The 139,221-nt window shown below is 57.2% G+C and overlaps 2 protein-coding genes across 4 annotated transcripts in view; one reads left to right on the top strand and one right to left on the bottom strand.

Moving 5' to 3' along the window:
* The first annotated feature begins 38,417 nt into the window (after positions 1 to 38,417).
* Positions 38,418 to 120,698, top strand: TNRC18 (trinucleotide repeat containing 18). Of its 3 annotated transcripts, XM_082857357.1 has the most exons (30): positions 38,418 to 39,158; positions 41,067 to 41,499; positions 60,594 to 60,749; positions 63,020 to 63,145; positions 63,597 to 65,324; positions 72,054 to 72,156; positions 72,410 to 72,615; positions 72,918 to 73,064; positions 73,518 to 73,708; positions 75,007 to 75,436; positions 76,636 to 77,628; positions 83,307 to 83,482; positions 84,023 to 84,159; positions 84,334 to 84,462; positions 86,022 to 86,193; positions 87,621 to 87,981; positions 91,774 to 92,049; positions 96,588 to 96,842; positions 103,493 to 103,908; positions 107,941 to 108,093; positions 108,394 to 108,535; positions 110,084 to 110,201; positions 110,620 to 110,695; positions 110,778 to 110,886; positions 113,338 to 113,454; positions 114,153 to 114,317; positions 114,731 to 116,049; positions 119,466 to 119,702; positions 119,831 to 119,905; positions 120,251 to 120,698. In XM_082857357.1, the coding sequence occupies exons 2-30, from the start codon at positions 41,313 to 41,315 to the stop codon at positions 120,455 to 120,457; spliced, it is 8,907 nt and encodes a 2,968-aa protein (XP_082713483.1). In that variant the 5' UTR covers positions 38,418 to 39,158; positions 41,067 to 41,312; the 3' UTR covers positions 120,458 to 120,698. The 3 variants fall into 3 exon arrangements, with proteins under 3 accessions (XP_082713483.1, XP_082713485.1, XP_082713484.1); XM_082857359.1 differs by lacking the exon at positions 72,918 to 73,064; XM_082857358.1 differs by lacking the exon at positions 84,334 to 84,462.
* A 12,273-nt stretch (positions 120,699 to 132,971) lies between these two features.
* SLC29A4 (solute carrier family 29 member 4) overlaps positions 132,972 to 139,221 on the bottom strand; it is a gene marked incomplete at both ends in the record, with an annotated part of 12,223 nt that continues 5,973 nt past the window's right edge. Inside the window, 6 exons of the mRNA XM_082856825.1 lie at positions 132,972 to 133,114; positions 134,166 to 134,406; positions 135,141 to 135,328; positions 135,446 to 135,587; positions 136,235 to 136,473; positions 137,727 to 137,801. Coding sequence (XP_082712951.1) covers positions 132,972 to 133,114; positions 134,166 to 134,406; positions 135,141 to 135,328; positions 135,446 to 135,587; positions 136,235 to 136,473; positions 137,727 to 137,801 — 1,028 coding nt within the window. The remainder of the gene's footprint in view (positions 133,115 to 134,165; positions 134,407 to 135,140; positions 135,329 to 135,445; positions 135,588 to 136,234; positions 136,474 to 137,726; positions 137,802 to 139,221) is intronic.

The following is a 139,221-nucleotide window of genomic DNA, read 5'->3' as shown; positions in this document are numbered from 1 at the left end:
CCATGGGGTGCAAGAGAAAAGAAGTGGTCCAGCCCCAACACTGCTGCCGTCCCGTTCTCCCCCCACCCCTACCTAGCAAGGGCAAGGCTGGCGCAGGGCCGCTCTATACCGCTTGCAGTCTGAGCCCCTTGTGTTCTGCATCTCCCCAGGCCCAGCGCACAGTAGGTCCCGAGTAATTGTGTGGGGTTTGGGGGCCTGGCTGCGGGCCCCCAGAATACGCTGAGACGCGAGCTGCCAACCCCGCTGGAGGTGAGGGAACTGGGCCCAGACCAGGCCCCGGGGCGTGGGGTGAGGGGAGGGCAGCCGGAGCCCCCCGGCCCGCCGCCCCCTGCAAAGGCCCCCATGGCCCTGGAGCATTTGTTCTGCGGCTGCAAAGCTGTTTTTCTTCTCCCTCTACCCCTTGCCCGTTATTTTTTTCTTTCTTTTTGGAAGCAGTGCTCTTTGGAGATAATAGTGCTTCTGGGAAACAAGGCTGAGAGTCTTGTTTGTTCAAAGAAAATATTTTTCTTCCACACACAAGTGCTATGTTTATGCCATAAATCGCCCTCCTCCGCTTCTGTCCTCCCGCCCACCTTTCTTCTGGCATCTGTCCCCTCTTTGCGTTGGGCCCAGGCAGGGGGAGAGCACAGTCACTACTGCCCCCGCTGTAGGGGGGCTGGGGGCCCGGCGATGCTCTGCTTGAAAGGGGCTGTACACCCTAGAGGCCCTCCCTGATGGATCGCAGCCGGGTCCCCCGCCTGCGTGGGGGGGGTTCTCCCCAACCCCAGGGCTGCCCGTCAGAGGCTTTGCGTATGTTTGAGATACTTGAGACGTGATAGGGAGGGGTGTGAGGGGGCCTTGAGGCGGGGGACCCTCTGGCCTCCACCCTCTGCCTGGGCTTGGGGGCGCCATGGTTGCGGATCCCAGCAGTGCCACAGCCCCTCCCTGGCTCCACTCAAGGGGGGAGGGGCGAGGGCACCATCCTTGAGGAGCAGCTGCCGCTTCTTCCCCCTGAACGCGAGCTTGGGGGCGGGGGTGTGGGCAGGGCTCTTGCCTGCTCCGGGCCCTGCGCCTGCCGGGCGCGTGGTGTGCAGCGTGCGTCTCTCCTGACCTCTCGGAGCCACAGATGGTCACCGTGCGTCCCTGCCTGCTCGCTGCCCAAGGGGCTTGCCTGCCCCAGGCACTTGGACAGGACTGGGGCCTCGCTGGCCGTGGCCCCTGTGCCCTCCTGTGCGCCCCTGGGCCACACGCCCCGTCACCCACACACACTTGTTTCTCTGTTCACCTGCTTGTTTCCAGGACTTGGCTGTTACAAATAAAGCCACTCGGAGCGTTCACGTGCCAGATTCTGTGTGGACGTTTGCTTTCATTTCTCTTGGGTAAATAAATAACCCTGGAGGAGAATGACCATATCATGGTAGGTGCCTGTCTAACTTTGTAAGAAACCGCTGAACTGTTTTCCAAAGTGATTGCAGCATTTACGCGCCTCCCAGCTGAGTGTGAGCGTTCCCACTGTTCCACATCCTCCACAAAACTTGGTGTAGTGACTCTTTCATTTTAGCCATTCTGGTGGGTGTGTGTATCCCCTTGTGGGTTTTGGTTTTTTAATTTTTACTGGAGTGTAGTTGATTTAAAATGTTGTGTTAGGGACTTCCCTGGTGGTTCAGTGGTTAAGGATCCGCCTTCCAGTGCAGGGGACGCAGGTTCCATCCCTGGTCGGGGAACCAAGATCCCACATGCCGCAGAGCAACTAAGCCCGCGCCGCAATGAGAGAGAAGCCCATGAGCCCCAGTGAAGATCCTGTGAGCCGCAACGAAGACCCGACGCAGCCAAATAAATACATAATAAAAAAAGACAAATGTTGTGTTAGTTTCAGGTGTAGAGCAGAGTGGTTCAGTTATACATACACATATATCTACTCTTCTTTAGATTCTTTTCCCGTATAGGTCATTACAGAGTATCGAGTAGAGTTCCCTGTGCAGTAGGTCCTTATTAGTTACCTGTTTTATATAGAGTAGCATGTACATGTCAATCCCAGTCTCCCAGTTTCTCTCTCCCCCCTCTGCTTGTGGTTTTCATTTGCGTTTCCCTAGTGACTAAGGATGTAGAGCATCTTTTCATGTGCTTATTTGCCGTCGGTGTATCTTCTCTGGTGAAGTGTCTGTTCAAATCTTCTGCCCATTTTTTACAATTGGGTCATTTGCCTTGCTATTGAATTGTAAAGTTTTTTTGTTTTTTAATAGCTGAACAAATCATTTGTCACATATTACTTTTCTCCTGCGCAGTGACTTGCCATTTTGGCTTTTTAACATAATGTCGTTTTTAAGAGCAAACTTTAAAAATTTCTTTTAAATTGAGGTCCAGTTTACTGATTTTTTTTCTCTTTTATAACTTGGCTTTTTGTGTTGTTGTTTTTCAGAAATCTTTGCCAAACCTGAGGCCACAAAGATTTTTCTCTTATGCTTTCTTAAGAAGTTGTGTGGTTTCAGTGCTTCCATGTAGTCCTATGATCCAGTCTTTTTATTAAGTACATTCACATTGCTGTGCAGCGATCACCACCCTCATCTCCAGAACTTTCTCATCTTCCCAAACTGAAACTCTGTCCCCATTAATAACTCCCCCTCCCCCTCCCCCAGCTCCTGGCAACCACTGTTCTACTTTCTGTCTCTATGAATGTGATACTCTGGGGACCTGACATAAGTGGAATCACACCATATTTATCCTTTTGTGACTGGCCTAGTTCACTCAGCATAATGTCCTCAAGGTTCATCCATGTTGTAGCATGTGTCAGAAGGTCCTTCCTTTTTTAAGGCTGAAAAAAACATTCTATTGTATGGATGGACCACGTTTTGTTTATCCGTTAATCCATTACTTCTACCTTTTGGCTACCGTGAATAGTGCTGCTGTGAACAACTATCTCTTCAAGTCCCTGCTTTCAGTTCTTTTAAGCGTATACCCAGAAGTAGAATTGCTGGATCACGTGATAGTTCTGTATTTAATTTTTGAGGAAACTCCATTGTTTTCCACAGTGGCCACACCGTTCTGCATTCCCACCCACAGCGCACAAGGGTTCCAATTTCTTCACATCCTTGCCAACACTTGTTGTTTTCTGTTTTTGTTCTTGTTTTTGCTAGTCGCCATCCTAGTGGGTGTGAAGCGGTATCTCTTTGTGGTCTTGATTTGTATTTCTGTGATGTTTAGTGATGTCGAGCATCTTTTCATTTCCTTACGGGCCATTTTTCTGTCTTCTTTGGGAAAATGTCTATCCAAATCCTTGCCCGTTTAACAATTTTTTTTTTTAGTTTTTATTTTTTTTCCTTTGCCCATTTTTGAATCCAGTTTGTTTTTCTTGTTGTTGAGTTGACAATCTCTTCCTAATCCTGTGCTTGACCACCCTCGGCGGTCCACGCCCCGGAAATCGTCACCTCACCGCTGGGCTTCCCTCCCTCCTTCCTTCCGAGGTTGCTGGCTCCGCAGACCTCTATTCCTGCCACCTTGTTCACACACAGGAGTCGCCTCCTCCTCTTTCCCTGGTCCACGCAGGCCTGGGGGACTTCACTTTATACACCTGTGGAGGCCAGATGGGGTTTAGCTGAACAAAACACAATCAGCCAGTGAGTGGGAATCTCCACCTGCATGTTTTTTCATCTAACACGTTTATTTAACGTCAGCTAGGTGTGAGACGTTGAGCTCGGATATTCAGTTGTGGACTAAAGCCTATGTTCCAGAAGGAGCAAGATGATGCTGTGCTGGCCGGCTTCCAAAGTGGCGTCCTAACGTTCACTCCCGTGGGGTCCCCCCCTGTGCTGAGTAGGCCTGACCTGAGTTCCAGGATATTGCAGAAACGGTGGAGGCTAAGTCAACAAAGGCATTCCGGGGGACTTCCCTGGTGGTCCAGTGGTGGAGGCTCAGGGCTTTCACTGCCAAGGGCCCGGGTTCAATCCCTGGTCGGGGAGCTAGGATCCCGCAAGCCGCGCTGTGGGGCCAAAAACAAACAAACAAGAAAGCCATGACAGCTCAGCCTCCCTCCCTTGGGCCACTTGCCCTGGGGGAAGCCAGCTGCCATGTTGTCAGGGTGCTCAAGAAGCCGTGTAGAGAGGTCCACATGGTGAAGAACTGAGATCTCCAGCCAGCAGCCACGAGGGTGACCCATCTTGGACGTGGAGTCTCCAGCCCAGTCAAGCCTTTTGATGACTGAAGTCCCAGCCGACAGCTTGACTGCAACCTGGAGAGAGAGCCTGGGCCAAGGCACCCAGCTAAATGCTCCTGGAGGCCTTCCGCACGGAAACTGTGTGAGGTGATAAACGCTTATTGTTTTAAGCCGCTATGTTTTGGGGTCATTTATTGTCCAGCAGCAAATAACGCCTGCAGATGTCTATATAAATAACTATTCCAGGGAATTCACTGGTGGTCCAGTGGTTAGGACTCTGCGCTTTCACTACTGGGGGCCCCAGCAAACTAAGATCCCACAGGCTGCACGGTGCGGCCAAAAAAAAAAAAGAAAAACACTATTCCAAGGTAGGGGGTGATAAAGGTGTCACCTGAGAGGGACAAATAAACCCTTATAGGATTTGAGTGGTGGGAGAGGTGTTTTCCACATGTAGGAATCAGGACAGGCTTCATGGAAGAGGTGAAAATGACTACTGCTACAGCTTGTAAGCTGTGAATTCAGGACTTCCCTCGTGGTGCAATGGTTAGGAATCCGACTGCCAGTGTAGGGGACACGGGTTCGAGCCCTAGACTGGGAAGATCCCACATGCCGCGGAGCAACTAAGATCGTGCGCCACAACTACTGAGCCCGTGTGCCACAACTACGGAAGCCCGTGTGCCTAGAGCCTGTGCTCCACAACCACAACAAAAGCCACCGCAATGAGAAGTCTGCACACCGCAGCAAAGAGGAGCCCCCGCTGGCCGCAACTAGAGAAAAAAGCCAGCACACAGCAACGAAGACCCAACGCAGCCAAAAAAAAAACGCTATGATTGTCAGGGTGCTCAAGAAGGAGGAGGGTTGAGGGTGAAAGGAGAGAGAAGTGGGCAGGAGGCAAGTGATAGGTATCATCCCATGTGTCTTCAGCTATTGGCCTTTTCGTTTTAGGTGTGTTCTTATGATCATATTAAATTTAAATAGCTTACAAGTTAAAATTAAATAGCTTACAAGTATAATAATAGTGGCTTATGTGTATGGGCTACTCACTACGGATCAGGTGTCCTTTTACACCTCCTCTCGCTATTAACTCATTTAACTCTCACAGCCTGTGAAGTGGATGCCATCATCTCCCCCATTTTTAACCAGCTGACCACCAGCTCTCACAGTAACGTAGGCCCCCCTGGGACACTGAGTGCCCTGAAGGTTTTGCTTTTGTTTTTTGTCTTTCGGCTTTTTGGATCAGCTGTACATTTGATCGGGCAACTTCTATGCCCTGGTGCCAATTATTTAGAGGACCGGAGCTGGGCCAAGGTAGAGCCCTGTGGCCCATCTCTGCAGACCTGTCTCCAGAAGCAGCCCCTAGTAAAATCCTAGCCCCAGCCTGAGTCTCCAAATCAGACGTGCATTTGCTTGTGAATGCTTTCAGAGTGCCCTCCCCCATCCCCGGGGACAGTCAGCGTCGGCATTTCTGCTCTGTTAAGACAGTTCATTATTTCTGCACAGGTGGGTTCCTCTCTTCTGCTCCCCGCCCCTCTTGACCCCCAGGTACTTAGGGGTGCAAGCTCTCTGGAATGAGAATGGCCTTGGGGAGCCCTGGGCCTGCGTGTGCCCAGCTGTGTTCTGGGGGGGCAGTGGGGGCGCCCCGGAAACACTGGGCGCTTCTCCCCGTTGGCTCACCGTGTCGGCTGCTGTGTCGCCCGGCAACTGGCTGCCCCTTATCAGCTCCCAGACGCGCTCCAGCCAAATCCCGAAACGGCCCCACCTGTTTTTCAGTTTGTGGTTTAGGTTTTTTATTTTATTTTAGGAAGTGAAATGAACAACACTCATTCTGGAAGGGGAAGATAAGGCTCGGATCCGCCAGAGCGATGTCTGCTGGAAAGAAATCTCTTTTAACTTGTGGGCAGTTTTCCAGTGCGGCTCGGGTGGTGCGGAAGTTGGCGGCACGCTCGCTGAGAGAATTGGACGGCGGGCCGTGGGCGCGGGCCAGCCAGGCGCAGCGGCCGGGGTGGCATTCCACTGGGCCGTGGCCTGGAGATCTGGTGAGGGAGGGGCCAGCCCCCATCCCCAGGCCAGCCCCCCGCCCCACCGCCCCCTGCTCCCAGCCACGTGGGGCATTTGTGGGGCATCGCAGGCCTTTGCTCTCCGAGGGCTACTTTTCCTAGACCTTCTGTTGCTTTTTAGAATATAGCTTGATCCCCCCTGACACTGGAAAGTCATTTTTTGCTTTATTGCCATCTGGAAACTGTTCTGCTGTCTGGCTTCTGAGGTGTTCTCATCGCTATGTTGAGTCTCTGGGGGAACTCATTCCCACTCCCTGCATCAGGATGTGTGTGGGAGCAAATAATAGAAAACCAAGCTCAAAACAGCTTAACAATAAAGGGAATTTACTGTAATAAAGAAATGGTATGTAGACTTCAGGTCAGGATTGATCCAGCAGCTCAGATAAGGACTCAGTTAACAGCTTAAGGACTCAGTTTGGGATAGCTACTGGCCAACTGGGCCGTGGGATTCCCTCTCTATTCCTCCTCCTGCACCAGTCGCTATGACCAGGGGGATGAGAACACCCTGGTTTGCTTAGACCAGTCAGGGCCCCCCCGAACCACGGGGCTACTACAGAATGGGGGTAGGACAGATTGCATGTGAGGAGCACACAGAGTTCCCTAAATCCTTTTCTGATACACAAGTGTAATGACTCAGTAGTGGATCTGACTGGAATGGAGCTGATCTGAGCTGTTCTCTGACTGTCAACCTACAAGTCTGTGTTCTCAGAAGGGACAACCCTGCTCTGAGCCTCAGCACCCGGCGCCACCCTCCCCGTCTCAGGCATCCACCCCTGCAGCCCACCCCCCGCCGCCCGAATGCTCTCCTCTGCCATGGCTGCTTCCTTTCAGATCTTCCAATACTTGACCCACCACAGGGCCTTTGCCCAGACTTCTCCCTCTGCCTGGAGTGTCAGAGACACACAGAGAGGGAGGGAAACAGAGAGAGACAAGGAGGCAGAGATAAGTCAGATTAACAGGTTAACAGAGTTGGAGAGAGGAGGAAAGAGGCCAGTAGCGAAACAGAAGGTGAGAAGTGGAGCCCGGGAGCCCAGGTTGGGCTTCTGACCAGTCCGTGGAGCATCTCCGAGCCTGATGTGTGGCCACTGTTTACATGGCTGTGGCTGTGGCTAGACTTGGCCAAGTTCCCCTGACATTCGACTGCCTCTCTGAGCGGAGAGGGTGGGGAGGGCCTGGAGATGCTCAGGGCCGCCATTTGAGTGATGATTGGGGTGGGTCTGTGCTGTGCGGGGGGACGAGAGAAGAGGGTTGGTTCCAGCCCCTCCTCCCCCACCACTGTGGGACCAGCCTCCTTTTGGGGCCCACTGAAGTCCCAGGGACTTTCTGGGCACCAGTGCAGGGACCACCGCCAGGCTGCTGGGGGCAGGCGTTGGACCAGACCCCCAGGGCAGCTGGGCTTCCCCGGCACTGAGTGGTACCCAGGGCTCGGTGGGTGTCAGAGGAAGGGCTGGTCCTCCCTCTGCCACCAGGGTGTGGCATCACCGAGTTGTCATTCAGATGGGCCCGACCTGACAAGTGCAGATGGGGGACCAGCCCAAGACCCTCGGGAACCTTGGGGCAGGACCAGGGCTCCAGCTCCTGAGTGCTGCCCCTCCCTTTCAGCCCCTCTGGCCCACGGCCCCATCCTGAGGGAGAAGGTGGCCCAACGTCTGTAACCAGACCCTGCCACTCTGAGGGACCACCTCAGGGGTCTCCAGACCGCCCCTTAGTCTCCTCCTTTCTGTGTATTGAGGTCCAATGCAAGGCCCTGGGGACAGTGGACCCTGGTCAGTATTGCACATGGCGTGTGGGGTCAGGCTTATGCCAGGATTGGCCTGGGTCTCCCTGTCATCCCACAGGGTGGGGCAGCAGGCCCAGGGAGACCCCCGGAGCAGGGGGAGGGGGCCAGCGAAGGTGAAAGTGGGCCTGGGGGAGGCAGCCTCATGAGGGAAGGGCTGAAAGGGCACCAGGTCAGCATGCACCTCCCAGTGCCGGCCTGGGTTCAGCTCACACGTGGCGGGGACCCCTAACCCTCACCCTAATATTTTTTTGGGCCATGGCAGTGCCAGGGGGCACCTGGCAGGGGGCAGGACAGTCCTTTAGGTGATGCAGGGCCCAGGGAGGTCACAGCTGGTGGAATGTTCTGGAAGGCTTGGCTGATGGGACAGAGGAAGCTGGGAAAGCGTTCTGGAGAGGGGGCTGAGAGCCCCAGGTGGGACCAGCAGGTCTGTGTGGCCCAGCCTGGGGGAGAGTCTGGGCCATGACAGGACACGTGTGGCTGCAGGGCCATGCAAGAGCTGGGGTCCAGGGCTGGGCTGCGACAGCGGCCCGGGTGAGGGGTGATGGGGCCCAGGTGAGGGGTGACGGGGCCCAGGTGAGGGGTGATGGGGCCCGGGTGAGGGGTGATGGGGCCCAGGTGAGGGGTGACAGCTGCCCAGGTGAGGGGTGCTGGGGTCCAGGTGAGGGGTGCTGGGGTCCAGGTGAGGGGTGCTGGCGTCCAGGTGAGGGGTGATGGGGCCCGGGTGAGGGGTCCACGTGAGGGGTGCTGGAGTCCAGGTGAGGGGTGACAGCTGCCCAGGTGAGGGGTGCTGGGGCCCAGGTGAGGGGTGACGGGGCCCGGGTGAGGGGTGATGGGGCCCGGGTGAGGGGTGACAGCTGCCCAGGTGAGGGGTGCTGGGGCCCAGGTGAGGGTGTTGGGGCCCGGGTGAGGGGTGACAGCTGCCCAGGTGAGGGGTGCTGGGGCCCAGGTGAGGGGTGACGGGGCCCGGGTGAGGGGTGACAGCTGCCCAGGTGAGGGGTGCTGGGGTCCAGGTGAGGGGTGCTGGCGTCCAGGTGAGGGGTGACAGCTGCCCAGGTGAGGGGTGCTGGGGCCCGGGTGAGGGTGTTGGGGCCCGGGTGAGGGGTGATGGGGCCCGGGTGAGGGGTGACAGCTGCCCAGGTGAGGGGTGCTGGGGTCCAGGTGAGGGGTGACAGCTGCCCAGGTGAGGGGTGCTGGGGTCCAGGTGAGGGGTGCTGGGGCCCAGGTGAGGGGTGCTGGGGCCCAGGTAAGGGTGACGGAGCCCGGGTGAGGGGTGACAGCTGCCCAGGTGAGGGGTGATGGGGTCCAGGGCTGGGCTGTGACAGCGGCCCGGGTGAGGGGTGACAGCTGCCCAGGTGAGGGGTGCTGGGGCCCAGGTGAGGGTGATGGGGCCCGGGTGAGGGGTGACAGCTGCCCAGGTGAGGGGTGCTGGGGTCCAGGTGAGGGGTGCTGGGGTCCAGGTGAGGGGTGCTGGGGCCCAGGTGAGGGTGACGGAGCCCGGGTGAGGGGTGACAGCTGCTCAGGAGAAGGTGACAGGGTGAGGGCGTAGAAGAGGCTATGGAGTGAGCTGGGCAAAGACCAGAGCTGCCGAGGGGGGGACCCAGAGGGGCTGGGGGGGGCGGGAGCCACCCCCCGGCTTCTGGGGGTCCAAGTGGGGTGGGAGGGGCTGCTGTGCCTGAGAGGAAACCCAGAAGCCTGGGGGGAGATGATGATTCAGTTGGGGGTCCCAGTTGGGGCCTGGGTGCAGACACCTTGAGCTCTGGGGAGCATCAGGTGAGAGAGGTAGGAGTAGGGGGGCAGGGGGCACAGCGTTTAATGCGAGGAATGGACGCTGTCCCTGGGAGAGGAAGCCGCTGCTGGGGGGCCACTCGGGCCTCCACAGCCCCCACCGTGCCGCTGGGCAGCCACCACCCATCCGCCCCTTGCTGGAGGGCTGGGAAACACAGCTGGGGTTGCTATGGTGACGGGATAAGTGGCCAGCAGGTGTCAGCACAGCCTGTAGAATCAGGAGAAGCAGGTGTGTGGGGGGGGCACCCATGGCCTCTCCCAGGGGCCTCCTCTGACTGCCAGGAGGGACCCCTCCAGCCCTGCCAGGCCCAGAGGGTCCCTCAGAGCCGCCTCTGCGTGAGCTTGGGAGAGCCGTCCTGCCACCACCATGGGGGTGCATAGCTGGGGACAGCAGGAAGCTGGGGTGGGGCGCTGAGGGGCCCTGGGAGAAGGTTCTCCCCTCCACAGGCTGGTAAGCACCAAGGCTCCATCACCGTGGGATCCTGCGCAGGGCGTCGCGCTCCGGTTTCCCATCTGTAAAACTGCGCCAAGGAGGGCGGTCGAGGGTTTGCCTGGGTCGAGTGCCCAGTAAGAGGGGCCGCCCTCGCTGCCCCTCAGGGCATGGAGGCCCGTCTGGGTCAGAAGCCGCTTTGCCCCAGGAAGCGAGGTGCCGTGGTGCACACACAGGGCACACGCCCTGTGCACACACGTGCAGACGGCCACGTGGGCATGGTCTGCAGTTCACTTTCAAGGTTCCCTGTTGTGCAGCAGCAACACTGAGGGGGGCCGGGGAGGCCGGGGGCGGCGGCGGCCTGGCTTTGCTTCCCCCTGCTGCGCCCCTCTCTGAGCCATGGATGGGTCTCTGGCCCCAGGGCTCTGTGGGAGGCCCCCCAGAAACCCCTTCGCTCCTTCCCCCAGCCGCGCCACAGGACCAAGGCCATGTGACGGCTTGATGGGGAAACTGAGGCCGGGCCTCTGGCGAGTGGAGGCCAGAGAAGCCATTGCACGCTTCCCGCTGTAACTGGACGGACCCGCGGGGTCAGCTCACTGCTACTCTTCTCTCTCGCCTCCCCCAGCCCTCCCAGGAACGCTGCCAACGCCGGCAGGGCTGAGGCCGGCTCTTTCCTAGACAAAGTCTCAGCTGCCTGCCTCCATTCGCTTACTTTATGCAGAAGCGAGTTAAAGAGGCTGCGGAGGGAGTCGGGTGGGTGAGGGCTGCTTCCCCCAGACTCTGCCTCTCGGGGGCGGGGGTGCTTCTGGCCTGCGGGCCTCTGTGTTCCCTGGGGCCCATCTGGGACCCGGCTCAGGTGGGAGGCCCGGCTTTCGGCCTTGTGGACCAACCTCTAGATCCCCAGCCAGAGTCCCAGAGGACAGAGGACCATGTCTTCCCCTCCCCGGCCACGGAGCGGGGCTGACCTCCTGCGGGTCCCAGGCCTCCCACTGTCGCCTGCCTGGAGCACCGTCCCCTACCCACCCGCCCTGCCCGTGCCCCTCCGGGCCCTGCTTTCTTCCCAAGGCCTCCCGGCCCGGGCCAAGCCCTACACTGCTCTGCGCCCAGACACAACACCCGAAGAGCTGTGAGCCTGTCGCTCGGCTGCGGGCCTCTCCAGGGCGCTGACCTTGTCTCCAAGACTATATTTTCTGATTATAACAGCGACTGCTTTCACTATAGAAATGTTGGAAAACACAGAAACATGTAAATAGGAAAGTGGACAAGACTGGGTCCACCCCTGCCCCGGCTTGCGCTGTGAAACCTGGTGAGGGGGGCAGGGCAGCCAGAGGCTTCTGGTGGGGTCTGCTCCCCGCTTTCCCAACTCCTTCAGCTGCCTGAGGCCCCTGCAGAGCACGTTGGAAGCAGCAGGGAGGAGGTTTCCCTTCCCCCTACCCTCAGCAGATTGAAACACACAGCGTTTGGAGGGAGGCCTCCCTGTAAAACTCCAGATCATGGCAGACGTGTCCCAGACAGGCTGCAAGGGAGACAGAAGACTCAGGGGGGCTCTCAGCCATCTCCGGCCAGCGAGGGGGCCCTGAGGTGCGTTTCTTAGGGCCCTACGGCTCCACCCACCTCTCTCCCCATCCCCCATCCACTCACCCACCCTCTACCCATCCACCCACCCATCCACCCATTCACCATTCATCTTCCTCCTTCCCTCCCTCCCTTCCTTCCTTCCTTCCCTCTTTCCTTCCCCCCATTCGCCTATCCAAGGCTGACTTCTACTGTTTTAGATCAGAGCCCAAGATAAGGAATTTTGTGCAAGGGCTCCAGCGAGGGAGGGCTCTCAGGGAAAGCCCTGAAGGCAGTGCGGGAGACAGGAAAGGGCAGGGGGAGATGCCCAGCAAGAATGTCCATCTTTGCCGGGGAACTATGGACCTTGAACGGCCTCATGCTCAGAGTTGGCACCACCTTGAGGCTGGAAGTCAGCCGTTTGAAACCACATATTAGTCCATCATTGGCTGCAGGAGTTTCCTGGGGCTGCCGTAACAAGGGACCACAAGCCGGGTGACTTAAGACAACAGAAACTGGTCTCGCAGTTCTGGAGCTACAAGTCTGAAATCAAGGTGTTGGCAGCCCACGCTCCCTTTGTAACAGTAGGGGAGAATCGCTCCTGCCTCTGCCAGCTTCGGGGGGTGGCCGGCCATCCTCAGCATTACTTGGCTTGTGGACGCATCACCCCGGCTTCTGTCTCCGTCACCAGCAGTCATACTGCATTAGGCCACCCCCAAGACCCCACCTTAATGTTCTGCAAAGACCCCCTAGTTCCAAATAAGGTCACATTCGCAGGTACTGGGGCTGGTTCAACATATCTTTTTTTTTGTGGGGAGACACAAGTAATCCCACAACACTGACTACAGGCTGCCTCAGCTCGGGCCGGGGGCTGAGCAGGGCTGTGTAACTTCTCAGGAAAGTCAGGGCTCCTTGCTGGGCAGGCAGTGCAGGGCTGGTTCTCTTGAAAGGTGTTTTGGTTTTGGAAACTGCCAGGGAAATGGGGCTCCTGTGACCCATTCCCAGAGCACCTTCTGGGGGGGGGTGAGGGGTGCCTAGGGCAGCCCTGCATGCCCCCCCCCGGCCAGGCCCCGGGGAACCTGCCGCCTTCCTTCTGTGCTCCCTGATCCCCCCATCTCAGAGCACCCTGGGGGGCAGGAACCCACTTTCAGAGGCCATCACCCGCATATTTATTAGAGGAAAATCAGAAAGGACAGATAATGCCAGAAAAAGGGGAAAAACCTTCAACAGACCACAAAGCTTTCCTCCTCCCCTGACATGCTGCAGCCTGAGCGTCTGTCTGGGCATTCTCTTCCCGGCTCCTTCCTTGGGTGAGAAAAATGAAATTGAGTTCAAAAAACTGTTTATGGGAAACAGATCCTGTGCCCAGAGCTGGCTGAGCAGTGGGAGCTCAGTCCCCAGTAAACCTCGGGCTGGGGTGGGAGGTGGCATTGAGACCTCTGCCCCCCACCCCCTGTGGGGTCATCCTGGGCAGGCGGGGCGCACGGGGCCCCTGGAGTTTCCTGGAGCTGTTGTAACACGGGACCACAAAGCGGGTGGCTTAAAACCACAAAAATGTGTTCTCTTGCACCGTGGAGGCCCGAAGTCCAAGATCCAGGTGTCAGCAGGGTCTGTTCCTTCTAGAGGCTCGAGGGAGAATCTGGTCCAGGCATCTTCCCAACCTTGGTGGTGGCCGGCAGCCCTTGGCGTTCCTTGGCCTGTGGGTGTATCAGTCCAGTCTCTGCCTCTGTCTTTACGCACCCCGTGTGTGTGTGTGTGTGTGTGTGTGTATGTGTGTCTTTTCTGTCTTTTGTAAAGACACTTGTCGTTGAATTTATTATTTAAAATTATTATTTTGTTTTTGTTTTTTTTTTGTTGCGGTAGGCGGGCCTCTCACTGCTGTGGCCTCTCCCGTTGCGGAGCACAGGCTCCGGACGCGCAGGCTCAGCGGCCATGGCTCATGGGCCCAGCCGCTCCGCGGCATGTGGGATCTTCCCGGACCGGGGCACGAACCCGTGTCCCCTGCATCGGCAGGCGGACTCTCAACCACTGCGCCACCAGGGAAGCCCTAAAATTATTATTTTAAATTAATTTTTATTGGAGTGTAGTTGATTTACAATGTTGTGTTAGTTTCTGCTGTATTATCATGGAATTTAAAGCCAGCCCTAAGCAGGACAATCTCATCTTGGTATCCTCATCTTAATTATATCTGCAAAGACCCTCTTTCCAAATAAGGTCACATTCTGAGGCTCCAGGTGGGCATCTCTTCTGGGGGGACACCACTCAACCTGCTCTACTGCTTGGCTGTGGGCGGCAAGGTGACCGAGTGGCCCAGGATGAGAGGTTGCCTAGATGCAAGATATTCAGAGATAAAAGTGGGGTGGTCTCGGCAGACTGGACAGGTAGATCCCACTGGCCTTGAGTGGCAGCTGGGTTTTGGATTTGATATAATCAGTGGTGGCCGACGCTTCAGGCTGGGCTCTGGGTGGGAGGAGGGGCCCCCTGGGTGCCCAGCAGCCCCTCCAGGAGGGACGCATGGTGGGTGCTCACCTGCTGGGGTCCAGGGCACCCCACGCCCTGCCTGTAGAACAGGCAGCCAGTGGGGACGTTGGGGATCAAAGATGGGGGACGGGAGCCCCAGGCACAGGGCAGGCACAGTCCGTTGTTCCTGTGGGCACCGCGGGAGATACCGGGACGCTTGGGAGCCTCCCCCTTGGGGCTTAAAATGGTCCCAATTAAAGTGGGAAGCTGGCATCGCCTCGGGCCAGGAGCTGGCCTCTTCCTTGGCAACTTGGATGTTTTTAAAGCCCCAGAAGAGATTAGGTCTCCAGGGACAACCTGGTTCCAGGGGGAAAAGAACCAAATCATACTCCCCATGCTGCCCTTGCCAGGCAGCCGGCTTCCCGCAGGAGCTAAACCTGCCCCTACATCTTAGCACTGTGAGGCCAGGCCAGGGGTGAGGGTCAGTCTGTGCTCTGGGGGCTCCTGGGGACAGAGACAGGGTTGGGGGAGCACAGCCGGCTTTATCTCCAGCCCCTGGAGGCTGCCACAGTGCAGACATCGATGGGGTCGAGTGTGTTTAGGACGCTGGCCGTGGGTCCTGATGACTTTGCATGGGGTAGGTATTACGGGATGCTGGTGGGGTGTGGGGAGGCGGCATCACTGAGGCCATCAGGCAAAGTGCCCGTCGTGGACGTTGTCAGTGCCCACCCAGACTCTCCCAGCCTTTTTTAAATTAATTAATTAATTAATTATTGGCTGTGCTGGGTCTTCGTTGCGGTGTGTGGGCTTCTCATTGTGGTGGCTTCTCTTGTTGCGGAGCACGGGCTCTAAGCGCTCAGGCTTCAGTAGTTGTGGCACGTGGGCTCAGTAGTTGTGGTTCACGGGCTCTAGAGCGCAGGCTCAGTAGTTGTGGTGTACAGGCTTAGTTGCTCCGCGGCATGTGGGATCTTCCCGGACCAGGGCTCGAAACTGTGTCCCCTGTATTGGCAGGCGGATTCTTAACCACTGCGCCACCAGGGAAGTCCCTCTCCCCACCTTTTTTTACATTTTTAAAAATTGTGGGACTTCGCTGCTGGTCCAGTGGTTAATATCCTGCGCTTCCACTGCAGGGGGCCCTGGTTTGATCCCTGGTCAGGGAAGTTCCACAAGCCGCGTGGTGCGGCCAAAAAATAAATAAAAGTGATAAAGTCTATGTGACATAAAACTCACCGTTTTAACTCTCATAAAGTGTCCAGTTCAGGGGCAGGAAGCACATCCCCACCGTGGTGCAGCCGTCACCACCGTCACCTCCAGAACCTTCATCTTCCCAAACTGAAACTCTGTCCCCATTAAACCATGACTCCCCGTCCTCTCCCCGAAGCCCCAGGTGACCTCCATCCTGCTTTCCGTCTCTGAGTTTAACCTGAGATCCCTCTGACACCTGCGTTTTTCTCGAAGGCCTGCCGGTGGATTACTGCAGCTGCTTTGACCAGGGGCAGAGCCGGGGCCCTGAAAAGGTCCCCCCACCTCCCGGGCAGCCTGAGCCAGTGGCTGGCTGGGCTGGGGCAGGGGGCGGCCCTCCCTCGGGGCGCAGACAAGGCAGGCTTTTGCCTGCAGCCTTGCCATGGCTTGTCTTCTCCCTCTGTCCAGGGACTGGCGGGTGAGTCGAGGGCACCTGAGTGTACACAGGTCAGGGACCAGGGCTGCACGCCCGCTGGGGGGCCTCGTGTGCACGGGCCTCATTCGGGGAAAGGTCGTTTGGTCTGGACACTCTACGTCTCAGGGCCTTGCCCGGCCCCTCCCTCTCACCAGGTTGGACCTGCTCACTTCCTGGGCAGTGAGTGGCCTCCTCGAGGCCTGGGGGTGGTGGTGGGGTGGTCAGGCCTCTGCAGACACACCTGCCCCGTGACCCTTAGTGTCCCGTGGCCCTTCCCTGCCAACCACGGTCCCTTGGGCGAGGGACGTTGGGGTCCTGCTCACCGCTGTGCACCTCCTCCCCGTCAGAATAGGAGCTGGACACACATTTGCTGAGGGCCGGACTGACTGTGGAATTTCCTTTACTCCTGGGTGCTCCCACTTTACAGACGGGTACACGGAGGCCCAGAGATGTGGGGTGACCTGCAGGCGAATCAGTGAACTCAGAGCTGTGCAGCCCTGGCCTGGGCACCAGAGCTTTAGGCCCCAGGGTGGAGCTGAGGTGGAATTTCGGGCACAGGGCCGAAGCTGGAAGGCATTTTTAGGGGGGACGAGGAGGGGGTGGAGGTACTGTGGTGCCCCCAAGGCAACTGGACCCCTGCCTGCCCCAGCCCCGCCGTCAGGCCTCTGGGACCCCTGTAACTTCAGCACAGCGCCCGCTCCCCTCCCTTGCTGTCTGCTCAGCGGGAGGCCTGTCTCCCAAAGCTGAGGAAGGCCTTTGAATTCCCTGGTTTCAGATCTGGGAGGCTGTGTTTTAAGTCACAGGATTCCGGCCCTTTAATAAGCATGTTGGGGTCCTTGTCTCTGCTCCTGGGTGGAGGGGGAGCGGGGCTGAGGCCACACAGACCTGGGTCTGGCCCAGCCAAGCAAGGGCTCCCCTCTGCCCGCCAGCCTCTGTCCCTCGTCTTAGGACTGACTGGCCTCTGGGCCTGTGGGGGCCTGGGGGGCCTTGGTAGGGGGAACCTGATGAGCTCCCAGGGCACATGCCCTGCCTGCCGGAGGCTGCGTGCAGGAGGTGCTCAATGTGCTGACGGCTGCTGCCTCCTCCCTGGCTCCTGCCACCCTCTTAAATCCTTGCTGCTCCCCAGTTCCCAGTAAGCTCTCAGACAGGAGAGTGGGCAGGCAGGACGGAAGAAAGACAGAAGCAACAAAGTTGTTACAAGCGTGCATTCCATTCATTAATTCCTGCTGCTGCAGCCTCAGCTGACAGCAGAGCGGAGGAGGGGACTGCAAGGGGCTGAGAGGGAAGGGAGGGCCAGCAGTGACCCGCTCCCCTGAATCCCCTTGTTTCAGCATCATGTCCTGCACTCCAGGGAGACGACATCACCTCTGAAAGGTGGTATATTCAGCCCCATTTTACAGATGAGGAAGCCTGGCCCCCGGGAAGCGGAGGCCCAGGGCTCCCTCCCTCCGCAGCCTGGCTGGCCTTCGCAGGGACAGCTCGCAGACTGTGGCAGATTGAATTGTCCAAAGGCAGCCGCCGCAATTCTTCAGGCCAGGGGCTGAGCCCTGACTGGATGGAGAGGGTCATGAAATTCACCTGCTCTGACCAGCGAGCCGTGTAAGTGTAGTCACGTGACCCCCTTCTGGCAAATGGGACGTGCGGCAAAGTCGAGCAGGGGTGAGGGGGAGGTTTTCCTGCCCTGGTGAGAAGAGGGAGAAGCAGTGCGAGTAGTTTTGCTCCTTCCTTCCTGTCTTAGGACGTTGTCTTAGCTCGGGTTCCCCAGAGGCGGACCCTGAGACAAGGGTTTGAGGGCAAGTGAGGGAACCCCTGTAGGGAAGTGGGAGGTGAAGCAGGAATAAAAAAGGGCCAATGAAAGGAGTGTTAGGTGACCGCCGTGGGCAACCAGAGCTCAAGCCCCCTGGGAGACAGCGAAGAGCGCACACCTCTGAGCTCTGCCACCCAACGGCGAGGGAGCAGGACGCTGACCTGATCTACTGACTCCCATCCGTCAAGGTGTTAATCCCCACCCAGTCAAGCCGTGGGCGCTGAGAAGGCCCTCAGATGTGCTGATGCTGGCAGCTGGAAGTTCAACTGGTCCGACATACGCCGAAATGGTAAGGATAACGAGACGTGGGATAGAGTGTCTGGAACTTCAGCAGCCGTCTTTTGATTCTGAGGCAGTGGCCAAGAGAATAGCTCTAAAGTCGGAGGTGAATAAGCTGCTGATCTAACCTACCTCTGTTCCCCTGACCCAGGCTGCTGCCGCTTTTTTTTTTTTTCTTTGCGGTACGCGGGCCTCTCACTGTTGTGGCCTCTCCCGTTGCGGAGCACAGGCTCCGGATGCGCAGGCTCAGTAGTCGTGGCGCACGGGCTTAGTTGCTCCGCAGCATGTGAGATCTTCCCAGACCAGGGCTCGAACCCGTGTCCCCTACATTGGCAGGTGGATTCTTAACCACTGCACCACCAGGGAAGTCCCTCAGCACTGTTTTTATTTAGCTGAGGATTTTGCGAGTCAGGAAATCAGGAAGGTGCTCACCTGGGCAGCTCCTGGCCTGGGGTCTCTCGTGCGGTCGCAAGGTGTGGGTCATCTCAGAGCTCGGCAGGCCTGGATCCAGGAAGGCCTGTGGGGCCGGCAGGTGATGCTGGCAGAAGCCTGTGACTGCTTCCGGTCCAAGCACTCACAGGCCTATCTTGGTTCGGAGTGGGGACTCACATTCCACCTTCTGATGGGGTCATGTTTTAAAACTGACACTGGCCACAAAGAACTTCCCTGTGTGGGGACGGCCGTTTGCATTGGCCCTCATTCTTGGGTTGGCTGGGTCCCTGCCTACCTTCCCGGCCACACTCCAAGCTCCTCTGGGTGGAGAGTCCGGTGAACGTGAGCCGGGAAGAGCAGGTCTCAGGAGGCTGGTCCAGCTGGAATTGTGCTGGACCAGTTTCCTGTGGCGCCCAAACAAGTTATCACAGAGTGAGTGGCTTAAAACAGGAGACATTGGGCTTCCCTGGTGGCGCAGTGGTTGAGAGTCCGCCTGCCGATGCAGGGGACACGGGTTCATGCCCCGGTCCGGGAAGCTCCCACATGCCGCGGAGCGGCTGGGCCCGTGAGCCATGGCCGCTGAGCCTGCACGTCCGGAGCCTGTGCTCCGCAGCGGGAGAGGCCACAACAGTGAGAGGCCCACGTACCGCAAAAAAAAAAAAACAACAAAAAAAAGGGAGACATTTATCCTCTCATAATCCTAGAGGCCAGAAGTCCTAAATCAAGAAGTTGGCAGGGGGACTTCCCTGGTGGTGCAGTGGCTGAGAATCCGTGCTCCCAATGCAGAGGGCCGGGGTTCGATCCCGGTCGGGGAACTAGATCCCACATGCATGTTGTAACCAAGAGTTCACATGTCACAACTAAGGAGCCCGTGTGCCGCAACAAAGGAGCCTGCCCACTGCAACTAAGACCCAGTGCAACTAACTAAATAAATATTAAAAAAAAAAAGAAGTTGGCCGGGCTGTGCTCCCTCTGAAGGCTTCTGGCGGTGGCTGCAGCCCCTTGGCTGGTGGGTGCATCACAGTGGGGGGACGCTCTTCAACCTGGGAAGTTGCTGGGGCGCCTCCTGCCTTCTACCCACTGGCCCCCGGGAGGTAACTGACTTGCTTCTCGACTATAGGCGTTTCAGGGCCCCCACCTCAGTGCCTGCCAAGTAATTTCCCTGGAGAATCGTCTGGTTCCTAGCTCTTCGGCTTGGGGCCAAGTGAGATAAGCTGGGAGCAGGTGAGATAATGATAAAGGCCTCTGGGCCTTTGCCCAGGCTGCGTCCTCCGCCTGGAGAGCCCTTTCCCTGTTTGTTTTCTGCAACCACCTTCTAGGGCCACTCAGACCTTGGTTCAGGGGGTGTTACAGGCTGAGTTGTGTCCCCCCAGAACGCAAAGGTTGGAGTCCTAACCTCCGGTACCTCAATAATATGACCATACTTGGAAAGGGGACCTTTAATGGGGTAATGAAGGTACAGTGAGGTCCTTAGGGTGGACCCGAATCCAGTATGACTGGTATCCTTTTAAGAAGAGATTAGGACCCAGATGCACACAGAAGGCCGACCACGTAAAGACACAGAGAGAAGACGGCCATCTACAAGCCAAGGAGAGAGGCCTCGGAAGACACTAGCCCCGCCGACAACCTTCGTCTTGGACTGTCAGCCTCCAGGCTGTGAGAAGGAAGTTTCTGTTGTTTAAGCTGCCCAGTGTGTGGTATTTGTTACAGCAGCCTGAGCAAACCCATGCAAGAGTGTTGGGAAAAAGTGAGATGGATCCGGACACACAGACAAGTAAAGACATTCTTCGTCTCCTTTGGAGGTCTGGCAGGTGCAGAACAAACCCCCAGAACCCGTCTGTAGGTCTAGGCCAAGGGAAAGATCAGGAAGGGCCCACACTGTGACCAGCAGAGACCCCGGGGTCCCTCCCTTATTCTACATACTCCTGTTGGAAGTTTTTTTGGTTTTTTTTGGCTGCGTTGGGTCTTTGTAGCTGCATGCGGGCTTTCTCTAGTTGTGGCGAGCGGGGGCTCCTCTTCGCTGCGGTGCGCGGGCTTCTCATTGCGGTGGCTTCTCTTGTTGCGGCGCACGGGCTTCAGTAGTTGTGGCTCTTGGGCTTAGTTGCTCCGTGGCACGTGGGATCTTCCCGGACCGGGGCTTGAACCCATATCCCCTTCATTGGCAGGAGGATTCTTAACCACTGTGCCGCCAGGGAAGCCCTCCTGTTGGAAGTTTTTACAGAAGCGTGTATGACATTGTAATTGAAAATGAGCACAATTTAAAAATGCTGCGTTCTGGCGGTCTAGCGCTTAGGATTCTGGGCTTTCACTGCCGTGGCCTGGGTTCAATCCCTGGTCCAGGAGCCGTCCCACTAGCCGTGCGGCACAGCCAAAAAAAAAGCTCGATTCTGCATCCCCTGCCTCGGGGACGATGCCCTTGTCATTGGCACCCCAGGCTATGTCTGGGGCTTTCCCTGCAGACCCCACAGACTGAGTGGCTGTTTCATTTTGGAAACACCTACTTAAGTAGTACTGCTACGTGACAAATGACCCCCATACCTAGTGCTGCAAACAATCATTTTATTCCGCTCGTGGATTCTCTGGGCCAAGGATTTGGGAAAGGCGCAGTGGAGATGGCTTGTTTCTGGTCCATGATGATTGGGGTCTCAGCTGGGAAGACCCAAAGGCTACGGTGATGTGAATCATCGGAAGACATCTGTCCGGTGGCTAGTGATGGCAGGTGGCTGGGACCACGCCTGGAGCTGTTGGCTAGAACACCTCCTCATGGTCTCTGTGTATGGCCTGGGCTTCCTCACAATATGGTGGCCACAGGGTATGGGACATCTTACATGGCAGCTCAGGGCTCAACAGGTAGTGTCCCAGTGAACAAGGCAGCAGCTGCCACTCAGTGTTACCTCTGCCACAGTCTGGTTACAAGCAAGTCACAAATCCAGATTCAAGGCGGGGACATAGGTCCCACCTTTTGATTGGAGACATGGCCAAGTTCTAGAAGAGCATGGAGGGAGATATTTTTTGATATTTATAGAAGCATCATTCTGGTCTTTGCTGTCCTCTCCACATTCTCCTTTTGTGTGTGTTTGTCTGTGTGTCCAAATTTCTCCTTTTTGTAAGAATGCCAGTCTTCCTGGGTTAGGGGCCCACCCTGCTCCAGTGGGACGCATCTGAACTAATGACGTCTGCAGTGACCCTATTTCCACATAAGGTCGTATTCTGAGGTATGGGGGTTGGGTCTTCAACATATGATTTTATTTGTTTTGTTTGGCCACACTGTGTGGCCTGCAGGATCTTAGTTCCCTGACCAGGTTTTGAACCCGGGCCCCGGCACGAAAAGCACCAAGTCCTAAGCATTGGACTGCCAGGGAGTTCCCGACATATGAACTTTTGAGGACAGAACTCAGCCCATAACACAAGGCCATTGTCGGAAATGGCCTTTGTTCTTTGAGACGCTTTTGTTCTCTGAGACGCCTTTGTTCTCTGAGACGCTTGCTTTTGGAACCTTGAGCCACCACGGGAGAACTCCTGAGAGGTCCGCGTTGCGGGGAAGCTCCCGCCACCTGGAGAGGCTGCGGAGGTGTGTTCCCGCCCACGGCTCCAGCTGGGGTCCCAGCTGACGGTCGGCATCTACCTTCAGATGCTTCCGGCCCCCTGGCCTCCAGTTATTCCAGCTCTCAGCTCTTAGCAGCTAAGCTTCAGACCTGATGGAACCTTCTGGTTCCTCTTCTCCTGTTCCACTGGGTCTCCACTGACCTCACTGTGCAGGGGGCTGTGGAGGCCTGGTCCTTGGGGCTGCCCTTGGGGAAGGGGCTTTCCTAGAACAGAGTGGGGGCCTGGGGCAGGGAGGATGGAACCAAGGGCAAGTTTCATCTCCCACTCCCCGCCCTCTGTCTAGGGCAAGTTGAGTTTAGTGAAACTCACGATGCCTCAGTAAACAGTGACCTCGGAAGACGGGGGCTGTGTCTGTCCTGCGTGTGACTGAGCACCCTTCCCGCACCCCTCCCACCTCCGGGCCTCTGCTGAGGCTCCCACCAGCTAGGGAGGGCTCACTGAAGTTTGTAGGAATCTTGTAAACTAGTTGCTAAACACAGCTACGACTAAAAGTTAGGTGATAAAAACTTACAACTAAATAAACTGTATGGAAAACAAAGGTGGTGAGGACTCAAAACTCATCATTTCCTAATTATTTTCCCACAGTTTACTCTTTTCTATACTTTTGATACGGTTTCCATTTGCTGCATCTGTAAATACACCACATAAACGTGGGTCACTGCTCATCTCTGCCCAACTTCTGCGTTCAGTGGCAGCTCAAAGTTGGGAGTATTTACACCACGGAGATTGGCAGATGCTACAAATCAGGGCTCCCCTCCTGTCCACCCTTGAGAACCATCCACCACTGAACATTTACCAGCACTTACCAGCCACTGCGGTGGTACCCACAGGGCGAGTCTGGGTGGTGGGTGGCCTGGGGTAGAGGCCTCCTGTGGGCTTATGAAGCGTAGCCTCAGAAACGCTTTTCAGCTTGAACCCCACGCTTTAGTTATCTGTTGCCACGTAAAAAGCCATCCCAAACCTAGTGGCTTTACTGCGACGACAGTCATTTATTTTGCTTGTGAATCTGTGGCTTGGCGTCTCTTGGCAGGGTCAGCTCGCCCCTGCCCTGCGTGGTGTCTGCTGGGACAGGTCCTGGGGCTGGACACTCACCTCCAAGGCGGCTCACGTGGATCCAGGCTGGTGACCGGAGGTCACCTTCCACGTGGGCGCTCCTCGGGACTGCTTGGGTTTCCTCACAGGGTGGTGGCTGAGTTCCAAGAGTGTCACCCCAAGAGGCAAAGAACGGAGGCTGCCAGCTTTTGAAGGCCTGGCCCAGACCCGGAACGCTGCCCGTTCTGTCGCGTTCTGTCGAGCAGTCAAGGAGGCCACAGCCTCAAGGGGAGGAGATGGGAACCCCACCTTCCAGCAGGAGTGTCAAAGGATCTTAGGGCCACGTTCTCACATCGCCACCCCCCTGGCCCTCCTGTTCTCGCTTCTCATTTCCTTTGGCACTGCTGCCTCCTTCCTGGGAGGTCTGCAGATGGCCTCCAGCATGCCAGGCTCCGCCAGGCAGTGGGCGACGACACCTGTGGGTAGCGATATGCATGGTTCCCAGGGCCAAACACTCACGTCGGAGTCCACTTTACAGATGAGAAGACTGATCCGGACCAAGATCACAGAGGTGGGATGTGTTCCCCCATCACCCCTCTTTGTACCCCGTCCACGTCCCCTGTCCCCAGTGCCTTTGGGGACCATGACCCTTCAGGCTTCCACTGCCTCCAGCCAGACTTAGCTTCCAGAACATTCCGACTGACGATGAACTGAGCTGACACGTAATTTTTACCTTGTGTATGAAGATGCAGTTGTTGCCAGAAGAGCACTGAAACTCTCCGAGAAGGATTTCTATGCCTTCAACACAGCACCAATAAAATGAGTTTGAATAAATACCACTCAACCCACCCAGGCATGAAGGGGAAAACATATACCTAAAATCATGGGAGGGACTTCCCTGGTGGCACAGTGCTTAAGAATCCTCCTGCCAATGCAGGGGACACAGGTTCGAGCCCTGGTCCGGGAAGATCCCACATGCCATGGAGCAACTAAGCCCGTGTGCCACAACTACTGAGCCCACATGCCACGACTACTGAAGCCTGCGTGCCTAGAACCCGTGCTCTGCAACAAGAGCAGCCACCGCGATGAGAAGCCCGCGCACCACAACGAAGAGTAACCCCCGCTCGCCGCAACTAGAGAAAGCCTGCACGCAGCAACGAAGACCCAACGCAGCCAAAAATAAATAAACAAAAAAATAAAAAATACATCTACACATGGAACAATTCTCACAGAACACCTACTAAACGCTAGCAGAAGACCTCAGATACCTGAAAGAACAAGAAAGCTCTCCATGGGACTTCCCTGGTGGTGCAGTGGTTAAGAATTTGCCTGCCAATGGACAGGGGACATGGGTTCGAGCCCCGGTCCAGGAAGATCCCCCCCATGCCATGGAGCAGCTAAGCCCATGTGCCACAGCTACTGAGCCCCTGCACCCTAGAGCCCATGCTCTGCAACTACTGAAGCCTGTGTGCTCTGGGACCTGCGTACTGCAACTGCTGAAGCTGGCGTGCTTAGAGCCTGTGCTCAGCAACAAGAGAAGCCACTGCAATGAGAAGCTCGTGCACCACAATGAAGAGTAGCCCCCGCTTGCTGCAACTAGAGAAAGCCCGCGTGCAGCAACGAAGACCCAATGGAGCCAAAAATAAATTTAAAAAAAATAATAAAAATAAAAAGTTTAAAAAAATTTTAAAAAACACCAAAATTAAAAAAAAAAAAGTCTTAAAAAATAAATAAATAAAATAAAATCACTGGAGCTGGGCTCCTGTGGGCCGAGGTGATAGGGCCCCGCTCCTTGTGGACAAGCCCAGCTCATGGGCAGGAGGTCAGCAGGGCCGCAATGTGCATCCCAGGACCACTGTCATCTGTGCTGACCCAGGATAGCCAGTTGCCTGGGATGGGAGGCCTTGCCTGACTCTCTCCCCTCCCACAGGCCCAGCATGCTCTCTGTGAGCCAGGCAGACCCTGCTGGGGGCCCTCTAAACCTTAGCAAGGCTGTTCTTCCAGTGCCTGTCTCTGCTTTCCCTGCCTAGTAAACTTCTATTCATCCTTGAAAACCCTACCAAAATGACGTCATTCCACTCATTCATTGAATGGACATTCACTGAGGTCTACTGGGCTGGGCATGGGGGAGAGAGTGATAAGAAAGCAAAGGGCCCCGGCATGGGCTGTATTATGGATTGAATGTCTCTGCCCCCAAAATTCGTATGTTGAGCTCCTAACGCCCCAAAGTGATAGTATTAGGAGGTGGGGGCTTTAGGGAGGTGATTAAGTTTTGATGGTAGAGCCCTCATGAATGGGGTTAGTGGTCTTGTAAGAGAGACCCCAGAGACCCTCTGTCCTTTCTCTCACGTGTGGACACAGTGAAAAACAGCTGTCTGTGAACCAGGAAGCGGGTCCTCACCAGACACCAAACCTGCCAGTTCCTTGATCTTGGACTTCCCAGCCTCCAGAACTGGGAGAAATAAATTCCTGTTGTTTAAGTCACCCAATCTATGGTATTTTTGTTACAGCAGCCCAAATGCACTAAGACAGGCTGAATTTCCCCCCCATAATTCATATGTTGAAGTCCTAGCCCTGGTATCTCAGAATGTATTTGGAGAAGGGACCTTTAAAGAAGTAATTAAGTTAAAATGAGGACATGGGGTGGGCCCTAATCCTATAGGACTGGTGTCCTTATAAGAACAGGAGATCAGGACACAAGCATGCACGGAGGGATGACCATGTGGGGACACAGGGAGAAGACGGCCGTCTGTAAGCCAAGGAGAGAGGCCTCAGAGGAAACCAACCCTGCTGACACCTTGATCTTGGATGGCCAGCCTCCAGAACTGTGAGAAAGATATTTCTGCGGTTTAAGCTGCCCTGTCTTTGTTGTGGCAGCGCAAGTGGGCTGATACAGCCTCTTAGGCTTGTAGGGACGACAAACACGTAGGAGATGATTGTAAGAGGGGTGATAGGGGCCTTTGGGAGGGAACAAGATGGTCAGAGATGTGTTTTTCACCTCCCTCCCAGGAGCACCGGTCCCATCCTGTTTCCTTTTTTTTTTTTTTTTTTTTTGCGGTACGCGGGCCTCTCACTGTTGTGGCCTCTCCCGTTGCGGAGCACAGGCTCCGGACGCACAGGCTCAGCGGCCATGGCTCACGGGCCCAGCTGCTCTGTGGCATGTGGGATCTTCCCCGGACCGGGGCACAAACCCGTGTCCCCTGCATCAGCAGGCGGACTCTCAACCACTGCGCCACCAGGGAAGCCCCTGTTTCCTCTTTTTTTTCCCTTTCATCCTACCCAGTTATGTGGAGATCTTTCTTAATTTATTTAGTTTTGGCTGCACTGGGTTTTCATTGCTGTGTGCGGGCTTTCTCTAGCTGCGGCGAGCAGGGGCTACTCTTTGTTGCGGTGCGTGGGCTTCTCATTGCGGTGGCTTCTCTTGTTGCGGAGCACGGGCTCTAGGCACGTGGGCTTCAGTAGTTGTGGCACGTGGGCTCAGTAGTTGTGGCTCGCGGGCTCTAGAGTGCAGGCTCAGTAGTTGTGGCGCACAGGCTTAGTTGCTCCACGGCATGTGGGATCTTCCCGGACCAGGGCTTGAACCTGTGTCCCCTGCATTGGCAGGCGGATTCTTAACCACTGCGCCACCAGCGAAGCTCCTGTAGCTATATTTTTGATGTATTTGTTTGATGTATTTGTGGGAGGAGGTGAGTTCTATGTCCTCCTACTCCACCATCTTGACAGGAGCTCCCAAGAGATCTGGGCACAAATCCCTTCTCCATCACCATTCAGCCCCATGACCTTGGCCGCGTCCCTTCCCCCACCTGGGCCTCTGTTGCCACATCATAACAAGATCCCAAGACATAGCAGTGCTGTTGCCCACACCACACCTGAGCAGACCAGCAAAGGCTGTGCAGTAGGACCTCTGGGCCTGCCAGCTGCAGCCTGGGTGACCCAGGCAGAGGCGGCCTTTTCTGAGCCCCTGTTGGCCTCTCGGGGGTGGAGATGACGTGGCTGGAGCAGGGTCAGCAGGAGGTGGCTGTAGGAGGGGCCCCTCAGAGGCAGATCCCTGCCATCAGGATGTAAGTGCAGGTAGTTTACTTGGCGGGGGGGCAGCCCAAGGAAGGCAGGGGAGTGACATAGGCAAGGAAACACAGCCAGAACAGGGTGTGTTATTAGTTTTTTTTTTTAAATTAATTAATTAATTAATTTATTTTTGGCTGCGTTGGGTCTTCATTGCTGCGTGCGGGCTTTCTCTAGTTGCGGCGAGCAGGACACTCTTCATTGTGGTGCGAGGGCTTCTCATTGCGGTGGTTTCCCCTGTTGTGGAGCACAGGCTTTAGGCACGCGGGCTTCAGTAGTTGTGGCACACGGGCTCAGTAGTTGTGGTGCACGGGCTTAGTTGCTCCGTGGCATGTGGGATCTTCCCGGACCAGGGCTCGAACCCATGTCCCCTGCATTGGCAGGCGGATTCTTAACCACTGCGCCACCAGGGAAGCCCCAGTTTTTTTTTTTTATATAATTTTTTACAAATTGAAGTATAGTTGATTTACAATGTTGTGCCCATCTCTGCTGTACAGATATAGACATCCTGTTTTTAATATTCTCTTTCATTATGGTTTATCCCAGGAAATTGGATACAGTTCCCTGTGCTATACAGTAGGACCTTGTTGTTTACTCATTGTAAATGTAACAGTTTGCATCTATGAACCCCAAACTCCCAGTCCATCCCTCTCTCTCCCCCCATCTCAGGGTGTGTTACTGGGCTCAGCCTGCCAGGGACCCGGAACCCGGCAGGGGAAGCGGTTGACCTCACTCTAGTGTCTGTCAAGCGTTGCTGGGTGGGCAACTTCACTTCCCGCTCCTCCCAGCCTGCCCTGCGTCTGACCAGGGGAAGCCCCCCAAGTCACAGCAGGTTCTGATTGCAGGCCCTCCGATTAGGGGATGTGAGCACTGCCCCTGCACCCCGAGACATCAGTCTCCCCTTCTGCATCATGGCCGGCTGGAGGACCCCAGTCCTTCTGCAGGAGGGGCTTTGAGTTGTGTCCTGGAGCTGAGATAAGGCAGAGGGGCAAGGGCCCAAGGTCAGTGCTGTAGGTGGAATTGTGTGTTGCTCAAAGATAGGGTGAAGTCCTACCCTCTGGAACCTCAGTATGTGGCCTTATTTAGAAATAGGGTCATTGCTGATGTAATTAGTTAGGATGGGGTCACACTGGAGTAGGGTGGACACTTAATCCAATATGACTGGTGTCCTTATAAGAAGAGGAGAAGAAACACAGAGACAGACACACACATAGAGGAGACGCCACATGAAGACACACAGCCTTGTGACAATGGAGGCAGAGATCGTAGTGACGTAGCTTCAAGCCAAGAAGTGCTGAGGACGCTGGCCGCCACCAGAAGCCGGGAGCGAGGCCTGGAGCAGACGCTCCGTCACAGCCCCCGAGAAGGAGCCAAGTCTGCTGACACCTTGATTTTGAACTTCGGGTCTAAACTGTGAGAGAATAAATTTCTGTTGTCTACAGCCACCTAGTTTATGGCCATTGTCATGGTAGCTCCGGACAAGCAACAGAGTTGGCTTTGGTCCTGTTCTGGTCAAGAAGCGCTAGGGCAGTGGCCTGGGGACAGGGCTGACCACAGTCCATGCAGTGCCAGTTGGGAAACCGTCCTTTCTTGAGCACCTGCCTGGTGCCCAGCCCTCACTAGTAGAGGGTGAGGCGCTGGTCACCTGGGGCACGGGGCTTCCAGGCCCCCTTGGCTACCTGAGCGCCTGCTAGCGTTCAGAATGAGCATCTCGGGGCCATCTGCATGGTCAGTGTGGGCACACACACTCTCACTTGATCCCAGGAAAGGAGGTTCATTCAGCTCTACTTTACGGACAGGTAAACTGAGGCTCAGAGGGGAAATGGCTTGTGAATGTCACACACCAAGTGAATGGCAGAATCAGAACTTGAACCCGGGTAGGCGGACTCCACAGTTCCCTCCTGTTTCCTCTCGTGGTCATTCAGTCACCACCCCCCAGCAAGGACAGCCCGGCCAGGGACGGACAGAACTGAGTTCAAACCCCAGCTTGGAAGGGGCAACATTGTGTCTCCTTTTCTGACCTTGCTTTGGAAGTCACAGTGTCACTTCACGTGTCTGGTTAGAGACACAAGGTTCTACCTCCACTGGGAGGAATGTCAAGGTCACAGATTAGAAGGGACACATTGTGTGGCCATCCTCATAGATACAATGTGTCATGACAGCCACTCCCACTCGGGGAGCCAGGCCCCATGCCCCACAGTGTGGCATTTAATCATCTGGAACTGGAATTGTGACCAGTGTGGGCAGGGTGTTGAGAGAGACAGAGAGACAACAAGAGAGAAGGAGGAGAAAGAGGAGGCGGGGGAATGGAAGGTGGAGGAGCGATTGGAGAAGCTGCAGAGTTTGTGGCCAGTACAATCACCCTGGTGAAATTTTGCCTTTCGGGCAAGGCTGTGTGATAAATTTCATTCATCAGTCATTCCTCTGGTCTGATTAGATCTTGCCCTTAGAGAAGAGTGTGATGGGTAGACAGCTCATCTGCAGTCTGTTTTCTGTCCAGCATTACCACCTCTCCCCATAGACTCCTGGGGCATTGCCTCTTTCTTGCTGCAGATGTGAGGTTGGCCATATCCTACCACATAGAGAAAATGGATGTTTGTAGGAGAGAATGGGTCCAATGGAGACGGAATTATAATTGAGAGGGAGGGGGCAGTGTGTGTCCTTGATCCATCCATACCTGAAGGTGTTATACTTCTGGGCTTCCTAGTTGTGGGACCCACTGAAAACATATCTTTCTTGCTTTAGGTTGAGGCCCTGCATGGTCTGGCTCTTCCCACTGCTCCTGGGCCTTCTCCTTGGCAGTGCTCACCACCCTTAAGAGTTCTTTGTTAATCAACTGTCCCTCTCACTGGACTGTAAGCTCCACGAAGACAGGACTCTGGTCCACTGTGTTTACCAGTTTATCGTCAGGGCCTAGCACAGAGCCTGACCAGTGAGTATTTGTTAAACATAAGTGGATAAATATAAGGAATGATAAATGCTCTGGCAGTGAAAGTCCTCTGTGCAATGATCCTCTCTTCCCTGTGATGGCCTCACACTGAGGTGGTCAACTCAGGAAATTTAAGCGGCCTGGGCTGCTGAGTCACCACATGGAGTTCAGCTGCCCTGGAGTGTTGCCCAGGCTCAGAGCAGACGATGTGTCAGGGAGAATACATTTTATGTGCTGTGATAAGCCACTGAGATGGGGATTTTTGTCACTGCAGCATAACCTAGCGCGCTCTGACTGATGCACCAGCTGCCCACGAACAACAGCAGACCTAGCCCCCTGGGGACTGCCGTCTGGGATATGTCCAGTCATCCCCTCTGGATGCTGTCCCACTTCTGCTCATCTTCGTTTCCTGCCTGACTCTTGTGGGCACTTAAATCTGGGATGGTATGGGAATTCCCTGGCGGTCCAGTGGCTAGGACTCTGTGCTTTCACTGCCAAGGGCATGTGTTCGATCCCTGGTTGGGGAACCAAGATCCCACAAGCCATGTGGCTCGGCCAAAAAAAAAAAAAAAAAAAAAATTAGGATGGTGTGTTAGTTTGCTAAGGCGGGTACAACAAAAGGTCACAGACTGGGCGGCTTAAACAACAGAAATGTGTTCGCTCTCGGCTCTGAAGGCTGGAAACCCAAGATCAAGGTGTGGGCAGTGCTGGTTTCTTCTGAGGGCTGTGAGGGAGGATGTGCTCCAGGCCTCTGCCTCTGTCTGTCTCCTGTTTTTATAAGGACACAAGTCATATTGGATTGGGGCCCACCGTATTCCAATATGACCTCATCGCAACTACAGTTGCAGCGACCCTATTTCCAAATAGCATTACACTTTGAGGTATTGGGGGTCAGGACTCGAACATCTGAATTTTGGGGGGTATGCAACACACAACAGATGGCCTCCCAGAGGAAGGTCCAGGGGAGCTGGGCCAGGTGAGCCGGGCTGGACAGGGGAGGGTGGGGAAGAACCCACGTATTTCCAGCAGAAGGAACCATGTAAGCAGGACTTTCTGGCAGGGTGGTTCTAGAAGGTTCTTAAGAGACTCCCTGTGGGCACAGAAAGTATGTGAGTGCATGTGTGCGTGTATAGTGGGGGGCCCACCTCCCGCTCCTTTCCAGGGTGGAGACAGCCGGAGACATGCAGAGAAAGTGGAGGGGCGCGGGAAGGGGGGCCTGTCGGGTTTGATCTTTTTGGGTTTGTTTTTGACTTTCTGCTGACTCTGGAAATGGACTGACATGGGGGTGGGGGTGAAGGAGAGAGGCAGGAAGGCAAGGGAAGCTTTCAAAGCTGCAGCCATGGGAAATATTTTTATTTTCTGTTTGAAAGAAAATGCCAAAGGATTAAAAAAAAAAAAGGAGGGAGGGGGGTGAAGAGATTAGCGCTCGCACGAGCGTGCATGCGTGCATGTGTGTGTGTCTGTCTGTATGTGTGAGAGAGAGAGATCCTGGGAGACTGTGGGGACGGGAGACTCCTGGGAGACCTCGGAAGAAGGGTTAGGCCCTGCTGCCCCTTCGCTGGAGATGCCAGCACAGGCCACAGAGGACTGGCGGGGAGCACGGGAGGTGCAGAGCTGGGCCCAAACCTGGCTGGCTTGCTTGTTGCCACCCAGGCTCGGTGACTTTGGGAAGTCCCCCCACTTCTGTGGCTCACACGGACCCTTTTGACGAGTGTGTCTCTAACAGGGGCACAGATGTGTGGGACAGAACACATATGCAAGGAGCAGACACCCAGAGGAATGCCCAGAGACTGGGGTGTGTGTGTCAGAAACCGGGAGACCCAGAGCGGGAGGGGAGATGGGATTCTCCGGGTGCGTGCTGAGCCCAGAACTGGGAGCCCCGGCCCCCTGAACTCCCAACCGCAGCCCCCTCCCAGCTGGGAGTGCGGGCCAGGCTCCCTGGGTCAGCCTGACCTCGCCCTGCCCTTACTGGGCCCAGGCCAAATGGGCTCCCATTAACCTCTGACCTCTGTTGCCTCCCCCCCAGGCGAGGGCAGGAGAGAGGCCCCAGGAGAAGGCAGAGAGGATGGACGGGGTAGGACAGGAAAGGGGACGGCAGGCTGGGGGCTCCCAGGGCTGCAGGGGCTCCACATTCGTGTCCCCAGCGCCCTGCCTGGCTTAGCTGAGGAAGCCCGCCACGTCTTAGCTGTGTGGGCCTGTTGCTTCTCTTCCTGAACCTCTGGTTTCTGGCCTGTTAAATGGGCGTGACAATACCCATGTCAGAGGGCTGTCCAAGCCTGCGCGAAGCAGGGGTTTGCATCGGAAGGAATTTTCAGACCGAAAGAGAGGAGGCCGGAGGGTTCTGCTGTGGAAGGATTTGCCGGGGCCACGTGGGTCAGGCCGGTGGGAAGGGATGGAGGCGCCTGTGGGGGCCAGGCTGGTGGAGGAATTTGCTGCAGAACTCTCAGCGCGCACAGGCCTGCCACGCAGGGGTTCAGAGGCCCGAACAAAGCTGCGAACCAGCGGCAGGAGACGGGGACCTCGAGGAGGGGACCGGGGAGCCCCCTCCTCCCCCCCAGGTACAGTGACGCCCCCCCGCCCCCCGGCAGGCACACCCCTTCCCAAACACACGTGCTGCCGGGCCCTCCATTAGTCACCCTGGTGCTGACATACATAAATCCCATTAGTCACACCGCACAGACTGGCTGGGAACACACCCAGGCACACCCGGACAAAGAAGGCCCCCAAAGAGGCCTTTTCTGCCCCTCATGTCTCTTTCCCAGCGCCTAGAACAGGGCGGGGACCCTGGGCGCTCAGTGAACACGCAGTCGGCGTCCCCCAAAGCGACCACCTCCCACGGTAACATCCCCACAAGCCGGCACTGCCGCCCCGTCCCCTCCGGGCACACCAGTACCACCTAAACCCCCACGAATGCCCTTGGCCAGTGCCTCTTCCGCTTCTCCCTGGGGGCGGCACGGCTGGCATGGTGTCCCTCTCCCCACGCCTGTCCTCTTGACGGGTCTAGCAGGAAATCCATTCCCCAAGGTCAGCAGAGCTCCTCAGCAGGCGGCCCAGTGCTGATTTATTGGTGGTTTATTTGGAGAAACACAATCGCTCTTGGATTCTGGGGGAAGAAAATGCTCACGGTGGACTTTAACCTTGGGCTGAAACCGCAGAGCTTTGTTTTCGGAGGCGCTTCCTGGGGCGCCGCGGGGCTGGGGCCCAGGGGGGAGGCGCGGCTGGAATGTGGCTCAGCCGCCTCTCCACTCCCAGGCGGCGTTTCCGCCGCCGAGGCGAGTGCTCAAATTCTCCTGGGCTCGGCCAGAGGGCCTCGGTCCCTCCTCATGTGCTTTTAGAAATTCTAGGAAGGAGCTCCCCGGGTGAGTGCTTCCCAGCAAGGTTTCCAAACCCTCCGCCTCCGGCATCTGCCACGTGCCAGTTTGCCGTCGTGTCACTGGCACAGTGAGCCTCTCGGGAGGCACCCAGAAGGGGTGAATGCCTCCCCCTTGCGCGGTTGTCCCCACCCGAAGTCCCGAGCAAGAGGTGGTGGTTCGGAGGTGGCTGTCCCCATCAATAGAGCAAACCGCCTGATGCAGGTCGCCAGCACGAAGGCCTGTTCCCCGCCCCTCTGGTAAAGAGACAAAGTTGGTGACATTAAGCGTTATTGTTGCAAATACACCCTGTGTGGATCTGCACCCCTGTATCCCCCCACGCCCCTCCCCCCACCCGGGGTAGAAAGACTGCCGCGCCTACCAGGCTGCTACCAGCGCCGGACCAATTCCTGCTCTCCCGGTGGTTTGCCTATTTGCGCCAAAGCGGGTGGCCGACCAGGGTGCCGAACTGGGGCCAGACGGGGAAAAGCCGGAGGTGTCCCCGGCAAGGAGGAGAAGATGGGCTGGTACCGGGTGGGGAGCCAGATGAGCCCCTACCTACAGGCACGGCGCCTGCAGACACCCTGCTTGGTCCTCCGTGCACACAAAAAAAGTCCCCCTCCCCGCATGGTGCGCCCTCAGAGGGCTCCAAGGGCAGAACAATGGCCCAGGATTAAAGCACGGTCTGCAGAGAGGGGTGGCAGGCTGAGTTCTGAGAAGCCACTGTGACCCTGATGTCGCCCCGCGATGGCACAGGTAGAGCCAGAGTTGGGCTCAGGTGGGTAGTCGCGCGCCCATCCCAGCCTCACCTAGCCTTCCTAGGAGTAAGCACCCCGTCCGGGCGCCCCTACCCTAGGCAGCGATGCGGTGAGGCCCAGGCCACCTCAGGGTCCGGTGACCGCGGGGATGGAAGATGGTGGCACGGAGTGGACAGGGCCGCTCCCTCTCTCTGGTGAAAGGGGAAGCTTCTGGCTGGATTCCCTGCGCAGTCTCGGGGCCCCCAGGCCCTGACCTGGAGAGCGGGGCATCTGGTGCGGTAGGGACGCGGGGTCGACGACCGGGAGTACCCGTGCGTGCAGCGGGAAGGAGGGCCCTGCGCCGAGATTTATGGCCGCAGCCAGCCCCCTGCGCACGGAGAGTGTCTCGCTTAGAGCCAAACAGTAGAGTGGAAGACCCGACCCGGCCGGGGGAAGAGGCCAGGGCCGGAGGCGGAGCCGAGAGCCGCCGGGATCTGCCAGGGCCGGGCCTCGCGCTTCTGTCCAGGCTCTGCCCGCCGTGCCCCCTGGTCCCTGCGGCTTTCGTGGCTCTGGCGCCGCGTCCTGGGTCTTTCTGGCGGGTCGGGACGCATCTCGGCTGCGCTGGCCGAACCTCGGCTCGGCGCTGAGTCGTGACTGGGCCCGTCCCAGCAAGGGGATGGCGAGCCTGGCTTTCCCGGGCGGGGCCTCTCCGGGTTTTAGCGGCACCCGGGCCAGGAGCTCCCTGGTTGTCGGACCTGGAACCTGGAAACTGGCGCTTAAAAGACAGCGTCACGGCTTCCCGAGCGGGCAGCCGAGGCCGGCGAATGCCCGGGGCTCCCTTCACCGAGAGGCCGGTGGAGGCGCGGGGATTTCGGTCCCCACCGCGAAGGGCCGTTCGGGGCGACGGGTGGAGGTGGCTCGGGTGTCCTCGCCTAGGAAAGGATGCGGGTTTCTTTTCTGGGGAAGGGGGTGGGGGAGAACGCGTCCAAGCGGTCGGCCACACCAGGATTCCGGGGAGCGCCGTGTTCGGCCCTGAATAGGACAGGATTGACCGAGGCGCTGGGGACCGAGCCCGCGAGTGACAAAGGCGTAGTCAGGGAGAGCTGAATCCAAGGTTGGCCTGTCCTTGGGTTTTAAAACAAAGCGAAATAATTTTGTCAGTCAGGCCGCGTCCACGGAGCTGGAGGCCTAGGAATATACAAAAGGCCTCGTTTCTGGCGGCCCAGGATGGCCGCGGACAAAAGCGCTGGCTTGGGCGGGTTCTCTGGGAACCGAGGTTTGGGGTTGCAAGGAGGTTCCCCCCTTCAGCCGATTTTCCACCCAGCTAGTACAACACACACACACACACACACACACACACACACACACACACTGCGTCAACACACTCTTTTTGGCTACGGATCTTGCCGAGTAAACACAAATACGTGGGGGGAGGGAGTGGAAGATGGCGGCGGGACCCGGGAGGACTGCGGGCTGCGCGTCGTTATCCGCTCCGCGCAGGGCGCCCCGGCCTGGTTTTTACGTTTCTGTGGCCACCAAAGCGGGGAGGGTGTTTCTATCCCCAGACCCTGAAGCCCAGCCAGGGGTGTCCCCGATGCCCTCTACGAATGGCGAGGGTCTTGGAAGAAGCCTGGGCTGCGCCCACCCCTCGGCTTGGGATCCGTCCCCCGCCCTAAAGATGGCTCCCGGCCGCTGCTTGCCCAGCGACTGCGGGCACCCGGGCAGCGAGGCGCGGGCCGGGAGGGGGCAAAGATCGGGACGCGCGTAGGTCGTCCGAGGCGGGTGGCTCCTCGGAGTAGCCGGCTTGCGCCCCCACCCGAGCTGCAGCTCGGAGAAGTGGCACTGCCGGGCAGGGTCTGTCCGGGGAGCCCCGCTGCGCGGCCGGGAACCGGGAGCCGCCGCCGCCACCTACGCGTTCCCAGGCCCTGCACCCGGGCGAGCTCTGGCGGGAGGGCCGCGCAGCGGCTCGCGCGGGTGCGGGTATGTGCAGGGAGGGGAGCGCAAGGGGGCTGCAGCCCACAAAGACCCGGGGTATGGGTGGGGGAGGGGGCCTCGCCTGCCCCGAACCTCGGCCCTAATGAAATGCAGGCTTGGTTCGCCACTCCATCCAGGCGCACACTTGGAAAATGCAAACGCCATTGGCAAATCCAGGGCAAACAGGCAGAATTTTTATTAGCAACTAAATGATTTATGGCACACATACCCCGCCGTCAAAATTACGGCGTCTTGAGCATCCAGGAGTGAAAACATTAAACATTTATAAAAATAGGCTTTTGGTTTTTTCCACCCTGCAAGTCCTTTGTATTCCCCACCCCAACTCTCTCAACATACATATTTTTTTCTTGAGCTCTATTAAAACAAAGAAAAACATTCCAGATCCCGGGACAGGGGATAATGGAATGGAGGTTCAGTGTCTGGGGTCTGAATACTGAGCGATGGGGGCTCGGGAGTGGGAGGGTTTACTAGGAACCCACAGAGGCCTCTGGATAAGACTGGAGGACACTCTGCGCCCACCCGGGGTGCGACCCCACGCACGGCCCCTTCCCCAGTCTTGGCTTTCAGCAGCCTCGTGCAGCTCAACTGCATTTACTTTATTTTCTGCAGTCACCCCCCTCCCCCAAGGCACATAGACACAATACCTCCTTTCTCTAACCCCCCTCTCCTCTCCGTCTTTGCTCTGGCCGTCCCGGGGCTGCAACGGGAGCCTCCCGCTGCCCCGGCCGCTACTGAGACCTGCGTGCCCTGCTCCGCCGCTCGTTCCCCTCGGCTCCGGCTATTTTCGTGGCTTTCTTTCCTTCTCACTCCTCCCTCCCCCCCACCCCCGCCCCGCAGAGCTCCAGCTTCCAAAAGAGGGCAGCCTAGAAACCAGCGCAGGAGGCTCCAGGAAGGGCAACTTGAAACTGCCCTCAAGAGGCTGAACTTTTTTCCTCAAATTTATACTGGAATTAAATTAGACACCCCCAGTTCGCTCTCCAAGCCTACCCCCCTTCTTTTTCTAAAAGTGGCGAAAAGAAAATAGAACGAATGGGCGCTAACTAGCTCATTTTTTCCCCCCTCCAGAAAAGTTGCCTTAAAAATGGATTAAAAAAAAAAAAGAATAAACGATGCGAAAACGCTGAGTCCGCAGCGCAGGGCGAAAGAGCGGGCTTCTCTAGTTTTAATTAAAATCTAATCACCGCGGTTGCTCTCTGAGGCAGGATCGCCAAGGATTTCTGCCCCTCCAAGCTTCCTTTTGAGGGTACGTAATGCCTAGCCGGGCACGGGTCCCTGCGGGGCTGCGGAGGGAGCGGGCCCCTAGGGCTGCCCCTCCGACCGCATCCGCACTCCTCGTGCCCGCAGCCAAGTAGGTTGCCGCGGGCAGCTCCCGGCTACTCAACCCAGAAAGGATTTTGCTGAAAGCGCAAAATAAAAGTACAAAGTCTGGGGGATTGGGGCTCCCCTCCCCCTCCAGCTGCCGCGGCCAGCCAAGCACTTTTTGGGCTTGGCTGCTGCTTCCTCTGAGCTCAACAGATTTTTTTTTCCCCCGGTCTCGCCCTCCCTGGAGGGGGCACGGCGGATGGAAGGCGAGAGAGGCCCCCAGCCAAGAGGTTTTTAATATTACACTTTAATAGGTTTCAGAAGGCCCCGTGGAGAAATGCTAATAGGCTGAAATGTCAGAATCGAGAGGGAGTCAGTTCGCGCTCAGCCGATCTAATCCTTTTTTCTGCTCTGATTTTTTTTTTGGGGGGGAGAAAGGGAGGGGAGCGCCCACGCAAAGAGAGCCTTTGGGGAGGGGCGCGGTGCAAAGCGCCGCAGCCCGGGCCGGGGCCGAGCGAGGGGCGCGCCCTGGCCCGCGTTTCTATAGGAACCCCTTTTAGGAGATTAGAGACTCACCCGCTGCCCGCCGCCGCGGCCTCTCCAAAATATTAATCAGTAACCATCTGACACCGCGTTTCAGGGAGGAACCCGCAGACCGGGGCAAGGAAAACCGCCTTCTCGCCTGCCCATCCCACCCAACCGCGCAGTTCGGGGAGGGAATGAATCGCTGCTTTGTTTTAAAGTGGGGTGGGGGGAGGAGGGAAAAAGCAGCCCTTGTCCGTTTTGGCGTCTCCACCGCGCGTTGTAGAAGGCGCGCCCCAGGGGAGGTGGGGAGCCGGGGGCCCGGGCCCGGGGTGCAGCCCGCCGGGCCTCTGGCTCTTCCCGGCTCGCTCGGCTTGTCACCTCCTCCTGCGAGCAGGAAGCTGACAGGCGGCCCATTAAACTGCGCCTTGCAAAGCCCTGGATCGCGGCGACAACCATCTTCCTCTATTTTGATCACTCAGCCCAGACGCTGGGGGAGGGGGGAGGAAAAAGGAGGAGGAGGAAGGGGGGGGTCCGAGCTGGTGGAGGGGGAGGGCTGCCTAGAAACGGCCCGGAAAAATTCTCACCACCAGTTTTGATCATTCAGCCCCACCGAGGGGAGCCTAGAAACTGCTGGAGCCCCTAGGTCCGTAATTGGTTTTATAGGGATGGCTGAGGGCCAAGGTGTTTACATGCGCGTGATTGGCGGCGCGCGCGGCCAATGGGTGGCGGCCGGGGGCAGGCCTGGGGGGGAGGCGGGCACCCGGGAACAATGCGTGTTTCTTCGCCGTAGAGTGTTCCCCTCCCCCACCCTCCCCTTTCCCGCCCCCCCGCGGCTTTTTTTTTTTTTTTTTTTTTTTTTTTTAGATCCAGCGAGAGGAACTTGAAAGGGGGGTTGTGTAATGTACCTTTTCCAATCCCGGGCTGTATATGGAGATTTGGGATTCTTTAAACCGGCGCTACCTGGATTTTATTAAAAAGCGGGGAGCTCGGCGGGAGGAAAGCTGGCTTTTCCGGGGGCTGCGGGAGCCCGGCCGCGGGAGGGCGGAGGAGTTGGCGCGCCGAGCGCTCGGCCCGGGGAGCGGTTTTCTACCAAAAAAAGGAAAGGCGGGCAAAAAGTGTGAGGCGGCTGCGGGTGGCGAAGGGGAGCAGCGGCCGCGGGATGGCGGGCAGCACGGGCGCCTAGCCGCGCCGGGAGCCGGGGCCGCCACCGGAGTCGCCGTCGCCTGGAGCCGGGAGCCCTGCCGCGCCAGGTACGCCGCTGGGCCACCCGCCTGCCCCTGGCCGGGCGCGATGGTCTCCAAACTTCTCCAGATGGCCCCCCACCCCGCCTCCCCCCTCGGGGTGCGCCGGGGATATCCTCAGCTCTCCAGCTCCCGAGGACAGAATCGGGGGACCAGGGCCGGCGTGGTGGGGTGCCCCGGGAGGGGTGGGGGCAAGTCCCTGCGCCCCGGGCGCCCACCTGAGCCCCCAGCCCTGCTCTAGCCCGCCCAACCGGGCCGAGGGGCGTCGGTTCCCTTCTCGGTTCCCGGCAGGCGGTGGGGGAGCCAGGGACGCCTAGACGTTTTCGATTATAGGCTGTTTTTAATTAAAAGCCGGAATTCAGCCATTTTAACTGCATTTAAGAGGGGAAGAAAAGTAGGGAGAACGCAGCAGAGCCCGCAGATGACCGAGCCAGCTTCTCTACCAGAGCAAGGGTGTTCCGGGGGGCTTCACCCCGACTTCCCCAAAGTGGGGCGCTGGGGCATGACCCGAAGCGCTGGCTTTTAAAAGAAAGCTACACAAAGAATTTTTTTTTTTTTTAAATCACGGAAAGCTCATCGCCTGACATGTATCTTCGGATGTGGCGATCTTAGATTTTTCTAAAGTAAACGCGGATCTGGTAACCAGAGCCTGATGGGAGGCAGCGAGGGAGGGAGGGGGTGTTTGTAACCAAAACCGGGTTAAAATAAGCATCCTTAGCAAAGTTGGGGAGGGAGGCTGGAGGACGCCGGGGGGTTGCGGCTGAGAGGGTCTGCAGCTCCGGGGCCTGGCCGCCGGTCGCGGGGAGCAGGGCGGGCACCCGGGAGCCGGAGGCTTTGGCTTGACCGGTGGCTGGCTCTAGGAGCGCCCGGGCCTCTTGGAATCAGGAATCCGAGCTGCTGAGGGCAGACGGAGAGCGAGGGCAGGGTTGGCTCCCAGACCGCCTCCCGCCCCCACGGGAATCGGCAAATCTTTAAAATAAACAGCTTTATACTGGAACTACGGGGGGATTTGCCCAACGCTGGGGGAGGCGCCCCTCGGTCGGCCCGCGACGCGAAGGCTTTCTTTGTAGGTTATTTTTGGGGTTGGGGGCAAGCTAGGGTAGGAGCGAGACCCTTGAGTCTCTCCCTTCCCCTCTGACGCCCCCCAAACTCCCCGCGCCAGGCCACGTCCTCGGGCCGCAGGATTCCCAGGCCAGGGCGCTGGAAAATGAAACCAAAGCTTGTTTTGAAGGATTCTTTCCAGTCCTCGGGCGAGAATGCCACGTCTCGGCTCTTCGGACTTAGGCTCTGCGACTCACAGTGGCCCGAGGGGGGTGGCACGAGGGGGCGATGAGTCTCTTTAAAAATAATAAACCCGCTTAGCACTCTCCTTCATGAAAAAACTACTAATTCCGAGGCTCGGGGCGAGCTCAGGGGAACCAAACTCAGAAAAGGGAGACAAGGGCTCCCAAAGGTTAAGTATTAAACTTTCCAGATAAGATAGTTACATAGTGTTTAGGGAGACATTTCGAACTGCTCGTGGAAAGGTTTCACTGTTAGAAACCCCGGAGCATGTGACGCCCAGGAATCCAACACACTTCGGAGGTTTGTATTGACGCGCTCGGGGCGCGGCCGAGGGGCCTTCCCCAGTTTCGGGAGCACCCGTGAGCTGCCGAGGCAGAGTCTGGGCTGCGGCGTAGCGCGCCACCGGCCACCTTTTGAGCCGTTGCCCGTGAGCCCGATGCCGCCGAAGGAAGGAGCATGGAATTTAACTTTTTATGGAAAAGGGGCTACTCCCGATTTCATTTCTGGCCACCACATCGGCAGCCCCCGACCCCGAACGGCATAGACGACTTGCTGAACTTGTTTCTTTTTTCCCCTCCTTTTTCTTTTTCCCCCTTCTGTTTCTTCCGCGGCCCGTCTCCTCTCCCCGCCAAGACGCCTTGTGCGCCGCCTCGCGCAGCTCCGCCTGGCCGCCCGGAGGGGCTCCACCACCGGCCGTCTGTGCGCCTCGGGCCGCAGGCCCGCCGCCGAGCGCAAGACCCGCTGGCCGCCGCCGCCATGCACGCCGCGGAGCCCCCGCCGCCCGAGGACTCTGGGACTACGTCGAGGCCGAACTTTTAGGTCCCACTGAACTAGGCCCGCGGGCCGGGTGGGGGGCTGGCCGCGGCACTCCCGCGGAGGATGGATGGCCGAGACTTCGGGCCCCCGCGGTCTGTGCACGGCCCCCCGCCGCCGCTGCTGTCCGGCCTGGCCATGGACAGTCACCGCGTGGGCGCCGCCACGGCCGGACGCTTGCCCGCTTCAGGCTTGCCCGGCGCGCTGCCGCCCGGGAAGTACATGGCCGGCCTCAACCTCCACCCGCACCCGGGTAAGTGCCTTGCGCGATGCCCGCCCCCAGTAGTCTCCTCGGGATCCTGGGAGGGAGGCCCGGGGAAAGTGCTAGGTCCGTTCCCCCCCCCCCACCCCCGGCGTTCGCAACGGGGGTTCGGCCCCTCCTTCTCCCTCGGCCGGTCCACTGGGTGCTCATGGGTTGCCGGCAGGCTCAGTTCCCGGGCCGGGGAGACCCCTGGGCCCGGGGCAGAGGCCAGTCTGGAGGCTCCGGTGGAGAGGGGCGCGCAACTCAGCTGCCTTCCCCGGCGCTTCGGGCCCTCCCAAGGCGCTCGAGTCTGCCGAAAACGTAGCCACCAGGGGCTATTCCAAACCCCGGGCTCTTGCAACTCGAGCCTGGGCTGGAGTTTTCAAAATCTGGGCGAGAAAAGAACAGACCAACTCCATACCCTTTGAGACATCTGCTCCCAGAGCCGGAATAGTTTTTGTGGCAAATGTTTTTTCAGGCGCCCTGGGCCTGGGTTCGTTCCTTAGCTTCTTAACTCTCGTGCGGGGTCTCCAGCCAGCCCCGGCGCCTGAGGGTGCGGACGGACAAAGACCCCAGCCCTGGGAACGCGGCCTCCGGGGGGCGGGCGGCCGGCGGCCCTTGGGAGACCCCTCATCCCACCCCCCCCTCCACACCCCCGGGAAGGAGGGCAGCAACCCCGGCCCCGGGGACCCCTTGTTTTCCTGCGGGAAGGCAGGGATGCAGATCCTGGGCAGTCGCCATCCCGAAGCTAGGGGAAGGAAGTGGCGCAGGAGCGGATCCGCGGGGCACGATCGGCGGAGGGAACACCATGGGTCTGACATGGAAGCGCGGGAGGAGGTGTCCGAGAAGGCCCGGCGGCTTCTGCCGTTTCCCGAGAGGGGCTGCCCAGGCTCGGTGGGGGCCACAGTGGAGAGGGAGAAGATTGCCCCACGCGGGCCTCGGCCGCTCCAGTCCGGCGGGGTGGGAAGGGAGACGCGGGGACCTCCAGACTTGCCTTCGGCCGCCGCAGAAAACCCGGTTCCTCCTCCCCCGGCTGCCTCCAGCTTTGTGCCTGGCGTTCCACGCTTCAACTTTAAAAAAAATCCACCTCGGGCTTGCCTGGTGGCGCAGTGGTTGGGAGTCCGCCTGCCGATGCAGGGGACACGGGTTCGTGCCCCGGTCCGGGAAGATCCCACATGCCGCGGAGAGGCTGGGCCCGTGAGCCATGGCCGCTGAACCTGCGCGTCCGGAGCCTGTGCTCCGCAACGGGAGAGGCCACAACAGTGAGAGGCCCGCGTACCGCAAAAAAAAAAAAAAAAAAATCCACCTCTCCCACAACAAAGCGTAGTCTAGGATTCCTGTGATTTCTCGGGGAGCTCCCGACGCTCCCTTGGCCTTGGGGTCTTGGAGGGGACAGCTCTGGGCCGCAGCAGCCGCCTTGGCCCTGCCGCACCGACCCAGCCCGCTCGGCAGCACTCGCTGTTTTTGCCCCTCTCTTTGATTTTTCTCTTGGAACTTTTCAGGAACCAGAGTCCCAGGGCTCGGCGGGACAAAGGGCCTTTGTGAGGCGCCAGGCGGGGGAGGGGCACGCACGGGGTCGGGGGGGGCCGGGAGCGCGAAGATCCCCGCCTGCCCGGGGGGGGGGGCGAGGACCGGGTCGTGGCCTTGGGGTGCGCGTGTCCCCCCGGGAGCTCTGCCCGGCCGGCCACGCTGAGGGCTAGGTTTTTCTCCCAAGTGGTGTGCTTCCGGTGAGGGAGGGGTGCCGGAGACCTTAGAGGAAGGGCTGGGGGGCGGCCCTGGTGTACAAAGGGCCGGTCGGGCTGTTCCCTTTTGCGCGCGCCCAGAGGCCGCGGTCATTTTTGTGTTTGCGCCCTTAAGGTCGCTTGGCCCGGCCCGGAGAGGTGGCAGGGTTCTGTGGCCTAGAAGCGAGACCCCAGTCACTCTGGCTGGCAGGGCCTTCACTCGCCTTCCGAGAGTCTGGGAGAGGGCGCCGCGGACTCCCGGTGTCCAATCTGGCTGGGGCCTGGCGGCGGCCAAGCGTTCTAATGAGAAGCAGCCGGGGAAACAGCCACCGCTGAAGGGGGCCAGGGCCGCGCCGAGACCAAGCGCAGCAGCCAGGCCCCCTAATGCCCATTAGGTGGATGGGGAGGCTGAGGCACGGGGGGAAGGGACTCGGGGGAGGGGCAGGCAGGACGAGGAAGCAGCGGGAGGTGGCCGCAGAGGCCTGTGCCTGCACTTTGTGAGTTAGGACCTGCCTGAGTTCTGCGTGCTTGGCGGCTGAGGTCATGGAGGAAAGAGCAGCCGGGCGCGGGAAGCGCCGCCACTCAGGCCGGTGCTCGCTCACCGAGCAGGGAAGGGTGGGGGGTTGACGCTGCCTCTTGCTCCCCGCCGGTCGAGTGGCCGCACTGAGACCTAGGGACCCCCAGACCCTGGGCCAACGCCCAGACCAAGCCTGGTGCTCATTCCATTAGCCAGGCGGTGGGGAACTGCTCCCCGTTCACTGCTTGGGGCGGGGCAGGCTTACAAATTTCTCAACCCAGCACCCGTCCCCGCCTTTCTTGCGGGGTGCAGGTGCTAAATTTTCCGCTTCCAAGGCGCATCACCTTCTTGGCTGTCAGCTCCCTAAGTCACGCCAACGTTATCAGCCGCATCTTTGTTTATGCTTGTACTGGGAAGCCTGGAGAAGCTGAGCTATTTGCCTCAGGTCACACAGCTGGAGAGGCCGAGTTACCTCTGGACTCCAGCGTGGGCGGGAACTCCGGGTGAATCCAGCTTTCCGAGGCAGAGGGAGCTGCCCCCAGGAGGGCTCACAGCTGGAAGGGACCCTGGCTGTGGGGGGGTGGCTGGGACCCTATTCAAGCAGGTATTGACAGGGGGGTTGGGAGACAGCTTTCTGCATCGTGGATCCGGGTGCAGAGGGATGGTTCCTTCCTCTGCAGAAGAGGAGGTGAAATCAGGAATAAATGGGGTTTGGGATAGAGGGTCCCGGTTACCTTTCCAGTAATCTTGAGTATTGATAGGTGCGTGAGCCCTAAAATATTCACAGCAGTCGGTGAAATGGGCAAGTAAGTGACAAACGCCTGGTCGACCTGCTCCTCTGCTCTGGGGTTGGGAGGCCTGGACTCAGTTGCCCTCACCATTGCAATTAAAGAGCTATTAGCAGGATTTTGTGCTTGCATGTTTATTCTCCCTGACCCCACACCCTGGGCCGGCCCCTGGAGGATATGTGAATGGGGGGTGGGAACCCAGGGTCAGAATGGGGAGGCCCTGCACTTTGGACCGGCCAGTGGACAATAGCGGGCCGTGGGCCTTCGCCAGGGTCTGATCAGCTCTATCTCTGGAATCCAGTCAGCCTCCTGAGATTGATTTAAGAAGATTAATCAGTGGGACTGGCTGGTGGAGGGATGTGATCCTCAAGATAAGGGAGATTTGCTGGGTGCATCCTTGTCTGGGCAGAGGCATAGGGGAGGCCTGGGGAACGTTCTAGAATCTGGAAGGGCCTCCACAGCCCCCTGGCTGTCTGAGCCTCCTGGTTCTTTAGCTCTCAGCCTCAGCACTGTCTTCTTCCCTCACTTGTTCATTTACTCAGCAAAGGATTTCCAAGTGCTTCCTGTGGGCCAGGCACTGCTCTGGCCCTGGGAATCGGCGGCGACCAAACACAGAAAAATCTTTGCCGTCATTGGAGCTCCCATCTTAGTGTGTGGGGGCCAGGCAGTAAACATAAGTCAGCGAAGGAAGTCATTTTAAAGAGAGAGATAGGCTGTGAAGGAAAGAAAATACCGAGGGACTTTTTTGGCCGGAGTGGTGAGGGGCTGTGAGCCCTGAGAATGGCCAGAGCTGGGGGGAGGGGGATGGGGGGGAGGGGGGGGAGTGTGGGACCCTGTAAGTCCCTGAAGGCCAGTAATGAGGTCTTGGAATTTCAAACTCTGAGGAATGAGAAGGCAGGGTTTTAAATGGAGGGAGTGACTCAAATTGAGGGACATTTTACAGAACTAGTCTGGACTCTTAAAAAATGTCAGTGGCATGCAAGACGAAGGCTGAGAACTGTTCCTGGTTGAAGGAGATGAAAAAACTGACAGCAGAAAGGCCATATATAGCCCTCGATTGGATCTCGGATCAGGGGAGAAATTGCTCTAAAGAACATCACTGGGGCAATTGACAGAATTGGAATATGGACTGTAGGTTCGCCGATAGCATCAAGTGAATATCAGGTTTCACGGAGTTGATCACTGTAATGTGATTATGTAAGAGAACGTCCTTGCTCGTGCGAAGTAAGAATACTGAAACGTTTAGGGGCAGGGGACTTGATGAATGCAAGTACTCTCAGGAATGGCTCAGGAAAAGAAAAAAACAATATCTAAAATTTTTAGACGTGGGAGACAACGATAAATCAACTGATTTCCAATAAATCGGCTTCTCACCCTGTCACACGTAGGGTAAGAAAGCAGTTCACAACTGCCGAACCTGGGGAAGGTCATATGGCAGTTGGACTATTTGCTAGTTGGACTGTTTCAGACTTTGAGTTTGAAATGATTTCCAAATGGGCATTTAACAAAATTAATCTGGATTGCTGGAGATCGGTAGACGGGAGGGAAGAGGGAACTTGTCCGTGGTGAGGAGGTTGTCGGGGAGGTGATAGTGACCAGGGAGGGAGGCTGGAGGTGGCCAGGGTTTCGTGTCTTGTGGAGGTGGGGCTGCCGAGATCGATGTGGAGGGGCAGATGAGGAGGACAGCAAATGGATTTTTGGTCAGTGCTACTTCTGGAGGAATGGGGAGGAACAGGTTTGAGGAGAAGCTGGTGATAGAGCGTTCTTGATCTGGATGTGGCCAGGTCGGGGTGATCTTGGCTCCTGGCGTGGACCAGTCTGCAGTCTGATCTCACGTAACTGCCACCTGGTCCCTTAGAGCCCTGTCTTTGGTCACGTGGGGTCCTGTTTTTCACCCAGAATCTACCCCCATCATGAACCTCACCTGTCCTTTACTTCCCAGCCCAGCTTTTGAGGGCCCCTGTGGGAGCTGCTGCTCAGGACAGGTCTTGGGCCTCCCCAGGGGCAGTGGGGACCCCTGGCCAGTGGCCAGTCTTGGCCCTCAGGGCTAGGGTCCTTGCCACGCCAGCTGCCCGTAGAGGCCTGGCATCTGACTTTGGAGGAAATCAAGGCCATTTGATCGGAATCACGAAAACAAACCATCTTTGCATGCCGTGAAGGCATTCACCATCTGCATCCCAGGTTCTTTTATGAGCTAATGAAAGTGATGGACCCTCAGCCCAGAATAAAAAACCTGCTTCACACACTCTCAGTAATAATTTTGCATGTTCTGGGCCTTATGCACCAGCTTAGGTTCATCTTGCAATCTCCAGATAACTGCCGGGGGCAGGAGGGCCTCGGGGGGCTGAGGTCGGATTTTGCTCTTCCACTTACTGGGTGATGACTCTAAGCCTAGATTTTCTTATCTGTGAAATGGGTCCATTAATGGTACTGAAGTGCCTAGCGTACGAATAGCCCTGTGCAAAAGTTACAGTAAAAGTGATGGCTGTAATTAAAATTGTCCTTAACCAGTGACTCACGAATCCCTGGCTCTAGTCTGGTCCTCTCTGAGGGCCTCTGAAATTGTGTACGTAGCCCCTTTGTATGGTCCACGGGCTCCTTAGACTCCAGGGTGCCAACTGGAACCCATTATTTTTATTATTCTCCTTTTTTGGTGGAATGGATACTCTCTGAAATGCTTCAATCCTGAGTGGTCAGTACTTGCAGTTTTACAAAATGAACACACTGATGTCACCACCAGCCAGCTCAAGATCAGGACGTTTCCCGCATCCAGAAGGTTCCCTCTGCTCTCTCCTGGTCACCATCCACCCCACACCCAACTTCATTCTTATTTCTGTTACCTTAGATTAGTTTTTCCTGTATTTGAACTTTCTGTGAATGGAGTCATGCAGCCTGTCCTTTTTGATTTTTAGCTGTCTTCACTCACACCAGCGTGTAAGATTCATCCGTATCTGAGGTGTGAAGCAGTAACTGATTTCTGGTTGCTGTATAGTATTCCACCTCGTGAATACGGCGCAGTTCACATCACTCTTGTCTGTTGATGGACATTTAGGTTGTTTCCAGTGTTTGCTATGAATAGTGCTGGTATGATCGTGCCCTTTTGGTGCACATAGGTACACGTTTCTTTGGCCGTGTAGATAGTATCTAGGACTGCAATTGGCGGGTCACAGAGTATGTGTAGGTTCAGCTTATGTAGCTGTGAGCTTTCCAGTGGTCGCACCATTGTGCAATCCGTTCCCTGTCTTCCCAGCACGTGATGTTGTCAGTTGCTTTAAATTCTATTCATTCTGGTGAGTAAGTAGTAGTACCTAATTGAGCGTGCGTCCCCTCCACCCCCACCCGCTCTGCATCTTAGTTCCCCAACCAGGGATTGAACCCGTGCCCCCTGCACTGGAAGCTCAGATTCTTAACCACTGGACTGCCAGGGAAGTCCCTGTGCCTGCATCTTAAGCACTTTTTTTCCCTCATTTCTTTAAGCTTTATTGAGGAATACTTTGCATCCTGTAAAATTCACCTAGTGAAAGTATACACTTCTGTTTTATGCAGAGTATAAACTTTAAAGTTAGGTGTCGTTTAAAAAGTCAGATGGTGTTAGCAGGATTATAAAGAGAACCAGCAATCCCTTGCCTCCTGTCTCCCCATTCCTGAGGCCCCCTTTAAATTCTCTTGGCGTTTTTCTTTTTTGGCCTTTTCATCCCTATTTTTCTGGAATCCCCTGCTTCTACTGCTAGTTATTTTTTAGATTTTTAGATTCTTTATTGACTTCTATAGAAGATGTGGATTTTGCATAGACCGTCCAAGTCTCTATCCTGACTCTCCCATTTATTAGTGTGAGACCGTAAGCAAGTTTCTTTACCTCTCCTACCTTGATTTTCTCATCTGTAAAATGGGGATAACAATAGTATCTATTTCATGAGATTGTTATGAGGATTAAATCATTAATACATGTAAAGCATTTAGAACAGTATCTAGAAAATAAGAAGCACTTAGTAAATGTTGCTTGTCGTTGTTGCCTCACGCCATCCCCCACCCCCATTCCTCCTTCCTCTCTCCTCCCAATATTTGTGAAATACAGTTTTGTTTTGTTTTTTGTTTTGGCCGTGCCACGCAGCCTGTGGGATCCTAGTTCCCCCACCAGGGATTGAACCTGGGCCCTCCTGGACCCTCGGCAGTGAAAGCACAGAGTCCCAGCCACTGGACCGCCAGGGAATTCCCGAAATACAATTTTGTTGAGATCAGTTTTATTATTATGGCTTTGGATTTGTAAATGTTTGTATTTGAGCCAAGTGATACAATAAAATTCATTTCTTTATTTCCTTGAGTTATTAATTGCCTCTTTCCCCTCCCCCCCAATTTGCAGGGATTTCTTAGAATCTCTGTCCTCTCATCTCTTGGTATAGTTCTCATTTGGTTAGATCTGTTGGATGAGCTGCGTCTTTCTCTTCTTGGAGATTTCCTTCCTGCAGTTTTTCTTCTTCCTTCTCTAGTCTGGTTTGCCTGGCGGCTGGGCCTGTTCAGACTCACTGTCCCTCTGTGCTGTGTTGCATCTCCTGTTTCCTGATTCTCATTCCTTCCTCTTTCCTGCTTTCCTTGTTTTGGTGGAGCATATCTTGCAGTAGCATTCTGAGAAAGGATACACAGAAGGCAATTTTTTTTGAGGCCTAGTATACCTGAAGATGCCTTTATTTTACCTTCAGGCTTGACGGGCACCTTGGAAATCATTTGAGGAACTGCAACATCACCTTCCAAATTCCAGTGCAGCTTCTGAGGGTGTGATGTTATCTTGATTCTTGATCTTTGTACGTGAACTTTTTGTCTTCGCTTTTACAAACGCCTAAAATCTTCTAGAACCACGGAATAGTTATAGAGCATTGGCTCTGAAATTCTTACACATGCTCTTCCACTTGCCGCATGGCCTTGGACATGTTACCTAACTCTGTAAGCTTCAGTTTTTTTCTTTTGTAAAATGAGTAATAGTGCTTACCTTTTACATTTTAAATGAAGACTTTTTGAATTACTATTAATTTTATTGGTATTTTATGATTTGCTTCTCACCATTTTTGCTATTCTTTCTAGTGCCTCTATTAGATAGTGGATCTCCTAGAACGATCACCTACTTTTCTTCTACTTTCTTTGCTATTTTCCATCTCTTTGTTTCTTCTGCTTTCTAGATGGTCTCAATTGTGTCTTCTAACTGTGCAGTGTGATTTTTTAATTAAGTTGTCATATTTTTAATATCTAGGAGCTCTGTCTTATAATCTGGATGCTCCTCTCTTTTTTAAAAATATTCGTTTATTTTTATTTTTGGCTGCGTTGGGTCTTTGTTGCTGCCCGTGGGCTTTGTGGGCTTTCTCTAGTTGTGGCGAGCGGGGGCTACTCTTTGTTCCGGTGCGCGGGCTTCTCATTGCAGCGGCTTCTCTTGTTTCAGAGCACGGGCTCTAGGTGCGCAGGCTTCAGTAGTTGTGGCGCACGGGCTTTGTTGCACCGTGGCATGTGGGATCTTCCCGGACGAGGACCAGGGATTGAACCCGTGTTCCCTGCATTGGCAGGCGGATTATTAACCACTGTGCCACTAGGCAAGTCCTTTTATTTTTTCAATCGCACCCTGTTCTTGTTTCATGGATACATTAGTTCTCATCACTTGCAGGATATTAATTATATTTTTTTCGGGAGTTTTCTTCTCTCAGGCATGGTCTCTGTTCCTCTGGGTCTTTTTTGTTCATTTGTCTTTCACGTTGGAGACTCTGCAGGTGTCCGGCTGGTTCTCTGCTGTCCCTTCATATTTAAGAAAGAGGCGCTAACAAGCTGATGAGACTGGGATCCAAGGGGGGGACTTGGTGACCATTGTGGAAGTTTCTGACAGTGTCTGTAGGTCTTCCTTTCTGTCTTCCTCAGTCTCCCAGGCTGGAGTCCTGTTAACAGCCTCCAGGGAGTTTAAACTTGGCCGCCCCTCTTCCAAGAGCTGAGTGTACCTTTTAAGGATGAGGATTTGTACTCAGATCCCATTTTCACTTTGGTCCCCACACCAGCCCTGAGAATCCAGCCTAAGACCCTCAAGGGTTCCATTCATGCGCAGAAATGTTTCCTTTTAAAACCGTGTTACTGCCATTTTTGTGAGTGTTCTGGTACCTGGGGAAGGATTTTTTTCTTTTCTTTCCTTTTTTGGCATGCGGGATCTTATTTCCCCAACCAGGGATCGAACCGGTGCTCCCTGCAGTGGATGCGTGGAGTCTAAACCACTGGACCGCCAGGGAAGTCCTCTGGGAAAGGATTTGTCATACTAGATCTCAGTGCCCTGGGATCCGGCTGCCTCTCCTCCCCTGGCCCTGTGCCGGAGAGACCTGGTTCCTCTCTGTCTCCGCCTTCCCACTAGGACACTGCCCTGTTTTTGGCCCCTAGTTCCTAGAAGGCCCTCCCTCCATCCCTATCTCTACTTCCTCTAGGCCAGGACCTCCTTTAGGGGGAAGAGAAATCAATGGGGAAATCCTCTGTAATTGCTTTAGAATTGAGAAAGTCTGGAGCCCTGGGGCGAGGCCGGGGTGGATGCATTTGCATATCATTGGCAAGGCTGAGGCCTTGACCGCTCTGGGCTGCCTTGGGATCCCCTTTATTTAGATTTGAGCACCTACTTTGTGGTCTGGGTGTCTGGTGGGAGCAAGGCAAAGTCCTAGCCTACAGGGGGCCCAGATTCTGGGCTGGGGGAGGGGCTGGAGTTAAACCCAGATCGCCCTTCTCTTGCTGTGACCTCTGCTGGGGAGGAGCTGGGAGGTCTGGGCGGCTAAAAGGTGCCTGCTGGGATCCAGCCGTCTCGGGGTGAGGGCTGGCTCCAGCGGGAGGGGAGGGAGGCTGGAGGTAACACTTAGCCTGGATGAGGGAGCTGGAGGAATAAAGCCCCTCGGGCCAGCCCTCGGGCCCAGCTGGACCCCTCCCCTGGTAGGTGGGCGGGGCAGGTCAACCTGGCCTGGTGGCTTCTGAGCCTCTGCTTAGCTCAGAGGAAGAACCTCTGCAGCTCAAGATTCTCAGCCACGTGTACCGCACGGATGGGAGCTTGGGGACGTTGGCAGTGGCCACAGGTCCTGTGGCCCAGTCACAGCACCAAGAATGTGCAAAGTAAGCCCCCCACCCTCTAGCTCTGTCCCTCAGCCTTGCTGGTCTGTCTTCTTGTGTCACCTTCCTCGGGGAGAGGGGAGTGCCATGAAGCGGAGGACACAGGCACGGCCCCAGGCACAGTTTCTTTCCTTTCTTGTCTGCCCTTCATTTTACTTTATTTTTAAAGGTGAGAGCTTTATTTTATTATTATTATTTTTGTTGGCCACACCTTGCAGCTTGCGGGATCTCAGTTCCCCCACCAGGGACTGAACCTGGGTCACGGCAGCGAAAGCCCGGAATCCTAACCACTAGACCACCAGCGAACTCCCGATTTTACTTGAGAGGAAAGTAAGGCTCAGAGAGGTTGTGTCACCTCCCCAAGGTCACACAGCCAGGAAGTGTGGGATCTAGGGGCCAGACCTGAGCTCTCTGGCGAGAAAGCCAGGGGCTGGGGAGAGATGGGGTATGAATGAGAATTTTTCTTTCTCTTTTCCTTTCTGAGCTCATTTTTATTTATTTACTTGTTTTTGTTTTTGCAAATTTTGTCAGTGTGAGAGTTCCATGAAAATTACTCATGCTTGTGTTCAGATTGGCCTCCCTCTGCGCTCAGTTTTTTAAAGGATATTTTTTTATTGGGGCTTAAAGGACACACAGAAATAAGCAGAGATCATAAACGTACAGTTTGGTTATTTTTTTCACAAACGGAATCAACCAGGTTAAGAAGGAAACCCAGGTGCCCTGTTCTGTCACCCTGTCCCAAGGTGACCCCAACCTGGTTTAAACCACCGGCTTTGAATTGTCTGTTGGTGCCCTTCACGTTTGTGGAAGCATATAGTGCGTTCTCTTGGGTGTGAGGTGGTGAGATTTATCCTGCCCTGGTCGCTGTAGTGCCTTCTTGCTGAAGGGGTTGCCTCCTGTGAGAATGTAACAATTTGTTTATCCAGCTCTTGTTGGACATTTGGGTTATTTTCCAGTTTTGGTGATTACTGGTGAGAAGATCTTTGAATTCCAATTTGCGATCTTTCTACACAGACCTGCGAGGACGTTGCTGGGTCAGAAAGGTTTCTAGATTCTGCCAAACTCTTTGAGAATGGTTGTACTAATTTATGCTCCCTCTGGCCATGTATTAATATTGTCCATTTTTCCTTTTTGACACGTTAACCCTTCTGGTGGGTGTGCAGAAGTTTTCATTCACATTTCCTCCATGGTTTATGAGGCTGAGTAACTTGTCATGGATTTACTGGACACTTGGACGTCCTTATTTGCCACTCTCCTGTTGCATCTTGCCTGTTTTTACATCGTGGTGTCTGCCTTTTGCTTGTTGATTCTCAGGCGTTCTTTATATATTTTGGATACAAGCCCTTCAGTGGGGCACAGATCTTTCTCCATGAGGTGGCTCACATTTCCATTCTCTTAATGGCGTCATGTGATGAATAGACATTCCTAATGTTCATGTACTTCAGTATATCAGTCTTATCTTTATGGTCAGTGCTTTTTTTTTATGGTCAGTGCTTTCTAATGTGGTCTTTAAGAAAGCTTTGGCTGCCCTTGGGTCGCGAAGGAATTTTCCAGTGTTTTCTTCTAGAATCTTTTGCCTTTTGCCTTTCGGCAGTGCGCCTGGAAGGGATTTTTAGGTATGGTGTGAAGTAGGGGGTCAAGATTCATGGCTTTGCCCATATGGGTGTCCAAGTGGACCAGCAGTGTTTATTGAAAAGACCATCCTTCTTCTGCCCTGTGCAATGGTGGGCCTGTTTCCGAACCGTCCTGTCGCCATAGGCCTTTCCGTGTACCCATGTGCCGATATCACACCAGCTGCATTACTGGTGTTTGATAGCCTAAGTCTTCCCACGTTATTCTTGATCTTGAAGGTTGCCCTGGCTATTCTTGATTTTCTGTGTTTCTATATAACTGTTTCTTTTAACTAGTACAATACATGTAAGTTTGCCACTGTAACCATTTTTACATGTACGGTTCAGTGGCATAAAGTACATTCACATTATCAGTCAAGTCACCACCATTAACAGTCACCACCATCATCTCCAGAACATTTCCATCCTCCGAACTGAAACTCTGTCCCCATGAAGCACTAACCTCCATCCCCCTCCCCCAGCCCCTGGCCCCCACCCTCTACTTCCTGTCTCTATGACTCTGGCTCCTCCAGGGACCTCCTAGAAGTACCATCATAACAATATGTGACCTGTGTCTGGCTTACTTTGCTTAGCATCCTGTCTTCAGGGTTCATCCATGTTGAGTCAGGGGTCAGAATGTCCTTTCTTTTTAAGGCTGAATGATATTTCATAGCGTAAAGATAGACCACGTTTTGTTTATCCAGTGGACCCTTGGGTTGCTGCCATCTTTTCGCTGTTGTGAATGGGAATAACGCTGCTATGAACATGGGTGTGCAAAAATCTCGTCTATTTTTCACCCGACTTTCAATTCCTATGTAACTTTTAGGGACAGTTTGTCAATTTTCACAGCCCCTCCCCCTCCCCAACCTTTGCCCCTACTGGGGTTTGGATTGGGATCGCATTAAATCTCTCCATCAGTTTGGCTGCAGCGAGCATCCTAAGAAGTACATCTTTGCCCACAAAGGTGATTTCCTTGAGGGGGACCCCCCAGAAGTGGGTCTGGGCTTTGCCAGCCTGCTGACTTGCTTTCCAAAAGCTGGGGATGGGTTGCCTGTGTCCTCACCCTCCCTCTGCTGCTCCACAGACCCCCCCCCACCCCCCCCCCACCCCCCCCCCCCCCCGCCCACAATCAAACTAAAAATATGCTGATTTGATAGATGAAAATGACGTCATCCTGTCTCGGTACTTGTTTGCGATACTAAGTTTTTCCTGAATTCGGTCATTATTTACTGTTCTTCATTTGTGAATTGCCTGGGATTCTGATTGAACGATAAGGCCCTTTCTTTAGGAGACAGGGCATTAACCCCTGCTCTGGCTTAGATGTTACAGAAATCTTGGGATGAATGGGAGTCTGAAGGTCATTTTATCCAGAGGGTCCTCGGACTATTTGCAGCGGCTGTCATAGAGACGGCCAAGTCACATGTCTGTGCTCTGGGCTAGAATGGGCTCTTTTCTTGGGTGATAACCCTGATCTGCTCATGCTGATGAGATGCTCTGATAGCCTTTGGTGACTTCTTAAGGAATGCAGTTCCTTTGCGAGGCCAAAACCTTTTCAAATAGGAAGGGAAAACACATTTGTCTCTTGTTTGGTTGTGGAGGGGGTCTTTGGGAGAGAAGAGATGAAAACAGGGTCTCGAGTCCGGGTGCTGTGGCTGAGTGGAAAAGCGTAGTTCTGGAGTCAGAACCTCAGTTTCCTCATCTGTAAAAGGGACAAGAATCTCTCCCTCCCAGAGTTGATGGTGGGGGTGGGTAGTTTGTGGGGAGGGTGGCATGGGGTGGTTGGATTAGAGACAGCATGAAGTGAAGCCTTGAAGCCCTACGCTGGCTGTGAAGTAGGGCCCAGGAAAGGCTCCTCTTCGTCCTTCATCCAGTTCTAACTGATCGTGACCTTGCCCATCCCTCCCACCCATAAATATTCATCGAGCACCTACTGTGTACAGTGTAGGTACACAGGGGGCACTGGGGATGGTGTAAACCTACACTGTAAGGCAGGGGTCTGCAAACTGCCTCCGAATCTGGCCCATCTCCTGTTTTTTGTAAATAAAGTTTCACTGGGACAAAGCGCAGTAGTTTTAAGTATTGTCAGGCAGGCAGAATAGGCCTGCAACGCCTCAAGTATTTATTATCTGGCCCTTTCAAGAAGAATCCTGCCTACTCCTGTTCCAGTGGGTGGAGAGGGACAATAAGCAAGGAACTACAATAAAGGAGGAGCTAATGTGTATATGGTCTGATAAGTGGTGATAAGCACGGTGGAAAACAGTCAGGAAAGGGGGTGGGGGTGGGGCAGGTCGCAGTTTCTGGGGCCCTGGTGGCGGAAGGCCACATTCGTTCCCTGTCACCTGGGCTGCAAGAGGAGGGAGTGAGGTCTATACAGACGGGAGTATACAGATAACTTGCAGTATCTGGAGGGAGGAATGGATTCCAGGCTGAGGTGCAAAGGCCCTGGGGTGCAGCCCGTGGGGCTGTGCTGTCCCATATTCCCGCCCGCCGGAGCCTGTGATAAAGTCCTGTGAGTCCTTCATTGTTTACCAGACCTTTGTACCCACCATGATCTCATCCAAGTCCCCCTCCCCTCTCCCACCAGCGAGGACTTCGGGTATCTATTATATAGGCAGTTTCTAGAAGGAGCCCAGTGACTCCATCCATTACAGAGGCAAGGTTCCTCTGACCGGCTAAGGTGGCCTCACCGTTGCCCTCTCTAGGGACCAGCAGGTGAGCGTTGTGCAGCCCCCTGTGGGGTTCATTGGAAGGGCCTCATTCCCCAGCCCCCAGCACCTGGGAGCCCTGCCTGAGCAGCGAGGGGAGGAAGGAAGGAAGCAAACACCTTTTCAGGATTCGAGTTCTGCCTCCTGGTGACCTGGCCAGCCTGGGAGTTGGCAGAGCCCTGAGCCCTTCCTGTGTTCTCCGTGTGGATGAAGGAGGTGGCGATGGCTGAGAACAGGCTGGCCTGCACCCCCAAACTCATGGCTCTCTGCTGTGTTCCTGAGATGCAGTGCATGGGGTGGGAGGGCCTGGGATGTTGGCGGGTCCCAGCTTGGGAGGGCCTGTTAGCTCAGTCCTGGAGGGGCACAGGCGGGGTGGGGGGGTGCCAAGGCTGGGTGGAGTGGGGGGCCCATGCCCAGCTCCCTGCTGCTTACATTCCCAGAGGGACCTGGACCTCTCCCCCGGGCAGTGGCAGGGGCACGGGCACGTTGCCCCATAGCCAGGCCTCGGGACCTCCTTTCTTGCCCCGGGGGCATCCTTCCTCTCTCACTGGGACTGGAGAAGGGGAAAACCATTTTCCAAGCGCCTTCGAGGGCCAGGCCCTGTGTGAGGGGGTTCCCTCACTCAGGGTCCGAGGGACAGCGGCCGGTCTGGAGCCAAGGGCCTGGCGTGCTGGGATTCCTGAGCTGAGGCCTTGCTGTGTGCAGTGTGCTTGTAGCACCAGCTGAGCGACTTGGTTGCCCCGGCCCAGTGATGCCAGACAGTCTCTCTGAGCCTCAGTTTCTTAGTCTGTAAAATGGGGGTAACAAGATTCCTTCACCCCCAGGGCTGTGGGAGGGTGAGCCAGGACGGGAAGGTGCCAGCCCGGAAACCTGGGCCCTGGGGCGCCCTGGGCAGCGAGGTCAGGGAGAGATGCAGTGTTGGATTCAGAGGCAGAGAGAGGAGCTTACGTGTTTTTTTTTTTTTTTTAAATTGAGGTGAAATTCACACAACGCGCAATGAATTATCTGAAAGCACGCCTTTCCGTGGTAGCTAGTGCATTCATCATGGGCAACCACCAGCTCTCTCTAGTTTCAGAATTAGAAGTTTGATTTTAAGGAAGGACAGATGGAATTTGGGTAGAGGTGATAGTCCCACTTGGACCCCGACCTGGAGCAGCTGCTGGGCTTCTTCAACCCCCAGGTCACGTAGCCATAAAGAAGGAGGCCCTTCATGAAGGCGTTTCACGGACGTGAGTTCATTTAATCTGTGTCCACCTGGAGGGGAGAGATTGCTGTTCTACTCTTCAGCCTGGGGCAGTGCAGTAACTCAGACTCATGGAGCCGTGGGCGTTGGGGCCGGGGTTTGATTTCCACTGTCCCCTGGGGACCCCCCCCCCCCTCTGTCGCACCTCTGTCCATGGTGGGGGCCTGGCCTGTCAGAGGTCCCGTCCCTGCCCTGCTCCGGTTTCCAGCAGGGAGGAGCCTTCCATCCAGACTGTGGCTAAATTAAGTCTAAATTAATTAAAATTTAATAAGATTGAAGATGCGGCTCCTCAGTCTCACCAGCCACACGTTTCAAGTGCCCAGTGGCTCCTGGAGTGTCCAGCGAATATCTAGAACAGGTGTCTTTGATTCACCAGGTTTTGGTCTGTCCAGGATGGCGGGCAGGCCGGTGGGAACGTTTTCCCACGGGGGATCCTGGTGGCCCTCGAGTGGCTACCCTGTAGGAGGGGTGTGGGCTGCACGGCTGGGCTCCGGGTCAGCCCTGGCTCTGCCCCTGGGCCAGGGCTGTGTGGCTTTGGGATTGTCCTCTGTGCCCCATGAAAGGCCTGTGGGAAGATTCCATGAGCGTCTCCGTGTGAAGCCCGGTGTCTGTTGAAGTTGGGTTAGGTCCCCCTTTCTAATTATGAACAGTGGTACTTTATTACGGGTTCACTGTGTGCTCTAGGCTTGGACAGTCGTGGAGTGAGATACTCGCGTGGGTGGGCAGGTGGCATGGAGGCCTCTGGTCACCAGGGGGCGGCCTGGGACCAGGGAAGGAGGGCCAGGCCTTGACCTCAGTCTGTGATGAGAGGGATGGAGACCTCTCCCACCCCAGGCTGTGCTGGAGGACTTCCAGCCAAGTCTAGGGAAAGGCGGTGGGCTCTGGCTGGACTGTCATTGCCCCCCAGAGCCCGGAGGCCTCCACCCTTCTCTGTGAACCCAGGAGGCCACCGCTGTGTCCCCAGGGGTGGGTGTGAGTGGAGGATGTGTCCCTAGACCCTGAGGAGAGCTCCAGGTACTCCAGGGGCGGGAGCGGGGGGGATGCGGGGGTGTGGAGCTCAGAAGCAGTCGGAGATGCCGGTGGGGCGGGGTCGGGGGGGCAGCTGCTTGTCTTCCACCCGAGGGGGACCAGGCAGGACAGCGGGAGTGGCACATGCGTCCTCAGGTGTCAGGAGCTGTGCTTGCCTTCTCTCCTCATCCTAACGTGTCCATCTGCTTTTGCCCTGAGCGGATCAGACACAGTGCAGTCACTTAGGCCAAGAGCTGATGCCTGCTGTGTTCCAGGCCCTGGGCACGTCGGGGGAGGCCGACTCCGCTCCTGGGGGACACAGGTCTACATTTCCACGTCGTCCTGGGTGGAGGGATTCTCTGAGGCCCAGGGAAGGCCCCGAGGTGGGAATGAGCGGAGGGGCCGGGGGAAGGGAGTCCCAGCAACCGGGGGTTTATCTCATGTGTCCGAGCCCTGCCCCTCCACTGCCTCAGGAGCAGCGGGTGGGGACAGTGAAGTTGTGCAAATAAACGCCACTGTCCTGGGCCTGGCGGTGAGGGGGCTGGCACGCCCGTTTAACGGAGCTGCACACCGCTGCTCTCGGAGGGCCCAGGCCTGCCCGCCGGGCCCAGGGGAGGGAGTTAGGGCACCGTTGAGCCCCGTGGCAGGCGGGAGCTGTTGGCAGCATCCGGACCTGGGGTGCCGCTGGGCGGGTTTCACAAGCCCGGGCAGGGGCAGGCCCAGGGCAGGAAGAGCCCGCGGCTGATGTAAGCCCTTGCGCAAACCCCTGGCTGCCGCTTCCGGAGCCGGCCACCCGCCGCCCGCAGAGGAGGAAGCCTGGGGCCTGGCGGCCCGGAGGCCCCGCTGCCCGGGCTGGGGCTGCATGGGCCGACTGACCGGCCACCATGGCCCTGGGTCCCGAGGGCTTGGCGCTGGAGTCCGGTGAGGGGGCTGGTGGGGATGGGATGGGGGGCCCGGACGTGGGGTGGTGGTGATGCCACGTGGTGCCAGGTGTCCTCCCATCGCTCCGCCTGATGCCGGCCCCATTCTGAGCGACAGGGAGGAGGCCCTGCCCTTGTGTGCGCCCTGAAGGGCCTGGGGGGACGTTTGGGCCTCCTGTGCCCTCGGGGAGGTGGTGAGGGCGGGTCTGTAGGCCCTGCGTGGAGGGGGGACTCAGAGGGTGTGGGTGGGCGTCTGCGAGTCCCCTGAGGGCTGGGCTGGGGCCCTCTGGGCACCCGAGTCACACGTTGTCTGTGACCCCCTGCAGCCTGTCACTCTGGGCCGCTGGAAACGGCACCTGCGTCACAGGGGCTTAGAGAGGTTACCTGAGGGGCACCCGGGGAGCTCTTACCTCGGTGGCCCGAGCTGGTGCCTTCCAGTGAACGGGCGCTGCTGCTGTTTATTGTGATTATTATTGTTAAATGCGAGCTTCTTCCTTCACTGCAGTTCTCAAGGGAGGCATTATTATTATCCCCATTTTGCTGACAAGCAAACTAGAGGCCAGGGAAGGGGAGCCCCCCACCCCGCCCAGGTCTCGTAGGCCTCCCCCGGCCTGTGAGCTGGGGGCCTGCCAGCGTCTTGCCCTGAAGGACGGGCACGTGGAGCTTAGGGGCAGCACCCCTGGATGGCAGGAGGGAGGACACACCCCTGCGGTGGGGGCCTGGCCACATGGGGCGTGGCAGGGGTGGGTGCGGCTTCAACCTAGGCCTTAGCCGCTTGTCCTTCCTGGCATCAGTAGGCCCCCACGCCCCCATGTGAGGGACCCCAGTAGGAGGAGCTCTGCTCTCTGAAGGGACAGGCCTCCCTTGTCCACTGCTCTCATTCATTCCCTGGTTCACTTGCTAATTCCCTGGAGTTCTGGGACAGGCTGCTGGGCTGCATCCAGAGCCCCTGGTCACCGGCTGTGGGATCAGGCACTTCCCGTCTCTGAGCCTCAGCTTCCTCATCCGTTAAATGGGCACATGGTTCCTCCCGCACAGGGTTGGCTGAGGGGTTGGTCCGGGCCTGTCCAGGGCTGCCTTGGGGTCCTTGGAGGCCATTCTCCAGCTCTCAGAACCTGAGCCCCCTTCCACCTCGTCACTCTGTGGCCTCCGGAGGCCCCTGCCCTGCACCGAGCCTCAGCTTTCGGGTGCAGGTGGGGAGAACCATACCCCCTCTGGTCTGGGGATGGTAACGCCCTTCTGCCAGTGTCGGGTGCCCTGGAGGCATCTGGGCTCTTACTGGGCGGTTTTCTCAAGCCCTGAGTCTGGCTGAGTTGACCCAGGGTGGTCCTGAGTCCAAGGGGCTGGGGTGGGGCTGGGCGGAGGAGGTTTGATTGGTCTCCCTGCCAGTGTCAGCCTCGAGAAGCAGGGAGAGGCGGGGATCTCTGGGCGGCGGGCTGGGCGGCGGTGGCCTGGTGGCTGCCTGACAGCCCCCCTTCTTTCTGCAGGCGAGGCCTTCTTGGGCAGCTTTGTGGCCAGCGGGATGGGGCCCTCGGCCTCATCCCATGGGAGCCCGGTGCCCCTGCCCTCTGACCTCTCCTTCCGCTCCCCCACCCCCAGCAACCTGCCCATGGTGCAGCTGTGGGCCGCCCATGCCCACGAAGGTAAGGAGCGAGCCAGGCGGGCGGGCCGAGGGCGCTGGGCCACTGTCCCCAGCACTTCTCAAGTCTGCCGCCTCCCCTCTGTCTCCACGGTCACTCCTCCATGCGGTGGCCTGCGGGGCCCAGCTCTGGTCATCCAGCCTCCCTGCTGTTCTTCAGATGCTCAGCGCTCCCTCTTGGCGCTGTCCCAGGGCCTTTACACGTGCTGTTCCCTCCACTTGCAGCCCCGCACCGCAGCTCACTGGCTATCTCCTGTTCCTCCTCCAGGGCTTGGCTCAAACACGCCCCCCACCCCACCCCGGTTCCACCTCCCACTTGTGATGACACATTCTTCTGTGTGCTTTTTCATGAGATACCTGTTTCCCCACCAGTGAGCTCTGAGGGCAGGGTCTGGTTTGTTCTGCTGCCCGCTGTCTCCTCAATGCAGTCAGCTCGTCAGTGATTGTCATTGTGGGAGCAGTGGGACCAGGTGCCATTGGGCTCTCTTGTTGCTGTTCTGCGGTGACGCCCCTAAACGTGGGGAGGTCTGCCGGCTTGGCTTCCTGCCAGCCCAGAGCAAATCCTGGGCCTCCGTGGAGCCTCAGTTTCCCCTCTGTCAGTGAAGGAATGGGCCTGGGGGACTCTGAGTTCATCCTCCACCTTGGGCTCCGGTGGAGTTTAGATGCTGGGTGCTCGCTCGCTCCTGCTGCCTCCTGGGTGTCCTGGGGTGCTCCCGGGTCGGGCGCCTGTTGCAGGTTCAGGCTCTCCTGGGCCTTTCGCCGCCCACTGTCTCCCTACTTCCTTCTCTGTGCCAGTTGTCACCGAGTGCTTCCGTCCTTGTCCTGACTTGTGTGTGCCCCGCACGGAGGGGCGATCCTGCCTCTAGGTCTGGGATGGCGGGCAGTCCTTCCGGGCTGGGGTCCCATCTGAGCCTCCCGTTTCCACCAGCCCAGAGCGGGGGTGCTCGAGGGGCCTGAGGGGCAGAGGCTGCCTCTGGTGCCCGTGTGGCATCAACCTGACTCCCTTTTCTCTTTTGCCGGCAGATACCGGTAATGATAGTAATGATAGCAAACGATGCAGTGTCCTTCCTATGCACAAAGGACTGCATACTTGAGCTCACTTTACCCTCAGAACAGGCCGTGAGGAGGGCTATTATGCCCATCTTACAGATGAGAAGGCAGTGGGAACCAGTGCCTACCTGGGAGTGTTGTTTCAGGGATGAAGCGAGATAACGTCTATCAGGTGTTCCTTATCGTCTTGTGATTGTTGTTAATGTAATTGTCCTGTGGGGCTGTGGGTGAAGATGTGCGCCCAGTGTGGCCAGGGACGGGTCCTGCATCTCTGGCCTCAGAGGGAGTGACTGGGGGGCATGGGGGACCCAAGTCCCTCAGGGATGGATCACCAGTGGGTCTGAGGTCCTGTAGGACCCACCGCCCAGGAGGAGAGGCAGGATCCTCCTCCACTGCCCCGGCACCTGCTCACCTGTCTGGCCTTCCGGGCCCTGGTGAATGGCTCTTGGGCCTCCATTCCTTGTGTACTCTTTCAGGCCTCTTGTTTCTTTCTCTGTGGCCTCCGTTTCCTGTCTTCTGCACCCTGTAAGGCCCTGGTTCTGGGGCATCACTGGTGGGGTGGAGGGGGTTGTGGGAGGTTAGGAGGACCCCTGGCAGGAGGAATTCTTTCCTAGAAGCACCTGCCTGGGAGACCCAGCAGCTGGAGATGCTGGGTAGGCTGAAGTTCAGAGAAGGCAAGAGACCTGCTTGGCGTCACACAGCAGAGAAGTTAAGCCAGTAAACCACTCAACTGGGTCCATGTTGGGCTGAGGTTAAGAGTTCTGGTGACCTCAGTTCAGAGCTAGGCTCCTCTGCTGGGGGACCTTGGGCAAGTGGGCCTCTCTGAGCCTCAGTTTTCTCATCTGTAAAATGGGGATATTAAGAGTATTTGCCTCACAGGTTTTTTTCCTTTGAAATTTAAATAACAAAGGCAAAGCAGTTGAAAGGGTTTGGTCTGTGATTAGAACCGCCATCTATCTTCATCATCCTCATTGCCCTGCACTGGGTCCAATTTGATTCTGTTCCTGGGGGATTCGAGAGCCCTAGCCCCTGGGGGCTGCCAGGGACTGGAGTGCCAGGATTGGGAGGGGGCAATCCTTGCTGTGGGAGCTGGTAGACCTCAGGGCTCCCAGCACCAGGGGGCTGACAGCCAAGACACGTTATTTCCAAGAAGCAGAGAGGGTGGAAGGAAGCTACCGGTGGGAGGCATGAGGTGTCCCAGCTGGCTTCTTTTCTCTCTTGCAGGCTTCTCCCACCTGCCCAGCGGGCTGTACCCATCCTACCTCCACCTGAACCACCTGGAGCCCCCCAGCAGCGGGAGCCCCCTCCTCAGCCAGCTGGGCCAGCCCAGCATTTTCGATACCCAGAAAGGTCAGCGGGCAGGAGTGGGGAGACTGGGGGGAGCTGCGGAATGAGGTTGGGAGGGACCACTACCCAGTACTCCAGGCAGCATCTCAGCTGTGTTTCCCAAGCCCCCAGCCCCCAAGGGCCCCCACAGGCTTTCTGGGCCCACCCATAGCCTCCTGGAGCCTTCTAGTTGTCCGGCCCTCATCTAATCCTGTTGGGCCCTCTGGGCAGTTCTTAATTCTGGCCTCTCCCCCTTTCACAGATGAGAAAACTGAGGCTCAGAAAGGTTAGTAGGTGGCCAGGGCGGGGTTTCAGCTTGGTTTTATCCATTTCCAGAGCCTGCCCTCTCCTGGGGCTGCGCTGTGCATGGCCCTCCTCCTTGCCCTGGGGTCTAGGGCACCCTTTGGGGCCTCCCTTCCCTCTCCCCCGGCAGAGGGGGCACTCGCTCACGGGCTGCGCTCTTTCTTTTCTGCAGACGGCTTCTACCTGCCCGCCCCTGGAGCTCCGGGTGCCCTGCACTCTCATGCGCCCTCCTCCAGGACCCCAGGCGGCCACTCGTCGGGCGCCTCGACCAAAGGCTCTTCTCGGGAAGGTCCAGCCAAGGACCGGATGGGCCGCGGCGGGGAGCCGCCCCCACTGTTCGGCAAGAAGGACCCGCGGGCCCGCGAAGAGGCAGCGGGGCCCCGCGGCGTGGTGGACCTGACCCAAGAGGCGCGGGCGGAGGGCCGCCAGGACCGCGGGCCCCCGCGCCTCCCGGAGCGCCTGTCGCCCTTCCTGGCCGAGCCCGGGCCCCCGCGGGCACCGGGCACGGCCACCACCGAGTCCAAGGGCAAGAACCCGCCGCCGCTGCCACCACCGGCGCTGAGCCTCTGCAATGGCGCGGGGGACGCGGGTCTCCCCGCACTGGTGGCCGAGGCGGCCCGCGGCTCTAAGGAGACTGCGCGCCAGGACGAGAGCGCACGGCTGCGGCGCGCAGAGGCCCTGCTGCCGGGGCCTTGCCCCTGCCCCTCGCCGCTCCCGCCGCCGCCCGTCAGCAAGGGCCCGCCTGCGCCCCCCGCCGCCTCCGGGGCCTTCGCCGCACCGCAGCCCGCCCCCGCCGGCGTCTACACCATCTTCCCCGTGGCGGCCGCGCGTGAGGCGGGCCGTGAGCACCGTGTGGTGGCGCCCACCTTCGTGCCTTCCGTGGAGGCCTTTGACGAGCGCCCAGGGCCCATCCAGATCGCGTCGCAGGCGCGTGACGCCCGGACCCGGGAGCGCGAGGCGGGCAGGCCCGGCGTCCTGCAGGCCCCGCCCGGCTCTCCAAGGCCGCCCCCGGACCGACCCGAGAGCCTCCGCGAGAAGAGCTCCGTGATCCGCTCGCTCAAGCGGCCGCCGCCCGCCGAGGCCCCACCGGCGCGGGCCGCGCGCTCCTCCCCGGACCCCCGGGCCTACCTCCCCGCCAAGGAGCTGCTCAAGCCCGAGGCCGAGCCCCGGCCGTGCGAGCGCGCCCCGCGCGGCCCCGCTGTCGCCTCCGCCTCCCAGCAGGCAGCCAAGCTTTTCGGCCTAGAGCCAGGGCGGCCGCCCCCGCCCGCCGGCCCTGAGCACAAATGGAAACCCTTCGAGCTGGGCAACTTCGCCACGACGCAGATGGCCGTGCTGGCCGCGCAGCACCACCACGCCAGCCGTGCCGAGGAGGAGGCTGCCGCTGCCGCCGCTGCCTCCAAGAAGGCCTACCTGGACCCCGGGGGCGCGTTGCCCCGCGCCGGGGCCACCTGCGCCAGGCCGGGAGCCGACCTGCACGCCGCGGCCCACGGGCCGGGAGAGGCCTCGGCCATGCAGAGCCTCATCAAATACAGCGGCAGCTTTGCCCGCGAGGCCGTGGCCGTGCGTCCCGGCGGCTGTGGGAAGAAGAGCCCCTTCGGAGGCCTGGGCACCATGAAGCCCGAGCCCGCTCCCACGGCTGCCCCACGCGCCCAGGCCCGCCTCCCGCACCCCGCGGGCCCTGCAGCGGCTGGGGGCCGGCAGCTGAAGCGGGACCCGGAGAGGCCCGAGAGCGCCAAGGCCTTCGGACGCGAGGGCTCCGGTGCCCAGGGTGAGGCAGAGGTGCGACACCCACCCGTGGGCATTGCGGTGGCCGTGGCCCGGCAGAAGGACAGTGGCAGTGGCCGGCTGGTGCCTGGGCTGGCGGACCAGGAGCGTTCCCTGTCTCTGAGCAACGTCAAAGGTGGGTCCCGGGTCCCACCCCCACCCCTCACCCCTCACCTTTTCTTCCCCCTTCACCTCCCCACCTTTGCTCACTGCTTCTACCTGCCTTCTGCACCCCTCTCTCCCACCTTCCTGGTACTGTTTGTCCTTTATCCCCCTTGTGGGCTGGGGCTGCTGTTTAAAATTTATTGCTTTTTCTGTCACATACATAGAAAAATGTGTAAAATGCAGGAGAGGGGAAAGAAAAAAGGGACCATTAGATTTTTTCCACCACCCTGAACACTTGGAGCTCTTTCCGCAGATTCATTTTCCCGTTTGATCCGCAGAGCCTCCAGTGCACTGTGATCTCGGGCCTTGTGTTTTTCCCTTGTGGGTGGGCTCTTGCTTTGCCAACTCTTTATAAGTATCATTTTTAACGGTCTTTGGTGTTTTGTCCAGAGCGTGCACCGTAGCTCAGTTAGCCGTTCTCTCGTGGCATTTTAGTTTTCCCTTCTCTGATGTTTTTGTGTTTAGGAAGTTACTTTGAATACTTTCATGCATTGCGGCCTCACTGATACTTTGAGTCATTTTCTAAGAATAGATTCCTACGAATAAATTAGCCTTAAGCTTTCAATTCCAGGTCCTTGAGGGAGGTAACCGTGCCTTACTTAACCTAGTTCAGCGTTCCCAGTACCTGGCGCATAGTAGGTGTTTGGTAAGTGAGTGAATGAGTGAGTGACTGAGTGTGACAGATGGCAACTAGGGCCCCGGCGTTCCTGTGGTCTCGACATTGAATGCCTTTGTGACTTCTTAGGTAGTTAGAGAGTTTATATGCTCGTTTGCAGTCTGTTTTGTTTTAGACTCCTCAGAATTGTGTTTTAATGTTACTAAAGGAAACCCAAACAATCGTCGTTAAGTTCAGTAGGGAGGAATGGTGTGTTTTAACTATTAGGAAAGTTGAATATCTTTCCAGAACTCGGTCGATTGGTTACATTTCCGTTTGTCCCTGGCATATTTTGCCATTGGACTCCTTCCTGAGATTTTGGAGAGTTGCTATTTGCGGCATTTTGGTTGGAACTCTGGACTTGGGCTGCCCAGAGAGAGCCCAGGATTGAGCCAAGGGCCTCACCTGTGGGTCAGGCCCTGAGGCCGCCCCGCTGCACCAGGCCGTGGTCAGTGTGTTGAGGTGTGGGGTGTTGGCAGGCTGGGGTAAGGGCCCCGGGAGGAAGGCTGTGTCCCGCTGCCCCTAGCTCATATGACTTTTTAACAGTCGGCCTGGGTTTCCTCCCCGAGTCTCTGTCCCCGCCCCCAGTTCGCTCCCAGACGCGCCAGCTGCAAGCTCAGGCTTGGCTCACATCGTGGCCCCCGTGCGACCGGCTTCCCTGCGCCTCCTAGATTTTCCAAGGTACACAGGCATCTTGGGTGCACGTCCCCTGTGTCCCCGTCCCTCCCTGAGCCTGGCCCTCCTGCGCCTGCCTGCACTGACTCCTGCCTGGGCTTCAGCCTCCGTCCACAGTGAGCGGCCAGTGCTGCGTCCTGTCACAGCTGCTTCCTAGACCCGTAGCCCCAGCCCTGCTCTCCCAGAGGAGCGTGGTAAGGCTCCAGGCTGCCCTGGGTCTCGCCCGGTCACTGCCCATCTGAATGTGCCACAGCTGCAGAGGCTCAGGGCAAGTGATGTCTCAGGGAATGTTTGTTGAACTGAGCCCACTGTTCCGTGTGGAGCCCCCCTGGAGCCAAGGGAGGCCCGTCCTCTGACCCCAGGGGCTCACACGAGGCCCTGCCTTAGTCTGGGATTCAAAGTCTGGGCATTGGCCCTTGGCTAGGAGGTGGCCGGCTGGGTGGTGGAGAAGCCCGCTCACTAGGTGGGCAAAAGATCTTTTGGGGTCCTTTTTTTAGAAGAATGCTCGTGTGACACGATATGACACCCCAGTTAGGACTCACGGTCCCCAGAACTCATCCTGGTGCCCAGAGTACCTGGCCGTGCCCAAGGGACCTGTGTCCATGGGGTTGGGAGTGTGTGTGGGAGAATGTGTATGAGGGAGTGTGTGTGAGAGAGTGCAGGTGAGAATGTGTGTGTGTGAGCGTGTATGTGTGTGCAAGTGTCTGGGCGGGGGGAGGGGAGAGAGAGAGAGGATGGGACAGTTTGGGATGAGACCTTCAGGAATTATTGGGCTGAGACTGCCTTTCTGTTTGCCGGTGACCATTGGAAAGTGAGTGGAGTCTTACTCTCCTTAAAAAAAAAATGCCTGTAAGAAGTGGTGGTTTTTCCCCAATCTGGACGACCCTGGCGGAGGGGAGAAGTTGGCATTACCCCAGCTGAGTGGTTGTTGCCAGCCCCGGGGCTCCTGGGTTTCCCGACTTCCCGGCTCCTACTTTGTGGAGTGAGCCCTCTGCCTGTCAGTGAGTTCACATCCAGGCTCTGCCCTTTGCAGCTGCGTGACCTTGAACCTGAGGCCTGAGTCCTCTGGCCCCCGGTGTCCCCATTTACTACGTGGCGCTAGGGAGGGCCTCCTCGTTCCCTGACACCAGGTGGGCCGAGGCGCTCGTAGTAGGTGCTTCATAAACAGGCCTTCCTTTTCTCTGTTCACATGCAGGGCCTTAAGGGCTCAGAGCTTCTGCCATGAGCCCGAGATCCTTTTATGGGAAATGCCCCGAGGGCTCACCCAGGGTCTGGTCTGGCTACAGGGGTCTTGCACCCTGAGATGGATGAAGGACGGGCTTCACGTACACCTGTGAACCCCAGACAGCAGTGCCCACGCCGAGAGGCCAGCAGACCAGCACCTTCCCTGCCGTGTAGCAGGGGGCCGTGTGCAGGCAGCCCCACGTAGCCCCGGCCACCAGCTCCTCCTGGTGGATCTCTTATTCTCCCAGCTTCACAGATGGGAGAGCAGGGCCTGTGGAGGTGAGGTGACTCGCCCTGGGTCACCCGGCTAGAAGAGGCGGGCTGAACTTGAACCCTTAAGCCCAGACCTGTGCCTCCCATCTCTCTGTCTTGCCCGTTATCACCTCTATGGTGGAGTCGAATTGGGGACCAAATCTGGGGGGCTCTGATGGTGCCCCCACCCCGCCCTGCTGCCCATCATACCGGGCAGAGCTGGGGTTGCATCGGGTGTAAGCGGTGGTATTGACCCCAGACTCTGGAAAGCACAGAATTGGCCGGAGTTGGTGGTCGCCATATCTGCAGAAACGCTCAGATGGAGTCTGGGAGGGAGTTGCCATGGGAACCAGGCCTTAGCCTGAGCCTCTGCCGTTACGGCCGGATTAGAGCATGTGACCCACGGAGGGGCTGTCAGTGCTGGGGACGTGGGCCCTGGGGCAGGGCTGCAGATGGGTGAGGGCAGTAGTGCTGCTGTTTCACCAGTGCCCACCGTGTGCGGGCTCTGTGTGTGGAGGGGTGTGCACCCTGGTGGTCAGGAAGACCCGGTCAGACCACGATGCTAGCCTGACGCCTCCTTGTCAGTCAGTGGTATGACCTGGGTAGCTACCCTTCCTGTGCCTCAGTTTCCTCATCTGGGATGGGCTGAGGGCTGGAACCCCCCTCCTGGGTTGATGACCCCTGAACGAGCGTGTGTGTGGAGAGGGCCCTGGGCCCTGCTGGGCACACAGGCGGCTTTGAAATGTTGGACGTCTCCAGAGCTCAGGCCTCAAGGGTTGGGGTGAAGGGGTCCTGGGTGTGTGGGACCTCGGAGCAGCTGACCCTCTGCCCCACACGCCTCCCTGCTAGAGGAGCTGGTCCCTTGCCATCCTGGAGCTCAGCACAGAGAGGCGATGGGCCCTTTGGTTCGCTTGTCCACAGGGGGCTGGAGGGAGGTTGGTTTTCAAAGCCTCAGTCAGATCATGTCTCATCCCTGCTCAGAGCTGCCTCTGGCTTTCTCCTTTTACCTTGAACAGAATCTTGGCCATATTCCCTTCCACGGCCTGTACCCCACTCTTCACCTGCACCCTCTCTTCCTTATTACTCTCTTCAACCACCGTGGCCCCCTTGGCACGCTCCTGCCTCAGGGACTTTGCACCTGCCGTTTGTTCTGTCTGCATAGCTCACTGTTCCTCTAGCTATCCTCATGAGTTCATTCATTCACTTCCCATGTATTTGCTGAGCAGCTTTCTCTGTGTCAGGCATTGTGCAGGAGGGAGGTAGACGGCCAGGAGTGTGACTGCTCGAACCAGAGCAATGCACAGTCTGAGGAGGAGACAGACGGTGAACAACCAACAAGCAAAACAGCTGTGTGTTGTGCTCAGTGCTGTGAGGGAGACAAGGGAGCATGAGAGAGGAGAGGTGGTCTGGGAGGGCTTCCTGGAGGAGGTAGCATATGAGCTGAGCTCTTTCTGGGGAGGCTGAGTAGTACAGAGGAAGGGCACTCTGGGTGGAGGGAATAGCGTGTGTGGCCCTGAGTGTGACTGGAGGGCAGAGAGGCTGGGGGTACACTGGAGGGGACAGCTGGGCAGCATGAGTCAGGCCCAGGGGCTTGGTTCCATGGGGCTGGCCCTCCGTAGGAGGGACAGGTGTGAGCAGGGATTAGAGGGAGCAGGTTGGAGCAGGAGGATGAGGGTGGTGCCCCGGGGCGAGGTGGTGGAGGGCATGTCACATTTCTTTGGAGATCAACTGTATTTGGAGGGGAGCGGTCTGGGGCTCTGGCGTGAGTGACCCTGGGGGTGGTGGGTGCTCCCAGGTGGGCGGGCCTGCATACAGGTTTCTGGTGCAGGTGGCACCTAGCGTGGGAAGCCCCTGAGGGCCTGTGTGGTGACAGCCAGGGCAGTGGAGAGGCATCAGGCCTGAGGACAGAGGTCTTGGGGGCAGGCCACACTGCAGACGCCTGTCCCTTCTGGGGGCACCAGGAGCTCTGTGCCAAAGCCTGTCTGCCGCCCCGGCGTGGCCAGCGGGCGGGAGGGTCTTCGGAGTTTCTGCGGGCCTGGGAGGCCATCCCTGCAGGAGAAGGAAGCTCAGACACATGCTCTGGTTTCCCAGTCCAGCTGAAGGGCTCTGGATGGCCCTGCCTGCGAGCCCGGGATGGGAGGCCCAAGCAGGGCCCCTCCCAGTCCTTCATGGAGGGGGTGGGCGGGCTCAGGGTCCCCTTGGATTCGGGAACCACACTGGCACCGGAGGCCGGGACACCCTCACTGGGTCTCACCCTGAGTTGGCGCGGGCTTGTTCTCCCACCTCCCGCCTTTCCCCTCTGCTTCCTGCACTTCCTGCCATGTGCTGGAACAGTCGTGGGGACCAGCCGTTGGCAGAAGAGTCGGCTCAGGGCTTGCATGGGGTGACTTAACGGATCGCCTGGGACGCACCTGTGTGACCCATGGGGACCAGGTCGGCAAGAAGACTCCTCCGCCCACTCCCACTCCTGCCCTGACGGTGCCCCAGCTCGCTGGCTTTTCTCTGCTTAACCGCACACGCTGCTTCCTTGTCGCTCCGGTGGCTTCTGGAACTTGCAGACCCGCCCCCGGTGGCCCCTGGCCCATCTCCAGCTGCCTCTCGGGATGCGACCCTCCCTGATTCTAGGCTGCCTGCCCCCCCCACCCCGTGTGCGTGGTCCATCGGGCACGTGGGCTTGTGTGGCTGCCCCTCCCCGTGGGCTTCTCTTCTTTGTTCTGGGGCTGTGGGTTTCCACCTTCCCGAAGGGGAAGGAGAAGCCCCTGCATCCCTGAGCCTCTCCTGGGGGCTCTGTTCTTCTGGAGCTCCTGGTGATGGGGGTGCAGGAGGGGAGAAACGATGGGGAGATGCTCGACGGCCGCATTCCAAGCTGGGTCCCCGCCCACGAGGACCATGAATGTGGGGACTGCTGGGGGGCCCCGGCAAGGTGGCCCTGGACGCTTGTCTCCAGCAGGGTGATAACCGATAAGGTCCGGGGCCCTGGGGGTGGCTTCCTCCCCGGGCGTACCTCCCGAGACCTGGGTGGGAGGACACCAGTCCAGCATGACTGACCCTAGAGAAGGAGTTAGTCCAGCCTCGGCGGTTTAGAAGAGTCTCAGCTGCCAGCTGAGTGGCTTCTGCTGCTGGTGATAGCGCCCACCTCCTGGGCCCTAGCCGGCCCGGGGCGGCCACACGCGTGCTGGCTTCCGTCGTATGGAGTAGCAAACGTCCAGGGAGAGTGGGGCAGGTGGGGCGAGGAGGGCTGGACCCTGGGTGCCCTCCACGAGCTCCTGCCCCTGCAGAACTGGCCGGGACTTGAGGACCTGCCTTCTCTGCTCTGGGGAAGGCGGGGAGCTCACGGAAGGTGCAGCTGGACCAGCCATGGGTCGAGGGACGTCCCCTGGGCACCAGGACAAGGGTGGGTGAGCCGGATGGCAGCCCGCATATCCTCCACTCGCCCACACACACATAGCGTTCTCTGGTTTCACTTTTCCGTCTTGATTTTGAAAAGATCAGCCACAGGTCTGCAGCAGACAGAACCATGACGGGGCCTCAGTGGGGAGGCTGATTTCCCGTGGCCCGGGCCTCGCCGTGCTTCTGAATAGCGACCGCTTTTTTGGGTTGTGGTTTCCCCTCCATCCTAACCTCTCCCAGAACCTGCCTTTCCGGTGACAAAGTAGTGAAACCGAGTCAGCGAATGCCACTCGGTTCACGCCCTGTTGTTACTCGATCTGTGTTACGATGTTCTACTGCAATATCCCGGTTACCTGTGCGAGTTCCAGGTAGGCTCTTTGAGGGGCGATGGAGGGATGTTTCTGGGCACGGAGGGCGTCCGGCCAGGTGAGGGAACCGCTCAGATGCTGAGGGCTTGTTGGGGCCCTGAGTGGGCCTCACTTCCTGCCTGTCCCCCCGACCCAGGGCACAGCCGAGCCGACGAGGACTGTGGAGATGAGCGGGCCAGGCACCGGGAGGAGCGGCTGCTTGGGGCGCGGCTGGACCGGGACCAGGAGAAGCTGCTCAGGTGGGGGCCTGGGGGCCCCAAGGCAAGGGCGGGTGACCCTACCTGGCTGCGGGTGGTCCTGAGAGCGTGGGACACCCTCCCGAGGAAGGCCCCGGGGCCCTTTGCCGAGCCCCAGCTGGCTCTTCTGTCCACCGGGTGCAGAGTCGGCCCAGCAGTAGCCTGGTGTCCCCCGGTGACTTGGGGCGGTACCCCTTCTCTCCCACCCGCCCCTGGGGCCGTCTGGCCTGTCCCTGACGCCCCTGTTTGCTTCCAGAGAAAGTAAGGAGCTGGCTGACCTGGCCCGCCTGCACCCCACCAGCTGTGCTGCTAACGGCCTGAACCCCAACCTCATGGTGACCGGGGGCCCGGCGCTGGCAGGTTCCGGTCGCTGGTCCGCTGACCCTGCGGCCCACCTGGCCACGCACCCCTGGCTGCCCCGCTCGGGCAGCACGTCCATGTGGCTCGCTGGACACCCGTACGGTGAGCGGGAGGGCGGCGGTGGGCCGGGATGGGGAGGCCTGACGTGCTGGTGCAGGGACAGCACCCCTCCTCTCTTCCCCGTAGTTCAGCTCCCTCACTGCCCAAGCAGGGCCATTATTAATGGCGCCAGCATTGTGGGCCCTTGGCCAAGCCTGTTTGTGGACAGTGCCCAGAGCGGGAGGCTGGGCGCGCGTTCACAGCCCTTACCCTCGGCTTCCTGCTCGGAGGCCCAGGAAGTGGAGGATGGGGGAGTAGGCTGGGCCTGGGTCCTCAGCACTGACTCGGGCATGGGTCTCTCCTAGGCTTGGGCCCCCCTTCTCTTCACCAGGGCATGGCGCCTGCCTTTCCACCCGGCCTGGGGGGCTCCCTGCCGTCGGCCTACCAGTTCGTCAGGGACCCCCAGTCGGGCCAGCTGGTGGTCATTCCCAGTGAGCACTTGCCTCACTTTGGTAAGTGGCCTTCCACAGTGAGACTGTCCCAAATGCCGTGGGAGGAGGACTGTCCTCCTGTGGCAGGGGGTGTCCGCCCAGCAGAATAGGGTGGCTGTGTCCTAAAGCCACAGGGGTCCTTGTTTTGATGAGTTCCTACCCAGAAAGCCCATGTGGAGAACCAAAGCAGGGCTGCCCTGGTGGGAGGCCTGGACCCTCTGCCTTGGTGCCCCCATTCCTCAGGAATCCACTTTGCAGACCACTGGGTATAGTAGGAGAAGGTGTGGAGTCCCCATGTTGGCCCCGGGCCTGGGATGTGGCTGCCCCTGGCAAAGGGAGGAGGACAGGCTTCTCCGTCCCCAGGAAGCAACTGGAGGCCCAGCTGAGCCCAGCTCTGCCTCAGCTTCCCCATCTGTAAAATGGGGTGATGGGCACCAGGCGGTAGGTGCAGCCTCACTGTCTTCTTGCCCCCAGCGGAGCTGATGGAGCGGGCCGCGGTGCCACCCCTTTGGCCGGCCCTGTACCCACCAGGCCGCAGCTCCCTGCACCACGCCCAGCAGCTGCAGCTCTTCTCCCAGCAGCACTTCCTGCGGCAGCAGGAATTCCTGTACCTGCAGCAGCAGGCGGCCCAGGCTCTGGAACTGCAGAGGAGCGCCCAGCTGGTGGTGAGTTGGGGTGGGCGTGGTTCAGGAGGGCCATGGGGGCACTGGAGACTCTTGCCGGAGCTCCTCTGTTGTTGGCGAGGCAGAGGGGTCAACCAGCAGAAAGTCCAGTTCTGGACTGTGAGTCAGAAAAAATGAGAGAGGCTGGTGGTCAGGGGGGCCTCCTGGAGGAGGTGGCGTCTGCCCAGAGACCTGAAGAAATTAGTTGTGGAGGAGCCCTCTGGGCAGAGGGGATGGTGTGAGCAAGGCTGAGGGGTGGACAGAGCCTGGCAAGGGGTGGGTGCAGGCAGCAATGGGGAAGCCAGGGCGGGAGAGGTGGCCCTGTGGACTGGAGATGTTTGCGTGGGAACTGAAGGGATCCCTGTGTTCTCCCGCTGTTTCCTAAGCCCTGCCTGGCCCGGCTGGGTGCCTGATGGCCCTGGGCTCCCCTCTCGGGCCGGGGCTGGCCTCCACCCATGTTGCCTGATCACGTAAGATGGGCGACACTTGGTGTCGCCACCGTGTGGGTGGACTCCCTAAAGCTCACAGCCCTCCTGCCTCCTTGAAGGTGTTCCTGGACATTTGTCCTCTGCTTGGCCTTGCCCCTCCCTTCTTGTGCAGCAGCTGCTCTGGAGGAGTCAACCGAGGTGACACAGGCAGCAAATGGGGCCCTGGGTTTGAACCTTAGTTCTGCCATGCCTGGCTGTGTGCCCTCCAGCAAGTGAATTCACCTCTCTGGGTTTCAAGTTTCCTCCTGTGGAAGTGGAGTTGCTAGTAATTTCTGTGTCATCGGGCTGTTCAATGAGACATTGACAGTGGCTGGGCCATGGAGCCTTTCCTCCCCGTGTGATCGTGTGCTGACCGCCTGGCCCCTGGTGAGCACGGCGAAGTTCGTGAGCCTTCCTCAAGCCATCAAAGACCGGGAAAGGCTCCCCCCGCCCACCTTTTGAGGTGTTTTGAGACCCGGGTGTGATAAGGCAGGAGAGTGCCCACAGGTAGTGAGTTCTCCGTGCAGGTAGCTGTCCTAGTGTCATGAAAGAGCCTCCCACCTCCACCGGCCCCCCGCGCCCTGACCGTGAGGGTCCCAGAGGGGCCTGGGTCTAGACCGGAGGGCCCCCTAGCCCCGTCTGCTGCAATTCTACAAGGAACGCTGTGCTTGTTATTTGTACTGTGACGGAATGTCAGTCTCGGGCTGGGGGCGTTGGCGGCCTGCAGCCCCACACCCTGCCTGAGGTTCTCTGTGTGTCGCGGGGACCCCGGGGGCAGGGCAGGTGGTGGGTGATGGGTCCTGCCGCGCTGACCCTGCCTGCCGGCCCCCCCAGCAGGAGCGGCTAAAGGCCCAGGAGCAGCGGGTGGAGATGGAGGAGAAGGTGAGCAAGCGGAGCCTGGGCGCCGCGGGCAAGGGCGGCCTGGGCGCCGCGGGCCCCGGGCTGCTGCCTCGGAAGCCCCCTGGCCTGGCCGCTGGCCCTGCGGGCACCTACGGCAAGGCCATGAGTCCACCGCCATCTCCCCGCGCTTCCCCTGTGGCTGCCCTGAAGGCCAAGGTCATCCAGAAGCTGGAGGACGTGTCCAAGCCGTCCACCTACGCCTACCCCGCCACGCCCAGCTCCCACCCCACTAGCCCGCCGCCTGCCTCCCCGCCGCCCACCCCTGGCATCACCCGCAAGGAGGAGGCCCCCGAGAACGTCGTCGAGAAGAAGGACTTAGAATTGGAGAAGGGAGCCCCCAGCCCTTTCCAGGCCTTGTTCTCAGGTAGGAGCTGGTGAAACATCCCCATATGGTCATTCACTCATTCATTCCTTCAACCTGTCAATCCTTCTTTCTGTGTTGAGCACCTACCGTGTACCTGGCTCACCGCTGGGCTCTGGAATGAACGCCCGAGGACGCAGCTGGCCGTCATCTCTCTCTAGCCTTCCCTCGGTGGTAGGGTCAGGGGAAATGGGTGTAATGTTAGAAGTAGGTTCTAAGTTCAGGAGGGCCTGTCTGAGCGTGAAGCAAAGTAAGACCTGTAGGATGTTTAGCACCATAGCTGGCCCATAACAGGTGCTGTGTTGTTGCACTGACGATAAGTGTGTCCTGAGGAGTACTCCCACCCCACACGCTGCACGCACACACGCGCCCTCTTCCCGTGTCCCGTGTTGGTCGGGACATGCAGCAGGTGGCCTTGAAGGGGCCTGAGGCCTGTGTTCCTCTTCCCGTGGGAGGACTTGAGTTCGAATTCCGAAGTTCAGATTTCTGCCACCGGGATGCTGTGTGCCATCTTGGGCAGGTGGCTGCCCCTCTCTGGGGACATTCGATGTCCTGCTCATGAGGTCAAGTGTGGAGCGCAGGCCTGGCCCCGGTGCGGGGTGAGGGTGCTCCGTGCGTCTGTCTCCCCCGGTTTGGTTCATACTGAGCCCCTGCTGCTTGCCCTGCTCTGGGCTGGGCCCGGGACGCTACAGACAGTCAGCTGAACACCGTCCTGCCCTCAGGGAGATTACACTCAAGGGTGGGAGTTCAGAGTAGAAAAAGTGAGGGAGGGGAGCCAGCACGGTATTACTATTATTTTTTGAACAACTGGATGCCCCAACTCTGCTTTAATGGCGTGGGGCGGGTGGCTTCTTGTGGGACGGAGGGCAGAGTCGGCACCGGCTGGGTGGGGGCCATTTGGGGTCTTACTGAGCGTGTGCTTCTGGCCCAGCTTTGTGCTGGGTGCTGAGGCTGGAGGGAACAGAGAAAGAGCCTTTGAGACCTGAAGACCCTCAGGGAAAGATGGTGGCCAGTTTTTCTCTCTGCGGCGCAGACGTGCAGAAAGGCCCTGGGGTTCCTCAGATGCCATCTGGAAGGGATCCCAGCCCCGCAGGCTGGCCCCGCAGAGAGGGTGGCTGGTGGGTGGGTGTTGATGGGGACACACGGGGTTGTGGGACATGGCAGGAGAAGGGGCCCCCGCTGACCCTTGGTGTCCTCGGCAGATATCCCACCCAGGTACCCGTTTCAAGCCCTGCCGCCACACTACGGGAGGCCCTACCCATTCCTGCTGCAGCCCACGGCGGCTGCCGATGCCGACGGCCTGGCCCCCGACGTGCCGCTCCCGGCCGATGGGCCCGAGCACCTGGCGCTCTCGCCTGAGGACAAGCCCATCCGCCTGTCCCCGTCCAAGATCCCAGAGCCGCTGCGGGAGGTCCCGGACGAAGAACCGCTGGCGGAGCGGGAGGTGAAGGCGGAGGTGGAGGACATGGACGAAGGCCCCGCAGAGCTGCCCTCCCTCGAGTCGCCACTGACGCTGCTCCCCGAGGAAGCCCTGGCGGCCCCGAGCCCGGCGGGCGGCTGCGCGGGTGGCCTGCTGGAGGCCCAGGCCCAGGCGCTGAGTGCTGGCGGCCAGGGGCCTGCGGAGCCCTCCGCGTGCCCGGACTTCGCCGAGGGGGCTGAGGCGCGGGTGGATTCACCGCGCCGGACAGAGTCCTGCACGGCTGCCCCGGACCCGGGGGCGCGGCTGACGCCTGAGCCGCTGGTCAAGGCTAAGGAGGAGCCAGTGGAGGTGCCCGTGGAGGTGCCCGTGGCAGAGGCAGCTCCCGAGGAAGATCTGGCCCAGGAGGCCCCGAGTGAGCCCCGGCCCAGCCTGGAACTGCCGGACTGTGACGTGCCCGCTGGGGAGGGACAGTGCCTGACTCTGGAGGCCCCGGAGGCCACCCCTGTGCCGGGCAGCGCCTGCTTCCTGGAGGAAGCGGGCTCCGATCAGTTCCCGCCCAGCCTGGAGGACCCGCTGGCTGGCATGAATGCCCTAGCAGCCGCGGCAGAGCTGCCCCAGGCCAGGCCTCTGCCCTCCCCGGGCACTGGAGCCCCAGCCCTGGAGAGGCTGGAGGCCGTGCAGAGCCTTGTCTTGGAGCCAAGCTTCCTGCATGGCATCACCCTGCTGAGCGAGATCGCCGAGCTGGAGCTCGAGAAGAGGAGCCAGGAGGTGGCAGGTGAGTCGTGCCGGGCGGTGGGCCTCTGCGGCTTGCTTTTTCCCTTTTTATTTATTTATTTTTAGGCCGCGTGGCTTGCGGGATCTCAGTTCCCCAACCAGGGATTGAACCTGGGCCACGGCAGTGCAAGCCTGGAATACTAACCACTAGGCCGCCAGGGAACTCCCGCCTTTCCCCCTTTTAAGGAAAATTTTTCAAAATAGGATTTAAAAAATTTCAAAATCTCCAGGATGTGGTTTATTCGTGTGCACTTTAAAAAAACTGTGGTGAAATATACATGTTGTAAACTCTTATCCTTTTAACCGTTTTGAAGTGTACAGGGCAGAGGTGTTACATACAGTCACATCGTTGTGCAGCCAGTCTCTGGGTTTCTTAGTGGTGAAATTTCTGCTTGTTCTGTCAGTGGTGAGATGCTTTGGGTTGTGAGGGACCAAGACTTTTCTTTTAACTGGTTAGAAAAAGTCAGGGGAAATTTATTGGCTTGTGGAACCGAAGTATGTCAGTAATTGGAGAATATTTCAGGTATGGCTGGATCCAGGTGCTCAAACCAAGGCGTTTCTTTTCCCTCTTCCCTGTCTCCCCCCACCCACCTTGTTTCACTTCTTTCTGTTGGCTTCATTCAAGGTGGGCCCACTGCCCTTATAGTGGTCACTGATACTTTCTCCCAAGCCCATGGGCCTGCTCAGCTCAGCTCGGCAGACACACAGAAGAGGCCACCTGTTTCCACATAGGTCTGGCAAAGATGCTGTGATGCACTGTCAATGATTGGCTGACTGGGGTTCATGCTTTTTGCAGAAGCAAACCCTGTGGCCCAGGAGACGGGATGGACCAGGCTGATCATGCCCAGCCCTCGATGGGGGGGCAGCCACTTCCGGGGTGTAGGGAGGGGCGGTCCTCAGGGGGAATGGAGCGCCTTCAGCAGAAGGGGCCGTGAATTCTGGGCTGGCACAAAACCACTGACGTTCGACATAGAAATTGAGGTGCTCCAAGACGTGTGTGAAGAGGCTGAGCGGGTCAGGCACAGCCTCGCGAGCCCACGCTTGGGCCAGAAGCGGCACGGAGGAGGGGCCCAGGCCTGGCTGTGGGGGAGATAATAGCGCCGGACGTTTCGGTGTATTTCCTCTAGAATTCTTTCTACGCAGACACACAGTTCCAAAGTCAAGGTCATTTTGTAAACAGCGCTCTGTGACTGGCCTTTTCACTTAGTATACGCTTTATTAAACATTTCTCAAAGCTGTGTGTTCTTAGAAATTTTGTTTTAGGGATTACACAGTTTTCTGCCTGGTGGAGGTCCCAGCCTTCAATGACGCAATCCTAGATTGTAAGGCATTTTCATTTGCCTTCTTTTTTTTTTTGCCGTACGCGGGCCTCTCACTGTTGCGGCCTCTTCCGTTGCGGAGCACAGGCTCCGGACGCACAGGCCCGGCGGCCATGGCTCACGGGCCCAGCCGCTCCAAGGCATGTGGGATCTTCCCGGACCGGGGCACGAACCTGCATCGGCAGGTGGACTCCCAACCACTGCGCCACCCGGGAAGCCCCGAATTCTTTTTTATTCCCGCCCTCCCTCCCCCTCCCTTCCCTCCCCCCTCCTTCCCTCTCTTCCTTCCTTCCTGCTTCCCTCCCTCCCTCCTTTCCTTCCTTTCTTAGCTGCTGTAAATGATGTGATGATTACTCTTGAAGAAAAATCCTTGTCCACACCTCTGTTCTCCCGGGGATTTGTTCCCAGGGGTGGAATTGCTGGGCCAGAACCAGGCCATATTTTCAAGACTCTTTCAAGGCTCTTTCATGTCACGATCAGATGCCCCTTTCCAGGAAGCTTGGACGAGTGACACCCACTCCCCCTCAGGCGTCTGTTGTTTTGTTGTTCTTCTTCTAAAGTTCATTGTTTCTTTTCTCTCATTTAAATAGTTTGGTACCAAAAACAGTTTTTGTCCCAGAAGGAAATGAAAACCCTCTTGATCCTACCAACTGGGGGGTTTTCAGTGGGGACCACAGAGGCCCAGGGGCATCTGGAAAGGAGGGGGCTCAGGACGGGTCACCCGGTTTGGGAGTCTCTGCACACTCTTGCCCCTTTTCACACTCCTACCTCATCCACCTACTCATTCAGCTCCTACTGTGTACCCGGCACCGTTTTGGTGCTGGGGGCCAGCGGTGAACCAGGCCATCTGCGTGCAGCCCTCAGCACTGTCAGGTGGTAAAAGGCCGGGAAGGGGACAGGGCAGGGGCGGGAAGGGTGGCCTCCTACAGCGCATGGCCACGGAAGCCCCTGTTGATGGGTGGGGGAGGAAGATTCTTCTAGGGAAAACCATGCCAGGCCTGAGGAACAGCAAGTGCAAAGGCCCTGAGGTGACTGTGTGTGTCGTGTTAGAACAAAGGCGAGGAGGCCAGGGGCAGGAGCAGAGCCGGAAGGGGAGAGTGGTGGTGAGGAGGTCCGTGGGATAACTTGGGTGAGGGGTGACCCCGGGGAGGTCTTCCACTTGGAGTGAAATGAGAGGCCGTAGGAAGGTGGTTTTGAGTTGAGCTGATAGGATCAGACTTACGTGCGGTTCCTTTGTGGGCTGTGTGGAGAGCTGACGCAGGGGTGAGGGTGGAGGCGGGGAGACCCAGGCGGAGGCTCCCGTCTCCATCCAGGCCCAGGGTGGCGAGGGGCACACAGGCAAGGAGCAGGTGGGTTCTGGGTGGAAGCTAAGGTGCGGCCAGCAGGCTTTGCTGGTGGACTGAGCGTGGGTGTAAAAGGACGATGCCAAGGGTTGTGGCCTGAGCCGCTGGAAGACGAGAATTCCAGTTTCTGAGCTGGGCAGGTGGGGCGGGGGGAGCATGTGTGGGGGAAGGCCAGCAGCTGGTGTGGACACCGATGTTTGAGGTGGATGTCTGGGATGCCCTCAGCGCTCTGCAGTGGAGGCTGCGGCCCCAGGGCTGGGGGCAGCGTCTGGGCGGGTGTGCAGGGGTGTGTGCACCACAGGGGCGAGGGGGGCCCCCGGTGGCCCTCCCCCTTCGACGGTCGCTGACAGACACTGAGCAGCAGTCTCCTGCACGTTCTGTACAGAGCTGGGCCACGAGTGGTCCCGGTTCGTACGGCAGGCCCAAGGCTCCTGGGCCCGTTAGCGTTTTTCCCACAGCCCGCGTCGCTTCCTGGAGCCACCGGCCCTCCCGCTCTGCCCCTCCTGCTGCGCACAGCTGCCCACAGTCAGCGAACCTGGGCGTCCCTGGGCGTGCTGGCCGTCCTTCCCGCCCTGCAGCGCCGTAGCCTCTGTGACTGACGCCTGGTCCCATGGGGGTTCCAGTGCGTGTCGGGCCCCTGTTCCAGGGCACCTCCACATTGGTAAAGCCACAAGGTTGGTGTATTAGTCAGCTCGGGCTGCTGTACCAAATACTACAGATGGGGTGGGGTGGGGTAGGGCGGGGGTCATGGGGGGCTCTTGAATGACAGAAGTGTGTGGTTTCATGGTTCTGGAGGCTGGAAGTTCTAGATCAAGGTGTCAGCAGGTTGGGTTGGTTCCTTCTGAGGCCTCTCTCCCTGTTGGCTTGTGGATGGCTGTCCTCTCCCTGTGTCCTCCCATGGTCTTCCTCTGCGTGTCTCTGTATCCAAACGTCCCCTTTTTATAAGGACACAGTCACGTTGGGTTAGGGCCCACCCTGAAGACCTCACTTTAACTTGATTCCGTCTTTAAAGATGTTACGTTCTGGGGTGTCGGGGTTAGGGTTTAAACACGTGGATTTGGGGGCACACAGTTAAACCCACAGCTGCTGCCCTCGGGTCATCAGGCTGCCCTGGGCTGTCAGTCCTGGGGGGCCCCTGCAAAGCTGCTGTGTCGGAGGGTGAAGGAGTTGCTCTTTGGTCCCCCCTGTGACGGAGCAGGCCCCCCCCAGCAACTAAGAGATCTTACAGCTCGGAGCACCTTGAAGGGGGGGGGGGTTCTCTGCTTTGTGGCCTCAATGTCCATAAAAACAGAAAAGCAAAACCAGTGACTCTGAACTGGCCACCGGTGACACTTGGTTGTGGCAGCTTGAGGGGAGTACTACTGACATCTAGTGGGTAAAGGTGAGGGACGCTGCTAACACCCTACGCCGAAAGCCCAGGACAGCCGCCCACAGCAGAGAACAGTCATGGAAATGTGAATGGCCCCAGGGTTCAGAAGCCCTGATCTGGGCAGTGCAATTGTTAATTGCATTGTCGATTTTAGGGAACTGTGCAGTTGGTAGTAAGGAATACAGTTTTTCCCTCCAGCACATGTAGGACATTCACAAAAATGGATCATATGTTAGATCACAAAGAAAACATCAATTGAAAAATGAAAACTCATGTTACTTTAGTAGAAAGATTGTGGAGAAATAGGCTCTCAGGTACCATTGTTGAGATCCTGATCTGGTTCAGTCTCTTTGAAGGGCATTTGGAACATTTATCAGAGATAAACACATATACCTTAATCACGTTAATTGCACAGGCAGCGTATTTCCTACGCGGTGCCTACCCGTTCACTACAAAAAAACAGGAGCCGCCTAAATGCCATCAGTGGGGGATCATTTAGATAAATTAAAACTCATCAATACAAGAGAATTCTAGCCTGCTGTTCCTCCCTTTGGCCATATAAAATTTCTGATATTCTAGTGTTTTCGACTTACAGAAACGGCACTTTTTGTAAGGCTCAAGCCGTAACGTGAACACATTTGTATTTTTGTGCTAATGTGAAAAGACTTTAAGTAGAAAAAAGAGTGTGATACGGTATTTATTGATTGATGCCATGTTTATATTTATAAAGGATGCCTGTGTGTTACCTATGTTTGAATGTGTATAAAAGTTTCTGGAACCACCTGCCAGACACTGTCAGCAGAGGCACCTCCAGGGAGGGACCTGTGTTTTGGGGAGGAGAAAGGCTTTTGTTTCGTCACACCCTCTGCTTGGTTTGTGGTTTTTATCATGTGCACGTGTTACTTTTACAGTTTACAAAACTTATTGTGGGGCTCTTTTTTTCTTGTTTCTTTTTTTTTTTCTCGCTGCATTGGGTCTTTGTGTTGCGCGAGGGCTTTCTCTAGTTGCGGCGAGCGGGAGCTACTCTTCAATGTGGTGCGCCGGCTTCTCATTGCGGTGGCTTCTCGTTGCAGAGCACGGACTCCAGGCGCGCGGGCTTCAGTAGTTGCAGCATGCGGGCATCAGTAGTTGTAGCATGTGGGCTCAGTTGTGGCACACGGGTGTAGTCTCTCCAAGGCATGTGGGATCTTCCTGGACCAGGGCTCGAACCCTTGTCCCCTGCATTGGCAGGCAGATTCTTAACCACTGCGCCGCCAGGGAAGTCCCGGGGCTCTTTTTTTCTGATCATGAAAACCATGCATACTCCTCATGGAAGATTTTAAGGACAGATAAGCAAAAAGAGAAGCGCAGTTCTAGAGAGCAGCCCTGCCGGCCTTTGTTGACTCTCTGTGAGTCTGTGTACAAGTGTGTTGTGAGGAACAGGACGGCACCGTGTGTCCCACGCTCTTACCTGTTCTCACTCAGCGCCCATTTCCGGTGTCTGGGAAAGGCTGCGGGCCGTCAGCATCCCCGGGGGCCTGTGTGGCCTCAGGCCGTCCACGAGCCTGCTCTGGGCCTTGTCCTCTTCCTGCTGGGGGCCTGAGGGGTGGGCTGTGGTGCCTGTGAGTCTGGCCCCTGGGGGCTCGGGCTCATGTCTCTCCTCCCGCAGGTGTGGAGCGGGGCCCCACGGTGCGGCCCTCTCTGGAGAGCCTGCTGGTGGCCAGCAGTCACATGCTGAAGGAGGTGTTGGACGGCCCCTTCGTGGACCCGCTGAAGAACCTGCGGCTTCCACGGGAGCTGAACCCCAATAAGAAGTACAGCTGGATGCAGAAGAAGGACGAGCGGGTGAGGTGTCCCAGGCCAGGCCTGGGGGGCTGGGGGGCGGGCGCGGGGTGCCCCAGAGAGGCCACCTCACCTGGGCCTTGGCCGGCTTTGCGTTCGGAAGGGCCTGTTCCGCACCCAGCTTCCGCCACCGGTTTGCTGGGTGGTCCCGGGCAAGTTGTCTCCTCTTCCCGGGTCTCTGTTTATCACGTAATCACGTGTCAAGAGTGCATTCCGTGGGTGACAGCTTGAGGGCTCAGGGAGAGCAGACCTGGCTGCGCCCCTGCTGCCCATGGGCCTTGGGCAGGCGGCTTCGTCTCCCCGTGCCCGCGACACATGATCCAACAGGCAGCTCTGCCTGAGCGGTCCTTACGGGCCAATTCGGCCGGGATACAGCCCTGAGAAGTTGGCTTTTCGGTCCTTGGCGTGCAGCCGGGCAGTCCGTTTTGCTCAAGGCCCCAGCTCGTGAGGGGTAGAAATTGGGTGTGACCCGGGCCCCTGGTCTCCGCTGTGAGGTCCCGCACCCCGGCCGAGGGCGGCGTCCTCACCCGCCCCTCCCCGCAGATGTACGCCATGAAGTCCTCCCTGGAGAGCATGGACGCCATGGAGCTGGACTTCCGGATGCGGCTGGCGGAGGTGCAGCGCCAGTACAAGGAGAAGCAGCGCGAGCTGGTGAAGCTGCAGAGGCGCCGCGATTCCGAGTGAGTGTGCCCCGCCGGCCCGCGGCCTGGGCTCTGTAGGCGCCGCGCTCAGGAGGGCGGCCGAGGCAGGCCGCCAGGTGTGCGTGGCCCCGAGTGACGTGTGCGTACCGTGCGTCCCTTCTCCGCGCCCCGCCACCCCCCGGGTGCACAGCCAAGCGTGTGATTCTCTTTAAGGGACAGGCGCGAGGAACCCCATAGAAGCTTGGCACGCAGAGGCCCTGGCAGGCCGCGGAAACGGACCCACGCCCTGAGCGCCCTGTCGCCCCCCCGCAAGAGAGGGAAGAGCCGCATCCGTAGCGGAAAGTAAGGCTGGCCCCTCGGTGGGTCGGGGACTGGCACAGAGCTCGGAGGGGAGGATCCCGGGCCTGCGCGGGGCCTGTGTGGGCGCCGGGGACCTCGCGTCCCTCAGGCTCTGACCCACCTGGATCGGCGGCTCGTGGGCAGCATGGCACGCTGCCCCGGGCGGGCCAGGAGGGCGAGCGTGGAATGGACAGGCAGACCCACCCCAGCCAGCGTGTCGAGCGTCACCCAAGCGTTGGGCCCGTCTTCCTGCCGCACCTGCTTCCTCCATGGCTAGGGGCTGATTCCCGAGCCGCTCTTGGCGGCGGGCCGCGCTCTGCTCTTGCTTGGTTCCCTCTGTGCCGGACAGCGTCACTCCCGTTCTCCTGGCTCGCTGTGCCGAGCCTACTCCCTGGGACCGGGCCGCCATCTCCGCGCACTCGGGGACAGGCCCCTTTGGGAGCAGCTGGAGCGAGAGCGCCCCCTCCAGGCCGCGTGTGGGCGGGAATGGTGCTGCGTCCTCCCAGGGCGTCTGGGGGTAGCACGAGCTGAGCAGGAAGGGGCCGGAGGGCACCTCTGCCTGGGACAACAGGGCAGGTGGATGCCAGGGCTTGGTTGAGGAAGCAGAGGGGGCCGCCGGGTACCTTCAAAGGCGTAGGAGAGGCAGTGGGGCGGCCAGAGCTCTTCTCAGGAGAAGACAGCCCCAGGGGCCCCCTCGTCTTGCATTTAACCTTCTTGGCTGTTCCTGACTGATGAGAGGATGGAGAGAGGGAGAAATACCCTGTCAGCAGCCACACAGGGAGAGCAGCTCCTGGGGAAGAGAGCAGAGGCTGGGGCTGCTAGCACGCAGAGCTGCTGGTTACGAGTGTGGACCCCGGAAGCGGAGGCACCTCCTGCCCAAGTCCCAGGTCTGCCCCTTATTGTGACCTTGGGCCAGGTGTTAGCCTTTATAGATGAGTTCCTTCATCTATGAAAAGCAGTATCTAGAACACAGCATTGTTTTGTGGTTAAAGTATAAAGCACAGACATGGAGCAAGACACGTAGTACCAAGTAAAAATTATTCTCGTTGTTATTATTACCTGTGAGGGTTTAGCTTAAGCAGGCAAAAGAGGCCTTCGAGCCAGGACCATGGCCCGACTGCTTATGCTCCTAGGGGTACAGGAGACCAGCCAGCGGCTCTTCCTTCCTGGAAGCTCTTGATCTGAATCCCCCTCCCATCCTGGTGGATTTCCGTGGCATTCCTGATCCTTGTTCCTTGGTACAGAGAAATCTGACGGTGTAAAGATATGTGTGTGAGTGTGTATGTGAAGGAGCACGAGAGAGAAAGAGGCCAGCAGAGGATACACTGCTTTCAAGAAGTTCTTCTTTTTCCCCCACTAAACTCTCATTCTGCCTCCTTCACAAGTATCCCAGAATCCCGGCGCCATAGTGCTAGATGCTCCGTCTCCCCAGACTCGTCACTCTGTCACCACAGTCTGTGCGTCGACATCCAGAGCCCACCCCTCAGGGCCACGAGGGCGGGCCCCCAGCCCGTGAGTGCCGCCTGGCCAGGGCGCTGACCGCTGGTGCATCTGGGTTTCAGGCTGAGCGGCAAGCCCCTGCTGACCTCGGACGACTGTGAGCTGGGAGCAGGGTTGAGGAAGAGACACAAGGGGCCTGAGGAGGACCACGATGCCCTTGGCGGGACCGGGAAAGCCAGGGGGAGGAGCCAGCCTTGGGACGAGCACGAAGCCTCTTCAGACTTCATGAGTCAGGTCAGTGGCCCCGCCCCGTCTTCCAGGTGTGCTGCTGGCTTGGGGCGGGAGGTCTGGAGGGGGCGCCGGAGTTCACGCTCCCTTGGCAGGCCTGCTGGCCCTGCTGCTGCACGGAAACTGTGGAGGTGGTTGCCTTAGTGCCGGAGCGACTCTCCTCCAATGTTCCTCACTGTGCAGAGGGGGAAAGTGAGGCTCAGGGGAGCTCAGAGACCACCAGAGTAACCCAGCCTCGGGTGGAGCTCTGTGTGTGCCACTTCCTGTGTGTGTGCTCCGGGACCCGGTGCTGAAGCCGAGAAGAGAGACGGCAAGTTCTTAACCAAGTAATGCAGTCACTCTGTTGTTTCACAGTATGAGTTTAACGAGCAGCTTCACCACTCAGCTCGAGGAAACAAGGGCTTGATGCCATTGTAACTTCCCCTGTGAACTGTCCTGAGGTGAGGGGGTGAGAGCCAGCACCTTGACTTTTCTTCTTTCTGCAGAGAATTGAAATCATCCACTTCAGGCCCGCACTGCCAAATGCTTACGTACCTTGTCATCCCTCCCGGTAAAGGCCCTGCGGGAGAGGGCTGTTTTGGTTGACTCGGCCGTCAGAGGGAAGGACTCACATAGGGGAGACTGGGTCCAGGTGGAGGGGAGAGAGCCAGTTTGTATGTCAGGATCCTCTGTACTCTCGAATTGTGAAGGACACTTTCGTGGTTTAATTGACACTATCCCAACTTTTCTCTCCTTATGAATTGTTACCTGATTAAAGAAAATAGCGATAAAGTGTTCAAATGAGGGCCATTGAAACGGCAGGTTTCAACAACAAAGGACTACAGCCGAAGAGAGACGCGCAGGCAGGAATTTATCTGCGAAATCTCTAATCGTTCTTTCTGCTTCAGGCGTCCAGGGCACACTCGAGGCATTTTCTCCGCAGCTTTGGCCCATTTAGCTGGATGGGCTGATTCGGGCTGTGCTGTGCAGCCGTCTTCATCACCTGCTTTAGGCGATTGAGATAAGCAGATCAGCTGTGCTGTGATCTGGGTTTTTCCATCTTGGGTTCACCCCTCCTCCCTTAATCCAGCCGCCTTCTCCCGTGCTGCCGCGGCAGCGTGCTTGCTTCGAGCGCTTCCCCTAGGAGGCACCAGGTAGCGCCGTGGAGAGCCAGTGGCAATGCCAGTGTCACTGATAACTGTAACCACAGTGACAGCTATTTAGTAAGTGCCTCACGTGCCTTTTCTCAGTTCGTCTTCAGAACGACCCGCTGAAGCCTGTGCGTAATTACCCCCATTTTACAGAGTAGAGGAACTGAGGCTAAGAGGAGTTAAGCGACTTGCCAGAAGCCACGGAGGCAGGGAGCAGGAGCTGGGGTTCGTCAGAGCTCGTGCGTGGAGACCCAGTGTTTGGTCAGCCGTCTTAACCCGTGACTTCCCAACTTCCCTTTCCAGCTGAAGATTAAGAAAAAGAAGATGGCCAGCGACCAAGAGCAGTTGGCAAGCAAGCTGGACAAAGCCCTCTCCCTCACAAAGCAGGACAAGCTGAAGCCGCCCTTCAAGTTCTCGGACACTGCTGGGGGGAAATCAGAGACGAGTGGGGTCTGCGGCGGGTACTTGACGCCCTACGACAGCCTGCTGGGCAAGGACAGGAAGGCGCTGGCCAAAGGCCTCAGCCTGTCTCTGAAAGCCTCCCGAGAAGGTAAACACAAAAGGGCCGCCAAAGCCAGGAAGATGGAGGTGGGGTTCAAGGCCAGAGGCCAGCCCAAGTCGGCCCACTCCCCGTTCGCCTCGGAAGCGAGCAGCTACTCCTACAGTAAGTAGAGGGCCGCGCCGCCTCAGGGCCGCTCTTCCTCTCCTTCCTCCTCCTTCCTCCTCCTTCCTCCTCCTCCTCCTCCTCCTCCTCCTCCTCCAGCCTCGAAAGCTCGAAAGGTCTCTCCTCCGCCTCTCTCGGCTCGAGAGCGCCAAGGTCTCTTTTCCGCCTCTGTGCGGGCCCCGCTCAGGCCGGAAGCAGAAGTGCCTGTGATTGGCGGGCGCCGCGCTGGGTGCCCACCTATGATTGGTGGGTGCTCGTGATTGGCGGGCGGGTGGGAGCGGAAAGCCGCGCCGGCCCTTTCGGTGCCCGAGAGCTGTCGTGCACCACAGAGTTGGCTGCTTCTCGGCCTGGAGCGGCTGGTTGTGAGAACCGTAGAGATGACCCGGATTCCGCGGCCCGCAGGCGGCCGTCTGTCCGCGGGCCCGGCGTTAGTGAGGACAGCGTTTGTGGGGCGCACGCCAGGGCTGTCTGGGCCGTATTTCCCTTTGTCTCTGCGACAGTCCTCCAAGTGGTTAACCCGTGTTGTTCCCGAGGATGGATCCTGAGGTCGGGCCGGGGTCGGGCCCAGCCTGTCCGCCTGAGCTGCGCAAGACGTGCTGCCATCATGGGCGCGGCCTGTGCGCTGCCCGCACAGCAGCCGCCGGCTCCAGGCGGCTTTCGGGCCCCTGAAACGTAACGGCTGGTGGGACTGAGGGACTGAGCTCTAACCGGAGCCCGTGGCATTGGAGCTGCTTGCCTGGGAGCTCCGGGAGCATGGTTTTCCGGAGCCGGGCAGCCTTGCGCCCCACGCGAAGCCCGACGCCCCGCCGGCTCTCTGTGGCCTCTGGTGGCCCAAAGCCCGCCGTCTAGCATGTAATAGGTGCTCAGAAAGTACTTGCGGGCGGGCCGCGCAGTGCCCAGGATGGGTGGGCGTCGGTCCGGTGCCCGCTGCGGCAAGGCCAGGAAGGGGCTGCTTGCCCCCTGGCCCGTCCGCAGGGCTGGTTCTGAGCCGAGCCCAGGCCGTGAGGGGGGCGGCAGGCTTTTTCGTTGTTGACCGCGTGGGCCTGTGTGACTGGGCCCTCGGCTGGCTCTGCCGAGCTCGCGGGGTTCGGGGTGTTGAACGTGAAGTGTAAAAAATGGACCCCTTTACAGTGAAGAACGTCTCTGTGGATTTGGAGTTCAGATGCAGAGGGCTGTCGGCAGCCCTAGGTGAGCTCACGTGGGAGGAGAGCTGGACCTGGCACCTGGCATGAGGTTAAGCTGCTGCTGGGGGGTTTTTTGGTTTGCTTTTAAGGTTCGTGGGTTTGGTGGCCCCGGGTCTGCAGGGTTGATGCCCAGGTAGGCGTTGAGGCAAGCAGCGCCTCTCGTGCCTCAGCCACTGGGGGCGTGTGCGGACGCCGCAGCCTCCCGGCCCTCGCGTTTGGGTGGGTGTGGGCCGAGCAGCAGGGCCCAGGCCCCTGGCCACTGTGGACCAGTTTCAGGGACTTGCAGCCCCGAAGGAGGAGGGAAGGGCTTTCCTCCGCTCGTTTTGGAATATTGGATCGCGAGTGGGGGAGGGTTGCCGCTCCTTTGATCTGTCAGGGGACGGTGGTCGGTGGATGTGGCCTGGCGAGTTACTGGAAGAATCCGCCACTCCTCCCCGCTCGCAGGTGGATGTGTCAGGGTACAGGCGAGAGGCCAGAGGGAAGCTGAGGTCTCTGAGCCGCTGAGCGGACTGCAGCAGACGTGCGCGCGCGTGCAAGGCCGCGTTCCGAGTGCCGGTCCACCTGGTAGGCCTCTGTCTAAAACTGCGCTGTCCCCGTGAGAGAAACGGGTTATCGTTGCCACAGGGAGGTCGGAAGGCCTGTCTCCGGTTAGCTGGCGGCTATGATATGCAGCTGGCCGTGGAGAGGGCGTGTCTCTGTTTTTTACGTTGGCTTTTGTTGGCTTTTTTGCTGTTCGTGGTCGCTGAGAGCGCACGCGCGCGGTCGGGGTGTTTCCAGCAGAGAAGTGCTGCGCCTGCAGGAGGTGGGAAGAGAGCACGTTGCTCTCTTGCTTTTCCACGTTGGGTTGGAAGGGTTGGGTGGCATGCTTGGTGGGTTCTGGGGAGAAGCCAAGCTGGTCGTCCTCACGCTCGGACGTCTCCAGCCTGGGTTGTGGCCTCAGGAGGACGGGATGGAGTACACGGGCGGGAGAGCTGTGGCCAGGGCACGGGCGGAGGCTCGTCTGTGTCCTCCCTCCTTTTAGAGTGGAAAGCATAGACGGAGGAGGAGGCAGCCAGAGGACCCCTGTCCCCGAACACGCACACACCCACTCACACACACCACACCCACATGCACACACCACACACACACACACACACCACACTCACGCACATACTACACATACGCATACACACACTACAGACACACCCACAAGCACCACACAGCACACACACCCACGCACACCACACCCACACCCTCCACACACACCACACACACCACACACACGCGCACACACACACTACAGACACACACACCACACCCACAAACACACCATACAGCACACACACCACACACAACACACACACCACAGACACACACACACCACACCCACAAACACAGCACACACACCCATGCGCATCACACACATGCACCCACAAACACACCACACACACCACACCCATGCACACACTACACACACAACACACACACACCACACTCGCGCACACACCACACACACTACACACACACACCACAGACACCACACCCACAAACACACCGCACACACCACACACAAAAACACACAGCACACACCCACGCACACCACACCCACACGCACACGCACACCACACGCACACGCACACCCACACGCACACACACACACACAGTTTTTCTTGGGCTTGGAGAGAGCTGGCGTGCCAGAGCTGTGGCTGCGTCCAGTAACGTTGCCCATGTTTGGGGTGGGTTTTACCAGATCGAGGGACCACAGTCTCTGACTGCAGAGCCTTTCCATCCGACGAAATCTTGCTTAACAGCTTCACATGTAAAACGGATCCAAGTGGTATATGTCCGGGGTGGGATTGGTAGGGGCCAGAGCTGTGCCCGTTTGACAGCCCACCTCCCCAGAGCTGGGTGATGTCTCTCAGGAAAGCCTCACCCGTATAGTAAGGTTGGAGACTTGTGGGAAGCCGGCAGCAGTGTACTGGTAACCCGGCTCTCTGATAGGGAAAGGGTGGGGGGACAGCAGCCCGGATATCATTGCAACATCATGTGCCTGTTTCTTTGGCGTAACTGTTCAAGCCGCCGTCCTGATATTGCTGAGCAGGGGGCCGGGAACGGGGGTGCGCGATCGCCATCGTGAGCCTGCGTCCGCTGGCCCTGCACACCGCCGGGAGCTGGTGTTTTGGGAAAGAATGGCTCTAATGGAGCCCTTCTCCTCCTAGGCCTTGTCCCTCCCCACAAGGGGCCTCTGGGCTGGCTGCAGTCCCGTGGGGTAGACAGGACTTGGCGGTGCTCTCTGTGCCCTGGGCAGAGACCTTCCTGAGAGTGGCCGGGTGGTGGGGGATGCTGGCCGCAGCCGGCCTAGAAGGAGCCTGGGTCCGAACCCACGGAAGACGCCTGCAGCTCAGAGGCCTCGCGGGTGAGAGGCGAGGCCCAGGTCGGGAGGAGAGCTCCAGGTGGCGGAACTCAGCTGGTTCCACGGCCGGCCCGGCCCGTAGGCATCTGGACCTCTCTGTCTGGCGAGTAGGAGATTGTTCTCAAAAGCGCTGAGAATAATGGAAGAAAGACACCAGCCCCCTCCCTCCCCCGGCGCCCTGTGACTTATCTCTATTAAAAACTACTTTGACTGCAGATACGGACTCAGAGGAAGAGGAGGAATTCCTGAAGGACGAGTGGGCTGCCCAAGGCCCCTCCAGCTCCAGACTGACATCTTCCATCCTGTGCGGCATGGTGGCGAAGAGCAGCAAGCCGGCCGGCGGCCCCAAGCTGACCGAGAGGGGCCTGGCGGCCGCCCGGACTCTCAAGCCCAAGCCGGCCGCCGGCAGGAAGCAGCCGTTTTGTTTGCTGCTTCAAGAGGTCGAGGCCCGTTCCTCCTTCAGCGATTCCTCGGAGGACTCGTTTGACCAAGGTTACTAGCTCCAAACACACAATACCTCCCGTGTTTCCTAGCGAGAGAGTGAGTGCGAGAGCGAGCGCGAGAGGCGGGGAGGGCGGCCGAGGCGCCGCCGGGATGGCCGGCCAGGGCGGCCGTCTGGTTCTTGGCAGCGTAGCCTGCTGTATCAGCCCGAGTCTTTGTTTTTGTTTTTATTTGTACCTGTATCATCGTGATAAGACCATTGGCTGGCTCTTTCTGAGCTTTCATATGGACTGTTTTTAGTCTTTCTCTCTTGTCCCCTCCCCTCGCCTCCCCTGCCCCCTGGACCGCAGGCCTGGGTGGGTCCTCCCGGAGGGGCCCGTGGAGGCCTCCCTCCCTGGGGACATTTTGTAAATGGAATTCTGTCGTGTGGGCGTGTGACTTGATGTTTGTACCGCGATTTTGGTAATATCGAGCTTTATTAAACATATCGAGTTCATTTTTAACTAAACCCGTGTGCCTTGTCTCTCTTGCTGTGTCCTGACTAGACCATTAGGTTGCCGCTTCCCTCATTTTGTTCCTCCTGCCCCCCTCACCCCCTTCCCCACCCCTGCCCCAGAAGGGGTAGACGGAATAATGCAGTCTGCGCTCTCTCTATTATTCAAATATCCCTGGTAGCTGTTGGCATGCCTTTCATTTTTCAGGTTTAAAGTCAACTGCTTTCACCTCCAGCTTCATCCTTTTTTTTTTTTAAGCTGCTTGTTTGTCTTTTGTTTTCTTAAAGCTCTATTCTTACGCAACAGTGGTTAAAAAATATTCGCAAACACTCATTTTCTAACGCATGTTTCTGTTTCGAAGGGCAATGTAGGCAGTGCAGGGTCAAGACCGCTTGCTGTCCCTGAGTTTTGTTGTGAAATTCAAAAGGCTTCATTGCCGTGTTGGGGGGCAAAGCTCACTGTGAGTCCCAGGCTCAGTCCCGGGCTCGTCTGCTCTCCAACTCACTTACAAAGAGGGGGTTGGCCTCAGGGGCCTCTGTGAGCGCCCTGGCTCTGATTTCCCTAACGTCAGAATTCAACTTCTGGGGTTAGAAGTGTCTCAGCCTTCCAGGACCTCCAGTCACAAATGTCCTGGGGCGGGCGGGGGGGCGAGGCAGCCAGCCGATCCTTAAGTGCTTCTCGCCCTGCTTTTGGATTTGCTTCAGGGTGGACCCCCCTTTAGGGATCCCAGAGCCTGGGTAGCAGCACCTGGGGGTCAGAGCCTAGACCCTGACGCTCTGGCTGGGATACATTTTGGGTGACCTGGAGACGACGTGGGCGGGGGCCGGGTGCTCCCGGGGCTCGCGTTCTCCGGTGCTGCTGCCGTGCCTGAGCACGTACAACCCGGGCCACTAGCTCTCCAGCCAGCCTCGTCTTCCGAGGCCTCCCCCAACCTGGGCCTCTGTGGACCAGTCTGGCTAGTTCGCCATTCCCCTCTCCCCGTCTTCTGGGCTGGCCCCCTATGCCTCCTCCCCCGTATCAAAGCCAGAGTTCCAGCTTCCAAGTTTTGGAGCTCTCGTGCTCCAGCCCAGACCCCATAGAGAAGCAGGCAGCCCTGCAGATCTTGTAGTGAGGGGCCCTTTGTCCAGAATGGGCAGAGGGATCCAGGGTCCAGCAAGCCAGGGCCAGACACAGCAGTGGACGGAGCCCAGATAAGGGGGAGTGCAGTGCAGGGGGCGAGGGGAGGGGGTCCCCACTGCACCCAGACCGCTGGTCAGGTCTTGAAAGGGATATTTGGGTAATAGGGCCTTACTGACATCTGGTACTAAAACACCTAATTGGCTTGGCTTTTCTAGTGTGTCTGCTTTCTCCCCCAGCAGCTTGACCATACCTTCACCCTTGACCCCTGCCCATGATGCTTTGAATGTCTGTTTTGGTCTCTTGCATTTGCCCTCACGCTGCACTCTGGACGCAAAGCGAAGGCTGGGAGTAGGGCAGGCGGCGCGGCGGGCCACTGAGCTTGGGTCCGAGCCTGGCTCGTTCCCCCGTAGGTAGGCGAAACCCTTTTCTTTGTGTCCCCTCTGCCCCCCCCTCGGGGTTTGCCCCCACCGGCTATGGCAGCAGCGGATCGCTTTGGCATTTACGGATCGGGTTTTGGAGAACCAAACCGAGTGACAACCGCCAACCCCACGTACCGAGCCAAGGGTTTTTTCTATGAAAAAAAGTTTTTGTGCATTTCCGCGGGTTTCTTTGTTGGGACTTTTTCTCCCCCTGCCCTTGGCAAACTCTGTCGCCTCAGGTGTGGACACCTCCAGAAAGGCTTTCCTGGTCCTGAGAGCCCCTCCGCTGCCCCTACCCCTCGGACCCTGGCCTGAGCAGACCAGCCGCCGTCGGAGGCGGCCCTGGTGGGCTGTCAGGCTCTCGGGAGCAGGGGGCGGGGGAGGGCCTCAGGAGACCACGATTACCCTCATCAGCATTTCGTGGAAAGCACACCTTTTTTCGGTCCTCTGCTTTCCAACCGTTCTTCCATCTCAGGGTGCTGGGTTGGGTTGGGGGCCGCTGCTGGCTTTCTGGGGTCCGATGTGGACATTCCAGACCTCCAGAAACCCAGAGCCAGCCCAACCCCGCCGGCAGAGAATGCTGGGCAGGAGAGAGTTCTGGAGGCTCCACACCTGAGCAGCCCCGGGAAGGCCACCTCTAGAAGGGAAAGCTGGCCCCGTGTCCAACCCCGTGCCCCGCCCCAGCCAGCCCCCCGCCCACCCCCTGCTCAGCTCGGCCAGCCCCCGGGGGGGCCTGCCTGAGGTGGGGGACCCGGGCGCTGCCTGCAGTCTGCCTACACTTAGCCTGCTTTGCCGCTGTGGCCCACTGGGCGGAGACAGAGCCATGTGACGTCCGCAATGTGAATGGATCGCAAGTGTGCACTGCCTGCCTGCCACCTGCCCGCCCCGCTGGCCTCCATCCCGCTGCATCCATCGCTCTGGGAGCCGGGTCTCCGTCTTCTCACTCCTCTTAACAAACCTTCTCTCTCTCTGCCTCCTTCCTCTCTCGACTCCCTTCGGGCATTCCTTGAGCTCTTGTCTGCTTCCCTCACTGAGGGCTCCCTCGGATGAATGGGCAGACCGAACCCTGTCCTCACGGGCACTGCTGGGGCCGCCGCTGTCGGCCGCTAGCTGCACTCCAGCAGCCAGGCGTCTTGGGGTGTAGGCAGGAGAATGTGGAGTTGGCCACCGTCCAGGGCCTGTCCACCTCTGGGCCCAGACTCCCTGCCCCCAGATGACACGGAGAGACGACGGCTCATTTTCCTCCAGCCTCTTGTTGGAGAGTTGTTTCCAGCCCGGCCTGGGCCAGCGGCCCCAGAGCCACCTTCACACTCCCAGCGCCCTGGGCAGACAGGCACCCCCTGGCAGGTGTCCCTCGGCGGCTCCTTGACAGAGGTACTGGGCGCCCCCCCCACCCGCCGCCCTTGTGGGGTTAGCTGGGCTGTGTCCCTGGAAAGGCAGGGAGCAAGCCTGTACCTCCAGAAGGTCTCTCTTTTGGGTGAGGGCTTAGTTCACATGCAGGGAGCGTCATCCTCCCTGCTGTGGCCGCCGGGCCCACAGCTTGCCCCTCCTTTGTCCCGATGGCCCGAGCTGGGCTCAGGGCTGCAGGTCCTCGGGCCGTAGGGCCAGTTTCTGGGGAGAAGCTTGTCTCTCTTCAACTGGGGAGACAGGCTGGGGCTTCCTTAGTTTCCTTCCACTAGACTGTGGGTGATGAGCCAGCCCGCCCCGGGTTCAAATCCTGCTCTGCTGCCTGAGCCCCTGACCGTGCCGAGCCTCGGCCTCCTGGAGCCGAGTGGACCCGCCCCCTGCCCCCTTCCTGCTCCCGGGGGTCGTGTGGCCCGCTTGTGGCTCCCTGGGTTGCGATGAGATGAGATTTTCACAGATAAGAAACTAGCGGCTCAGAGAGGGCTGGGGATTTGCCCCAGGCTTCCCAGTGCGGGCGTGTTGCTGGGAGTCAACTTTGGACCCCAGAACCTGCTCAGGGTTTCCACCATGGGAGCCCCCCACCCCCCAAGAAGAGACCAAACTCCACCTTCTCCTGCTGCCAGCTGCCAGGCCTCCCACTGGTGAAGCTGCCCCCAGGCGCCTGTGTCCGAGCCTCACTCAGCCCGAGCCCCCAGGGCCCGCCCTCCCCTCTCTGCCCCGCCCTCCCCTCTCTGCCCCGCCTTCCCCTCTTTCCTCCTCTCCCCTCCTGCCCCCTTTCCCAGCCTTCACGTTGTGCGTCGGGGCGTGTGTGTGCGCGTGCGTGCGCGTGAGACCGTGGAGAGCGCTGTCTCCAGTCCTTGTCCGTGTGTCCGTCCCCCTCCCTGCAGCACAGGTGCATGTTGGTGCTCCCCTTGCAGGAACACTCTCGACTCCCAAAGCCGCTGCCCACCTCTGGGCTGTCCAGGATGCCTAGGTCTTGGGCTCGCTTTGATGGGGGGCACTGGGCCACTGGGGGGACTTGTGGGCTGGCGAGGAGTGAGGAGCTGGGCTGGAGCCAGGGCCCCTCGCTGGCGCTCCAGCTGAGATGGGGCAGTGGGGGGAGGCGCAGGCTCGGGCCAGGGCTCTGACTCGCTCCCTGTTTTCTGCACGCCAGATGAGAGCTCCGAGGACGAGGACGAAGACGAGGAGGACGGGCGGGACGAGGAGGAGGTCGAGGCCGCCGGAGGCTGTAGGCTGGGGGCCCGGGAGCGGGCGCTGTCTCCAGGCCTGGAGGAGAGCGGGCTGGGCCTGCTGGCCCGCTTTGCAGCCAGCGCCCTCCCCAGCCCCACCGTGGGCCCGTCCCTGTCAGTGGTGCAGCTGGAGGCCAAGCAGAAGGCCCGCAAGAAGGAGGAGCGGCAGAGCCTGATGGGTAAGTACCAGCAGGTGGGCTGCAGGGAGTCGGGTGTCGCTGCCCCATGCTACAGATGAGGCATCCGAGGCTCAGATAAGCTGGGAGCCCTGCCTCCTGGGCCAGCCGCGTCCTTAGCAGAGGGCACTGGGTGTGGCGGCTGTGGCCTGCCACTCCCTGTGAGGAGTCTCCAAAACCGTGCAGTGACCTTCACTGTTGATGCTGCCAACGAACAGCACCTGATCCCTCCACCTCAGGTGCCCGATATCAGGCAGCTCAAGGAAGCAGAGGCCTCGGACCTGCGGCCCGCGGGGCTGTGGGAGCCCACGGGAGGCCCCTGATCCAGCCTGGGGGGTCAGGGAGGCCGCTCCAGGTTGGCGACGCTCTGGTTGAGGCACGACAGAGAAGTGGGAGGTGGCTAAGCGTACGTAGAAGAAATCAAGGTGCAGGTGGAAGGAACAGGCCATGCAGCCGTTTGGAAGAAGGGGAAGCTCTTTACACTTGGGGCAGTAGAGGGGTTTCGTTCAGTGAGATGCACTGGCCCAGACAGGGCAGGACTCGTGGGGCCTGGGGTCACAGCCTGGAGGAGGTCATCAGTGTGTGTGTGGGGGGGGGCCAGGTGTTGGGTCGCTGTGAGCCAGGCCTACCTTCCCACTGCCTGGATGGGCAGACAGAGGCAGCCGGCACTACCACTCGGGCAGGAGGCTCAGCCTGGTCCCGGCCCCACTTGCTCTTTCTGCATCTCCAACCATATCCTTGCCTTCTTGGGATAGACAGACGTCTTGGGACCCTCTCCTGGGCCCCCTCCCTTTCTCACGGGGCCAACTCTCCCAACATGGACCCAGCCCACCTTCACCTGGGGATGGTGTTTGCGACTGAGGTGGTCCTACATGTGTTCAGGCTGTGAGCTCGCCTGGCCTCAGTAGGGGCAGCTCCTTGGCCGGGCTGCTCCGGCCTCCTTGCCCTTTTCTGAGCCTTAGCGGTATACGTGAGGCCCTCCTGGCAGGGGCCGGGGCCAGGAAAATGGGCCCTGGGTGCTACCCTACTGCCCCCCAGGCCTCCCCCAGCTGCCCTGGCTTCACGCACTCCACAGGCTTCAGGACCAAAGCCCACTCCCAGTGGGCTGCACCACCTCCCGAGACCCCATCTCTGGGGTGATGTCACTGTCTCCCCGGAGTCCACAGCAGGCTCCAGGCCCTGCCCTGCCTCCCTCCTCTCCCTTCTCTCTCTCTTAGCCCCATGTTCTGCAGTTGTCCCCTGGGGGCTTCGGGCCTGGCTCCATCCAGGCCTACCCCTCTTGGGTGTTCTCTGCACTTCCTCAGAGCTCACACTTGACCAGGCCACTTCTCTGTGTAGGACCTCTGACTGGCTCCATTGCCCTCTGGACAGATGGCACCTGTCTGACCCTCCACCCTCAGACTGGCTGCTCAGACAGCATCATCCTGTCCACAGCCTCCACCCCACCCCTGTTTGCACCAGGCATCCCAGAGCCCTCAGGCCTCTGCACTTGCCCCAAACATCCGTTTCATCCAAATTGTCAAACGTATTGGCAGAGAGTTCACAATTTCCCCTTTTAATACTTTCAGTGTCCTAAGGGTCTGTGGTGATGTTGCCTTTTTCATTGCTGTTACAGATAATTTGTTTCTCCTCTCTTTATTTCTTGATCAGTGTGGCTAGAAGTTATTGATTTCAGCTCTTTGTTATTTCCTTCCTTCCTTCCTTCCTTTTTCTTTGGGTATAATTTACAACCACTTCCCATTTCTTCTATTTATTTATTTATTTTTAAAATTTAAAATTTATTTTTGGCTGTGTTGGGTCTTCATTGCTGCACTCGGGCTTTCTCTATTCGCGGTGAGCGGGGGTAACTCTTTGTTGCGGTGCATGGGCTTCTCATTGCGGTGGCTTCTTGTTGCGGAGCTCGGGCTCTAGGCGTGCGTGCTTCAGTAGTTGCATCATGCAGGCTCAGTACTTGCGGCACACAGGCCCTACAGCGTGCGGGCTTCAGTAGTTGCAGCATGTGTGCTCAGTAGTTGCTGCGCACAGGCTCTCGGGCGCGTGGGCTTCAGTAGTTGTGGTGCACGGGCTTAGTTGCTCCGTGGCATGTGGGATCTTCCTGGCCCAGGGATCAAACCCGTGTCCCCTGCATTGGCAGGTGGATTCTTAACCACTGTGCCACCAGGGAAGTCCCTGTTTCACTTTCTTGATAGTGTTGTTTAAAACAAAAGATTTTAATTTTGATGAAATCCAATTTATCTATTTCTTCTGGTGTCACTAGTACTTCTGGTGTTATGTCAGAAAGTATTGCCTGATTCAGGGTCACAAAAATTTAGTCCTGTTTTCTCCTAAGAGTTTTATAGTTTGAGAGTTACATTTAGGTCTGTGATCCATTTTGAGTTATTTTTGTGTGCGAGTGATGTAGGGGTTTTTTGCATGTGGAGATCCATTTGCCTCAGTATCATGTGTTGAAAAGTCTGTTCTTTCCTCATCAAATGCTCCTGGCGCCCCTGTCAAAAGTCAGTTGAACAGTTGAAAATAAATATGAAGGATTATTTCTGGATATTCAGTTCTATTCCATTGATCTATATGTCCTTATGTCAGTACCACATTATCTTGATTACTGTGGGAGTTTTTGTAGGAAGCTTTGAAACTGGGAAGTATGAGTCCTCCGTCTTTGTTGTTCTTTTTCAGGATTGGTGCTTCAGAGTCCCTTGCATTTCCATATGGATTTTAGGATCAGTTTATCCATTTCTGCAAAAAAGCCATCTGGGATTCTGATAAGAATTGTATTGAATTAGTAGATAATACTAGGGAGTATTGACTCCTCAACGATGTAAGTTTTTCAGTCCGTGAACATGGAATGTCCTTCCATTTATTTGGGTCTTTAATTTCTTGCAGCAATGTTTTGTAGTTTTCATTGTATGAGTCTTGCATTTCTCTTGTTAAATTTATTTCTAAGTAATTATTATTTCTGATGCTATTTAAATGGAATTCTTTTCATTTTTGGAGTATTCGTTGCTAATGTATAGAAATATAATTGATTTTTGTAAATTAATCTTGTGTCTTGCAACTTTGCTAACCTCATTTATTCTAAAAGCTTTTTAGTAGATTCCTTAGGATTTTCTGTATACAACAGGGGTCCCCAACCCTCAGGCCGTGGACCGGTACTGGTCTGCAACCTGTTAGGAACTGGGCCGCACAGCAGGAGGTGAGCGGCGGGCGAGTGAGTGAGTAAGCTTCATCTGCCGCTCCCCATCTCTCCCCATGGCTCGCATTACTGGCTGAATCATCCCCCCTCCAATCCGTGGAAGAACTGTCTTCCATGAAACCAGTCCCTGGTGCCAAAAAGGTTGGGGACCGCTGATATACAAGATCAAGTCACCTACAGATAGAGATAGTTTTGTCTTCCTTTCCAGTGTGTATTCCTTTTATTTTTCTTGCCTAATTGCTCTGGCTAGAATCTCCCATGCGATATTGAATAGAAGTGGTGAGAACAGGTATCTTTGTCTTGTTTGGGTTTTTTTCCTGCCCTCTAGATCTTAGGGAGAAAGCACTCATTCTTTTACCATTAAGTACGATGTTAGTGGCGGGTTTTTCCATAGATGTCCTTCGTCAGGTTGAGGAAGTTCCCTTCTATTTCTCATTTGTTGAGTGATTTTATCATGAAAGGGTGTTAGATTTTGTCAGTTACTTTTTCTGTGTCTGTTGTTGTGTTCATGTGGTTTTTATCCTTTATCCTATTAATATGGTGTATTACATTTTTTTTAAAAGAATGATTTAAAGATTTTTTTTTTTTTAAAGAATGTCAAACCAACCTTGCATTCCTGGAATATATCCCACTTGGTCATGGTGTATAATCTTTTTTATATGTTTCTGGATTATGTTCACATTTGTTTATGTCCTTCTGATGGATTGACTATTTCATCATTTTAAAATGTCCTTCTTGGGCTTCCCTGGTGGCGCAGTGGTTGGGGGTCCGCCTGCCGATGCAGGGGGCACGGGTTCATGCCCCGGTCTGGGAAGGTCCTGCGTGCCGCGGAGCGGCTGGGCCCGTGAGCCGTGGCCGCTGAGCCTGCGCCGTCTGGAGCCTGTGCTCCGTGACGGGAGGGGCCACAACAGTGAGAGGCCCGTGTACGCAAAAAAAAAAAAAAAAAAAAAAAAAGGTCCTTCTTTGTCTCTAGATTTTTATTTTAAAACCTGTTTTGTCGGATAAAAGTACAGACATACCTCAGAGATAATTGTGGGTTTAGACCAGCACGATAAAGCCACAATAAAGCGAGTCACACAAATGTTTTAGTTTTCCAGTACGTATCAAAGTTACGTTTACGCTATACTATAGTCTTAAGGGTGCAGTAGCATTATGTTTTAAAAAAAAGGTACATGCCTTAATTAAAAAATACTTTATTGCTAAAAATTGGTAACCATCATCTGAGCCTTCATTGAGTCTTAGTAGTGACACCAAAGGTAACTGATGACAGATATAACATAACAAATATAATAATATAATATAATAGTAATAATGAAAAAGTTAGAAATATTGTGAGATGTGACACGGAGATATGGAGTAAACACTGTTGGAAAAATGGCGCTGATAGACTTGCCCAATGCAGAGTTGCCACAAATCTTGAATTTGTAAAAAGATGCATATCCGCAAAGTGCAATAAAGTGAGGTATGTCTGTATAGCCACTACAGCTCTTCCTTGGTTTCTGTTCACATCGTGTGTCTTTTTTTTATCCCTTGACTTTGCATCTGTGTCTTTACTCTTGTCTTCATTATTTTTTGTCTGTTTTTTTGGTCTGTTTTTTTGTTCCTTTGTTCCTCTTTTACTGCCTGTTTTTTTGGGGAGGAGGCATTTGCACAGGACGCTGGTTGGGAGTCAAGAACGCAGGTTCTACTCCCTGCTCCGTCCTGTCCCGCAGCGAGGCCACGGCAGATCCTTCCCTCTGTCCGGGCCTCATGCTTGTCGCCACCACAGGACCCTGACAGAGCCCGCTTCCTCTGTGCCAGGCACCATTCGTGCTGCCCCATGGGTCTCATAAATATTTATCTTCTGACGCGATCTTACCCTTGAGGCTCCACCCTCCCCTCTTTCAAGCGAGTGTCCACTCCTGGTCACTGCTCTGCGCACTGTCCTGTACTGGCTCCCTCTGCAGGTACCTGCAGTATTCTGTGTGCATCTAGGTTTTCTGCAGGGGGCTGTCATCAGGCGGGGTCTCATTCTGTCATACCCAAAAGCAGGACTGGCAAAGCCAGTGGTGTTTTGTGGCCTGCACCCTAATTAGCCTCGAAAGCCCCCAGCTGCCTCCCCCGGCAGCTCTGTTAACAAAAGATTAATTAACAGGATCATTAAGCTTTGCAAGTGCGCCCTCCTCCCAGCCCCACCCTTGATACTGCGGCTGCACCTGTTGGGGTGATGGGGCTGGGCGTCCCTCAGGAGCCTTTGTGGCCAGGCTGCTGGCTGCTCAAGGCTCCGCAGGCCTGGGGTGCAGGCCTGGGGTCCAGCCCTGGCTTACCAGCTCATTGGTCTGGGACCCAGGGCAAGTCCTTTGCTGGGGTGGTCAGCCCAGGGCTGTCACGGACATCTCATCTCCGGGGTCTGCCTGGAGGAGGCAGGCCCTCCTCATTCTCCCCATGGGGAGAAGCACCATTAACTCCCCGTTTAGATTCTTTCCCTGGCCACCAGCTCTGGGCCAGGCTCTGAGCTGTCCAGTGTTGTGGGCTCCAGGAGAACTCGGGGATCTATTGCTGGGGGCAGAGCAGGACGAGATAGACAAACACAGACAGGACCTCTGCAGTGTGCTGTGTGCCTGTGGTGATGGAGGGATGGCCAGAGGACTCCCCAGGACGCAGAGTGGGTCTTCTCAGAAAGGAGGCTGCAGCTGTCCAGGTAGAGGTCAGGGGAGAGATGGTGCTCTGGGCAGAGGGCCAGCAGGAGCGAAGACCTGGGGGTTTAAAAGGACAGAGGACAGCAGATCCTGGTGAGAGGTTGTGCATTCAAGGACCCCAGGATCTGGGCCGTAGGCTCAGGGCTGCCCTGCAGCAGAGGGATGTGGGCCCCCCGGCTGTGGGAAGGGGCGGCTTCGGGGGTGAGGGGAGGGGCTGGGCCCCAGGGCTGTGTGGGTTCTGGGGAAGTCTGTCCTCTAGAAAGGGGAGTGTGTGCCAAGGACCTCCCAGCTCTGAGAAGTGGCACCAGGAAGCAGAGCGGAGGGCCCTCTGGGCTCGGGGATTTTGTGCAGGCTTTCCCGCCTTCCTCCCTTAGAGCTGCTGCCCCTACAGGTGTGGGCCCTCCCCGGCTCACCTGCCCTGGCTTCCGGGCCTCCTGTGGAGGCACAGGAGGGGCGGGGAAGCTCACACGTGCCCAGGCAGGAATCTTCACGTGCCCAGACGAAGCTCTTGGGGTGAGGGGTCCGGAGCAGAGTCTGGGCAGCCGGCGGGGTTTGGGACGGGAGGGGCCAGCAGGGTCTGCCGCTCACAAGCATGCGGCCGGAAGCTCTCCTCCTCTGGGCCTCAGGTTCCTTCCCCGAGACGGGTTGAAGCCTCCCACGGTGACGCCATCCCCTGCAGGAGGGCTGGGCTGTGGCCTTTCTCCTGGTGGCCAGAGCGGCTGGGTGGGTGGGTGGGAAGTGGGGGCCCGGGAGCCCCTGTCCACAGCCCCTCCCTCACCCACGTGCAGGCACGGAGTTCGAGTACACCGACTCGGAGAGCGAGGTCAAGGTGCGGAAGCGGTCGCCTGCCGGGCTGCTGCGGCCCAAGAAGGGGCTGGGGGAGCCAGGTCCTGCCCTGGCTGCGCCCGGCACCCGGGGCCCCGGCAGCCCCGACAAGGCCAAGCTGGCGGCTGAGAAGGGGCGCAAGGCCCGCAAGCCGCGGGGCCCCAAGGAGCCTGGCCTGGAGGCGGGGCCCGAGGCCAGCGACGACGACCTGTGGACGCGGCGGCGCAGCGAGCGCATCTTCTTGCATGACGCGTCGGCCGTGCCCGCGCCCAGCAGCATTGCGCCTGCTGCCACCAAGCCCGGCCGCTGCGGCAAGGCTGGCCCGCCCAGCCCACGCAAGGACGCCGGCCGCGCGAAGGACAGGAAGGACCCCAGGAAGGTAGGGCGCGGCACAGGGCGGGGGCCCTTGGACCTCCTGTCTCGGAGTAGAGTTCTCAGACCTGGGCGAGGCACAGAGACCCCAAAGGGCGGTGGTGACCCTGAAACGCAGTCACCACCTACCGACGACCTCTGTGATGGGCACTCCTCTGGGTGCCCCTTGATGAACGTCTTTGATAAGGACACCTGCAGCCGGGCTAGCAAGTGTTGTCGTGTGAACTGATGAGCTCAGATGATATTTCAAGGTCTCTGCCGTAACTGTCATGCGCTACATGACAGTGATTGCTGTTGGTGACAAAGTCTTAGCTCTCACACCCGAAGGAAAACCTCATTTCTTGAGAGGTTAGGGAAAATAGAGATGGGATTTCTTTTTCCCCATCCAAGGTTCAGAGGTCCCTGAATTCTCTCCACAGACACCGCAGGTTGAGAACACCTGCTTTTCAAGAACTCAGTGATGATTAGACCTGTTACCCTTCTTTTTTTTTTAGACCTGTTACCCTTCTTGCACTGGCTGCTAGGAAGCTCACGGCCGGTAGTTTGCTCTTTAGGCGGTCGCACTCAGACCTAATGGCCAGCTCACGACAGTGGTCTCTGACTATGTCCCTGATGGAAGGCAAACCCTCTAATAGCAGTGTCATTCTAGACAAAGCCACAAAAAGGGACCAGACTCCGCATCAATTTCCTGATAATGGGTGGTAGTGAGGAAGGGGCTGCATTTTAATGTCATCCACAGGGATCTCTTGTTCTTGTTTTCTCACGGCTGAAGCCACCTCAGGTTTTTCTGATCCTTGGAGAGAAGGCGCTCCAATAATACATGACGATGATGATTGTACAGGGTGACCCACGGCAGGGGCCAGGCGTGTTCTAACCAGTTTGTGTACTTAATGTGTTGGTGAAGGGAAACGCGTTGCCTCTGCTCACAGCACATCTGACACTAACTCCCTGGGGTTGGTGCAGACCCCACAGTGAAGGGCTCAGTCCCACAGGACTGCCCCCACCCCATCCCCACTCCAGATGCCAGTCGCAAGTCCTAGGTTGTCACCTGTGCTTTTTGACCAACCAGCTATAGATCAAGGATTTTCATGACCCCTCTTCTCCGGTCGATAATTCACCAGAATGACAGAACTCCGGAAAACACTTTACTTACCGTTACGGTTTACTGTAAAGGTGCAACTCAGGAACAGCCAGATGGAGGAGAGGCACAGAGCAAGGTGGGTGGGAACGGGTGCAGAGCTCCCACGCCCTCTCCGGGCACACCGCCCTCCTCGGCGTGTTCACCAACCTTGAGCTCTCTGAACCCCGTCGTTGAGGGGTTTTTATGGAGGCTTCATCACAGAGGCATGATCGATTAGTAACTCAACCTCCAGCCCCTCTCCCCTCCCTGGAGGATGTGGGTGGGGCTGAGAGTTTCAAGCTTTTGGTTGTAGCTGGTCTTTCTGGTGACCAGGCCCCATCCTGAAGCCATGTAGGGACTCACCAAGAGTCACCTTATTAGAACAAAAGGCGCTCGCTCCTATGACCCAGGAAATCCAAAGGGTTTTAGGAGCTCTGTGTCAGGAACAGGGGCAGGGACCAAATATGTATTTCTTTTGACGTCACAGATGACTACTTACAAAGCCGCATGAGGTAGGTTGCTTACTCATATTAACTGCACGTTACAGGTGGTCCTGGAACCTGCCCAGTTAGCCCAGCAGCTAATGATTATCAGAGCTGAGCTTTCAACACTGGGGTCTAGCGCCAGAGCCGGGGCCTTAACCACAGGGCAAACCGGCCTCTCTGGGCCTTTCCCAGGAGGGCACCTTCTGTTGGGGAGAGAGGGACCAGGGGCTCGCGCACCTGATCTCAGCCTTCTGATGACACAGTCAGACACTGGGACGGAACCGATTCATGGTCAGCCACAGGAGAAGTCACACACCAAGGAAATCACTCCAGGAACAACCAGTGTCCATAGTTCTGTGAGATACACTTTTGTATCCTGCTTTTTTGTTGTTGTTTTGTTTTGTTTTTGTTTTTGCCGTACGTTGCGGAGCACAGGCTCCGGACGCGCAGGCTCAGCGGCCATGGCTCACGGGCCCAGCCGCTCCGCGGCATGTGGGATCTTCCCGGACCGGGGCACGAACCCGTGTGCCCTGCATCGGCAGGCGGACTCTCAACCACTGCGCCACCAGGGAAGCCTCTGTATCCTGTTTTTCACACTTGGCGTTAGATCTTGTGCATTCCCATGTGGCATGACCGTTTATTTTACTTTTTTTTAAATCACTGTCTCCAAATGGCTGAATAACATTCCACCATCTTGCTGTCCTGTGGTTTTCAACATCTCCCGCCATCAGTCATGCTAGCCATTGGTGATCTGGTTGATGATGGTCTTTTGCCATTGTAATTACCACAGCAATGAACATCTCTGTTCTGTGTACAGAACTTGTCAGTTTTGGAGTTTTTTTATTAAAAAAAAAAAAAAACCTTCCCAGAAATGGGCTTTCTGGTCAGTGGGAAAGAAAAGGTTATCAGTTTTATCTGATTGTAACAGTAATTTGCATGATAAGGAAAAGGAAGAAAATTAAACTCCATACGGAGATAACTTTTTTTTTTTTTTTTGGCCGTCAGTGTCTCTTGCCCCCCTATGTACAGCTGCAAAGATGTGCCCCATATGACAAGCTGTCTATTTAATAACAGAAGTCAGGGCAAGAGGAGACATAACCACATGACAAACAGTCCTTCAACCCCCAAGATGCAGTCTGATTTCAGAAATGTGCACAGGATCAAAACATGCACCAGAAACAAGAAAACATAATGTGTGTGTGTATATATAAAAAATACGTATTTCTCCCCCCAAATAGAGATTAAAATGAATACCTTTTATCGCTCTAACATTTCCCACTTTTTTCCTTTTAATGCTCTTGGGTTTGGATTTCACCCGTCTGATGTGGAAGCTGTGACTTCTGCTGTTGTCTTGGTAACATTTGCCCAGTCTTCCTTTTTTCGGTGTCTTAATTTTCCATCTCCCTTGGCCCCATGACTTGGTCGTTGGTCGTTAGGCATGTCGCTTTTAAAAAGGCATGAAGTGACCCCTGCCCCCACCACCCGTCACCTTTGTAGCCTGAACCTGCTTCTTATACAGAGTATCATCACTTCCATTTCCTGTGCTGTCACCTCTTCCTCAGAACAGGACCCTCAGCCGCTGTGATAAAAGCTTGTAACTGTATCTACGGACGCACCAGGTTGCTGGATATCTAGGTTGTTTCCACTCTTTTGCTCTGATAAGTGGAGCCGTGCACAGTCCCCGTACGCTGGCCCAGTTTCCGCTCCCCCAGCGCGGGGGGCGTCCCTGAGCCACCCTGGGGGCTTTGAGTTGGTGGGGATGTGGCACCCCACACTTCTGGGGCAAGAGGAAAGTAACACAGGCCTCCGGAAGCAGTCGGGCAGTGGGTGTACGGTTCTAAGTGCTCCTTCCAGGAATATACCTGTAGAACTAATTGGTAGTGTCGTTTTTCTTGGCACCATCCAGCAGAGGAAAAAACAGAGGTGGGTGGTCGGATGAATCTCGGGTCCCCCCATCAAGGCACCTTGGGCAGCTGTTCAGAATAAAGCGTGACGCCACCACCTCTGTGTCTGCCAGACATACTAGGGGGAAAACGTTGCAAAGCAGAATTTTTGGTAAATTCCCATCTGTGTTTTAAAAAGAAAGTACTGTGTATACACAGATGTGTCTGCATAGCCCACATGTTTACACGGTTATGTGTGCTTGCGGAAAGCTCTGGAAGGACACACCATGCTGTTATTAGTCCCTCTAGTTACCTCTGTGGTTGGTGGGATCGTTGGAGAGGAACTCACGTATATACACTTTGGTGTTGTCTTTTTTTTTTTTTTTTTTTTTTTTTTTTACAACAAGTAATATACAGTAGTAATAAAACAAGATTGAAACCAGAAATACTTGCCAGGAGAGGGAGGGTGTTTTGTCCTCTCTCTGGACAGTGAGCGGCGGGGCCTGGGCCCTCTCTGCCCTCTGACGGCCACCCTGTCGCTTCATCCCCAGAAGAAGAAGGGGAAGGAGGCCGCATCGGGAGCCTCGCTGCCCCCTCCCCGTGTTCCTGCCCTGCCCCCCGAGGCCCGGGCCCCTCACACCAGCTCTCCGGCCGCTGCCAAGAGGAACAAGGCCAAAGCCAAAGGGAAGGAGGTGAAGAAGGAGGTGAGGTTTCCCACGGGGCCCCAGGCTTGGGTGAATTGCGTTGCTTGGTTGACAGACGGAGGCGTCCCTGGGTGTGCCCCGCCCCCATGCCCCCAGATCCCTCGTGTGGCTGGAGGCGCTGCCTCAGCCCATTTCATCCTCCCTCTGGCCTGGGGGGTGAGCCCAGCTGGGACCCCAGTCCCCCATGTGGCAGACTCCACCGAGGCCTGGCTGTGACCCTGGGATTCCAGGGAGGGTCCTAGCCGGGCACGACTGGGATGCCGTGTCCTAAGCCGCTGGTCTTTCTTGCTCTGTCCCCAGAACCGGGGGAAGGGGGGAGCCGTGAGCAGGCTGATGGAGAGCATGGCTGCCGAGGAGGACTTTGAGCCCAACCAGGACTCGAGCTTCTCTGAGGATGAGCACCTGCCCCGAGGCGGGGCTGTGGAGAGGCCACTAACTCCCGGTCAGTGCCCACGATGCTGTGTTGGCTTGGGCCTGGGGGTGCAGGAGGTTCTCCTGGGGCAGTTACTAGGGGCTGAGCTAGCATCGGGAGGGGGAGGGAATGGGCAGCTGGGAGGGAGATGGGGGGGTTTGAGTGCGTTAGGAGGGAGAGTACATGGGCTGTGTGAGCAGATGAGGGGAAGAGAAGGGGTGTGGATGGGTATTGGCAGGTGGTGGGGAGAAGCTGTCATCGAGACGGGTCTCAGAGGGGAGCAACTGGGCTTTGCTGGCTGGAGGCTGGGATGCTCGGAGGACATCCCAGGGAGGTGACATCCAGTAGGCACTTGGACCTGGGGGTCTGGAGCTTGAGGTTGAGGACATGAATTAGGTGGGGGTGGGGATGGATTGAGAGGGGGAGCAGGGCCAGCCCTGAGGAGCTTTGTCACCTGCTTGGGAGTGTATCTGTCAGCTATTGCTGTGTAACAACCAAGTGCTCAGACTCGATGGAGGGTGGCCGTAAGTTGTCAGCAGGACAGCAGGGTGACCTTAGCTGGGCTTGCTCCCATGATAACGGGATGGCTAGGGGTCCACTGATTGAGGGGCAGCTCTGCCCCACCTGGACGGCTGGGCTGGTCAGGGTGTGTTCTTCTCATGGCCGTGCTGCCAGAGGCTCGAGAGGGAGAGTGGGAACCAGTGAGGCCTCCCGAGACCTCGCTCGGCTCAGATTCAAGCACTTCTACCCTCGTCCATTGGCCAAAACAGGTTACGTGGTCACGCCCAAGGTCAAGAGGTGGGAAGTCCACTCCACCCGTGGTGAAGCCGTGGCAGGGGTGTGGGTGCAGGCGGGGACCAAGAAGTGGGCCTGTCATTCCGTCCACCCCAGCGAGCCATCTGGGTTTCTCTGTGTGGGGTAACGGCAGGGAGGGCCCAGGTTCAAGGTCCTATAGAGAAGAAGAGCAGGCCCAGGAGACTGAAGCAGTGTGGTCGGGCCTGGAGGGGGAGAACTGAGGAGAGTCTGGGGTGGGGGTCCCAGGAGGGGATGTGGCCCGGGGCGGTGATGGGGCGTGGCAGCCTCGGGCGGAGGCCTGGTCCGGGTGGGCAGCGCTGACAGCCCAGCTGTGGGGGATTGTGTCCACCAGAACAGATAGCATCCCAGGTGGAGGAGGAGCTGGTGGAGGGGTCCCAGGGCTGTGGCTGAGGGGCGTGACGGGCTCTGATGACGCATCGCCTCATGCTGGGGCTCAGAGAGGGGTGGTCTTCAGATGAGGGTGGGGCAGCACCTGCGGGGTATCACCCCGGTTCCTCCCTGCCTGGGATCTTTGCAGACGCGCTGGGAGGGGAGGGTCTGTGCACACCTGGCACGCATGCAGCGCCCCGCACGAGGCCCATCTGCTGGCACATAGCTGCGCGCACAGATGGACGTGTGCCCGCGGGCACCCTGGGCCTTCTGCTCTGAGAGGGGTGACGGGGCGACAGGTGGGCCTGGGGGTCAGGGCACAGGGGACGGGACGGAGGGTCTCAAGGCTGGCCCCCCCGCTCCAACCCCGCCTCACCCGAGCCCACTCCGCAGCCCCTCGCTCCTGCATCATCGACAAGGACGAGCTGAAGGATGGCCTGCGTGTGCTGATCCCCATGGATGACAAGCTGCTGTACGCGGGGCACGTGCAGACGGTGCACTCGCCGGACATGTGAGTGCGGGCGGGCGCCAGGCGGGGCAGCTCCGCTCAGAGCCTAAGAGCCTCGCCCAGTCCTGCACCCAGAGCCTTGCTGGGCCTCTGTGGGCACGTCGCTTCGCCTCTCTGAGCTGTGGCTTCCCTGCATAGGACCGGGGGGCATGGGCGGGCCCCCAGGTGGGGCTCAGCGGGAGGGAGCAGGAGAGGGCGCGCTGGGCTCTCCTGGATCTGTGAACCCTGGTTGTGCAGACAAGGAAACGGGGGCGCAGAGGGGCTAGACCGGCCCCGAGTTTATGCCGCAGGTCAGCAGACCCTCAGGCTCCAACGGCACGTCCCCGTGGTGCGGGAGGTAGAGCTGGCGCGGGGGGTGCTGGGAGTCTGGGGTGTGGCGGTTCCCCTGGGGACCTCACGCCTCGCCGCCCTGGCCTCGCAGATACCGTGTGGTGGTGGAGGGCGAGCGCGGGAACCGGCCCCACATCTACTGTCTGGAGCAGCTGCTGCAGGAGGCGGTGAGGGAGGGAGACGGGGCTGGGGAGGCGGGCGCGGGGCTGCTCCTGCCCACCGCCCGCGCTCAGCCCTTCGCCTTCGCAGATCATTGACGTGAGGCCGGCCTCCACTCGCTTCTTGCCGCAAGGGACCAGGATCGCAGCCTACTGGAGCCAGCAGTACCGCTGCCTCTACCCGGGCACCGTGGTCCGAGGTGAGCCCCTCCCCCGAGACCCTCCCTGGCACCCCTGTTTCCCGCCGTGTTGGCATGGATCCATTTGGTTCCTGAAACCCAAGTCAGGTGGCCTTAAGCACGGAGTTTTATCGGCTCGTCTGAGTGAAGACTTACAGGGCTTTAGGCGCGGTTGGACCCAGTCACTGTGCCACGGCGTCATCGGGGCTCAGGCTCCCAGTGTCCGTCAGCCATGCTCTCAGCTGTGCTGTCATCACACCCCGCTCCTGGGGACTCTCTCTCACCTTCTGAACAAATCCTGTCATCAGAGAATCTCCCACTTTTCCCATCTGGGTCCTAGGATGGAGTCCCACTGAGCTGGCTTGGGTCACATGGATTTCACGTGGGTCACAGGTCTTGGGCTCGTCCGTGCTAACGACTGAGGCAGCTTCCTGATTTTTGCCTGTGGACTGAGAAGGGAAGGCCGCTTCCCCAGGAACGTTGACGTTGTTAGCAGAGTAAGAGATTGGAAGCTGGGCAGACAAAAGAACAGGTAGCCCAGAAGGTGTGGGTGTGTGGGCGCCCGACCGACAAAGCCGGCAGGCAGTCAGACAGCGCACACTTAGCTGTTGCAGAACCGGCACTTCGGGGAGCCGGGGATCTGCGTGTGTGTTACAGCCCGAAGCCAAAACCAGAGGCCAAAGATAGTCCACCTCCTGGCCGCCTAACGTCATCCATACGTGCCCAGGAGATGGGAACGGGGATGCTGGGCAGGAAGTTCTCTCACAAGGGGAAAAGTTCATCTCTGTTTAGCTCTCCCGGGGCTCTCTGGCCTCTGAGCCTTGGGGGCTGACGGCTTGCTAGGCCTGCCTCACGGGTGTCACTCTTGGGATTTCCCCTTACCATCATTCTGAGAATTCCATTTCTCTCTCTCTCCTGTGCTGCATCCCGTGTCTTTCTCTTCCTTGTCCCTTTCCCTCCTTGTGGCAAAGGACCTTTCCGTAGCTTTCGGAGAAAAAGGGTCCATGGGAGGTAAATTCCTCAAGTACACGTGTGCCCAAGATCTCCTTATCCTATCCTGTTCTTTTTTTTTTTTTTTTGCGGTACGCGGGCCTCTCACTGCTGTGGTCTCCTCCGCTGTGGAGCACAGGCTCCGGACACGCAGGCTCAGCGGCCATGGCTCACGGGCCCAGCCGCTCCGCGGCACGTGGGATCTTCCCAGACCGGGGACGAACCCGCGTCCCCTGCATCGGCAGGTGGACTCTCAACCACTGCGCCCAGGGAAGCCCCCTATCCTGTTCTTTAGAGATAGTTGAGCTGGGTATATATTCTACATTGGAAATAATCTTCCTTCACCTTTTCGAAGTCACTGTTCCATCCAGATTATGATGTCAGAGGCCCAAATCTTCATAGGAGACCCACTTTTCTCTCTCTGGAAACTCAGAATCTTCCCATTATTCCTAGATCGGGAATTTCATGTGGTCTCTCCCCCTCCCCCTCCCCCTCCTCTCCTTCTCTCTCTCTCTCTCTCTCTCTCTCTCTCTCTCTCTCTCTCTCTCTCTCTGTGTGTGTGGGTGTGGGTGTGTGTTGCTGGGTATTTGGGGGAAGGGGGCTTTGATTCAGAAGCAGATTTCCTTTGTTCCTAGACATTTTTCTCATATTACTTCTTGCAGAGTTTCCTTCCCTCATTTACCCTCTTTTTCCTGGAACTCACACTCATCTGGTGGCCCTCAAGACTAGGATCTTTCTTCTCATTTTTGTCCATTTTTTTAATCTTTTTGTTCTACTTTCCAGAAGATTTCCTCACCTCTGCCCTCTGGCCCTTCTATTCTATTGAATTTTGGATATTTCTGCTGTCGTTTATAGTATTCCTAAGAGTTCTTTCTTACTGTCTAAATTTTTTTTTTTTTTTTTTTTAAATTAGATCTCTTTTTGTTCTCATGGATTCCTTTTTTTCCGGGGACATATTGTTTCCATTTGAGGTTTCTTCAGCTCCCTTTTCCTCTGCCTTTCCCTTCCTCTCCCTGTGGGCTGTGTGTCTGTGCCTCTCTGTTCTGTGCCGTCCTTTGTTGGCGGCTGTTCCTTCGTCACTGGTGATCCTTAGCAAGCAGACTGGACGCTGTGTGTGGGCGGGGCCTCCTGAAGGTTGGGGGGGGTGTTTTGTTTAGGGACACCAGTACCAGCACCTGCGGCTCTTCACTCATCAGATAGCCCACGGCTCCAGCCTCAGGGCTCAGTGTCCAGCACTTGGGAATGTGCTGGAATGTGATCTGGAATGTCCCAGATCCTTCGTTGATCTGGGGAGGGTCTCGGGACGAGTGGACAGGGCCGCGCGCTTGGCTGGACTGGGAGCCGGTGCTCCCGGGACCGCCTGGCTCTGAAGCCCACATCCTGCCCCCTGCGCACCCGCCCTCCTGCATCCTGCTCCTGGGGCTGCTTCCCGGCTCGTCTCTGCTCCCCTTCGGCCCCCTGACTCCGCCCCTCCTCCCACAGGCTTGCTGGGCCTTGAGGACGACGGGGACCTGATCACCGTGGAGTTCGATGACGGAGACACCGGCAGGATCCCCCTCTCGCACATCCGCCTCCTGCCCCCCGACTACAAGATCCAGTGTGAGTGGTGGTCCTGCCGCCCGGCGGGGGCCCACCCGTTGCAGGCTGGCTCTGGGCTCTGTCTGCTGTTTGGACCATTTGCACCCACAGCGGGTGGAAATGGCAGGAAGTGTGGGTGGGGGCTCCCAGAATGGTCTCGGGAGGGCGGAATCCCAGGCCTCCCCAGATCTGCACCCCGAGACTCGTGAGACCAGCCCCAGGCCGGGCAGTCCAGGCCAGGGAGGGGTCGGTAACTGTCATGGACAGTTCCACGCTGTGTCCGTGATAGCGTTCAATTCTTGTCCAGTCCTGTGTGTCTGGAAATACCAACCCCTTTGGCCAATACGAACCTCGGGTTTAAGAGGTGAAATGACTTATCCGGGGTCCCTCGACTGCTCAGAGGCAGAGCCGGGACTCGGACCCAGGACTGCCTGACTTCCAGGGGTCCAGTGTTTTCGTGAACCCTCCAAATGGATCATTAAAGCCACAGGGTCAGCCCCACCCTGGTCATTTATTCGAGGAGCCCCCGTCGCACGCATGTGCAGACACCCAAGCTACGTCCCTGCAGATGGGCCTCCCACCCGACTGCGCAGCCTAGGTGGGCAGGCCACGCAGTGTCGTCTGGTTCCTCCCCCCGTCTCCTCCCCATGACAGATGACACTCCTGTGGCCGGGAGAGCGGAGACCCGGGCCTGAGCCACTGTCTGTCCTGCCCCACAGGTGCTGAGCCATCCCCCGCCCTCCTGGTGCCTAGCGCCAAGCGCCGCAGCCGGAAGACCAGCAAAGACACCGGGGAGAGCAAAGACGGGGCCGCGCCAGGGTCCGAGGAGCCCGGCGCCAAGGCCCGGGGGCGCGGGCGGAAGCCCAGCACCAAAGCCAAGAGCGGTACGTTGGCCGTGCCTGGGCTGCCGGGACCTGGGGCCTGCTGCTCACACAGGGTCTCTGCACAGACACCGCTCCCCACCTGTGCGGGAACTTGGCGCTGCAGGGCTATTTGGACCCTGTGACAGATTAGGAAACTGAGGCTCAGCGAGGCGCGTTGACCTGTCAGAGGCAGAGCTGAGATCCAGCCAGCTGTGTTCCCTCCAGAGCAAAGTGCTTTGGGTTAAGAGCCCAGGCTCCCGAGGGCCACTCTGGGGCCACCACGTGTGGACAACTAAGGCGCGAGAGCCACTCGTCCCGAGGCCCCGAGAGGCTGCCGCCCCAGCCCCGCTCAGGACCCGGCAGAGCCGGGATGGGGACGGGCTCGCTGGTCACGAAGTCCTGGCCTCACTGGGCTGTTTCCTTCTCTCTTCTAGACAGAGCTGCCGTCCTGGAGGAGGGGGGCTCGACGGATGAGGTCCCCAGTACCCCGTTGGCCCTGGAGCCCATCAGCACCCCAGGTTCCAAGAAGAGTCCCCCAGAATCTGTGGACAAGCGGGCCAAGGCCCCCAAGGCTCGCCCAGCTCCCCGACAGCCCAGCCCAGTGCCGTCCGCCTTCACCAGCTGCCCAGCACCCGAGCCCTTTGGGGAGCTGCCGGGCCCCGCCGCGGCCCTGGCCCCCACCGCCCTCGTCGCCATGCCCATCACCATGCCCGCCACGCGCCCCAAGCCCAAGAAGGCCCGGGTTGCTGAGGAGTCGGCCCCCAAGGGCGCCCGGAGGCCCGGGGAAGAGGCCGAGCTGCTCGTCAAGCTGGACCGTGAGGGCGTGACGTCGCCCAAAAGCAAGAAGGCCAAAGAGGCCCTGCTTCTGCGGGAGGACGCTGGCGCGGGGGGCTGGCAGGAGCCCAAGGGCCTGCTGGGCCTGGGCAGCTACCCTCCGGGGGCCGGCGGCAGCGAGCCCAAGGCGGCCCGGCCCAAGGCGGGGGATGGCGACCTGGCCCAGGAGCCTGGGGCCGCGCTCACGTTCGAGGACTCGGGGAGCCCCAAGAGCCCGGACAAGGGCCAGGCCGAGCAGGACGGGGCCGAGGAGTCGGAGAGCGGTGGCAGCAGCAGCGGCGGCAGCAGCAGCGACAGCGGCAGCAGCAGCAGCAGTTCTGAGACGGAGGGAGAGGAGGACGGCCAGGGCGGCGGCGGCCGGAACTGCAGCGCCTCCAGCTCGAGGGCTTCCTCGTCGTCCTCGTCCTCCTCCTCGTCCTCGTCCTCGTCCTCCTCGTCGTCCTCTTCGTCCTCCTCGTCATCATCGTCGTCGTCCTCATCCTCTTCGTCCTCCTCCTCGTCTTCGTCGTCCTCCTCCTCGTCGTCCTCTTCGTCCTCGTCCTCTTCCACCACGGACGACTCTTCCTGCAGCTCAGACGACGAGGCCGCCCCTGTCCCGGCAGCCGGGCCCTCCGCCCCGCCGGCCCTCGCCAGCAAGGCGCCCAAGCAGGCGGCCAAGGCCCGCTCCTCGGCCCACTCTGCTGGCAAGAAGGCACCGGCGCCCGCGCCCCAGGCCCCCCCGCCGCAGCCCCCGCAGCCTGTGCAGCCCAAGGCCCAGGCCGGGGCCAAGAGCCGGCCCAAGAAGAGGGAGGGCGTCCACCTCCCCACCACCAAGGAGCTGGCCAAGCGGCAGCGCCTGCCATCGGTGGAGAACCGGCCCAAGATCGCCGCCTTCCTGCCCGCCCGGCAGCTCTGGAAGTGGTTCGGCAAGCCCACGCAGGTAGCTGGGGGCGGGGTCGTCCCCACGTGTCTTTCTCTGGCCTCCCAGCAGCCCCACGGCGGAGAGTCGGGGTGACGGGTGTGGAGTCCGTCTGACTCCCCCAGAGTCCTGCCCCTCACACAGCAGCACTGCCTCTGGTCCCCGGGACCCAGACCCACCCTCTGCGGGACCCACTTACCGCGCAGGCCTTTAGCTGCCATGCCGCAGGGTCTCAGAACCGCGCGGCCACACAGCCTGAGTTTCTTTGCTTTTGCTTCATTTTCCGCTGAAAACGAATGGCTCAAGGCTTCTGGTTGGCTAATTAGCAGTCGCAGCAGAAGGTACTTTCTTTCCCTCTCTTGGCCGGGCTGGGTCACTGCCTGCCCCTGAGCTAATCAGTGTGGCCCACAAGGCAGAACGTTCTGGTTGACTGGGTCTGAGTCATGTGGCCACCCCTGTAGTAGGTGGGTGTTTGTTCTCCAGAAGGAGTCCTCCAGGCCCCCCCATGCCTTGGGCACATGCAGACATGCACGTGTACACACACAAATGCATGCATGTACACGTGCATGCACCTGCATATACACGCACACACGAGAAGCTTCTGTGTGCAGAAGGGGAACAGCCTGGAGGCCACCAGTCCATCCCATGCCCCTGGGCAGGAAGAGCCAGGCTCCTTGTCTACGGGTGCAGCCCGTCTGGTTTCCCCACAGTGTCTGCCGCCCTGGTCCACGGTCCTCCGAGGCCACGCCAGAGCCAGGCCCGGAGGAGGCACCTGGCTGGGTCTGGACCTTTTCAATGCCGGTGCCGCCAGGCAGGTGTTAGGGGCTGGGGGCTGGCAGCGATGAGCTTGCGGGGCCTCTGGCAGTGTACCGCTTAAGAAGCTTCTGGCATGTTTGCACTGTATCAGCTCCCTGGCTGCGTTAGCAAGGCCGGAGAAGTTGTAGGATGTTCTGAATCAAGACTAGCTTGGGGGTTTCTGTCTTAGCAGCAGCCTTTTAGGGCTCCCCACTGTGCCACCCAGGGTCAGTTGGATCCCCGGGGGTTGGTGGGTGGACAACTCCACCTGCCACAGGCTGCACCCTCAAAGCCTCCTTAGAATAGAGTGGGGAACTCCCCCCTTGGTCAGGCAAGGGCTGCAGAGTGGGAAGTCAGGGAGGGTCCCCCCCGACCCCCGCAGCTCCTGCTCTCCTGGTTTCCCTGCCTTTGCGGCACCACCTTGAATCTGGGCAGATGATCTGCTGCTCCGACCCTGCAAGGTGTGAGTTGTCGGACTTTACGTGCGTCCCCCACCCCCCGATTGCTGGCTCCAGGCTGAAAGGGCCTCTCTTAGCAGGGCCACCACTTGAGATAGCAAGCTTGAATGTGTAGCTTCTTGTAGAATCTTCCCTGACGAGCCACACTCAGACATTCCAGACCAGCCCCTCTGGAGCTCTGGTCCCGGCAGGCACTGTATCCAGGGCCGTATCAAGGAGTGATGGCTTCTGAGCCGAGGACGGGTGTCCTCACTGTCCTGCCCCCACGGCGATTGGCCAGTTCCTTATCTTAGCATCTCCCACGTGCACGTGCCAGCCGCTGGGGGCGTTTGCTGCTGTAGGGTCAGAGCCCAGGGCCAAAGTCTAGGGTGTCCGGCTTCAGGTACAGCTGGATCCGGGGGCCTGAGGGCTGTCTTCAGACCCACTCTCGGGCTCGTGCTGCAGGCTTGAGTTTCTCCTCCCTTCCTCTGTGCTGGTCTCCTTCTCCGGCAGCCCCTCTCCTGCTGGCCACAGGCAGCCCCAGCAGCTTCCAGCTGGCCTGCCAGCTCAGAAGTGACCGTAGGAAGGAGGTGTCTTTTTTAGGGTTCAAGCTAAAGTTGCTGGCGCGTCTTTGGCTTAGGTCCCGGGTGCACCCTTGAGCCAGTCACAATGGCCAGGAGAAGGATGGGATGTTTGGATTGGCCAGACCAAGTCCTGTGCTGGCCACAGGGGCCCAAGGGGGATCTGTGAGGAGAGTGGCCGTGGATGCCTAAAAACATACCTGCTGTCAGATGCGTTGGTTTAGAGATCTTAGCCGTCCCTGTCACCTTGAATCAGTTAGTACCATGCTTTGAGCTGAAAATAATTTGAGCAGTTTACAGAACCCGTAAGAAACCTGGACATTAAAAAGTCTGTCACAGAATTCCCTGGCAGTCCAGTGGTTAGGACTCCATGCTTCCACTGCAGGGGGCACGGGTTTGATCCCTGGTCGGGGAACTAAGATCCCACTTGCTGCGATGCGGCCAAAAAAAAAGTCTCACCAGGGATCCAGTGAATTAAAAGTAGAAAAGGGACAGCTGGATAAGGTAGGAAATCAGCCTGTGGGTTTTTCTTGTTTAGACAAAAAAAAAAGAAAGACAAAAAACGCTTTGGCGCCGCCTAGTGGCCAGTCCGAGAAGGGAAACGAGTTTTACAGGCTAGTCGAGGAGAAGGCGCGCTGGCTCCACTGGAGGGCAGAGCAGAGCTTTGCATAGGCCTGGCTTCTCCGTGTTTGCCTGGGGACAGCGACAGGTCCCAGAGCTGCCTGGCGCTGGGTTTTGGATTCTGGTGGCTGGTCTCTTCCCTCCTTGGAGCCTGCCCATCTGTGTGTCCCAGTGCCAGCCCAGGCGGGGGCACTGAGGCGGCTTCAGGAAATGTTTGTTGAGTGAATTAAGAAAAAAATCCCGCCACACTGTGGGTTTGGCAGACGTGGGCCCAGTGCTGGATCCCGCCGGGCCGGGCTCTGATCTGTTAGTGGCTTTCCTGGGGAAATGGGCGGGGCAGTCGGCCGTGCCTGGGGGTTGACGCTGCCCACGCCCCATTCCCTCACCTCTGCTCGGACGCTTGCGGGGCTGACTGGTACTGAGCCCCCGCGCTGCTCGGGGTGGTGTAGACTGAGGCTGTGCCGTGAGCAAGCGGCTCTGTGACCCCGGGAGGTGTTGAGTGAACCTGCTTCGTTGTAGCCCCGACGTGCGGGGCAGCGTGGGGGGGAGCGATGTGCTCTGTCCGGAGACGCAGCCGTGTCCCCTCCTGGGACCTCCCGGTCCCTGTCTGGAAATTGGGGGCCAACAGGGGCCGCTGTGCCTCGAGGGCTGGTGTCAGGACCCAGTGGGAGGAGCAGGGATCCTGCTGGGCCCCAGCAGTGGCTGTGGCGTCTGCCGCACAAACGCTCGCGTGTGGGGCGTCCCTGGGGCCCCGCCGGCACCGTTGGCCGACACGGCTCAGCAGCGGGGAGTTGGAAGTCGCTCCCAGCTGCAGGGTCCTTAGTTCACGTGGAGTCTCTCTTGGAAACCCGGTCGGCCAAGGGGATGAGCGAGGGCTCCCCGATCAGAGCAAGCAGGGGGCTTCTCCCCTGGCGCCGCTGCTGTGGAACCCCGGGGTCAGGGCGGGGGCGGGGGCGGGGGCGGGGGCGGGGCGCGTGCCCTGACCCGACTCGCCCGCCCACAGCGCCGCGGCATGAAGGGCAAGGCCCGCAAGCTCTTCTACAAGGCCATCGTGCGCGGCAAGGAGATGATCCGCATCGGGGACTGCGCCGTCTTCCTGTCGGCTGGCCGCCCCAACCTGCCCTACATCGGCCGCATCCAGAGCATGTGGGAGTCGTGGGGCAGCAACATGGTGGTCCGCGTCAAGTGGTTCTACCACCCGGAGGAGACCAGCCCGGGCAAGCGCCTCCACGAGGGCCAGGTGGGCCTCGGCGTCGGGCGTGCTGGGGGGCGTGGCCGGGGCGGTCCCTCCCCTGGGGTCGGGGTCGGGGTCGGGGGTCAGGCAAGGCGGGGCCCGGGCTCACCGCAGCCCCCGGTCTGCGCTCACAGCACTGGGACCAGAAGCCCGGCCGCAGCCTCCCCGCAGCCCTGCGAGCCTCCAGCCAGAGGAAGGACTTCATGGAGGTAGGAGAGCGCGCGGCGCCGGTGGGGCCTCCGATAACCCTCCCCCCGCGGCCTCGGGAGGGGCCGGGCTACCTCGGCCTCCCCGCCCAGTCTCTCTGACCCTCAGCTGCTGTTTCCTGGTCTGTCTCTCCCAGCCGCTGCCTCTGCGTCTGTCACCCTTGGTTTCTTACTCTGCAGGTCTCTGTGTCTGTTTCTTGATCTCCTAGTCTCTGGGTCTCTCCCTTGGTCTCTGTCCATCCTCGTCCTCAGCCCCACAGTGTTTCTCGAGTTCTCTCTGCGGATCTCTCCCTGGTCCTTCGGGTCTGGGAGGGGTCTTCCCCCTGACGCCCGCCCGTGTGCCCGCAGCGCGCCCTGTACCAGTCCTCCCACGTGGACGAGAACGACGTGCAGACGGTGTCGCACAAGTGCCTGGTGGTGGGCCTGGAGCAGTACGAGCAGATGCTCAAGACCAAGAAGTACCAGGACAGCGAGGGCCTGTACTACCTGGCGGGCACCTACGAGCCCACCACGGGCATGATCTTCTCTACCGACGGCGTGCCTGTGCTCTGCTGAGCGCCCGGCCCGGCGGGGCCCTCCCCATCACTGCCACGGCTCGGCGGCCTCGTGCGTTGGTTGTGTGCATGCAAGTGTGCCCACGGACAGCCTGGCGCGTAAGTGTACATGTGTGTGCCCGTATGCATGCACGTGTGTGCGCACATGTGCACACGTCCAGACCCCCTTCCTGACTCCTCGGTGCCCCCACGAGCGGGCTCCTCGCGATCAGGGTAGGGCTCTGCCGGCCCCTCACGGGTCCCAGCACCTTGTAAGCGCTCGGCCAGGTCCCGGTGCCAACTGGGGATTCGGTGGGAGGGGGTTTCCGAGCAACCCACCTGATGCTCGCTTGGGGGGGGTTCCCGCTGCTTGGGGGTCCTCCCAGTGCCTGGCCCCCTCGGCACGGAGCCCGCCCCGAGCCTCCCACTGTGGGACGGGGGCGCTCCCATGCTCCCCCAGCCTCAGCGACCAGGCCGGGCCTGTTCTGGGGTGCCTGCCCGGGGCCCGGCCTCCACCCTCTCAGGACGGCCTGGACTTGGGGAACAGAGCCAGGTGTGTGTGTGTGGGGGGGGGGGGTGCCCAGGAGCACCGGCCAGGCACCAGGGGGAGGGGGCTGCATGCCCCGAGGCCCCGGGAGGGCCCACCCCGCTGGTCCAGACCCTCACACTACAGACAACCCCCATGGTGCTGAAATCCTCGTCCCGGCCATACCCGGAGGGAGGCGGCAGTTCTTAACCTGTACAGTTTTATTGTACCAAGAGACTCTCCCCTGTATCATACGCCTTCAAATGGAGTCAACTTTTTAATTATATATATAAAGATAAATATATATAAATATATATAAATATAAACTTTTTAAAACTGTGAAAAAAAATAGCTATGAAATTATAAAAAAAAGCGAACACATTCTGACGTGCAGAATATTATTTTTTATTTCCTGTTAGATGAGCGTGTCTAGCACCCAGCTTCACGGGCCCCCTGTCCCAACCTCACCCCACACGCCCCCCCCGGCCCAGGTGTACTGTACTCGCCCCCAGGATGGAGAAGGACTTAGGGAGAGCAGAGGCTGAGGGAGGGGAGAGGGAGCCGGCAAGCTTGCAGCCCTGCTCAGCCCACGAAAGCACTTACAGCCCCCGCGCCTTCCGGGGGACCGGAGGCCTCGTCCAGACAATCTTAAGGGAAGGAAAAGCCAGACTTCGGTTTTGTTTTTTGGGGGAATTATTGTTTTCCTTTTTTTTTTTTAAGTTTCTTTTGGAATTTTGTTTGTTGGCAAATTCTGTGTGATCTTTTTCATAAAAAAAAGAAAAGAAAAAAAGCTATAATTGGAAAAGTACCGTTGTCTGGAGTGGTTCATTTCGGGGGCTGGGGTGGGCTTGGTGTCAGGATGCAGATCCTGGAGGGAGGAGCCACATGTGGCTGTTTAAACACGAGCCAATTTGAATGAAAAGAAGAGTTTCTTGGCTGCACTGACGCTGGCTTTGGTGGTCAACAGTCAGACAAGGTCAGTGGGCTGCTGTATGCGGCTGGCCCGCGTCCGCCAGTGCAGAAAGTTCCCTCGGCCAGACTGGAGCTGGAGATCACCCAAGGTGGCAGAGTAGAAAGCCCCTGAGCTCACCTCCTCTCACGAGCACACCAATAGCACAGTGAAAGAGACCGAACCTACCAAAAAGACCTACAACCAAAGACATGAAGAAGGAACCACAGTGAGACAGTTAAAAGGAGTGGACTTGCTGTACAGTCGGGCCCACATCCCCAGGTGGGTGACCCACAAACGAGAAAAACTAACATGGCAGAGGTTCTCCCACAGGAGGGAGAGTTCTGAGCCCCACATCAGGCCCCCCCCCCCCGCTCAGGGGTCCTACCCGGGAAAATGCGCCCCCAGGGCATTTGGCTTTGAAGGCCAGTGGGGCTTAATTTCAGGAGTTCCACAGGACTGGGGGGAAGAAAGACTTCCCTCTTAAAGGGCACACACAAAGTCTCCCACGCTCCGGGACCCGGGGCCAAAGCTGTAATTTCCTGGGATCTTGGGCCAGACCTACCTGCTGGTCTTCCAGAGTCTCCTGGAGAGGCGGGAAGCAGCTACGGCGGCAGCCGTTCCTGGGCCTCCTGCGAGTGTATGCTGGGGCTGGCAGGTACCGCTGTGGGATCCTCCCTCTAGCTCCTCTGGCGCCAAGACCGGGCCCCACCCAGCAGCCTGCAGGCACCGGTGCTGGGACCCCTCGGGCCGAACAGGGCTTGGGACACAGCCCCACCCAGCAGCAGACAGGCTGCCTGGAGACCGCCTGAGGACACAACCCTGCCCACCAGACGGCCCAGGACTCAGCTCCAGCCCCCAGTGAGCGGGCACCAGCCCCAGGCCCTGCCACCCCCACCAGGGGGCACACGCCAGACGCAAGAGAACTCCAATCCCTCAGCCTGCCCACGGCACGCCAGACCTTGCCCTGGGACGAGCTGGGCCCGGGGCCCTGGCCACTAGCAGACCAGCACACGCTTCAGGACACCCTGCACCCAACTGTGTTAGGAACAACCTGACCGCCCCCAGCCCAGTGATCTTACACCAGCTCTGGGACCTCTGGGTCCTGCAACCAGACTTAGGACCCAGCTCTGCCTGCCAGCAGTCTGGCACTGACCCCAGGACCCCCCAGTGGGCAAGCAGCTGCCCTGGAGTCTCCTGGACCCTGACTTCACCCACCAGTGAGCCAGCACTAGCCCTGGGGCCCCCTGGGGCTCTGCAGTCGGCCACCTTGTGACCGGGCCCTGCCAAGCGGCAGCCGGCAGCCTCCACGTGAGGCAGAGCCTGGCAACCAGCTGGGCGAGGGCCACGCGGGCCTGCCCACGCAGCCCGCCGCAACAGAAAGACCCACGCAGCCTTCACAGGGAAACCCTAGAGCATACGGCTTGGGTGACGAGGGGCGTGCACTGCTGGGATGCATGGGACATCTACGAAAGGCCACTTCCCCAAGGTCGGGAAACGTAAGCAACCTACCAGATACATAAAAATACAAACAGCAGCTTAGGCAAAATGAGGCGACAGAGGCTCATGTTCCAGATGAAGGAACAAGATAAAAGCCCAGAAGAAGAGCTAAGTGAAGTGGAGATCGGCAATCTACCCGAGAAGGAGTTCAGGGTAGTGACTGTAACGATGATCAAAAAACTCAGGAGAAGAATGGACGCACAGTGCAAGAAATTAGAAGCTTTTAACAGAAAATATAAAGAACGACCAGAGATGAAGAATAACAAATGAAAAATATGCTAGAAGGAATCAACAGTAGACTAAATGATACAGAGAAACAGGTCAACGAGCTGGAAGACAAGAGTAGTGGAAACCACTGATGCTGAGAGAAAAAACAATGAAAAGAAAAGAGGACAGTTTAAGAGACCTCTGGGACAACATCAAGCATGTTAATATTCGCATTCCAGGGGTCCCAGAAGGAGAAGAGACAGAAAGGGCTTGAGAACATATCTGAATACATAATAGCTGAAAACTTCCCTAACCTGGAAAAGGAAACAGTCATACAAGTCCAGAAAGCACAGAGAGTCCAACACAGGATTAACCCAAAGAGGGACACACCAAGACACACTGTAATTAAAACAGCACAAATTAAAGAGGGATTATTAAAAGCAGCAAGGGAAAAACACCACCACACAAGGGAACTCCGGGACTCCCATAAGGCTATCAGCTGACCTTTCAGCCGAATGCCTACAGGCCAGAAGGGAGTGGCACGATATATTTACAGTGGACAAGAAAAACTTACAGCCGAGAAGACTCTACCTAGCAAGGCTCTTGTTCAGACTGGATGCAGAAACAAAGCTTTACAGACAAGCAAAAGCTAAAAGAGTTCAGCACCACCAAACAAGCTTTATAACAAATGTTAAAGAAACCTCTAAGTGAACAAGAAAAGGCCACAACTAAAAACATGAAAATTATGAAAGGAAAAAACACATCAGTAAAGGCAAACGTATAGTAAAGGCAGGAAATCATTCACGCACCAAGCTAGTAGGAAGGTTAAAAGACAGTAGTAGTGAGGCCACCTAAACCCACAATAAGCAGTTAAGGGATACACAAAATAATTAGATGTAAAATATGATATCAAAAACAGTAATCGGGGACTTTCCTAGTGGTGCAGTGGTTAAGAATCTGCCTGCCAATGCATGGGACATGGGTTCGAGCCCTGGTCCAGGAAGATCCCACATGCCGCGGAACAACTAAGCCCATGCGCCACAACTACTGAGCCAGCGCACTACAGCCCGCGAGCCACAACTACTGAGCCTGCATGCCTAGAGCCCATGCTCTGCAACGAGAAGCCACTGCAATGAGAAGCCCACGCACCGCAATGAAGAGTAGCCCCTGCTCACTGCAAGTAGAGAAAGCCTGTGCGCAGCAATGAAGACCCCACGCAGCCAAAACAAAATAGATAATATAAATAAAAATAACTTTATATAAAAAAATCAGTAATCGTGAGGGGAGGAGGGTACAAATGTACGGTATTTCAAATGCATTTGAAGTTAAGAGGTTGGCAACTTAAAACAATTACGTATATATATAGACAGCGACATAAAAACCTCATGGTAACCACAAACCAAAAATCTCAGAGGCATAACCCTCTCAGACTTCAGAAAATACTACAGACCTACAGTAATCAAAACAGCGTGGTATTGGCACAAAAACAGACATATGCATCAATGGAACAGAACAGAGAGCCCAGAAATAAACCCACACATTTATGGTCAATTAATCTTTGACAAAGGAGGCAAGAATATACAATGGAAAAAAACAGTCTCTTCAGCAAGTGGTGAAAAAGACTGTCACCATACACAAAAATAAACTCAAAATGGCTTAAAGACTTAAACATAAGACATGACACCATAAAACTCCTAGAGGAGATCATAGGCGAAACATTCTCTGACATAAATTGTACCCATGTTTCCTTAAGTCAGTCTCCTAAAGCAATAGAAATAAAACCAAAAATAAACAAATGGGACCTTAGCAAACTTACAAGCTTTTGCACAGCAAAGGAAACCATAAAAAAAAAAAAAAAGACAACCTACAGAACAGGAGTAAATATTTGCAAACTATGTAACCAACAAGGGCTTAATTTCCAAAATATACACACAGCTCATACAACTCAACAACAAAAAAACAATCCAATCGAAAAATGGGCAGAAGACCTAAATAGACATTTCTCCAAAGAAGACATTCAGATAACCAATAGGCACATGAAAAGGTGCTCTATATTGCTAATTATTAGAGAAATGCAAATCAAAACTACAATGAGGTACCACCTCAAACTGGTCAGAATGGCCATCATTAAAGTCTACAAGTAACAAACGCTGGAGAGGATGTGGAGAAAAGGGAATCCTCCTAACACTGTTGGTGGGAATGTAAGTTGGTGCAGCCATTGTGGAAAACAGTATGGGGGTTTCTCAGAAAACTAAAAATAGAATTACCATATGATCCAGCAATTCCACTCCTGGGCATATATCCAGACAAAACTATAATTCAAAAAGATATATGCACCCCTATGTTCATAGCAGCATTATTCACAATAGCCAAGACATGGAAACAACCTAAATGTTCATCAACAGATAAATGGATAGAGAAGATGTGGTATACGTATACAACAGAATACTACTCAGCTACGAAAAAGAATGAAATAATGCCATTTGCAGCAACGTGGATGCAACTAGAGATTATCATACTAAGTGCAGTCAGACAAAGACAAATACCATGATGATATCACTTATATATGAAATCTAAAATATGACACAAATGAACCTATCTATGAAACAGAATCACATACACAGAGAACAGACTGGTGGTTGCCAAGGGGGAGGTAGTTGGGGGAGGGATGGAGTGGGAGGCTGGGGTTAGCAGATGGAAGCTTTTCTATATATAGAATGGATAAACAAGGTCTTGCTGTATAGCACAGAGAACTATATTCAATATCCTATGACAAACTATAATGGAAAAGAATAGTAAAAATAATGTATACATGTGTAAAACTGAGTCACTTTGCTGTACAGCAGAGATTAACACAACACTGCAAATCAACTATACTTCAGTAAAAATACTAACACAAAAAACATAAAAACCTATAACAGATACACATACAAACAGAAAAAGGGATACAATAAAGACAGTCACCAAATCACAAGGGAACAAAAGAAGAAAGGAAAAGAAGACCTACAAACACAACCCCCAAACAATTAGCAAAATGGCAATAAAAACATACATATCAATAGTTACCTTAAATGTAAATAAACAGACTGAATGCTCCAATCAAAAGACACAGAGTGGCTGAATTGATAAAAAAAAAAGACCTGCATATATATTGCCTATGAGAGACTCACTTCAGATTTAGAGACACATAACAGACTGAAAGTGAGGGGATGGAAAAAGATATTCCATGCAAATGGAAATCAAAAACTAAGCTAGAGTAGCAATACTTTTCAGACAAAATAGACTTCAGGATTTTTTTTTTTTTTTTTTTTTGGCCACGCCATGCAGCTTGTGGGATCTTAGTTCCTTCCCTGACCAGGGATCAAACCTGGGCCTCCTGCAGTGAAAGCGTGGAGTCCTAACCACTGGACCGCCAGGGAATTCCCCAAAATAGAGTTTAAATAAAGACTGTTGTTAGAAGAGACAAAGAAGGACACTACAAAGAAGGATCAAGGGATCAATCCAAGAAGAAAATATAACAATTGTAAATATATATGCAAACAACACAGGAGTACCTAAAATACATAAGGAAAACATTAACAGACATAAAGAAATTGACAGTAACATAATAATAGTAAGGGACTTTAACACCCCACTTACATCAGTGAACAGATCATCCATTGATAGAAAATCAGTAAGGAAACAATGGCCTTAAATGACACATTAGACCAGATGGATTCAACTGATATACATAGAACATTCCATCTGAAAGCAGCAGAATACAAATTCAAGTGCACATAGAACATTCTCCAGGATAGATCACATGCTGGGCCACAAAACAAGCTTCAGTAAACTCAAGAAAATTAAAATTATATCAAGCAGCTTTTCCGACCACAATGCTATGAAACTAGAAATCAACTATAAAGAAAAAACTGCAAAAAACACAAACGTGGAGGCTAAACAATATGTTACTGAACAACCAATGGATCACTGAAGAAATCAAAGAGGGAATAAAGAAATACCTAGAGAGAAGTGGAAACGAAAAAAATGATGATCCAAAATCTATGGGACAGAGCAAAGGCAGTTCTAAGAGGGAAGTTTATAGTGATACAAGCTTACCTCAGGATACAAAAATCTCAAACAATCTAACCTTACACCTGAAGGAACTACAAAAAGAACAAACAAAACCCAAAGTTAGTAGAAGGAAAGACATCATAAAGATCAGAACAGAAATAAATGAAACAGAGACAAAAAAGAAAGAAAGAAAAAAGAACTAAAAGCTGAAACTAAAAGTTGGTTCTTAGAAAAGATAAACAAATTTGATAAACCTTTAGCCAGACTTACCAAGAAAAAAAAAGGGGGGGGGGGGAGCAGGCCCAAAGCAATAAAATCGGAAATGAAAAAGAAGTACAACTGACACCACAGAAATACAAAAGATCTTAAGAGACTACTACAAGCAACTATATGCCAATAAAATGGACAACCTAGAAGAAATGGACAAATTCTTAGAAATATACAATCCCCCAGGACTGAACCAGGAAGAAATAGAAAATATGAACAGACCAATTACCAGTAATGAAACTGAATCAGTAATTTAGAAACTCCCAACAAACAAAAGTCCAGGACCAGATGGCTTCACTGGTGAATACAATCGAACATTTAGAAAAAACTTAACACCTATCTTCCTCCAACTATTCCAAAAAATTGCAGAGGAAGGAACACTTCCAAGTACATTCTATGAGGCAAGCATCACCCTGATACCAAAACCAGACAAAGAGATCTCAAAAAACAAAATTAAAGGCCAATATCACTGATGACACAGATGCAAAAATCCTCAAAAATATTAGCAAACCAAATCCAACAGTACATTAAAAGGATGATACACCATGATCAAGTGGGACATCCCAGGAATGTAAGGATCTTCTTCAATATCTGCAAATCAATCAATGTGATACACCAAATTACAAACTGAAAAATAAAATCCAAATGATCATCTCAATAAATACAGAAAAAGCTTTTGACAAAATTCCACATCCACTATGATAAAAAAAACTCTCCATAAAGTGGGCATAGAGGGAACATACCTCAACATAATAAAGGCCATATATGACAAACCCACAGCTAAAATCATTCTCAATGGTGAAAAACTGCAAGCATTCCAAGATTAGGGACAAGAATGCCCATTCTCGCCACTTTTATTCAACATAGTATTGGAAGTCCTAGGCACGGCAATTAGGCAAGAAAAAGAAAAAGGAATCCAAACTGGAAAGGAAGAAGTAAAACGATCACTGTTTGCAAATAACATGATACTATACATAGAAAATCCTAAAGATACCACCAGAAAACTACTAGACCTCATCAGTGAATTTGGTAAAATTGGAGGATACAAAATTAATATACAAAAATTGGCTGCATCTCTAATCACTAACCATGAACTATCAGAAAGGGAAATCAAGGAGCAATCCTATTTACCATCACATCAAAAATAAAAAAATACCTAAGGGGAAACCTGCATTCTGAAAACTGTAAGACATTATGAAAGAAACTGAAGATGACACAAACAGATGCAAATATACACTGTCTTCTCGGACTGGAAGAATTGATATTGTTAAAATGCCCATACTACCCAAGGTAATCTACAGATTCAGTGCAATCCCAATCAAAATACCAATGGCATTTTTCACAGAAATAGAACAAATAATTTTAAAATTTGTATGGAAACACAAAATAGACAAAACAGTCTCAAAAAAGAAGAACAGAGCTGAAGGAATCATGCTCCCTGACTTCAGACTGTACTACAAAGCTACAATAGTCAAAACACTAAGGTACTGACACAAAAACATACAAATAGATCAATAGAACAGAATAGAGAGCCCACAAACTTGTGCACTTATGGCCAATTAATCTATAACAAAGGAGGCAAGAATATACAGTGGAGAAGACAGTCTCTTCAACAAGTGGTGCTAGGAAAACGGGACAACTACATATAAAGAATGAAATTGGAACACTTTCTAACACCATATACAAAAATAAACTTAAAATGGATTAAGGACCTAAATGTTAAGACCAGAAACCATAAAAATCCTAGAAGAAAACATAGGCAGAACACTCTTTGACATAAATCATAGCAGTATTTTTTTGGATCTGTTTCCTAAAGCAAATAAAAGCAAAAACAAACAAATGGGTCCTAATAAAACTTAAAAGCTTTTTGCACAGCAAAGGAAATCATCAACAAAACGAAAAGACATCCTACTGCATGGGAGAAAATATTTGTTACCGATATCACCAATGAGGGGTTAATATCTAGAATATCAATATATAGTTCATACAACTCAACATAAAAAAAAAACCTGATTAAAAAATGGGCAGAAGACCTGAACAGACGTTTTTCCAAAGAAGACATACAGATAGCCAACAGGCACATGAAAAGACGCTCAACATCACCAATCATCAGGGAAATGCACATCAAAACCACAATGAGATATCACCTCATACCTGTCAGAATGGCTATCATCAAAAAGAACATAAATAATAAATAGTAGCGAGGATGTAGAGAAAAGGGAACCCTTGTACACTGTTGGGATGTAAACTGGTGCAGCCACTGTGGAAAACAGTATGGAGGTTTCTCAAAAAACTAAAAATTGAACTACCATATGACCCAGCAATTCCACTCCCGGGTATATATACCAAAAAACCCCCAAAACACTAATTCAAAAAGATACATGCAACCCACCGTTCACTGCAGCATTATTTACAACTGCCAAGATGTGGAAGCAATCTAAGTGTCCAACAACAGATGAATGGATAAAGAAGGTGTGGAACATATATACTATGGAATACTACTCAGCCATAAAAAAGAACGAAATGTTGCCATATGCAACAACATGGATGGACTTGGGAGGGCATTACGCTAAGTAAAATAAGTCAGACAGAGAAAGACAAATACTGTGATATCACCTATATGTGGAATCTAAAAGATACAACAAACTAGTGACTATAACGTAAAAAAAACAGACTCACAGAACAAACTAGTGGTGACCAGTGGGGAGAGGAAAAGGAGGAAGGGAAAGATAGGGGTAGGGGAGTAAGAGGTACAAGCTATTAGGTGTAAAATTAGCTACAAGGATATTTGTACAACATGGGGAATATAGCCAATATTTTACAATAACTATAAATGAAGTTCAATCCTTAAAAACTGTGAATCACTATACTATACACCTGTAACTCATATAATACTGTACATCAGTCACACTTCAGAAAAAAAGGAGGAGGGTGGAGGAGGCTACAACTGGGGCTGCTGTTAAGAGCAAGGCAGTAACAAAACACAGGACAAAAACACGTGGCGCAGAGCCCTCCCGGCTGCACCCACACTGGAAGGAATGACAGCAGTGCTGCCGGTCTGGGTGGCCCTGAGCCAGTGTGCAATGGAGGGGCGGCAGCCCTGCTGGGACTGGGGAGGCTGGGCCCAGGTCCTGGCGTTGCCACCTGCCCCCTACCCAGGGCAGCTCAGGCCGGCCCCCACGGGCACCTGCCCAGCAACCCAGCGCACCGCACGTGGATGGGACACGGACGGCCATCCGGCTTTGCTATTCGAGGGCGGTGTGTGGAGGGAACGGTGAGGCCATGACGAAGGCAGTCAGCTCAGCGTGTGACTGGGGAAGGGCTCCGACACTCCTCCCTCCTCCCGTTTCAGAGAAACTGAGTCACGAGGTAGTGCGTGCCCCACCCACACATACCCAGTCTCGGAAGGAGCGGCACGCTGGCGCCACCAAGCGGCCCCTGGGGCGGCGCCCCGCGTGGTCTTGACCCACGTGGCTGCAGGGGGCAGTGCCTGTCCGGAGGTGGGTGGGTCCCCAAGGTCGCGGGCCTGCCTGGAGCACAGGCCACCCTCAGGCAGCCGGGCCCCCCCTCCCCAACCCTCCTCCACGGAACCCACGTCGAAGAGCGGGGCAACCCGTCTTGGGGAAACTGAAACATAGGATAGTGGAGGAATTTGTCCAAACCACACACATCAGCAACAGAGCCGGGATGGGACCCCAGAACGCTCAGCGTCCGGTCCTGGCTCTGATCCCTCAGGGCAGGGGGCAAGCTATCTCCCCTCCTTTTCTCCCCCTTCGAGTGGGCGCGACGCAGCCACTGTCTCTGACTGTTCTAAGGGCCAAAGGGGCACCAAGGTGCCCTTTAAACCCCAAATGCTTCCTCTCCCCACTCTGACTGTCCGCCCCTCCACACAAATCTGTCCTGGGCCTACCAGGTGTCTGGAGGGAAGCCTGGGTTCCCAGTCGTGGGCCGTGTCCCGCCAGGACCCCTCCTCCCACCGCAGGGGCTGCGATGGCGGCACAGACGCTACTTGGAGGCGGCGGTGGGGCAGTTGCTCTGCCCTCATCTTTAATGGCCAGTGCGGTACAGTTAGTGGACAGACGGGTGGACACCAGACGTAGAGGGGCAGGGTGGTCACAGCGGTGCCGTGGGTACCTGTCCTCCCCGTAGAGAAGCCCGTCTTTGGCAGGATGATCTGGGAATGCCCCCAGCTTGGGGCACCGAGCCAGCCCGGACCTCTGGGGGGACCCCACCCCTTCCTACTTGCCAGGGACTCCGGCATGTCTGTCCCTCCTTGGGCCTCCCTGGACAGGGCTCAAGGCCTAGGTCACAGGGTGACTTTAGCCAGGGTGTGGGCCCTGCTTTGCGGCCCCCAAACTGTCCCCCTCCTGTATCACAGGTGGAGGATCCGGAGAAGTCATCGGGGGTCCCCAGGCAGGCACAGACGCCCAGGCCTGTGGCATAAGGTGGGTACCAGGGTGCACGCGGGGTGCTGGCATGGGGTGGGTGCACCCAGGCCAGCACCAAAGCTAGGGTTGCAAAAAGGCCAGCGCAGACCGTGGTCTGAAACCATTCAGACCCAGAGCTTACAGCTCCTTCACGGCAAACGCATTTTGCTGGGGAGACCCAGCGTTTAAGAACGGGGACGGGGGAGACCTGGGGGCAAGGGGTCCCCAGTGAAGGAGGTGCTGAGGACGGTGTGGCTGGGGCCATGGGGCCCTCAAAGCAGAGCCAGGTGAGGGTCACCAGAAGGGGACACCAGCTGGTGGTCTGTCACTGTCCTGGCTGGCACTGGGACCACCAGACACACGCAGGTGGCAAAGGGCGGTGTGAGACGGAACACAGAACACAGTGCTGGCAGGACCCTGTGGCAGCCACATGTCCAGGCCTCCGAGAACTTGGCAGAACCTTGGGGCCGGAGTGAGGGCAGGTGGGCCCAGAGAGGGTGGCGGTATTGGCACGGGGAGGAGGCCGGGGCCCCGCAGGCACTGCAGGCAGGGGTGGGGAAGGGCCCCGGCAGCCCTCCCTGGGCAGGGCTGGGGGCCCAGGCCTGGCTCAGAGGCCAGCGGGGAAGGAGGCGTTGGCGGCGGAGCGGTCGGGGCAGGTGCCGTGGGCGTCCCGCGTGAGGCTGTAGGTACAGTAGGCCACGGCCGAGCCCAGCGTCAGCCCCGTCATGTAGGACACGGTCATGGTGTTCCCTGCAGACAGGACCAGACCTCAGCTGGCGGGAGGGGGGCCACAGCGAGGGCTGGAGCCGAAGCCCTAGCTTCTCAGGTGTGAAGCAGTGACCACGGCCAGCTTCCGCCTGGGAGGTGGCCGCCCCAGGACTGTTCCACCCTGACTGAAAGTGCCGGGCGCTCCAGGCCTCGCCTGCTTCTCTTTCTCTCCAGCCTCCTACCTCCAACTGCTTCCTCGTCATGGACCACTTAGGATGTCTACTGGGCTTCCTGAACCTACTGTGTCCAGAACCCCCCTCCAGTGCCCCTTCCCACACGGCCCCCTCCCCATCTCACTTGACGGCAATCCAACCTTCTTGCCCTGAGCAGCAGGCCCCCCTTGGGAGTCCTTCTTGACCTCCCCCCTCGCCCCACCCCCCGTCCTTTTCTCATACTCCATCTCCTAGTCCATCAGCTGGCCCCGTGGGCCCTGCAGTCAAAACGGATCCAGAATCCAGCACTTTCTTCCAGGCCCCTCCCACCTGTTTACTACTCCACTGCCGCCCCCTGCCCCAGGGCCTTTGCACATGCTATCCCGGCCACTCCGAACACTCTTCCCTTGCATTGTCACGTGGCCCCTCACTACTTTCTCCAGGTCTCTGCTCAAGTCACCTCCTCAGTGAAGCCTTCCCAGACTGCTCTGCTTCCACTGTGAACCCCCTACCACGACTCCCTCGTCCCATTACTCTGTTTTACATTCCTCAACCACGCTCACCACCATCCAACACATTACATCATTTTGTTGTCTCTTTGTCACCTCTGGACTGTCAACCTCACAAACACAGGGATCACCGTTTTGTCACCACTGTGTCCCCAGAACCTAGAACAGTGCCTGGTGCACGGCAGGGGCTCACCAAGCAGCTGTGAGATGAACGAGGGGGTAAGCGGTTGGCGAACGTCCCCAAGCTACGAGCTCCGAGGCTGACTTGACCCTGGGACCCAAAGGTAGCTTCTCGCTGTGTGGTCTTGACTTCTACGGGCCTGGGTTTCCCTGCCTGACAGTGGACAGTCCTGCAGGCGAGCAGGGCCTTACCTGCTAGCTCCCGCTGCTTGGGGCTCACTTTGCCCGCCGCCAGGATCATGGGCACGCTGCCGAAGTAGCCGTTGCTGATGCCCATGAGCAGGGAGAGGATGCAGGGCCAGGCCGGGTGGCGGAGGGCGGGCGTGCTGCTGGGGTAGACGCACAGGATGAAGAGGGGGATGAAGACCACACGGAGGCAGGCGCAGGCCAGCAAGTGGGTGCCCTGCCAGTCCATGGGCAGCGCCGCCAGGATCTGTGGGGAGACAGACGTGTGGGCCCATGCCACTCCCCTTGCGTCTTCCCGGCAGCCTCCAGACACACCCCTAGCCCTAGACACTCCCGGCTCAGGCTGTGTCCCCATCCTTTCCCACCTTTGTCCACCAAACCCCATCAAACCCCTCATATGGCGACACACAGTCCTCGCTGTGTGCCCGGCACCCAGCCAAACACGACACACGTGCCCCTGTTCCGCCTGCACAGCACCCTCGCCGGGTGGGGCTCTTGACATTATTTGAGAAACGAGAATACAGAGGCCCAGAGGGTCAGGCCCACCTGCATCAACACGTACGAAGCGCCAGCAACTGAACCTACTAACTAAGCTTTGCTCCCTCGGGAAGCACAGACTCGAGTTTCTCAGACCTCCCAGCTGTGTGACACCAAGCAGATGGCTCTCCCTCTCTAAGCCTTGCGTTCTTCTACAGAAGACCAACGACAGGCCAGCCATTTCTGGGTGCCCTCCTCCGTGTGCCCCCACCTGTGCTCAACTAGTGAGTGTGGGGCAAGCGCCGCCTCCCCCAACTGCTCCCAGCTGCGGTCCGGACCGTGGCTCTGCTCCCGCCCTCCCCACCAGGAGCCACGTGCAGCCTCTGCTTGGGGCCTGCGCCTCCCCGGGGACCCTCCCCGCGGCTCCAGCAGTGACCCTGGCGTCTGCTGCCCCCACCCACGGCGTCCTCCCCCAGGGCCGGGAGGGTTGGCGGGGGCGCCCACCTTGCCCACGAAGTCAGAGAGGTTGAACACGGCCATGATGAGAATAGGCAGCCACTCGCCCAGGATGCAGTGGTGGATCTCGGACTCGAGACCCGGAAACAGGCACAGCGTGATGAAGTAGGTCACGGCAATGGAGAGCATGTCCGCCCAGATGACGCGGGCCACCACGTAGCGGTGCAGCAGCAGGGCTGTGGGCGGCCGGCGGCGTCAGGAGGCCGCACACCTAAGGGGCCCCAGCCCGCCGGACACCCCCTGCCCTCCGCGCGCAGACGAGACACGGGACGCCGGGACCCGGCCCGCCCCACCTCGGAAGGAGGGCCAGCTGCGCCTGGTTCTCGGCCGAGGCACATCAAAGCGCGTGTAGGCTCCCCCGCCGCCGCCGGTCACCTCGTGGGCTGGGCTGTCCTTCGGGGACCCGCCGTTGGCCAGGCCTGGGCCCTGGTGCTCCTGGAGGGGGTACAGGGTGGGACGCGTTTGGGTGAGAGGCCCCCGCGGGCTCCTGCCCGCCGCTTCCCCGCTGCCCCGCAAACACGCCAAGCTCCTCCCACGCCCCGGAGCTCCTGCGCGTGCGCTTCCCTCTGCCCACCCCCCACGCCCCGCCCCCACGCCTTTCGCGTGGGTCCTCACACCCCTCCGCGCGGCTCAGGTCTCAGCCCAGAGCCACTCGCGGACCCTCCGTGACCATTAAGGGGGCCCCGGCTTCTGACGTGGGCCTTATCTCAGCCGGCCTCCCTTTGCCCGGCCTCTGGCTCCGCGCAGTGTCCGGGGCGCCCCAGCTCCCCAGGATGGCTCCGCGCGGGCCTGCGGGGGAGGCCACAGGTGTGGGCCATCACACCGGGGGCGTGGGGAGGTTAAGGCCTCAGGTGTGGGCTGTCACAGCCAGGGGGCCTCAGGCCTCAGGTGTGTGGTGTCACCAAGGGATGAAACCTTGGTCCACAGGACGAAGGAGGGCCCGTGGGTAGGAGCCTCGGGCCACAGGAGGAGCTGGAGCCTGAGACGACAGCGACAGCGGGGCGCGGCTGGAGGAGCTCGGCTGGGACGGGGCGGCGGCCGTGCCGGGCCTCCCGGCTCCCTCCGCCGACCTCGCGACTTACAAAGTGCACGTCCTCGGCGGCCACGTCGTGGTGCACGCGGTAGCCGGCCGTGCGGCTGGGGCGGGGCCGCGCCGTGTGGTAGAGCACGAAGCGGCTGCCCCGCACCAGCAGGTGCAGCAGGAAGCAGAGCAGCTCCAGGCCCGCGGAGACCAGGAAGAAGATGAGCGTGCCGGCCCGCTCGTCGGGTAGCAGCAGCTTCGTGAGGATACGGCTCAGGGAGACCATCACGCCCGCCGTGCCTGCAGGGGGAGGGGCCGTGACGCGGGCGACCCCGCCCACTCGACTCCGCCCCGCCCCGCAGCCCTGGGACGCGGACACGCTGTGGCTGCCCACAGGATGCGCCTGCGCAGCCCGCCCCTCTCTGGCCCCTGCGCCCGGCTCACACACACCCCACCCCAGGCGCACTGATCACGTGTCTGCTGTGTGCCCGGCACCGTCCGCCCTGAGGACACAGTGGGGACGACGCATGCAGGCCCTTCCTTCTGGGCTCGTTGGGGAGAGGCCCCAAACAGGTCGCAGAAAAACACCAATGATTGTGCAGGATTTGGGGGGCCAGGCAGAGACGAGGGGGCGGGCATCCATTGGCAGAGGGCGGGCATGAGCTCTACATGTTTGTGTTTGCGGAGCTGAAAGGAAGTGGTGGGCTTGGAACCAGGTGGGTGGGGTCCTAAGGTCACAGGGGAAGGTGGTGGGGGTCACGGCAAGCGGGGTACCTTCCCGGAACCAAACTCCACAGACGCGAGGCTTGGAGCCCTGGGGGCACCTGGTGGGCCTCACCGTATGTAGAGGGTACAGAGTACCCCAAAGGGGAGAAATGGGGCCCAGAGTCCACCTGAGTCCTGCCCCACAGCACGGCTGAGCCTGGCCCATCCAGGCCCGGAAGGAAGACTGAGGACATCTGGACGAGGTGCTCCGAAGTGCTTGCAGCTGGGCTGAGGGTGGGGCGGCCCCCGTGCTGGAGGGCAGCAAGACAAGAGGGGGAGTCGGCTGCTCGGACCGGGGCTGGGGCGCAGGGATCACCTCGGAGGGCAGGTCCACATGACTTGCAGGGACTTAGAGCACTGGGTGTCGGGTAGGTCTCAGGTTTGAGCAAGGTGGTGCCCTTCACTGAGCAGGGGCCGGTGGGATGACGTGTTGGGCTTGGGAAAGGGAGTCTGAGTTGCCAAGTGGGGGTGGGGCTCTGAGGAGAGCTTGGTGCTGGGGGCCGGCACTTGACATCACGGGTGTAGATGAGCTGCCCTGCACACACATGCACACACGAAACGCACGCCTTGCACAGACGCTGCGAGACACTCGAGACCCATGCTCAGAGTGTGGCACGTGCTCCTCACATCACAGAGGACCCTGCACCCAAAGAGACCACGCCTATCACAACCTCATCCCTCCTGTCTGGGAGTCCGGCCCCCCACCAGCCAGGCGATCGGCAGCCCCGCCTCGGTCCCAGGAAGAGGGTCGCAGAGCCTAGGCAGCTCTGGGGTCTGCAGATACTCACTCTCCCCCGTCATCACCCCCTGCGTGTACCTCTTGGGCAGCATCCCCGTGTACCCGTAGAAGCTGGATTGCTGCACTTGAGAGAGAGAGAGAGAGAAGTAACCATGAGACACCACTTATCACCTGTTTGCTTGGAACAGAATGCAGAAGTTTGCGAACACTGTTGGCAAGGGTTGCTGGGAAAAGACATTAACACCACTGGGGGCAGAGGGACCTTGTCCAATCCCCTCGCGGGGTGGGGTGGAAACAGCACCACCCCCTGCATAGCACAGTCCTGCCTTCGACGTCCCCGCCCCGGGGCTGGCCAGACTCCCCAACCTCCTCTGGTCATTGACACCCAAGCAGAAATGACACGCGTCACTCCTGGACCAGGTAGGAAAAGCCCACATGGTCTTCTGGTCTGTCTTTCCCCAGGGGCGGCCACAGAAGAGGCCATGTGTTACAGACGGGGAGCCACCGGCAGTCCGAGTGAGTGTGGAAATAACCCCACCGACACGCTGGACGTGCAGCAAGGGCCAGAAATAAGGCTGATTCTGAGAAGCCACTGAGATCTCTGGGCTCGTTTATTACCACAGCATAACGTCTCATCCTGACCAACAAGACAGACGTGCAGCAGTATCTGGGGAAAATGAAAATGTACCGGCTCAAGCCCTGCGGTCTAGTGACTCCACACCTGGAAGTAAACCCTGGAGCAGGGCTGGCAAACTAGCATCTCCTTCCTGGTGGGGTTATCAGCATTTTTTTTTTTAACGAAATAGAACAGAGCAGACCTGAGTACAAAGCCTGGATTGAGAATATTATTTCACAAAGCCTTGATTTCATTTATAAACACACACACACACATACACACGCACACATGTGTGCTGGGTCATAATGTGAAATGTATCTCTTTCTGGAAGTCACGATCAACAGAACAATCGGCCTGGACCTTTGCAAACATCATTGCCACAGAAGACAGAGAAAGGCTGAGGACCTTTCGGATTAAAGGAGACTAAAGATGTGACCAGTGATGTAACGTGTGATCCTGGGCTGGGCCCTGGGTCAGAAAAACCAAACGCTGTACAGGACATTACCGCGACCAACAGTGAAATGCTTATGGCTTGTAGATCTGATGATAGTATTGTATCAATGTTAAATGTCTCAATTTTGGCAATTGTAAATGTGGTTCTAGAAGAGATGTTTTAGGTTTAGCTGTTAAACACCCTGAACTGTTACCATTTAGGCAAAGAAGCATGATGATGTCTGCAAGTAATTCCCAAACGGTTTAAGGACAAAACATACATTTTCTATTTATATATATTTAGGGGAAATTTCATATATATACATATACTTTAGAAGGTGGAGGAGGGGGACTTCCCTGGTGGTCCAGTGGTTAAGACTCCGCGCTCCCAGTGCAGGGGGCCCGGCTTCGATCCCTGTTCAGGGAACTAGATCCCGCATGCCGCAACTAAGACCCAGCGCAGCCAAATAAATAAATACGTATTTTTTAAAAAGAT

Source organism: Leucopleurus acutus (genome assembly GCF_964270905.1).
Source record: "Leucopleurus acutus genome assembly, chromosome: 16".
NCBI lineage: Eukaryota > Metazoa > Chordata > Mammalia > Artiodactyla > Delphinidae > Leucopleurus > Leucopleurus acutus.
This window is presented reverse-complemented; position numbering and strand designations above follow the sequence as displayed.

Coding starts and splice junctions, on each gene's coding strand:
- TNRC18 (XM_082857357.1), top strand. CDS start 41,313: ATGGATGGCCGAGACTTCGGGCCCCCGCGGTCTGTGCACGGCCCCCCG. Junction 84,463..86,021: donor AGCCGCATCCGTAGCGGAAA/GTAAGGCTGGCC, acceptor TCTGGGTTTCAG/GCTGAGCGGCAAGCCCCTGC. Junction 110,887..113,337: donor CCCGGGCACCGTGGTCCGAG/GTGAGCCCCTCC, acceptor CTCCTCCCACAG/GCTTGCTGGGCCTTGAGGAC.